General features: G+C 47.4%; 9 non-coding genes and 1 pseudogene across 9 annotated transcripts; all 10 read right to left on the bottom strand.

Moving 5' to 3' along the window:
* Positions 1 to 59,906: 59,906 nt before the first annotated feature.
* On the bottom strand, positions 59,907 to 59,978 carry Trnak-uuu (transfer RNA lysine (anticodon UUU)). The gene has a single exon. It is a non-coding gene; the product is annotated as a tRNA-Lys (tRNA).
* A 5,484-nt stretch (positions 59,979 to 65,462) lies between these two features.
* Trnak-uuu (transfer RNA lysine (anticodon UUU)) lies at positions 65,463 to 65,535 on the bottom strand. Its single transcript has one exon. It is a non-coding gene; the product is annotated as a tRNA-Lys (tRNA).
* Positions 65,536 to 65,902: 367 nt separating this feature from the next.
* On the bottom strand, positions 65,903 to 67,198 carry LOC144180735 (uncharacterized; annotated as a pseudogene).
* Positions 67,199 to 74,392: 7,194 nt separating this feature from the next.
* Trnak-uuu (transfer RNA lysine (anticodon UUU)) lies at positions 74,393 to 74,465 on the bottom strand. Its single transcript has one exon. It is a non-coding gene; the product is annotated as a tRNA-Lys (tRNA).
* A 198-nt stretch (positions 74,466 to 74,663) lies between these two features.
* Positions 74,664 to 74,736, bottom strand: Trnak-uuu (transfer RNA lysine (anticodon UUU)). The gene has a single exon. It is a non-coding gene; the product is annotated as a tRNA-Lys (tRNA).
* A 198-nt stretch (positions 74,737 to 74,934) lies between these two features.
* Trnak-uuu (transfer RNA lysine (anticodon UUU)) lies at positions 74,935 to 75,006 on the bottom strand. Its single transcript has one exon. It is a non-coding gene; the product is annotated as a tRNA-Lys (tRNA).
* A 198-nt stretch (positions 75,007 to 75,204) lies between these two features.
* On the bottom strand, positions 75,205 to 75,278 carry Trnak-uuu (transfer RNA lysine (anticodon UUU)). Its single transcript has one exon. It is a non-coding gene; the product is annotated as a tRNA-Lys (tRNA).
* Positions 75,279 to 80,573: 5,295 nt separating this feature from the next.
* Trnak-cuu (transfer RNA lysine (anticodon CUU)) lies at positions 80,574 to 80,647 on the bottom strand. Its single transcript has one exon. It is a non-coding gene; the product is annotated as a tRNA-Lys (tRNA).
* Positions 80,648 to 81,654: 1,007 nt separating this feature from the next.
* Trnak-uuu (transfer RNA lysine (anticodon UUU)) lies at positions 81,655 to 81,727 on the bottom strand. Its single transcript has one exon. It is a non-coding gene; the product is annotated as a tRNA-Lys (tRNA).
* A 738-nt stretch (positions 81,728 to 82,465) lies between these two features.
* Positions 82,466 to 82,538, bottom strand: Trnak-uuu (transfer RNA lysine (anticodon UUU)). The gene has a single exon. It is a non-coding gene; the product is annotated as a tRNA-Lys (tRNA).
* Positions 82,539 to 144,179: the final 61,641 nt, after the last annotated feature.

Below are 144,179 nucleotides of genomic sequence, written 5' to 3'. Positions count from 1 at the left end.
GAAGCACAGGCGCCTCGGTGGACAGCTGATGTCGTAAGCCGCCGTTAACGACTCGCCGGAGCGTTTACCAGAAGGGAGGAAGGTTGATTGCAGCGGCTAGCACCCGTGCCGAAATGACGGTGGCACCAGCAAACTCCGTCCTGTCTACCTCGTCACTGGCTTCTGGAAAGACAATTGGCTTCAACTATGCGATAGTCTTCAAGGGACCCTAACCACACGTAATACTTGGCGCTTACTTAGACATCTGATCGGCCCCCTAACTGCCCAGAGTGAATCCAAAAGAAAGCATAATTTGGACCTTACATTCGTTTCAAGGTTCCCCAAAAGCCCTTCTACAAACCTTAACAAATCGATACCTCAACACCAGCTAGAACTTTTCCCCGCCCTCATACACAATACTGCCGAATGATCTACTTGACAGGGACTTTCATATTTACAAATTAGAATCAGGTCTCTCAGAATACAAGACGAATAGCGCCCCCATACCCGACCAAGTAACTTACAAGCTTCCGGCCAACCTGGAGGGCAACTCCCTAGATCATCTACTTCACCACATTAATACCCACTGGTCATCACCAGCAAACTCCGCCATGTCTATCTCGTAACCGGCTTCTCTGGGAGGAGCTTGGCTGTCTTGAAGGGGATCGGTTGCGTCGTCGCTCGCCTTGTTGGGGAGTGCCAGACAGCAAAAGTTGCTGCATGGTCTCGGTAAGTTTTTGCACTTTCTTCTCAATTCGCGGCAGTCGACCTGGTTGTTCGTGTGTTCATGCAGCAGCTACGGGCGTGAAGGTTTGAGTAGAGTATGCCGTGATGCGATCGGCACGTTGGGCCCGTTGATCAAGGGACGTCTCATCTAAACCCCCGAGAACCACGCGGATCGACGGGGGCAGCCGCTGCAGAAAATGTTCACGAAGAAGTGGGAGCTGGCCGTCCTGACACGCGTGCACACCGAGTAGTTGCCGCATCCGGTGCAGCAGTTGGAAAGGCCGTTCGTCGCCCAGCTCTTTCCGATATAGGAGCTGCTGAAGTCTGCTTTCTTCAGGCGCCTCGATGCGGTACAACACCGTCTTTTTGAGGGTGTTGTGGTCCCCTTGTTGGGGGGGGGGGGGGGAGTGAAACTAAAATGCCGTCGATAGCGTCGGTGATTTCTGGGGGCAGTGCTGCGACGACGTGAAGACACTTCGTCGACTGCGAGGTGATGTGCCGGATCTCAAAACGGGCCTCCACTTGGCTGAACCAAACTCTTGGATTGTTAGGCCAAACATTTGGTAGCTTCAGTTCTGTGGAAAAGAATGCAGGCGTCGAGGTAGCGGTGTTGTCTTCGGAGCTCATCGCGGCGTGTTCGTTGAAGCGTTGTTCGTGTCACCACTTTTGTAGCAGCCCTGAACGTCGGCTGCTGAAGGTGGCGAGAAAGCAGACGTGGAGCTGGTTCGCAGTTTCAAGACAAGACTGTTGATTTTCAAAACATGGGTACGCTGAGAGCGTCCCGCGACGAAAGAAAGAAGGGGAACCGCCGCGTCCTTCAATAGAGAGTAGGAAAAAGCCCCTTAAAACGAGCAGGCAGCAACGGCGCCAGGACTAATGCCAGGAGTCGGCCGGACAAGTTATGCCTCCCCCGACGGCGACCGTTGAAGAGATCGCAGGAATGACCCTAGCAGTAAGCCATCGGCGACGTCGCCAGTACGCGTCTTCCCCAAAGGCGCACTGTCGTCAAGCCAGCGGCAGACCGGAGAGAAAGGAAAAGCCCCGTCTCGCGAGAGCCGCTTCCGCAGGGGTGCCGAGTGGCTTCCTCTACAAATATACCAGTGGTTTAGAAAGAGTTGCTTTTGTTGAAACGATGAATGTTTCTTTTGTCGTTCTACTTGTTGTGTTCCGAAGATGAAGGTTTTGAGGGGGACTTCACACCTTGCTTGTATGTCAAAGAAAAAGCAATCTCAGAATATAGAAACGTGTGTTTTCAGTAAAATTGCGCAGCCAACGTTCAGTTGGGACGCAGAACTGACGCACGACCTACTGAAGACACATAGGGACCTGCACATGGACGTCTGTATTGTGCGCGCTACTGACTGCGTACTACCAGAGTTCGCATCATTTGTTTTGTCATTAACATGTATAACTGGCCCCTACTATGGAACGGTCCTGGCCAATAAAGACAATTTATATGCATTATGAAAGCATTCATAGGTTAGGGCATAAAAGTGCCAAACTACTTTGAGCTGTTTTAAACAGCCGGGAGCTTGCAATAATAGGGATAGGCCCGTAATGCGAAAAATTGTCAGATGTCACAAATTTTTGAAAGTATTTGGCGTTTTGTGCAGTGCTGCAAGGGTAACAGTAATGTGAGTCATTTCTTTGTCAGGAGAGCCTTTTAAATGGACTACTCACCCCATGTACAGTGTATTTTACAAGATGAAATATGGCCACTGTGGTCATTTCATACTTTATTCTTGGAAAGTTTAACGGCCGTAATTTATTCAAACGACCCGAAGCCTATGAACACATGAATGTTGCTCTAGCGACCAATTTCTCCTCTGGTGTTCTGTTTAACGAGTATTCCATCGCTGATCAGCATAACGTCTCTTCGAACGCTGCCCTGATTAGTGTTCTCTAAACCAGCAACATGTCGAAGTAGACAGTCCTTCACTGGACAGTTGTCTGTTCTACCTTTTAATGTATAGAATACCGGAATATTAAAAAGCCTGCGCCTTGCGTTTTTGGGAAAAATTTATGAGGGGCCTAAGCAATAAGCAAACGCAGCTATCGAGCCCACCGTTCCGTTTTGTGGCTAGAATTTGGCACAGACATCCACGAGCCTGTCAAGAAGTGCGGAGCTTGCAGAAAGTGCGCTTGCAAACAGGGAAGTGGACCTCTTAGGATCTAATCCGCACTAGAGCATGCCGGGTTCAGGATAGGTGCAGATATTTTTCAATATGCTGCCATAGCATTCCAGAGCGCATAGATAGTGCTAAAAAATTTTCAGAAGGTGGCGTCATCGGCCGACGCATCAGCCTCTGCAGTTGCTCAAACGTCGAGCGGATTTTCACACGATATGGCATACCAACGGCAAGAGTTCGCCGTCAATGGACCGGAGCTTGCTAGCCCTGAATTTGCCGTTTTCTATATGAAGTTTTATTTCAAGGACACTCCATGAAGGTACGATATTCCTGTCATAAAGTTGTCTAGAAGGGAATGGAGTGCAAGTAGTGAAATAATTTTAAAATCGACCACGCCCGAAAGTAAAATATTGGGCCTGGTTTACCGAAGTACAGGTCTAGCTCTTTGGATGACGGTAGGTCACCAAAGCAGCTGCTTCACGGCCGACATCAACCGAAGCCCGTGCCCGATATCGAGGTAGCACACATGGCCGCACTAACGTAAAACATGACTATTGGTCAGTGCCCTTCAGGCACTGGCCAAAGGGCAAGTGGTCCTCATCTGTGGTAAGGACTGGACAACAAAACACAAGGTAGCCACTCTGACGCCACCAAAGTCATACCACGCCCTAACGAAAGACGGCAACGTATTGCGGCGTAATGGACAGTTTTTGCTTTTAACTACGGAGCCTTTCATTGCTCTGATGAAGACTGGCCTGTGAAGAGCTCTGGCGCAGTGCCAGGAGAAGCTGAACCATCGTGTACACCTTCTAAGCAGCTGCAAGTCCCCAGAAGAACATCTAGATAACAAAAAGCGCCCCAACGACTTGACAACCATAATAATTTTGTACAAACTCCATATCTGTGTTTTATTTATTCCTTTATTTCTTTTCTGAAAAGACGCGTGAACGGTCTTAAGCGCCCGGATGAACTTTTTGTGGTGAACCCCGTCTGGTGGTGATATTCACCTCCTATTTTTGTGATTCTTGGACGTAGTGCTATTTCAGAACAACTACATTCATTGCTGAAGACACTGAAAGTACTGTTGGGCAACAAAATGTGAATGGCCGCGTTTTTTTCCTGTTATCACGATTACATATATTTTTCTAGGCTTACACTAAGGCCTAAGACTGATGGCTATATGAAGCGCTATGGATATTTTCTTCAGAAGGGCGAAAAAATTATTACTCAGTCGTACTTCGAACTTCCAAAAGACAAGCATAGTATACGAGCTTTGTAGAAATGTTTTATAAATTTTGATAGGACTGTCTCTTTATTTGAATTTTTTGAGAATAACAATCTTTTCACTCTTGTCATTAAAAACACTAACGCCCCGTGATATAACAACAACGATGGTTGAGACCCTCAGCTTTCTCCAGAGGGATTCGTCATTGCAATGTTTTTGAAATTTGGGGGGCACATTTGGTGAGAGGACGGCAGCCACCAATGTGACCTCGAAAGCTTCGCTTTAAATTCAAACTGCTTCGAAAGTATCTGAATGGTACAAATGGACAAACAACCTCATAACGCGGGGTACTCAAGTTCAATTGCAATTGCAAAAAGGGTATTTGATTGAGGCTTTTGATGTGCCGTTGGTTATCAACATCATCATTTTGTGAAACCATTGGTTTAATGTTGGCTTTTCTGCTGTGCTACTTGCGACGTAACGGTCCCCATCACTGAGGCGTAGAGAGCTTCGCTTAAAATTTCCCGGCTCTTATATGTGTTCGTATTCCTTTCGAAAACCGCGAACAAGCACTAATTATGGTATTTGACAATGCCTGTATTATTGTGTCCGCAAATTTTTACGGAATCAAAAGCTTGGTTGCGATCGATAAGTGCCACGTGCCGAAGTTTATTATTCGTCCTGTTTGCTTTATTCCTACGGTAATAAACCTAAGCTGAGCCGTGCCTACAGCTTCTCCTATTACAAAAGATTAGCCTGCCAGCATGCTTTTGTACACGTGCCCCTGCAGCCGTATGCAAGTCTCCTTAGTGTAACTTGCATGAAGCACACATATTAGGGAAGCGGTAACTCCGCCAGGATAATTAGAAGCTACTAAAAGAAAGTCTTTCGGCACGTGTCTTTCAACGGAGCCGAAAAGCTAATACTAAGACTTCATTTCGAATGCACTGCCACGCTTCAAGCAACGCCGGAACAGAATCTCCGATCTTAGAAAAGTACTAATCCTATGCAGCACTAATCTTAAACTCCCAACCGCAGCATTTACTTCAAAGACTACTGGAGTGAGTAGTAACAGCGCGTGTCTAAAAGGCGCTGATGGAGTCATGAAAATAAAATGGCATCCATGAAAATGATGTGCCACTTGAACAGTGACGTGCTGTGTGCGGTTCTTTGTGGTTATTTTTTTTTATTGAATTGTACACGCGAAACAGGTTATTTGAAACATCAAAAATTGCATTCAGTTCAGTAATCAACGCTCCAGAAGTACGTGTACGTAGCGTAATTCATATCGTGAGAAGATTTACTAATACCATACCTCGGCAGTTATAGTTGAGAGTAAGTACTACGGCTTGCTGTTGTTTAGAGCGAAACTGTCAACGCGGTTTAGTTGCGATCTGGAAGTAGCGATCTGGAACCGAATTCTTCAAAAAAGGGGCGTTGTTTTGAAGTGATGTGGTAGCACTATGCAAACGCACGTGTTCTCGGGTTTTGGCGTCGCTTTGGGGGTAAAGAAAAGGCGGAGAAGCGCACGGGAAATGCCGGGAGTTTCCACGCAACGTAAGCGCAAAGCGACGCGCCAAACGACGCGGCCAGTGCGCGTTGCTTTGTGCTCTTATTGCAGTTCAACTCCTGGCACTCCCAGTCTACTTCTCTTTTTCGCGCCCCTCAAACTTACGCCCAAATAAAAAAACACATGAACTGGGATGGCGCTGCTGTGTCGCTTCAAAACAACGTCGCTTCAAAACAACGAAAGTGTTTTATTTCTGGATACGCAAACACTTCGGTGACGTCATATACGTCACGGACGTGACGACAGTACAACGAAGCACGCGGCCTGTAAAGGGTGCACCCCTGCACATAGGGTGTTCTTGCGGAGAAGCAACCTATAGTACTAAAGAGCACGCTATACTTAGGTCCTCGTTTTTGCGGTTTGTATTTTAACACAAAAGGGTTTTATACCGCGATACCCCAAGATTTTACTACCGTCATATTCGGCACGTAAATGACGCCAGTACACCTTTACCAAAGCGACCCGCCAGCAGGACATCGCTCGCTAAACACACCTACAAGACAGCCGCCGACCGGAAATCACGCTCAGCTGCCGATTTCGCTGCACAATGCACTTTCGTGTTTTACCGATTCCTATGACAGAGGATTCAAGCACACTTTGTTTTGAAGAATTTGGCCCTGGAGGGATAGCCGACTCAAGGGACACAACGCCAAAAAGCCATGCGGCTAAAATTTGCGCAAGCGTCCGCTTTCCCTTACCAACACAATTCCTTGTTTTTACGTAGTACAGGGTAGGACGTAGGTCTATCTGGTAAGGTCTTATGTTGATAACGAAGGCGTGGTCACTGACCAGGTGAAATCGCCAATTCTGAGTTTTCGGATTCCATACGGGATACTTGATGTTTCTTGCAATATACACTAGAGAGGAATCTGGCGCTAGCGTCTAAAAGGCTCACATCAAGCCGGTCTGTGTTGACTTGGGCCGTAATCAACCGTACGCTCCCCTAAATTTCATCATGGGCTTGAATTCAATCGTTTTAGTGGCCGGAAATTCATATACAGTTCCACAAAAAACGCAAACTGTGAAATTGTATAAGTATAAAATAAAACGCGCTCTTTTAAAGCTAAGAAAATTGAATGTAAAATGTATTCCTTTTACTGAGAGTCTGCCGAAATGGTTATGCCTAATATTCCGCAGACCAAGCAGGTAGTTAACAATCATGTAAACTTTTGGGAGAATACTCATGGAAGACTTTCATTTTGCTAAAATTTCGAATATTATATTGTTTTAAAATCTCCAAAAGGTTTCATGCCAGTACCCACAAAAACAAAGCCTTCGCGTTGAACCGGTGCACAGACTGTCTGCCACAGATTTCGCGGTGAATACTTACCCGCTGAATGAAGATGCCCAGGCGGTGTTAACACATGTACTGCTATTGCAAAAAAGAAGAGGGAAGCGGACTCTCCTTACTGCAAATTAGGTATCTACATTGTGGGTTTGTGCTTATGTAAATATGTACCGATGGTCGCTTACCAGCACTAGCCCTCCCACTTTCTTATGATGAAGCATAGCTGTCTTAGCATGAACAAATTGAGCAAATTTCCTGCTTACAAGCAAAGCGAGAGACCCGAAGCGAGTTGCGACAATTTCGGCTACTCGTAGACATAGTAAAGAACAGTGAAGAATGCAAATAAAAGAAAAAGACGCTTAAGAATTCCATAAACATGGGAAGGCAGCAGCACTGGTCTACCCATCCTCCCTCCCCCCCCGCGGGTGCCTACAAAAATTTCCAGCGCGGTTTTGCCTCTGGTGTACTTACTAAGAAACTCTATTATCCCAAGAAGGCGAGGTAATAGGTCGCCGTGGTTTTCATGCTCGCGAAATGGGTCGTAATGATCGTGCGTAGATCATAGATCGTAGATCTTAGATAGTGTCGTAATGATCGTGCATTATATCCTCTCTATCGTACCTCATTTCATTTGCATCATAAGCGATTTCTCGACAGACCTGGTATTTGCGTGTCTTCGTTGTGCTACGATTGGGAGTATGTCCTACTCAATGTTGTTTGATATGATTGATTGTAGGGTTTAACGCGCCGACGCAACGCACGTGATTAGGTGCGCCGTAGTGGACTACTCCGGATTATTTTTGACCACCTGGGCACTCAATGTTGTGATTATGAGCATTCAGGTGTTCTCCGAGTGCATTCGCGATGATGTTGTTTTTATTTTGCGTCGCGTTGATGTTCCTTTAGGTGACTCGGGAACTTTCCGGTTTCGCAGATGTACACGTAGTTGCAGTCGTCGCACGTGATCTTGTAAACGGCTCCAGGGTAATTTTCTTTTGAGAGCTTGTCCTTCGCGTCCAGTAGCTTGCCGCGCCATTTTGCGCAGGGAGCGTGGGCAATCCTCCAGTGATACTTGCGCGTTTCCCACATACTTGCTTTTCACTGGAAAAACACACTTAAAAAGAAAGGTATGTGATGGTACTTTTAAGTAGTAAGAGCCACCGACTTTCTCTTCACACTCTTAGGACTCCCTCCTTAATGTAATCACACTACCCTTTTAGGGAGAAGTCCTCGATCAGCCAGGCGAGACGACGCCATTGTTATTTAGGACAGAAAAATAAAAGATTTTATAATGTTGATGTGGGATAAGCGACGCGACAGAGCTCAAATAAGGTGCACTGGCAGTGTAGTACCGAAGACAACGCAAAAGTAGAAGACCGACGCCGACAGCAACAATAATGTATTGAAAAACTATCGTAAATGCATAGCTTATCGTTTTTAAATTGCGGCTGACTGCAATTCTTAGTTCTCAAAATTCTCAAAAATAACCAATATCGCAACCTAATTACTCTTACTGTAAACAACTTGCCCATCCCTCGCCGTAGCCACATCAAGGTCCTGGGGTTCATCCTCCAGCAAGACGATAAAAGTACAGAATGGGTCAAATCCATCGTTGCTCAAATTAACCAAATTCACCAAATGCTCCGCCGCGTGACGCGACAACATCAAGGCCTCCAAGAACACGAATTACGCAAAGTAGTGGAAGCCCTCGTGTTCTCACGCGTCACGTATGCATACCCTTTTCAGCGCGTTACCAAGACACAAGCCAACAAAATCGAAACAGCTATCAGAAAATGCATCCGCATAGAAATGGGAGTGCCTCTCTATGCTCCCACGGCATTAATTAATGACGCCACCCTCCACAACACTCTTGAAGAAAAAGCCTAAGTTTATCATGAAGCTCAGCACCACCGACTCACAACTTCAATGCAAGGGCGGGAGATACTTCGCGCCCTCAGGTATTCCACCGACCACCTCCCACCCATCACTCCCTCGCCGCCACCCTGGGAAAGCATACCAAGAATCACTGTGCTACCCATACCAAAACACATGAGTCGAGCCACAGATCAAGAACGTAGAGCATCTCGCGCTCAACATCTGCCCGAACCAATCCATGACACCTACGACACGGACGCCCGTTTTGTGGATCATACAACGACTACGGCATCGGTTGGCCCCTGCACAGCTCACGTACGGAATCACGTCTACGTCCCCTCGCCCACAGCTACAGAGACTCAAGCCATCGCAGAATCCATTACACGTCACCAGCATCGGACCACACACATTACAGTCCGCACAGACAGTCAGGGAGCACTACGAAGCTTCGCCTCGAATGACATTCCATCCCCTGTCCACACTAGCCTGACAACATACATGCACGCTCATCCCCACCTACACGTTTTCCTCGAATGGATCCCTGGCCACAAAGGCATAGAGGGTAATGAACGAGCTCACGCTCTGGCCCGCGACGCTCATTTCCCGGGCAGCCCTCAGCCGTGGCCTGAAGAATACATTCCAAAAGAAGATAGAGCAATGAACCATAAAAGGCGCCGCGAACATCTCGGCAACCTCCGCAAAGCAAGAATGGTACATCCCTCCCCATCTAAATTTATGTGCGGAGACACGCCATATAGATTAGACAGGCGCAGACATTGTCCCTCCCCTGTGATCTGTTCCCCTACTACATACAAAAGTCACCAGGCCGTCCGCACTGTCAGGTATGCGGTGGCTATCCGGACAATGAACATACATATTGGCGCTGTGTACGGGCGACCTCGTCTTCCACATTTCTTTCGACCAACCCCTTCCCCCCTGATATTCCCCACTCGTGGTCTAGCTTGGCCGCTCCCCCTGAAATCCTACGGCCAGCCCTGTGGTCCCTCTTGGCTGCCCATATTGAAACTCTTTGTGCACCTCTGCCAAGCCCATTACCGTCGGAGGACCATGGGACACCCCCTTCCTTTCGAGCACTCATAACTCCGCGGCTCGGATTTGAGCTGCAGAATAAAGATTCATCTCTCTCTCTCTCTCTCTCTTCGGTCACAGTGCCAGCACGCAGCATTGCCGTACGTTGGGGCATTGGAGAGGCATGGCCGCGTGGCCTATGGGGCAGGTAGCGGTGTCGCATTTTGTGATACCTCTCCGTCTTCCACGAAGTTGTGTTCGCCTGATGGGGTTAAATCGTCGAGACTTGCGTTGACATTGCAACGCTACACGGTCCGGATCATCTGCAGAGGGGTTGGAAATACCCGAATGCACTACCCTATTTTCGGAATGTTGCTTGGGGAAGCTATTATTGAATTGCCTCCCTGCCTTATCACCGCCACGACGGACTTGAACGTTCCCGTTCACCCGTCCTTTTTCGGTGGTGGTGGTGTGTGCGTGTGTGTGTGTGTGCCGTGGCTGTGCGTGACGAGATGCCTCTGGTGATCGATCTGTGCACAAAATTGATCGATCCGCGCACTGAACTGAACATTCTGTGCGCCGCAAGTGAGCGAAAGCACCGCTGAACATTCTTGAAGGAACGTTATCAGGCTACGCCGTCAAGGAGGACATTTGCGTGCGTGCGCATAGTGACAATGCAAACTTTCTTAACGTTTTATTTTCGTTGACTGCAAAATTGCCCATGTTGTTTGATAGTCCTTATTCTTTTTGTTCTTGTTGTCGAGTGCCGGGATGTTTGTGCGTGTTTGCAGTTATAGCGCACATTAGTGTTATAGGTTGAGTTGTCTCAATGTCGTGGCGTTTACGCCCCCCAGAGACACGCCTCAATTTTTTTTGCTCGCACTTAGCGTTTTTAGCATTTTTTTTCATGTTTCCGGTTTGCTAGAGTATTCCGTCCCTGTTGAACGGCTGGTAAATAGGTGGCGTTTGTAGTTTAGGTGAGAGAGGGTTCGGATCAGCTGCAGAAATGCAAGGGGGCTCATTTGTGGTTATACCTGGCTCCTACGACGTGTTTTCTTGTTTCTTCAGCTTTTATGGCTGAAGGAGAGATGAAACGAGTGGCCCTTTTTAATTGTTTTGGGTTGGCTGAACCAAGAGGTCCAGTAACCCTCTTAAAGGGGGGAGTTGTAAGGTCCACTTATGAGATCAGCGGCCAAGCGCCCGAGCCCCTGGCGGTGCGTGAGAACCCGCCACTCTGTCTGGTGGCTCAGCACGGTGGACTCTACGCTGCAGCCGTCGCCAATTCGTCACGGCGCGCACGGGAGACGGATTGTCCGGCCCACCGAATGCAACGGGCATAATCCACCATTGAGAAAGCAAACGACGCCGCCGGATTCTGGGCGCCATAGGCGTGACTCGCGGAGGTGGTGGGATTACTGGCGTAGAAGCCCGCGCCGCGCGAGACACCATTGTTAACGCGCCCCGGCCGGCACTGTGCACTGTCGCCGCCTTTAGCCCTCACCCCGTGGGGTCGCGCGCTCTTCCTCGTCCGCGAATGGGCCGTTGACCCAAAGACGGCGGGGCCTCATTGAATATTCTGTCGTGTGCTGAGCGACAGCAGTATACGTGAATTTTGGCACTCCCTTACGCGTGTATGAACGCTACAGGGGCGTTCCCGAGAGAGTGCGATCTCGAGGTGTTATAAGGCCGAACTTGGCCGTTAGAAATCGTTCTTTTCTGAGCGCCGAGCTGGGCAGTTCCCGGCGGGACAAGGAGTCTCGACCGTCCAAGGTAGGTTGGGATTTGTGAGCCTCCTAGGTTAGAGGTTAAAATCGCGTCGGAGGTTTAGGTAACAGCGCTGTACCGGGCAACTCTAGACGGATCTTGCGGCGAGACAGAGTCTCGGCCGTGGTTTCTAGAGCGGTTTGTGTACGCTCCGAGAATAGAAGAGTTAGACGAAGTTGAGGAGATCGAGTGATTTGTGCGCACTCGGAGCTAGCGTCTAGCTGAAGTTTGAAGTATTTCCTTTATCACTCATGTACCCAGTTTTCCTACTCTTAATACCTGTATATAAACTCGTCGTTTCACTTAATCAACCCCAACGCCTCGAGTTCGTCAAGTCGACCGCCGTCTCCAAGAACTTCAACACCATCGCCCTGCCCGCCTCCTGCCAAATCAACCGGACCCCGGGCGATTGGGTTCAAGATCGACACCGGACTTCGGTGAAACTAACCGCAACCATCTTTACTCCTGCGATGATTCATCTTCTTTGTGCCGTTTTGCTACGTGCTGCAGGTTAGTGATTATCGATATAGCCGGCATTCAATTGCGTGGATTCTGGCAGGCAGCCATGCGAGTGCGCCGCCATATCTGTGGCCAAGCGTCTGTTGCCAAGGCGACGTTGTGCGCACGGCCCCCAGATCAGGCACCCCTCTTCTTCCTCATGCCTTCATGGCGGCCAGGCAGGCCGCGGGCCGCGACGTGACCTTGTGTTTCCGTGCAAGGCGTTTGCGAGTAATTCCATAGTCAGTTGTACTGCGATAGCGTTGGTTACGCGAAAAGTCATGATTCCGCTCCTGAGTGCGACGACCTTGTATGCAATTCAAACCCCAGCATCCGCGCACACCTATGAGCGAGTGCGAGTCGGCCGTGGCACAAAGATTGCAACGTGAGCGCAGTGGTCCGTGTGATTGCAGGAACTGCATCATTTCCAAATTGTTGTCCACTGAACGCAAAGTAATACCTCGACGCAAAGTGCTGTTGAGTGCAGCACAGTGCGATCTACCTATCGCCAGACGCGTATGAAGTAGCCGCCGCATATCGGCTGATTACCAGTCCCCGCGCTGCAACGTCAGATGTGAGTTGTTTTGCTAAGTGTGAAACATATAGCTCATAGCACACGAGAAAGCCAGCGCTAAATCGGTGTACACGTGCTCCATTTCTCCAAAGACATTATTCGGTTTTAGCACTCAACCACGTATTAGAGGGCTCGTACCAGACATAAAGTGCTGGATACGGTGCGGGTGCACTTGCGTCGACATCCGCGGTGGCAGCCAACTGCTGCGTCGGACTTACGCTGCTTGTACGCGCCATTGGCCGCCGCGGTTTCATCCTCCGTGGATTCGAAGTGTTCGAGGGTAGGTAGAGCGCCAGCACTCCATGTGAGTGCGATTAATATCATATATGTTGACGCCACTACCGATAATCGGGCTGAAACGCAGCAGACGATGTACGCTGGTGTTTTTCTTTCTTCGAGATTCGGGCGCAAAGGGCATGCGCTGGCACAGTGGCCACCCACATGGCGGTATGCAGTGTTGCCAGGCGGAGAAATCGCCCGCGTAACTTTTCATTGAATACCACCCATACGAAATGTTATCGGAGTGATGACAGTTTTCTGATTCTGCTGCTATGCCCACTTCGTGTTTAGTGCATTTTTCGTTACGTTCTTTGTCTCTCTGATCACTCTGTCTTGTGGCGACATAGAGGCTAATCGAGGACCTTCAAAAACAGATAGAGAAATTTTTCAGAACTGCTAGAGGAGCAGAGTAAAATGACTGCCACAATTGAAGCCGTACTCGCCCCGCAGAATAAAACCGAAGATAAGCTTTACTCTTTAACAGACCACCTGCATAGAGTTTAAAAACAGTTGACTGACCTAAATGCAGTAACTCAATGCTGTAACTCATAAAGTGAAAGTTCTGGAAACCTCAGTGTCTAAGTTTGATGAACAGATTTCAGAGATGATGTAGAAGGTTGATGATTTTGAAAATAGGGGACGTCAAAACAACCTAATCGTTTATGGTTTAGAGGAGCCTAACAAAAAGACATACGAGAAACGGAGGCGACAGTCAAAGATACCATTTTTCGTTGAATACTAGGTGTAACAGTGAACGGTATCGACAGGTGTCACAGGCTTGGACGAAAAACTTTGACGTTGACAACCGTGAAAAAATCGCAGTACTAAAGCATTCTCCCAAACTAAAAGACACCAACTTTTCCCTCTCTCATGACTTCTCTAAGGGAATTCGGGAAATCGGCAAACAGTTATGCAAGAGTGCAGCTCAAGAAACAGAAGGCGCTGAGGTTAAATTACTCTACGACAATTTAAGCGTAGACAGTGTAACCTTTGTTTGGAACGAGCAAAAGGCGACATGGGAGTTCTCACTGAGGCTTGGCTACATGAATCAATATACGGCAGCGAATACGCTCCTGCCGGATATACTGTAATTCGAAAAGATCGAGGCAGTACAGGAGGACGTGTATGCATTCTTTTCAAAAATTTTTGCTTACAGTGAGACTGCCTGACTTGACGGACGTTGAGGGCATATTCTGCAAAGCGTACCACGATAAGGTTAAATATGTAGTAGCAGTCATGTAGAGACCCCTAACTGGTCTATTGATATGTTGGAATGATTAAAAAAGTATCCACATTCGAATACCAAACCTGGTGACAAAGTTATTCTGACTAGAGATTTCAACTTGCCGAATATAAACTGGCCGAGTTTCTCGCTCAGTAATCAGAATGATCACTTGGCATAAGCAATGCCAAACATTGCGTTCACTTATGACTTACTTCTTACTACTAATTGTAGCAGACTTCACTAGAATTCAAGAAAATCGCAAATAACTACTAGATCTCTCACTAGTAAGTGTATTCATTACTGCCAAAAGTTACTGCGAAGTAGTTCCGGGAATTTCAGACCAGAAAGTCGTGTTATTTACCGTAGCTGGTACCTCTATAAACAATATTCGTACAATTTTGTAGTTTCTTAACTTCTTTCTCGATGATGGTGTGTCTATAATTCACCTGCTTTCCTTAATTACGATGATTTCCGCAATAGCACTTGTTATGTACACCACCTTTGGGACAGATATATACAGATCGTGAATGAATGCATCAAGAGTTGTGTGCCCATGATTACATAAAGAATGTAAAAGTACGAAACAATGGATTTCGAGGGAGATATTTCAATTGAAAAGGCGACTTCAGCGCTTAAAGAAAAGGGTAACAAACACCAGTTAATTGTTCAATAAGCAGGAAATACCGAATGTATCTTAACAAAAATAAAGACCAAGTAGCTACTGATAAAGGTGCTATTATGGTGAATCTATACCAACCTCTATGACTACGTCTTCCGAGAAATTGTGGCGTTCAATTTCTGCGTGCTCCACTGAATGGGAAGTTGATGGCTGCCTTACTCACGATAGTACAAAAATTGCCCATGCCTTTAACAACCGTTTTAACTTAGTATTTACCCAAGATAATGGTACATCACCTGTATTTCATACATCCTTACCACCGATGTCTAATGTCATTGTTACGGAATGTGGTATAGGTAATCTTCGGCTTTATGTCAAAAAATCATCAGGGCCCGATGATATTCCGAATAGCTTCCTGAAGAGGTACGCTGAGTGGGTGTCAAAATATCTTCATGTTATTTTTTCCCAAGTATATACAAGAAGTGGAAATGCCAAGAGACTGGAGAACGTTAGTGAAACCAGTTCACAAGACCGGAAATAAGAAGCGCATTAAAAACTATCGCCCAATCTCATAAACATGTACCGTATGCAAGATTCTCGAACATATTATTTACAATCACATCTAAAAATTTCTGGACAACTATACCGTTTTAACAAAATGCCAGCATGGTTTTAGAAAAGGTTACTCGACCAGCAGTCACTTAGCTAAAACATTACATGACTTTGCCAAATCAAGGAATAGTAGAAAACATACCGACATTTTTTATGAACTTTTAAAGCCTTTCACAAGGATTCCCACACAAAATATTTGTATAAAATAGGTAGACTAATCAATAATTCTCAAGTAGTTAACTAGATTTATGCATATCTAATAAAACGTGAACAATTTTTTGTCTTTGCTGACCGCTGCTTAAATAGTCAGCTTTTTCACTCTGGCATTCCCCAGGGCTCCGTGCTAGTACCACTGCTTGTTTTTTCCTCTTCATTAATGATATTGTTGATGGCATCTATTAAGTTCGGGTCCCTCATTTAAACCGCCCGAAATTTAGATATATTCCGCTGGGGTTAGCTTGTTTACCTGTATTGTGTGTGTTTTCCCGCCCGGCGAGCTCAGTTAGGCGCGAGGAGCGTAGGGAGAAACCACAGAGGCTTCTTTGTTATTCGCAACGCTTTTGTGTCCACAAGATGACCAGGCCTGGGGACGATGCATACAAACGCGTCGGTCACTCCATTATACATGAAAACGATGCAAGCTTTCGAAGGACTTCCCTGCGAGAATAAACGAAGGGAACGGGAGCTAAAGGTCGATTGAGGGGTCATACGTTGAGTCAAAGTTAGGAAGAGGTTACCAGACGTTCTGTCTGTGATAGTTGCGCTGCTCAAAGTTACTAGGCAAAGTTTCGTTCGGAACGAGTCTGAAACTGGCGACGCCGCGGCTGGTATGCGTCAATAGGTAAACGACCAAGCTTTGTTAGGCGCTCCAGGTGTTAACAAAGGAAAAGAATCCTGGCGGCGCGGAACGCAAACATAGGCGTGCATAGTATGACAATACTTTGAGACGAATCGCCCGAGAGCCGATTCCTGTTGTTAGGTCTGCTTTATGTTTGTTGATGGTCCTTTCAGTTATATTTGTGTTTCGCGGGATACCTTTGGGTTTCAGTATGAGGGCGAGAGAGGTGAATCACGTGACTATTTTGAACCTACTTAGCTTAGTTTATCGTGGTGGGCAATCGGTGGCCTAGTGTGGGCTAATCAATGAGGCACCCTCACTCTTAAAGCCAACGAGCCAGCAAGTCGTCGTTCATCGGATAATCGCATTGATCATCAACTTCGGCAACCGATCCACCTATTTTAATTAGTGCCGTGACCAGGAAGGGTCGACATGATTTTCGGTGGACGACGGGGAGGCTACTGTATTGTTGAAGCGACATCCTGGTATGAGGCTTTAGGAAGCAGACGCTCTAGGGTACAGCGGGGACACCAAGGTAGGGTCCAGGGTGACATCTTGGTGAGAGATCCCGGGAAGCAGACCATCCAGACTGCAGCAGTGAGGACGACCTCGATCGACAACGGGAGACAGCTGCACTTTGTGAGGCAGCACACGGCGTCAGCGGGGCGATCGAGAACGGGCGAGAGCTGCACTACGAGAGGCTCCTCATTCGCCCGTCGGAATGGGCGAATGAGGAGCTTAGCGCTCAGTTAGCTCTAGGAAGAGCCGAGATCTCTATCGAGAAAGCGATGTTTCGTAGAGCAAATCAATTCGCAGACGATACCCTAAAGGCTGTTAGGGTTTGCACAGTGTTCGTTCCGTCATGAGCGTTTCGAGCGCCTCGTGATAAGGAGCGTGAGAAGGTGGAGGAGTTGGCAGGGACCACCCCACTCGTTGTGCAGCCCCTTACTGTACCTACTGCGACGGAAGAGATCAAGCGATCCCATGAGATAGCTGCCCTAGATTCTGTTTTTCGTCCTGTGGAGGCGGATAATGTACCGCTGTCTGTTGCAGAGGCAGTACAAGCAAGTGTTGAGAGTAGCACCGCCCCGGGCACAGAAATAGAGTCCGCGGATGAGCGCGAAGAGCCTCTGGTAAATCAGCAGGTACAGAGATCGAGCCAGGCTGTAGAGTGCAGTGCCGTTTCGGAGCAGGACGAGGTAGTGCAGGGGCCTTGTAAGGTCAGCGGAACGGTGCGCCTGATTGTTGAGCTTGCGTGCGGAAAGCATGAATGAACAGGCGGCCCGCGGGGTCTTGTGTGTAGGCAAATTGGGACGCGTCTGAGAACGCGGAAGACGGCGGAAGGTGTGGCGGCGCAGGTGCGACAACGTCGTACGCGTTACCCGAGGGTAGGGTCTTCCTTTTCTCCCGGGGGCACAGGACACCACGAGCTACACCAGGGTTGGTTCAGGGTCAGCTGGTGTCGCATGTAACCGGATCGTTTTCAGTGCGACGGGCGGTGCGTACCACCGGGGAAGAGCGCTCGCACGTGATGAAGTGCGCTAAAACAGGAATCGTCAGTGTTGTTTGGCGCACACACAGCTGTGGGAATGTTTTGCTTTTGTGTTTTAGAATTGCTCAGGTGAGGCTTATTTCTAGTTTTTTTCGTACTGTCGTTTCCCTTTTGTGTGTTTGTTGCGTTGAGTTGTCGTCAAGCGTGTGATATGCGAGTAGCGTAGCTTGGCAGTTTTAGCTCTGTCTTGAGAGTAGAGCTGCTGATACAGAAGAGTAGAGAGCTTACCTTCGGGTACGACGACTAGTGGCTCCCGTTATTTGCGCTCGTTGGCATGCGGTCATGGTGGACCAAGGAATTTACGAGCGGGGCCCCACCCGTGTGGTGTTTGTGCCTGAGACAGTGAATGCTTGCTCCGGAAACTGGAGCGAACTTTGAGTACGCTGCAAGCGCATACCGTGTGAATCACGGTAGGAACGAACGCTGTTGAGTTTTTGTTGTCTATTCTGAAGGAACATTTGTCCGCGAGTGTGTGACAAGACTCTGCACTGTCTTAAGCGGTTTGGTAGTGCTACAGAAGTAGCCGTATTTCTTCCTTTGAGTTTGTTGGTGTGCCGTTTCTCACCCTGAGAGGGAGAGTGATCTAGCATGCATTTGTAGCTGTACTGTAGTTTGCATTATTACTTCTGTTGTAGTTTCCAGTGTTTACACCTTTCGTGGCGTTGGTTACGTCTAAGTATCGAGGGGAAGTGTTCTCAGGGGTGTTTGGTATAAAGCGAGATCGCTTTTGTGTGTCAGGTTGTTGAAAGATTTCACTTTTTTTAGGCTAGAGGATAGCTTCTTGATATTTTTTCTTGCTATAATGTGTCCTTTGCGACAGTTCGAAGTTTACGTTCTGTGTGGTTCAGTTTAATTTAGTGTTTGAGTTTACGGAAGGCACGCCGCTTTTCGTGAGGATAATGAGTGTGTTGTTGTATTTCCTTTTCTGGGTTACAAGTGTCTTTTGGGACGATTAAGAGGTTACGTTGTGTTCGGCGTAGCGTTGAAGCTAGAGTGCGTATGGGAAAGTTGCATGCTGTGCAATATGTAGCGATTGCTACGAGTGATTTTCTTTGTGGTTTTGTGTATTGGTTTTTGATAGGCGACAACCAGAGTTTATGTTGTACGTACAGCTAGTGTACGGACACCATTCTTGGCGGCGAGGTGTTAAGTTCGGGCCCATCATTTATAAATAAAACCGCCCGACTTTTAGATATCTTCCGCTGGGGTTAGCTTGGTTACCTGTATTGTGTGTGGTTCCCCGCCCGGCGAGATAAGTTAGGCGCGAGGAGCGAGGGAGAAACCGCGGAGGCTTCTTTGTTATTCGCAACGCTTTTGTGTCCACCCGACGAGCGGGCCCGGAGACGACGCATACAAACGCGTCGGTCACTCCATTATAGCTGAAAGCGATATAAGCTTGAGAAGAAGGATTTCCGTGCGAGAATCCCCAAAGCGGACGGGTGCTGAAGGTCGGTCAAGGGATCATACATTGGGTCAAAGTTAGGAAGAGGTAACCAGACGTTCTTTCTGTGATAGTTGCCCTGCTCAGAGTTACTGGGCGAAGTTTTCATTCGTCACGCGTCTGAAATTGGCGACACGGCGGCTGGTATGCGTCAATAGGTAAACGACCAAGCTTTGTTAGGTGCTCCACGTGTTAACAAAGGAAAAGAATTCTGGCGGCGCGGAACACAAACATAGGCGTGCATAGTATGAAAAATACTCTGAGACGAGTCGCCCGAGAGCCGATTCCTGTTAGGTCTGCTTTATGTTTGTTGATGGTCCTTTCTGTTATATTTGTGTTTCGCGAAATACCTTTCCGTTTCAGTATGAGGGCGAGAGAGGTGGGTCACGTGACTATTTTGAAACCACTTAGCTTAGTTTATCGAGGTGGGAAATCAGTGGCCTAGTGTGGGCTAATCAATGAGCCACCTCACTCTTAAATTGTGACGTCCCTGTTGTGGCGGAGTTTTGTTGGTAAAACCGAGAAGTTTGCAGTTTTGCGGGAAGGAGGGGGAGGGTCTTGTCCGACCTTTTTGCTGCGATCACGAGTCATGAGAAGTGTAACTTATTGTAAATAAAGTGTACATAGTGTACATTTGAGTTTGCTTGGAGAGACCGCCGTTAGCCAAGGAGCCAGCGAGTCGTCGTTTATCGGATCATCGCATCGATCATCGACTTCGGCGTCCGATCCACCTATTTTAACTGCATTCCAGTTAAAATTAAACTCTATGCTGATGACTGTGTACCTTATAGAAGAAATATGCTGCCTCCCAGACCAACTGTCCCAGAACCCTGTCCCACACCCCAATTCTCTCGACAAGTATCCTCCTGATGTGACGAATGGCAAACGCTATTAACTTCGAAACAGCAGTGTTTATGCAAATCAGTAATAAAAAAATTCATTAAAGTGCGAGTAATCTACTAAGCATATTAACATTCCAAAGTGCAACATTATGAGTATCTTGTGTTATGGATCATAAATAAAACAATAGTTATGCCGACTTTGGATTATGCTTCCATTATTTGGCACCCGTCCACAAAAACTAATATTAGCAAGATAGAAAGAAGGCAAGAAAGGCCATACGTTTTATTTATAACAGCTTCGGACGCACTTCAATTACGGAACATTGAAATCGATCTATTCTACGAGCACTAACAGAAAGAAATCGTTGATCTAGACTAATTTCTATATCAACTAGTAAAGGGATATTACAAGATATTTATGAAGTTCTTTCATTTTCGTCCGGATATGCAACTCGACAAAGGCATGAGCGTACAATAACACCATATGCAACCCGTAACCGCTGCTTTAAATATTCATTCTTTCTGCCAACTATAAACGACTGGAACAAGCTAACCAACACGGAAGATTTACAGCCATCCTTAACATTTTTTTTCCTTTAGCATCAACAACAGCGTTTAAACTAGCATGTCAGTTAAGCTGTGTAATCCCACAAACTTTGTAAATTTTTGTATATATTGAGTAGGTTTGTGTGTACTTTTGTTTGTGCGTACTTTTACCTTCTGACATTGAAAATTTCTTTGTTTGCATATGAGCATTCATGTAATTCATGTAACCCACTCTGCGAAAATCTCTCACATGGATGGCCGTATTCAATTATAAATAAATAATTCACCATTTCGAGAGAAAGTTGGCTTTCCTGCAGGACACTTTCGGGTTCTTCAGGGCGCACTTCAGGGCACTTCAGGGTACACGTAACCCTTTTCCTGTTCTCGCTTTTGTGTCAACAAAACTGTATAAAATGCGAAGAGGCCATCAGCAACGCCCTCATTTGAAACCGATCATGCCAAGCCGTCCGGAGGAAGACCGACTGCGCATGATCCACATCTTCCAAGAAGGTATTAGGCAGCGGGATATTGCGAAAGCCACAACACGACCACTATGCACCGTGAATCGCATCCTGCAAGCGTTCCTTGATGAGGGCATCTTCCCCGAGGACGCAGACCACGGGCTACCACAAGTGAGCAAGACATTCTAATCGTGGCCGCCGCGGCAGTAAAGCTGTCCCTGACGTCTAAACAAATCAAGTGTGAGCTCAACCTTTCGGCAAGCACAAAAACTGTTCGACGCCGCTTACATGATGTGCGGGTACTAAATTGTGTCCCTGCTAGAAAGCCCATGCTATCCGAAGCGAACAAGCTTGCGAGACTGCTTTTGGCAGACGACCACGTAACCTAGACCGCGGAAGACTGGAGCTGTGTTCTCTTCACGGACGAATCCACATTTTCAAGCCATTGGGACCAGCACCAACGCATTTGGAGGGCCGTGAACACCAGGTAAGAGTGATACAAATGTTTTTCCTTTACTTTTAAAACCAAATAGTAATATAATACACAGCGATAGTGCGAATATAATTAAAAGATAGACCAGACAAACGAGCCCACGACAAGCTTTCATGTTGCTTGCATGTTCGTTTACGTGAAGGTTTGTTGCCACTCACCACGCGTTTTGTAGTGCAGTTATTTCATATCTTTGCTCGGCGAAGCCATCGCCAGCAGTCAGAACTATTGCGCTCCCTAGCTTGGGCGCCACGTTTCTTTTGGGACTCGCCATGGAAAAAACGACGGAGGAGCATATGCAGACATTTAGCTGCCTACAGCACTGCCTTTCCCGGAGCGAAATTATGCGTCGGGTGCATCTGTCGACAATAGCCCACAGATAAACAAACGTCCGAACGATTTCGGCACTAACCTACTGCGATTTCTTTCTTCCTCAGATTAGAATCGTGCAACCTGCAGCGGATTTCAAGTAGCGGCCGGTGCGCGGTTAGCGTGTGGGGTGCGATTTCAAGCCACGGTGTCCGGCCGTTAGTTCTTATCGAGGGCCGCTTCAGCGCGGCTGCCTACGAGGACATCGTTGACAGCGTGGTGATACCCTATGCCATCGATGGTTCATTCGCGGATGGACTGTATTATTTGCAGCACGACCGAAGCCCGATACACATGGCTCGGTCAGTAAAACACCTACTGGACGAGGTTGGCGTTATGGTGATCGAGTGGCCACCGCAGGGGGCGTATGTGAATATAATTGAAAACGTGTGGGGAGCAATGAAGAAGTCCCTTAACAGCCAACAGCTACAGGGCGGCTCGGGTGACGCGTTGTGGCAAGCTGTCGAAGAGGAGTGGAAGCGCCTCCGGTCTACCGGCTTCGCGGAGTGCCTTTTCTAGAGCATTCCGCGACGTGTGGCGGCTGTTGTGTCGGCCAAGGGGGACTTCACCAAGTATATAAGCGTCTCAAAAAGGCTCCGGCCACTGCCTTTGTTGTCCAGGGGCTGCCGCCTATCCCATGACACTTGCAATTTTACCACTTTTTGGAATAACGGCACGGATAATTGGCTGCTGTTTTCGGGTTTTGCCGCTCACCATCATCTCATTTGTTTTTGTTGTTGTTGTTCGCACAAAGCACTTGTTTTGATCTGTATGCCTCGGCAATGTGCGGCTGTTAGCTTGCCGAAATAAACCGAGTTACGACATTGTTGCCAATGGCCTAATTTATTTTCTTTTGGTCTTGTGGCATGCATCCGACGCCTCAGGATCAACTCCTGACTGCACTAAACATGGCTTTGGGTCAGTCCCAATGGTCGTCGTTTGTTCAAGTCACTGCGCCACGCACGCGCAGCTATGTGACGCTGGCAAAGGCGGGTGTGGCCGATTGTGGGCGCCGAGCGCTGAGTAACCGCAGTTGCCTACTATTTTGCGCCGCCTCGCTAACAGCTCAGCTTTCAGCGCTCTTGCGGCGCGGCGACAAAGCAAGCATACGAGCGAGCAGAGGGCAACATATCGGAGTGGGACACGCAGCCTCGCTGCCTTCATCCAAACTGCGCATGTCCGTGAGTTTTTCACCGCCGCTGCCAGGTGACGGCACCGGTATCTTCGGCATTGCGCTCCGCGGTTCGCATTTGAATCGTCCATGACTGTACAAGAAATTAAAACGTAATTTTTAAATGCAGAGCATTTCTTTAACTCACGATGTCACCCGTTTTAGGCGTCCGTAGTAGTGCGCATCGCTCGCAGGTGCGCCCTCTCGGCGCGATCATGGCGTGATAAAGGTGGGTGTCGGCGAGGCTGGAACGCACTCATCGCCGCGCTCTCTCGTCAGCCCCGCTCCTCCTCGCCTACTCTCCGCTCGCATCGCGCGCTCTCTCCGCGGTCGGTTCGCGCCCAACAGGTGGGGGCCCGCTCGTCGCGAGATCAACAACATCAGTGGCGTGATCGTGACGTCAGCATCGCGCGCGCGTGGCGCGATCGTGGCGTGCTAAAGGCGGGTGTCGGCGAGGCTGGAACGCACTCATCGCCGCGCTCTCTCGTCAGCAGTTGCCACAAGTGCAACAACATTAGCGTAACGCAAACTACTTAACGTCGTGCGCCCCGGAAATGCTCTGCATTTGATCGTGCTCCTCGCGAGGGGGATGTTTCACGCTCCGCTCCGCGCCGATAGCAAGCGGGAGCGCCATTGCGGATGCGTGGCGCGCAAAGACGAGAACGGCGTTGGCTCCGGTTGCGCTGAGCGCGCCGCCGATACCGGAGCCGACCGTCGAAAACGGTCAGCTAAAACTCTCTTTTTCAAAGGCTGCACACGTTATTATTTGTTATTATTCCCCACTGCTGCTAAACCATGACTCCACGGGCTGGCCCAGTGGTTCGGCTGTCGTTTTCACGACGCGTAGGACCCGGGTTCTAGTCCCGGCACCTCCCTAACGACATTGTTTCTTGAGGCGCGCACTCCATACACCAGGCCGTGGGCTCAATGCGTCATCGCCCCTTTCCCTCACACTACTTTGCATATCATTTTCCCCCTCTCCACTTTGCCGATGGTTATAGTTTTACGTTGCCATCCGCACGGACAGAAGAAAACTCTCACAGCACCGCCGTTAAAAAAAGTCGTAGGGGGGCCATTTCGAGGCCGAAGGGATCATATCATTCCTAGAACAGTTAAAATAGCCGTTTTTTTGCCTTTTGGAGCATCGCGGCTTTCACTATTTCTAAGTAATCAAATCTCAACTTCACGGGCTCAGATGCCCGCCAGTTACAGTTAAATTGGCAAGTGGGTGTTGAGAGGATTGCATGCACACCTGCACATGAGGGCACTTGGGGCACCAGGGGCGGGAGCGCCAGTGCGTACACACGCAAACCGTATAGGCATGTATTTCGCTGCCCCTTTTGTTCAGCGACTAATCCTTGCTGTATGATCAGCCACAATCATTTTAAGGCAAAAAAATAGTACTTTATGTCTTCACTAATTGCTAAGCTCGTGTCACCAGCAACTGTTCAGCCGGAAAAAATAACGACATATTTTCGGCATTGTTCACCCCATTCGCTTATATTATATAGATTTTCTTCGCTATGAGTTCATCCGAATTGTTCCAGAACAATAACAACAGAAATGCTAGTTGTGTTATTGAAATTTGCCTCTTGAAACAATAACAGTTGTATTTTACTTGTCCTACAATTTTCCTTGGGTAGGCCGTTAGATTACGTTGTTGCCCTTTTTTCAATCAGGCACTTGTAGCAAAGAAAACCAAACGTCAAAAAAAGCCTTCAAAGCCGCTACTTCGTTCGTGTTTCACAAAAATAGTGTTCTTCAAAATGAAATACCGAGCAATTTATTTTTGATCCGTACTATTATGTCTTGACAAAGAATAACAGCGCTTAAACGGGACAAAAGAAATATTGACAAGACAAGGCGCTGACTCCAACAAGTTTTATTTAATCATGGGGAAAAAATACCCTCGAACAAGGAAAACGCAGAGAGAAGGAACAGATAAAGAGATTGTAAAGAACTTATATTTAGGTACATAGACATGCGCAAAGAAAGTTGTCATCCCTAAGATAATCATGCTCCTTTTGTAGCAAATCAATAAATGGCTTGCTGACGGATGAATCCTTTCGCATGTGGATTACGTGCGCCTCAAAGATCTGTCTGGCGCACTGATCTTTGTATTTTCGAAGCACGCGTGTCTGGTCGAATTTGGGTGTGCACTTGCACTTGGCGCAGCGTACGGCGACATTGCTGCCTGTTCCTTTCTTGTAAGTGCCTGCATGTTCCCGCAGCAGGTCATTCAAACAACGTCCTGTTTGACCAGTGTTGGACCTCCCGCACTGCAGCGGAATGTCGTAAACGAGGCCTGACTTGCACTCCACGAATGGCTTGTCATGTTTTTTTTAGCAAGATCTCGCGGAAGTTTCTTCCCCGTTCACTATGCAGCAGAACCCACCTAATTTGTTGGGAACGCTAAACACCAGGGTGACTGCGGCTCCAGCAGCAATTTTGTTCAGTCGGTGAGAGACACCTTGAGCGATGACAACTTTCTTCGCGCGTGTCGATGTATGTAAATATAAGTTATTTACAATCTCTTTATCAGTTCCTTCTCTCTGCGTTTCCCTTCTTCGAGGGTATATTTACGGCCACGATGAAATAAACCTTGTTGCTGCTAATCAGCGCCTTGTCTTGTCAATCTTTCTTTCGTCTCGTTTAAGCGCTGTCAGTCTTTGTCAAGTATGTACCAACAAGCCCGCACTACCACGCTTCTTCACTATCACGTCTATCACGCAGTTTAGGATACGGTTGGTTATGTTCGGAACTGGTGAGATATGTTTTTCTTAGAAAAATGCCCTCATTTTCGCACATGGTAGCAATGGAGATTTTCTTCGAAAAGGGCAAAAAACAACGGAAAATATCACTTAAGAGCATTTTACCCGCAGTAGAAGAATACTAGGGAGTGAAAATGCACCTACGACCGTTTTCGACGGCCCGGCAAGCACCAGTGCTGCAGTTTTAGCATGTAAAGCCGAAATTTAACATTGTAAATCTTTTCGTCCTATGTTTTCCACTAGACATGAATCGCGGTAGAGTTAGTTGACGTTGATGAATTGGTCTTATTGGAGAAATATTGTAATTTATGCTGTACACACACCAACAGCAGTGGGGACAAGGGGAGGTTTCCGAGTTCACCAACCCGTGACATGCAGAGCACCCGATGGTCGTCTGTGCCAACCGCAAATGAACTCGTCGATCCGGCAACATCGGTACTTTTCTTCGTCATATCTCTATGAGCAGATTAGATGAGTCTTCTCTGTGAATATGCGTGTGTTGATGTTTAAAATAGACGAATAGCAGGGCCGGATGTGACGGTGAGTTTAACGCCCGACGAAACAAATAAATAAGCCAGCAACTGTTATTATCGATGACTTCCCAATGTTAGGGAAGAAACGACAACGATTTGAAGTGACTTGTGTTTATTATTTGCACCTGCACGATGCCACGGCCAATAAAAGTGTGAGAAGAGGACATATTGATATGCATGGTGCAAAAGGAAGTTGTGAACTTTTCTGCATGTTCCTTGTATATTGTAGAAGCGATACACAGGAATAAGAAAGCTTCTGCTGGAGTTGTGCCGGATCTTTTATTGCGCTTTAAAATCACGTATGCACAAGTCAAAAAGGGCTGTCTTGAAACAATACTTTTGATGCAAAGCTTTCTACCTCTACGAGCCAATGGTTCCTTCGTGGCGTGCAGACAAGAAACTCCCAACGCCGCTGCGTAGGGGGAGGGTGGTTTTCGCTCGCTGAGCACAGTGCAGATGACGCGGCGAATGGTTACCCGGCGCTTCCCGCGCGCAGGGGCCTGATCAAACTCGCGGCTGCGTTGGCGGGACGGCTTTGTCTGCTGTAGAGACGGTTGTTTTGGGACTTTTTTCGCGCAGCTTCCAGTCCATTGCGCGCTTCCTTCGCACGCCTTGATTAACTTGTTGGACAGCGCCTCCTGGGTAAACCGGACCAGGCGGAATTAAGAGGACGTACAGCAAAGATACGTAAAGGGGGGATTTGCAGGGCGCAAAAACAAAATGTAGAAACCACATACAGACATCTGGCCGCTAGAGAAACGCTACCTTTTTGCGCATTGCTTACCACGGATGAGACTGCATTTTCTAAATTTGCGAATATCAATTCGGTTGTGTTTTGAACAATAATACGAAAGGTGAAAGGAGCAACTGGTTCCCATATATAACGATTATAAAACATCCCTCGGCTTTCTCGCAATTGTCAAACTTACTAAACTAACTACTTTAAATGGGTATAAATTGGAATCACTAAACTCACATGCTGAATAGTTTGGTGTCTGCGCTTGTGTCACGGGGGGGTGAAGCACCGAGCAAGCACATAAGTATGGCTAGGTTCTGCTGTCTCAACCTTCAAAGGACGCTCTTCCCCGTTTTCTTTCCGCCGACGCACGGCCGGGTTACACCAGCGGCGTCCGCGGCTCCATCCTGGCCGTGGCCGACGCTGCTGCGTTCGGGACGCCGCCCCGCGAACCCCAGAAAAAGGCTGGTAGAATTTATGGTTTCACTGTTTGTGGAGCCACGTGTGTCAATTGAAGTGACGTCCCATGGGAAATTGTTGTGGTTGCCGTTTAAAGCCTTGGTTTACAACCACCTTCACAGCACGGACTGGAGCCGTTTTTATTTGTGGCATCTGTTATCTTTTACTGGCGTGTTTAGACGCGCCATCTATTGCAGCGAAATTAGGCGCTGTCACACTTATTTCCTTAGTTGCTCGGGGCATGCGCATAATTATGAACCAAAATAAATGGGTTAAATAAGCAAGCATCATTCTGAAATAGACGTTGCTGATTTAAGAACGCTAAATGTATTGCAAGAATTTGGCTGGGGTCTTGGTTAAAGATAATCGAAGAACACAGGCGTCGAGAGCAGGCGAGGACACAGATGTTTTGGACGCAACCAACGCAGATTTTGTTACTTTAGTCACCACAGGGAGAGAGAGAGAGAGAGAAAAACTTTTATTGAGCGACTGGGGTTAGGGAAGCGTGGTGGCCGCCGGTTGGAGGTCGGCGGCGACGATGGCAGCTCGTTCCACCAAGGCGATCTGAACGCCCGGGTCGGAGCTACCCAGCGCACCCTCCCATTGCTCGTCACGGGTGATTAAAGGGAAGGGATTGGATGGACAGGCCCACATAGAGTGGGGAAGTGTGGCGCGCTGGCCAACCACAGGGAAGAATGCAAAGAAATTTACCACCTGCTAACTATAAAGAACCCGCGTTTCGTCTCAATAACTAGAAGCCCCAGGTTTAACTTAGGTTATAAAAAAGGTTTCCACGACGAAAAATAAAACTTTGTTTGATCTGAAAGAACCACCTTTTGGTATCTCACTCAGCCCCAAATACAAGGGGAAGCTTTTAAAAAAGACTAAATGCAGTAAATTTTGGTAAATACTGACATTCCGCGCCCTAGTGATGTAATATCAGCAGGAGTGACGTAATATACACCTGGATTGAGATAGTTTTGTGAGTGTTTTGATTAGATGTTCGCATTCCAATGATACTTTAAAACGGTACTGAAGACCCGCTCAAAAGCTCAGACTAGTTTATTGCCGGCCTCACAGTCAAAGTCAAAATCAAATTTATTTTTGAGTACAGGTATACAAGCATATTAATATACAGAAGAGGGTCCCAGAGTCCGCAGACTGTCTCCAAATGCAGAAACAAGATTCCGTAAAGCCATACAAAAATCGCCGGAAAGTTGTTGGGGAGTACCCACTGCTGGATATGCTTTTTTTAATATCTGTAATTTTTGTTTGCAATAAAACTGCTCATATAGTTATCGGGACACCGTAGTCGTTTTAATGAAGCAAACTGTTTTTTTGTATTTCCCCTTTTAAACAGTACGTAGAAAGAAAAATAAACATTATCGCGTTGCCAAACACGACGCAAGTGTCTTCCAGGAAACTAGTTTATTGCATCTAACTTTGCTCCGCTAAGAACAGAAAAAATACACAAGTGGCGATGTCAGAGCGAAGTGACGTGCACAGAGTAGCGTCGGCGGATCAAATGCGGTGGTGTGGGACCGGCGAGAATTTATCTTTTCATATTTTTTCCGGAACTCTCGAATCAAAACGCGAATAGGAGCGATCAAAGAAGAACATTGTATTTTTGTCACGACCGGGTGAAACACTGTCCTTATCAAATATGATAGCCCGGGTGGTTTACCAACGAAAGAGAAACGAACGTGCGTTTCACCTTAAAAACCAATGAGGCCGCGGGTATACGTCGGCCACGAAACATATAGGTAAACAAAGCTAAAGGCACTCTTCGAGCAATATAATTATCCGTCTTTCTCTCTCGAGAGAGAAAATAGCGGAGAAGGGGGCATACACTAGCTTTGATATTACAACCTGGCGAAGCAAGCTACCACATTCTGCACAAGACATGACGCCACGGAAGTCGTCCATGTTTTGTAAGAGTGTGACGATAGCCCCGCACAAGATCCGTACTTAGGCATGATCTATTTCGTGGGGCCGCGAGTGGCAGAAGAAAACGACGTTGTTAAGCTAAGGGGACGTAAAAGTGAAGCCATCAAATAGAAAAGATCTGGTCCACATCACTGGCGTGAAGTGGAGGAAGGAGTCCAGTACTACTACCATTGGCCTGCGGTGCGAACTGTCACACCGCGCCAGCGATCTGGTACGTGCTAAGAAGCTGCATTTGGAGCTCAAAGGGTCGCGAACGCTAACGCGGAGGGTGATAGTGATAACAAAGGCGATTCGTTAAAAACATAACAAAAATGTTGCATTTTTGTTATTTTTGTTGCAATAAAAACACGGCCGCAACACGTTTTCTCGTTGTAGTGTTTAATAAGGGATTAAATTTTTGTTTCTTTCTAGAGGCTTTTCTTAAAGGGGTCCTGAAATACCTTCCGCCGATGCATGGATGTACATGTACCCAAATAAAGCAATGTATTTGCAATCTCCTCCCGCAAGAATTTTGTTAAAGCGATGAGTACTAGCTGAGAAATCGTAAATCAAAAACCGCGTATTATCGTCGCTCCGCGTTTCCTCCTCCTTTCGACTTACTCTCCGCTGTTGACGGCGCGAGAGCCTTGCCTCACATGATGCTGCGCTCCGCAGCGGTGACGTACTTCCGCTATTGCGCTGCTCAGACTGTCGTCTGCTACGGGCAAGCTTTGTTGACACCATGAATCCCGCACTCCGCTCAAGGCTGGAAAAGCGAACGAAAAATCTGGCCGCATGTATGCGGCGGCCTGGCCTTGCCCTTTCGCGGTGTACGTTGCTGGCGGCAAGTTACTGTTTTACCGGCGGCGAACTCGCAGCCGCACGGGGAGGGTCGTGCGCTGGTTCCCTTGATGCGCCGCGCACTGTTTATCCAAAAAGCGCCGTATCAGATGTGGCCCCGCTGGTGCCGGGTCTTATTTTGCGGCGGTGGTAATTCCTGCCGGCGGCATGTGAAAAAGTCATATTAAACCGATACAGAACCCGTGCACAAAACGCTTGAATCATGTGACCAGTTCAGCTTGGGGCGACGCGTGGTGGAGAGCGGCAATGTTGGCAAAACATGCTCCGGCGCGGCTCTGAGCTTTCTAGCGCTGGAGCGAGCGCCATTTCTTTGACAATCTCAAACATCGGTTGCCTTGGCAACAAGGCACAAACCGCTCCAGAAGTCAGTTACGGTTGCGGGATCCCGGTTCAGCTTGGGGCCCCACTTCGCGACATGTGGGCACTGCAGGCGTACCACTCACTCCCATTGGGAAGTGCGAGATGCGTTTGGCATTACAGGAGGCGATGGTGTGTGTGTGTTGTGGACGCCTTTGTTTCGCGATGAAATGCGACGTTGTGCTTCTGCGGGTGGATAGTGCTTCCCATGCTCTGGATTATCTTTCTCGAGCGACGTACGACTCAACCTCGCATGGGGTATGTGCAGTGTGCGTGGCTAAAAGCGATCTCGGCTTGTGCGCCAGAGTTAAGTGACTTGCTGTTCGTCTCCGCAAAGCGCGCGCGAGGTGAGTACCGAATTTACGACGAGTAGGAGGCAACCCATCGTCTGTCAATCGTGGTTCAGACTTTCAACGCATGTTGTGACGTTGTGTTCATTTGAAACGCATCTCTGGATTGTTTTGAAGATGAATAAAATGTATGCGTCAAACCCAGGCATTCGGCTCAGGGCGTTCTCTGCGATTGCACGAAAGAAGTGCCCCGGGGCTTCAACACTTTCTTTATGGAACGTACTGAGGTAACAGAATATCCATGTCGTGTTATGGCCGTGTTGCATTCTATGCAAACGGTTAAGCGTTTGTTATACACTTGTTTCGTTTGTCGTAAAATGCCCAAGCACTCCGGCACTCCGATAACAGATCAGCCGGCGAGGCTACGCTGAGCAGACGACTCATCTCTTTGCCGGAAGTGCGTGAAAAAGCCGCCCAATAGCAGGGTGTCTAGCTCATGACAAACATCTGGGAATCGATGATGTAGACATGTGAAGATGGCGGCGTCCAAAAACACGAAGGGAAGGGTGAGAAAAAAACGACAAACTTTGCAACAAAAATGTGAGCTTTCCGCTGCGCGTAAAAGAGTAATACTTGGCACAGAGGACGTTGACGACCCAATCTAACGGTTGCGCTAGTTCATTTAGTATGCTCAAAATGCCTTTCAGCGCCCCTTTAAAAATGACTGGTGTTTAGGAAGAGCGTTTTTGGGTGCACTTGAAGCTAAAGCTTTTCAGAAATTTTGGGATTCGGAGGCAACCGGGGAGACATTTGGAGTGTTTTCCAAGACGCACGAGTAGAGTAATCAAGACACAGTAAATGTTTTTTGCAAAGCAGTTTCCCATTTCGACAGAGACATCACTGAAACTTGCAAAAGTAACCCTTTTACTGTGTTGAAATGTATTTTATGCAGGAAAGAATTGACGTTGAACATTGTTCTTTTTAAATTAGGCGCTTGCATTCATTTTTGTGAGCCTTTTTACGACCGGACCACAAGAAATATAACAGACATTCATTACTGCGTCGATGGCACGACCCAACAAAGCAAAGTGCACGCTGGAGCGTAAAAACCAATGTCATCATATTTTAACGCCTCTTCAAACAGGCGGCTACGGTACCTGATGAAGGCCGTAGATAACAAACTTTTCAGCAACCCAACCGTTCAATAAATTAAGTTCCTTCGAATTTGTTTATTCGTGTTTTAAAGGTCACTTAATAATGAACTTTAGGAAAGCAGCAGGTGGGCCGGGTTTACTTTGGCACCTCCGATTTCCAAGTGCTTGCATTATTACAAAATCATGAGCACCGCCGACGGTGAGTATACCGAAGGGCAACGTAATGAGGATTGACATATTTTTAAAGGTATGTCAGTCGTAGTTGGGACCGTAGTTTTTTTTAGAAACATTGATTGGCACTCTTCATAGGAGCATCGTTAATGGGAAAGTTTGGCATTCCTTAAACGTGACTCCAAACTTTGAACAACCCGATGTTATATATTGACATTTTAATTCCCGCAACGAAACGCCATGAGCGCTCTAACTTGAGCGCGCACGTCAATCGGGGCACAAGCTCTAAGAGCTTCAAATTCTTCCGGAGGTGCGTAATCGACATTCGAGTTTTTTAACCGATGCAAGCATTACTATGCTAAAGAAGCTTTTTTGCGTGTTGTGCACAACAATATGGTGATAAATACTAACGAAGAAATGACGGCTGCCGGTCGCCATGAGTACAGAAAGGCGATTATTTACTCTATATTCGGAAGCTGCATTCTATTGTTTCTTTTGAAGGGAGCCGGTTGAACTCGCAGGCTGAGTGCCATTCCACAGAATACTTAGTATGTATATTATCATGTGAGGTTCCGAAACGAATCGTGCTTCTCAGCTCAGGATGGATATTTTCTATAAGATGAGGGGCCTGGCTTATTGAAACGAGCTAAGCATTTTATGCCACCTGCGTATTGTTGTACTCAAGAAAAGAATGCCATCGAAAATGTTTTTGGCAAAGGGGGAAGCTAGTCATAAGTACGCAAAGAAAAAGGAGCTAAGAACGAAAGACATTGACATGCTATGACTTCGCGGTGATGAGTCTTATAACAAGACATTGACAGCGCATAGTACTTTTTTCATTGCGTCCCATTTATTTGGCCTTCGCTTGTTGGTGGCTGAATTGAGGGGAAATCACAACAAAAATTTTATGTTGCTCCATTATGCATAAGCCAGGCAGAAACGTTTCTAGGGGTAATTTTTTATAGGTCGACTGTATTGTACGCATCTGGGAAACAAAACAAAAACTGTTTGGAATCGTAGAAAAAGGCTAGTGTGTGGACCAATTTGTAAGCATTTGCCCCTTCCGACGCTCTTCTTAGCACTGATGTTTCTCTTTCAAACTGCAGGCGAGTCGCACATCTGCATCAAAGAGTCGGAATAAAAGCGTCGAGCCAATAGCAGCCCGAAAATTCATCAGCCCCCCCACCCCCCGGCAAAACAAAAATGGCGTTTGAGTTAGCTAAGAAATTTTGACGATAGGTATGTGACAAGTGTGTGGCGCCCCCCATCCCTGATATTCGTTGGCCGCTAAGTTCAGTGAACCCCCAGGCTCGGTGGGCAACATTGTGTGTGGCCGGGGAATAAACAACGCCGAGCACGGCTTCTCGGGGGTCAGTCACCGTCACCACCAGCACGCTGCATGTCGTCTCTCGGCAGGAGGGTACCCCTACCCTCCCAGGTTCACGAACGCGGGTCTAAATTGTGACACTGGCGACGAGGGAAGAAGCCCGCGGAGCGGCCGAAGCCACCGTGAACGCCGCAACCGATAACGCCGAGACACCGCCCCCTCAAGCCAGCCGCCATTACGGCATGCCGCTGTACGGGAGGCTCGAGCCGTTCGAGGGTGAAGGGTCCGCCTGGCCGGTCTACGAGGAGCAAGTCGGCGTGTTTTTCCGGGCGAACGACACACCCGAGGCGAAACAGTGCGACATCTTCCTGGCCAGCTGCGGGACCCACGTCTTCGCTCTCCTGCTCGACCTGCTCAAGCCGGCCACGCCGCACGAGAAGTCGCTGGGTGAGCTGCTCGCGACGCTACGCTCGCACTACAGCCCGGCTCCGTCGACGTTAATGGAGCGTTTTCGCTTCAATAACCGGAGCCGCCGAGACGGGGAGACGCTCGGGCAGTTCGTCGCAGCGCTGCGAGGGTTGGCAAGCGGCTGCGCCTTCGGGGAGCAGCTCGACTCGCTGCTCCGGGACCGTTTCGTCTGCGGCATCAACGACCCCGCCATGCAGACGCGACTCCTGGAGCTTCCCTACCCCTCGCTGGACGACGCTGTGAAGGCAGCGCTGGCGATGGAGGCTGCGGCCAAGGACGCGGGCGAGCTAGCACGTGCGGCCGGCTCACCGTCGACGGAGGCGGCGGTGAACAAGATGGCGGCATGGCATGGCAGGTGCGTTCGCTGCGGTGGTGACCACCCCCCTTCACAGTGCCAGTTCGCGGAAGCGGAGTACTTTGCGTGCGGACGAACTGGGCACATTGCTCGGGCGTGCCGAGGGGGACGACGGCGGATGGACGGAAGCAGCAGCCGGCGTCGAGCACAGGTTCCGCGCCAGCCCACGGCCGAGGGAGTCGGCGCAAGGGTAGGCGGCGGGGGCGTGTGGCAGCAGCTTCGGCTTCAGCAACCGCTAGGCTTCACGCCGTGGCCGAAGACCCGCAGATTTTCGACATGTGGCACGCGGCCACAGTGCAGCCGCCGGTGCCACCATACTGGCTGACCGTCGAAGTCTGCGGGCGCCCCATCTCCATGGAGCTGGACACAGGGGCCAGTGTGTCTGTCATGGCCGGGAAAGCATTCAGACGCACCTTCCCTGGCGTGTCCGTCGAGGCGTCGCGCGTCATGCTGCGCAGCTACTCAGGACAGCTCGCCCAAGTCGAGGGTCAAGCCCAGGTCAGCGTCAGCCTTGGCGACAGGGAGGCCACCCTTCCCCTGTACCCGACCAAGGGGCCGTCACCGAAGCTGCTGGGCCGGAACTGGATCCTGGCGTTGGGCGTGATGCTGCCGGAGTACCAGGAAGCAGTGCATGCAGTGGCAGACGTCCCGAGCCTCCTGACCAAGTTCAAGGCCCTGTTCCGGCCCGGGGTGGGCACATTCACCGGCACGGCGGCAAGCATTGATGTCCCAGAGGGAGCCAAGCCCCGGTTTTTCAAGCCGCGCCCGCTGCCATTCGCCTTGAAGGACGGGGTCACCCAGGAGCTGCAACGGCTGCAGCGAGACGAGATCCTGGTGCCCGTCAAATCCTCGGAGTGGGCTGCTCCCATCGTGCCAGTCCTGAAGCAAGACGGCAGTGTAAGGATCTGCGGGGACTTCAAGGTCACCATCAACCCCGTCGCTACGGTCGAGAAGTACCCACTGCCACGCATTGAAGATCTCTGGTCGCCGCTGTCCGGGGGACAGAAGTTCACCAAGCTCGACCTCAGAGATGTATACCAGCAGCTGGTGCTCCAGGAGTCGTCCCGGAAGTATGTCACCATTTCCACAACGCTGGGACTCTTCCAGTACACGCGCCTACCGTTTGGCGTGGCCTCAGCTTCTGCCATTTTCCAGAGGGAGATGGACAACCTGTTCAGGGGCATGAGGCACGTGGCGGTGTACTTGGATGACATCCTGGTGACCGGTACCGACGAGGAAGACCACCTGCAAAACCTACACAACGTCATGGCACGACTGCAGGATGCCGGGCTGAAGCTCAAGCTGGAGAAGTGCGTGTTCTTGGCCCCCAGCGTTGAGTACCGGGGTCACATCATTTCGCAGGCAGGCCTAGCCCCGGCACCCCGCAAGGTTGAGGCTGTGCTCAAGGCACCCAAGCCCCAGAACAAGAAGGAGCTGCAGAACTACCTGGGCCTGGTAAACTTCTACAGGAGCTTCCTGCCGAACCTGTCATCGCATCTGCAGCCGCTACATCTTCTGCTTCGAGATGGACAGCAGTGGGCCTGGAAGAAGGAGCAGGACTTGGCCTTCCAGAGCAGCAAGGAGCTCATCACCAAGGCTCCGGTGCTGGTGCATTTCGATCCGGCCAAGCCTGTCGTCCTGACCGTAGATGCGTCACCGTACGGCGTGGGAGCCGTCCTGGCCCACCGGGAGAAGGAGGGCCAGGAATGCCCTGTATCGTTTGCGTCCCGTCGGCTTCCTGCGGCAGAGCAGCAGTACAGCCAGCTGGACAAGGAAGGCCTGGCCCTCATGTTCGGGGTCGAGCGCTTCCACCAGTACCTGTGGGGCCGGAAGTTTGAGGTGGTCACGGACCACAAGCCGCTGCTGGGACTGCTGGGGCCTGACAAGGCGGTTCCAGTGCAGGCATCGCCTTGAGTGGTGCTCTGGGCTTTGAGGCTCGCGGCCTACAGCTACCGGCTGGTCTACCGTCCGGGAAAGGACCTGGCACCTGCTGACGCCCTGAGCCGACTGCCCCTGCCGGAGGTGCCTGCTGCAGTTCCTGAACCTGCCGAAGTGTTCATGCTGGAGCACGCTTACCCGGAGGTGCTGTCCAGGTCGGCAGTGTCGCAGGCGACCAGCCGGGACACAGTCCTGTCGCAGGTGGTCAAGGCGGTGTCCCGAGGGAAGGAGTTGGCTGAGCGGACGTAAAGCCACAAAGCCGGCGAGCTGAGCCTGCAGCAGGGCTGCCTGCTGTGGGGCTCCAGAGTGGTGATTCCGCAGAGCCTGCGGTCCAGAGTCCTGCAGTTGCTGCACGCGGGTCATCCAGGCGTGGAGAAGACCAACATGGTGGCCCGGTCCCACGTTTGGTGGCCTGGCCTGGACCAGGACATTGCTCACATGGTGCAGAGCTGCCAAGTCTGCCAGGAGAACCAGCGAGCCTCGCGCCATGTGGAGATCAACCCCCTGGCCGTTTCCGGAGAGACCCTGGTCCCGCCTGCACGTGGACTTCGGGGGCCCCTTCAAGGGCCACTACTTCCTGGTGGTGGTGGACGCCTTCTCCAAGTGGGTGGAAGTACTGCCAGTCACCACTCCCTCGGAAGGAGCAACCATTGCGGTGCTGTGGCAAGTCTTCGCAGCCCAGGGGTTGCCGGACCTCATCGTGTCCGACAACGGTCCCGCTTTCGCCAGCGAGGAGTACCTGGCCTGGCTGACGAAGAACGGAATCCGTCGGATGATGGTTCCGCCGTACCACCCTGCGTCGAATGGTGCTGCCGAGTAGGTGGTGCAAACGGTGAAAGACAAGCTTAAGAAGAGCCAGGCTGGGGATTTCCGGACACAGGTTGCCCGGTTCCTCTTCCAGTACCGGACCACACCACACGACGTCACGGGCCGTGCCCCCTGTGAGCTCCTGTTTGGCCGGATGGTGAAGACACCGTTGGAAATGTTACACCTAGACCTCTGGTCCACAGCGCTCCTGAAGCAGCTGAAGCAGAAGCTGGCGGCTGACCGAGGTTGCCGTCCTGGGCCCTTGCCGGAGTCTGGGACTCCGGTCTTCGCCAGGAACTTCCGGCCTGGTCCACGCTGGTCTGCCGGGCACGTGGTCTCTCCTGCCAGTGCATCGTCACTGCTCGTTCGCATGTCGGACGGCACCGCGTGGCACCGGCACGCTGACCATGTGAGGCCTCGCCTGGCGACAGCAGGTACGGCAGCCAACCACACCGACCGCTGCCAGCACAGCACCAGGGGCTGGTGCTACTCGCGCCACTGTGGCGCCACGCGCAAGTCCTTCGACACCGGGAAGGCCGACAGCTGGTGGGAGTGTGACCCAGGCAGCACCTAATGCTGCCACAACGGCTTCGACACCTGTGCTCCGGCGGAGTGAGAGACAGCGGAGACCGCCGAACCGTTACTTGCCGGGGTGACAGGTGTTGTTTGGTGTTTGTGTAGGACAAACAAACTTGGGGGTGAGGGGTGTGACAAGTGTGTGGCGCCCCCCATCCCTGATATTCGTCGGCCGCTAAGTTCAGTGGCCCCACCAGGCTCGGTGGGCAACATTGTGTGTGGCCGGGCAATAAACACCGCCGAGCACGGCTGCTCGGGGGTCAGTCACCGTCACCACCAGCACGCTGCATGTCGTCTCTCGGCAGGAGGGTACCCCTACCCTCCCAGGTTCACGAACGCGGGTCTAAATCGTGACAAGGTACTCTTAGATCTCTTTTTGATATTCCCATAGAAACAATATTTCTTCGATGTCAGCTGTACTATTTTAAAAGTAGGACTAAGAACAGCGGGTATGTCAGCGACATCCATCGAAACGCGCTTTCATGTTATGCCAGGTTGTAATATCTTCTATGTTTCATCCTGGGCATATTCCACAAATAAACAGAGGAGCCACGCCAAAGATCAAAACACTTTAACCGTGATGAGCTCAAGAGAACTCTCCGATTTTGCCCACACTCGAATTGCCATACGCACGGGATGCAAAGGCGAATTTCGGGTATTGAAACTCCGCTCTATACAACAAGATTTGCACTCTCAGCAGTTCCATTTTTTTACTTTTCGAGAAGATAAAAAACAATTCAGATTTAAAAAAACTGCAAGTCATCTTCAAAATAGCCGCGCTTACGTCGGTTTCTTTGAATGTACAGCTGTACTATTTCTCAAACAAATAGTACCCCATCAATGAAATCGTTTTTTTTGGACTGCCACACTAACTTCGTTATATGACATCAAGTACAAGGACGTGGACTTTATTATCCTAGCCTCACAGGCTATTCCTGTAGCAAAAATAGGTGCAATCATTAGACAGTAGTCCATAGGTGTGAAGGATAGTGTGGAAAGATGTCGAGCAGCTGTCTACTGGCATTAAATTCGTAGGAGAGTACGGGAAGATATGCCATTTTGAAGGTATTTATAGAGCTACATCGACTTGCCAAGTAACTGTTTCTGAAGGTTAACAAACGATTAAAATGTCCTCAAAAAGCTTTTGAGGCATCACCAGAACTTCCCCTTTCGCCAAGTGCCTTCAGTTCCTGAGACTTCAGCGGCCTAACTAGGATAAATATCGTGCACAACGAGTAAAATCCTGGAATGATGCTCCACTTGACCGTCGAGAACACTCCGCCCAGAGTTCCTGACGCGATATCGCACGTGCTCTTCTCCTCGCCAATTCACGTGCGTTCTCGCCTCAAGTTGCAAGCGCAGGAAACTTGTAATACAGCCGCGGAGGTCACTAATTCATATGCCGCAGGTTCTAGCACGGGCCAACGCGGTCCACTTTGGAACAGATGTGAAAGCCTGCGAGCAAAACGATGCGGGCCTGCCAGTTATGGAGAACTTTCAACGGCAAGTTCGGAAATCCATGCGAGGTGCAACGGCCGGTTCTCCGCCGAAGGGAGAGATGGGGCGATGGAAAAAGAGCGTCACTCCCGAACAAAGAGAAGATTCCACGACTTAAGTCAAATCCAAATATCGCGCCAGTGAAGCGGCGGCGAAACATGAGCGAGTCGCAAACGATTCAGAGTTATGATACCACGGACATTGTACGTATTTTCATGCCGTTCATTGCTCTTTGAGGGAGCTAGCGATGACACGACGCAGAAAATTTGACCGAATATTGAAGCATAACCACGCAGCAAACTTGGCCGAGTCTACAAGCATTACTACGAATAAACGTAGCCGAACCAAGAATAAGCTAGAGGGGGCCTCTAGCTACGCTGTTTGCCCTGTTTACGCTGTGTGCACTTCCTTTGAGCAAGTTGGTGCATTATGACTGAAACGAATTACAGGGCGACTTATACAACGACAGTAAACAAGGACGGCGGGAGAAGCGAAGGGAGCCCTTGTCCCGTCACCCTTTACTGTCGTAGTATAAGTCGCGCTCTATTTTTTTTCAGGCATAAAGTTTGCCCCGTCTTCGCGTGCCTGTAGCGAAGCAGCGCCAATTTTTTGCTGCGTTACCTAAGCGACGCAAGACTTGCTTCTTTATGTGGTCTATTGTTGCGGCATCAGTTCTGTTTTGTTTTATTGTCAACAGGGACTTAAAAAACTAACTAAATCAAATTTTGGTCTAGCCTGTATTCAGGCACGTAGCCGTAATAGGTATTATTTTTGATGTCCAACTCTACGCCCACCGGAAACTGTTTCCATATTATTCAACACGTTCTACCTCTACCAGACAACGGTTTCTTCGTGGCGTGCGTGACAAGAAACATCAAGAGCGGCTGCGGAGGGTAAGGGCGGTTTTCAATCATGGAGCGCAGAGTGGATGGCAAGTCGAATTTTCCCGGGCCCGCGCTCGCGGAGACGGGCGCATTGGCGCCACCAGGCTTTGTCGTCTGCTTTAGCGATGGTTGGCTTGGGACGGTTTTCGCGAGGCTTCGCGTACATTGCGCGCTTCCTTCACACGGCTTCATTCCTGAAACTTCAACAGCACCTTCTCGATAACCCGAACACGACAAAATTAAGTGGTCGTACTGCAAAGATACACTAAAGATTGGTTTGCAGGGCGGAAAAACAAATTGTACAGACCACATTACAGACACCTGCCTTTTTGCACTACCATTTTTCGCACTGCTCGCCACGAATGAAATCCGTTTTCTAAATATCTCAATACCAATTCGATTGTCCTTTAACAGGTATTACAAAAGGCGAAAGGCCCAACTGGTTCATATATATAGCAATTATAAAAGTTCCTTCAGCTTTCTTGCAATTCTCAAACTTACTAAGGTATTTTAAATCGGTACCCACCACGGTGGCACAGTAGCTAAGGCATTGCGCTGCTGAGCACGAGGTCGCGGGTTCGATTCGCGGACGCGAGGGCTGCTTTTCTGATGGAGGCGAAACGAAAAAACGTCCGTGTGTACGAGATTGCTTCTCACGTTGAAGATCCCAGGTGGTCAAAATTAATTCGGCGCCCTCCAGTACGGCGCGCCTCATCACGTGCTCCGTCGGCGCGTTAAACCATACAATCAATCAATCAAATCAATTAAATCGGTAGAAATGGGAATCACTAAGCTCTCATGCCGAATTGTTTCGGTGTCCGCGCATGTGTCACGTGGTGGTGTAGCCCCGAGACAGCACATTAGGTGGCTAAGTTCCGCTGTCTCACCCTTGAATGACGCCCCTCACCGTTTTCTTTTCTGCCGACGCACGTCCAGGCTACAGCGCATCATCCGCTGCTCTAGCACGGCTGTGGCTGACGGTTATGCATTCATGACGCCGCCACTGCGAATTCTAGATAATGGCAGGCAGAATCTCTCTTTGTAAAGCAACGCATATGAATTAATGTGACGTCGCTTTGGCAATTTTAGTGGGTGTCATTTCCAACTTTGCTTTCCAACCACCTTCACAGCTTGGATTCGAGCCATTGTTTAAGGGCGTTACCGACTCACTAAGCGCACCGTATAAGAGAAACTTTTATAACGGCGGTTACTTCACTGGTTGGGTAGAGAGTTTTGATAATTTGTAAATAGTTATAGCGTCGCCGGCGGCACATTTGTGTTCTCGATTTATCGGAAATTATTGTCGCGATTTTGAAGATAGGAACACATGTAAGATATGCCTACAAGTTGTTCTGCAAAGTAAACGCCGAAAACTCGAACTGCGATACCAATTACATTCTGAAACAGGAAACCGCAATATAGCTTGCATATGTTGGTTACGTTACTTATTATAGGCGAGACTTCCCTTTATACCGCTTTGTATTGGTTCGGTATTGATAGTCGTCCTGCTGATTTGGCTGCAGATGAAGCGGTCTTTTCTCTCGCATTCTTTTTTGTGAGCATGTCCGTCTCACAGTGCAGTAAAATAAACCTTATTTCGTCACGTCTATTTATTAGCCCTGCCTGCAGAGTTCGTTATGTCGATGTTAATACAACTCACTTTGACATTGAACACACTCAGAGACAGGAAACCAGCTACCTTAATCAGAGAGCAAAGTAGAGCAGCAGATATCATAGTTAAAATATAAAAAAGATGGAGTTTGGCTGGCCATGTACTAATACGAACCGACATTCGGTGGACAATTAAGATAACAGAGTGGATACCAAGAAATAGGTCTAGAAGAATTGAAAGGCCACTAACTCGGTGTACGGATGAAATATGGAACTTGGGGGTAAACTCTGGACTCGAGCAGTGCAGGACAGGAGCGGTTGCAGGTCAATGGGAGAGGCCTTCGTTCTGCGTTTGAACTGAGTAGGCTGATGATGATGATGCTGGTATATATCACATATAGAAGCAAACGAAAAAAGCGTCACTCTAAAAGTGGCAGCGTTTGCTGATTTAGGGCAAGAAAACTTGCATTCAGGTGAACATTTTGACTCTTTCCAGATGATCCCTTTCTGAATATTGTAAGCACATGTGAAAGGTCACCTCAATGCACCGTGGGGCACACAAGTGGTAAAACTGACAATCTTTAACAGGCTTCTAACTCAAACTAAGTTTGGCGTTCACATCATTCCGCGTGTGTATCAAAAGAGCGCGCATGGTCCCAAGCTCTAGGACGCTTTTTTTTCGAAAAACATTCTATTAGTAGATGCAGGCTGCATCCACAGACAAAATTAAAATAAGCAAATAAGTATTGTCAAATAAGTATATGGTCGAGAATCTCCTGGGAATATTACGATGGTGTAATAGCAAAATGGCATTCTGAAACGCCATCTGGACAGGCAACTGCTTTGCACAATAAAGACACCCTTCCTGACAGTGACCCAACTTTGAGAAATACTGTTGGCCGACGGAAGTTCGAACACAACTTCCTCAATCCGAATTCACGCGGAAGTACGGCATTTTTATTCAGTACAATCCAGAAGATCGAACGAATAAAGATGCTGCATGCTTCAGTCAGAATTGAAATAGAAAACCGTCACTGAAAATGCCATCTGACAGCGATCGCCGCATCGCGCAAGCATCCCTCTGGGCCGTTAGCATACCTAAAGTGACAGAATATCAAGCAGATGGGCGTTTTAAAAGACCTATTTTAAGAAAAATCAATTGAAGTGCATTACACCTTTACTCAGTACGATTCTACAAAAACAAACAGCCCCGTCCTTGTCAAGCCTGTAGGGGATCAATTAGCATGCGGTCGTGTTCGACGCCGCCAATGACTGAAAAATGGCTAAGGCCGAGATGGTAGGAACTCTTCTCGAAACTGTAATATGAATCCCGCAGGCATCCCGTCGTAACAGGATAAAGCTATCCTAACTATACACGGCTTTGTTGAGTCTTCCAAGAAGCCCAAAACGATGCCCACGCCATTGGAACGCTGATATGTTTTCGCCGATTGTCTTGTTGGAATCCATGTGAGGGTATTTTTCTTGTTCAACACTAGGGACAGCTACTCGTAAAGAAACTTCTTTCACTTCAGTGCGGCTTTCTCTACCTATTCGCAGTTTCCTTCAGCGGGAATAAAAGCGCTTGGATTGGAAACAAAGGCGAAGGCGCTACGGGTCTCGGCTGACCCTGGTTACCTATAATATTGTCTTCTGATTCAAATGCCACACATGTTCGCCCACACTCCAGCTTGTTTTTCCAGACCCCCTTTGTAAAATGTAGTATAGCTGGCATTTTTGCTTTTGTTCTCTCGCGTAGAGTGAATGCATGTTCCATTAATAAGCAGACTAGGTTAAGAGTCTAGGCAACCTGACCCCACCCATTTGAACATGTACTTGCCTGCTGCCGTACTTACTGTGTTAATTGCTCCCTAGCTTGCTTGCCCTTTCCTTCGATGGTTGACCTTTTGGTAATGGCATCTGATGACCTGTTTAATTTTGAAAATCTTTCTCGCCGGATTGGCCACGATTACAAGTGCACAACACCAGATGGTAGTAGTACAATTTATAGTAGAATGCGTAGTATGTATAACATGTCTTCCTGGTACGGCGTTCTAGTAGCCAGCCGTTGCTACCAGGACGGACATCGAGTCGCCTGAAGAACAATGTTTGCTTGGACAAGTTCACGTTGATTCACAACTGCCACATTGATTGCCCGTCCTCTGGCATCATCCCCGTCTCGCCGAGTTGGCGTCCCGTACATTTTGTGTGCTTTTTGCTCTTTTTTTCGTGATTTCTCTTTTTCGAACGTTGCCTTACGGGGCCCACACTTCTTTACAGGTTTCACCGTCTCACATAAAGTACACAGATTCAAACAGATTCCTCGCGCAAAAGTTAAGTTTAACATAAGTTCAACATAACAAAGCAGTTTGATCATAACAAAAGAGGAAAGCACAGATCATACGCTCATGCATTTAGGCAAATGAAGTTCAATACTTCTACTCCTATATCGATGTGCATATATTAAGCGTTTATGACGCCTGTCCAGCCATGTAACGTAATATAAGGCAAACACAGTCAGATAAAGATACATCCCACAAAAGCACACAGGGAACGCAGTGTAAATAAGAGAAGAGGCATGCATTGTTAATACGTACACTAAAATCTCGATTAACGGAAATCGCTTAAACAGAATTGCTGCTTAAATGGAGCAGTGGCCTGTAAGCTGGTTGGTTTTGTATTCAGACAACGAAAAAAAACTCCCGGTGATCGGAACTAAAATTTCCGCGCCACCGTGTAAACGGAACCAGAAATGGAACTTCTGAAAACCATTGGCATGAGAAGCAGATTTTTACTGTTACGGCTGTCTCGTTTTTTTTTTGTTCCTACATGTTTTTTTAAGCATCGTTGGATTCGTAATCCTCGTCTTGTTAGGGGTCAGCCGTGTTAACGCAACGAGTGCAACATCGCAGTTCTTGTTCCAGTCATTCGATCTCGATTCAAAATGTTGAGGTTACAGCGCTCAGCTCCTGCCACCTCGTTTGTGCCATTGTTGTGCTATTAACACTTCATGTCCACGTTGCCGTCTTCTAAATTCGATGGCCCTTAAGCACTCGTGAAGTTTAGGCCTCTAGCTTCCGTGATGATGCAGTTGCAAGGATTCAAATAAAAAATATTTGACGCGTTTTGTAGTGCACTGCGACTCATTGTTGCCAAATTAACTTTGTGAATGCTGTGCCTAAACTTTCTTCAGCTACTTTCACCCTCCATTCACCCTCCTGCATCCATATCAGCTACATTCACCCTCTAGTGCCTAGAGTTCGAAAAAATGGTATTAAGAGTGTGTACGCACAAAAATTTGCACTTTTACACATCTATCTAAGTAAACGGAACACCTTTTAAACGGAACAAGTTTTTTCGGTCTATGGAAGTTCAATTTATCGAGAGTCTACTGTAGAATGTACTCAATGAATCTGGGTACACTGTAACAAATACAGCATAAAAGAAGTTGCGTGTTGGAACAAATCTAGCAATGGTATTGAGGTTCAAGTGAAAAGAAACAATGCTTCACAGTGTCCCAACTGTTATACTAGTACCAAGAAAACAATGCATTCGCTATTGAATGAGCCAAAGGATTTGTTGAAAATCATGGTTATGTGACTCCTGTTGCATATTTTGGTAGCTTGATAAGGGATGGTTTATTTCCGATATATAATTGGAATTGTGAACACTGTGGGGAACGTGTATACCGCGTACGGGCGTCGGCGGTAAATAGGGCTTACTCACCACTTTGACTGCCACACATTAAGGCGCCAATATGTAGTCACAAACTAAATGGTACACGCGACCATAAGAAAATTAGAGGTATTATTTTGAATAATCCTATGGGTGGGGAAGTTAGCGATTCTGAATACGCAGAATAATTCAATGCAGCATTTGCTTCCGTGTTCACAAACGAAACTAACAGTCCCCTTCCAATTGTTCTGTGGAGCATCGTCTCAGTAATGCCCAGTATTGATTTCATCGCTGCCGAAATATACCGTTAATCGACAAACTAAAACTCTCTTATTCAGCTGAATCAGACCATATTAACTGTAAATTTCTGAAAAATACCAAACACGTATATTTTGTATATTTGTCAGTCATTATCCACAGGTAACCTACCAATCTATTAGAAAATAGGAAAGGTCACTTCAGTCTTGAAATCAGGTGACAGATCACGTCCGCTCAATTATCCCTCTATTTCCTTAACAAGCGTGCCTTGAAAGCTCATGGAGCACGTCATTTACACCGAAATCACGCACTGCTTTGACTCTAATCACTTTTTTCATCCCGCATAGCACGGATTTAGAAAAAAAAGTTTCGTGTGAAACTCAACTTCTTTTTTTCGTTCTTGACCGGCCCACTAACCTAGACAATATTATACAGACTGACGGCATCTTTCTCGACTTTGCAAAAGCATTCCACAAAGTACCCCACAATCCCCTGATGTTAAAACTTATGAAATAAACTTGGAATAAAAAATCTTAACTTGGATTCGACAATTTCTGACTGATCATTCCAAATTTGTTACTCTTAATGGACATAACTCTTACCCTCTGGCAGTAACATCAGGCGTCCCGCAAGGATCTGTTATCGGCCCCGTATTACTCCTAATATATATCAACGATGTACCTTTCGATGTATCCAGCAATATTCGTATTTTTTCAGACGATTGTGTAATATACCGCACCGTTACTAACACATCAGCTTAAGTTACATTGCAAGACGATACTAACTATGTGCTTAACTGGTGCAATCGTTGGCTCGTAACACTAAACCCTAATAAATGCTAGTTCCTCTCTTTCCACTGTCGCCGCCGCCCCCTCACCTATTCTTATCAAATCGGTAACGTTGCATTGGAAAATTTCATCACTTATAAGTACTTGAGAGTCGCTTTGAGTAACGATTTATCATGGCGCGCACATATTACCAACATCATATCATCAGCTAACAGATCGCTTGGTTTCTTGAAATGACACCTACATCATGCACCCCTTCATGTAAAACCGCTAGCCTACAAAACTTTAATTCGCACCAAACTTGAACACGCTTCGCCTATCTGGAGCATACTTAACCGACGCACAAGAATCAGTCCAGAATCGAGCGGCAAGATTCCTTCATTTCTCACATTTGTACAACGTGAGTTTTTCATCTCCTTAACAAGAATCTGATCTTTTAAAGCTTAGCATTCGTCGCCGAGTTGCCAGCCTAATTTTATTCTACAAGTTCTATCACAGCCAACTCGGTCCCCCGCCCTGTATCTTGCCTCCTGTCCGCATATCTCGCTTTAACACTCATTCTTTTCATGCCGCCCCGGCCACCTGCCCGTACCCCGGCATTTGACGCCTCCTCCTTTTTTCGCGAAGCATCCGACAGAAATGGCCTTTCCGCTGATCTTGCCACCCGAATGTTCCACTCAACATTCACACACAATGTCACTCGGTTCTTCTCAATTTCAATATTGAAGAGTGTTTCTTTTTGTACCCCTGGTTGTTGCTTTGTCTGTTTTTTTCTGTTTTTCTTTCGACAATGTGTTACGCCTGTTAATATTTATACCGATACTGCATATGTATTTTTTCCTTTGTGTAGTGGTTACCCCTGTTCGTACTTATACCCATCCTGCATATGCATTGTCTTTGGTGTATTTCTTTCCCACCCCTTATGTAGAACCCCCTCTAGGTGTCTTTAAGGTTATAAAGTAATGTGATTTGATGTGATGTGATAGTGGCCTATTTTTCTCTGTGCGCCATGTTACCTTCGTTTCTTTATTTCAGTTTGAGTTTTGAGTGACAAGTTTGCATTGCCACGTGATTATGACCACATCATCAGGGCGGTCGAGCTCAGGTTTATTTGGGTTGCGACGGCTGTGGCATGGCGATGACAACCACCGCACAAGAGGGTGCCACTCCAGGGCACGTGCCAAGCGTGACCTGAGTGGGAGTCATTTGGCTGTGAATATTGCGACGCTGATGAGGACATTGATGAAAGCGTCGCTAGAGAGCTCCCCCTTATCCGTTGGATAGATTACTCGAATTGCGTGAGCAATCGTCGGGTAATCCGAGAGAGAGAGAGAGAGAAAGAGCAAGCGTAGCGCGGACGACCGTCGACTGAGAGATCGCGCGCCCGAAGAAGGGGAGACCACGGAGGGAGAGAGGGCGCTGCAAATGCGCACAGCGCGCTTGCGCCGCGCGCAGCTCCGCCCACCTGCGGAGTGAGAGAACGCACCGCACTGCGCGCGCAACTGATGTTGGGGGAAAGGGCACGCTACTACGGCGAAAGGAGAGGGGGTGAGCGGAGGAGAGACGCAGCTGTGCGGACGCGGACGACGACGACGACGGACGCAGGACAGGGCCACCGGCAAGAGATGGAGTCCTCTCAGCGTCGCATCTAAAGTTATGCACCCTTCCGTCACACGACGACGCAGGTTGAACACGAAGCTTTCTCGTGCCCGATTCTTTCGTTGTCGTCTAGCCTTTCCAAACCGCTTCGACCATGTCAACATGGAGCAATCAGAAAGACGCCAGCTGTCTAGAGCGAGGGACCCAGGCTCGTTTCCGCCTACCGAAAGTGTTTTTCTCTTTCACTTCACCCGTTTTCGCGTTACACACGAAATCAGTGCGAACATTAAATCTTCGCTTTAAAATGACCCGACTCGTTGTTTATACAACGCGGGAAACAAAGCGACAGCTTGGTAGGGTATTCGGGAGCGGACCAGAAAGTAGATAGCTGCAAGTGGATAAGATACGGTGAGGGGGGTGCTGAAGGGAAACACTTGTAAATATAAACATCTATACACTGTGTTTGTATGTAGTCCGAAATAGTCCATCGGGTAGTCAGAAGTCGAATGACTGGGGTTGACTAAATGGTACGACCGTCCAGGTCGGCGGCGAGGTAGCTTCCGCGATGTCGGTACTCTCGGGGGGTCGGAGCTGGGAGTGCGGGGCGGATGCGGGGGTGGTAGTGGGCCGACTGAATCTACGGTCGGGGGTTTGAGCAGCGGGCACACCTGCAATGAAAGATACAGGAGGAGCACCTGCGCAGTCTCACGTTACTTGAAACAGCCGCTTTTGTGGGCTTTGATTGATTGTGGGGTTTAACGCGCCGACGCAACGCAGGCGATGAGGCGCGCCGTAGTGGAGGGCTCCGGATTAATTTTGACCACCTGGGGATCTTTATCGTGCGCCGAAATCTCGTACACACGGGCGTTTTTGCTTTTCGCCTCCATCAGAAATTCGGCCGCCGCGGCCGGGAATCGAACCCGCGACCTCGTGCTCAGCAGCGCAACGCCTTAGCCACTGCTTTTGTAGGCTTCAGTAGATACTTCTTCATCGACGGCCAGAGTAATTATAAGCGACATTTATGTTTTCAGGATATTTTAATGGCTCACAAATTTTAGGACCAGGTATAGCAGAGCTCACCAGAAGGTTTTTTAACTGCACCCGCACTGAATAGTGTTTTTGGCGAGAAATGAACTTTTCCTTCGTATGGGAAGGAATATGGGCCTTGTGCCCTGCAAACGCGGTACGCAGAAAAAAAAATTCCGTTGCTTTGAAGTGAGGCTGAATGGTAATCGCGTGAGGTATGAGCTCTTATTACACTTTCTCAAAAGAAGTGAACCAAAATGGTTAGAAAGGGACAGAAACACTTAAAAACAACCCGATATTCTGAAAAGGTTTCAGAGCGACCCTTAGACGAAATAGGCATGAAAGCGGCCGCACGTTTAACAGAAACTACAAGCGAGCAACGCAATATTGTAGGAGCCCGTCTACGGGAGCTTGAACTCTCGCTTCACCGTTGCACGATGTTAAAGCGAACACAAACACACAAAAAAAGACTCACCACGTCGCGGTATGCTGCTCCGCGTTAGATGGCTCACAAATTTAGTCGGTAGAAAAACAGGATGCAATAAAGTATTCCCTGGGCGCGGCACGTGCCCAGCATCTGTTGCTACCAAAGCTACGCACAGGAGAGTACCTATGAAAACTACGCTATTTTTTTCTCCGCACTTTGCGAGGCACAGTTCACGGGGGAAATCAATCAAAGGTCGCAGTAAATGTCGCCGAGGTGGGACTGTTTCTGCTTGTTCATTTGTAGTCCAAAACCGAAGTCTTTATTCTATGTGCTCTCATGTATACCTATTGAAGGAAGGTGTAGGAGGAAAAGCTGCATTGCCCGCGTTCGCTTAAACATTATCCAAGCGGCCTGAATTAAGCGGCGCCCCGGAGAACTCATTCGGTTGTTGTTGCCTTTGATAAGTGCTTCATGCAGTACTAAACAACAGGAAGCTTAGTCATAAACGTGTGGTGTAAAAAAAGGGCAGCAGATGTTGTGCAATACCCAAAGTCCGCTGTTTCCTCACAAAACCTGATAAAACATTTCACGCGGATCAGCAAAAAACATGCAAACGCGCCGTGCGCAGAGTTTGATTACGAGAATTAAAACAGGAAATTCTGCGTGACATTGCAGTGGGATTAAAAGGCCTCTTTTTGAGCATCTACACTCAAGCTGCACCACGTAAAATTGTGCCCGCATTTCTATTACCACTCTTGTTGCTTCTGTAACACATAACACATTACATACATTACACATTTATACACACTGAGATTGTTTTTGCTTTTATTCCTTTGCTTCAGCATTAAGAAGTGTCGATTACCGCAGCGGATGTTTTTCTTTACTTCCAATATACGTGCACCTACATCCTTTGAGTAATCTTTCATGCACAAAGACCCACTAATTTCTTCTTGTGGTTCGAAGTATTCTCCACGGGAGTACTTTTTTCTGCAAGAGAGGTTGAGCATCGACTTACTGCACGACCATGTACCCCTACCTTTTACGTAGAGGTCCAGCAACACTGTTCAAGCATCATCACTCTTCTCCTGTAGGTGTCCCCTAGTTTGAAAGGAGCACATTTACAAATAAATAGATATAATAATCTTTTCAGTGTAAATTGCGGTACATAAGGCCCCGCTTCTTGATAGGGGATGGTGCATCATCCGGTGCATCATCCGGAGATGTCAGCAATGTTAAATGCAGCATGGCAAGGGGGCGGTGGAAATATACATTATTCAATGCTAAATGTGAGAAAGTGAGCCAGCAACTGACTGGGTGAATGGGTTGGCAAGTCACTGACTAAGAGAGTGACGGAATGTGTGAACGAGGGAAACGGAACAAGTGAAGTATCGTTTAACCCAACAATAACCACGCAAAAAATTGAAGAAGACTTCGAAAGCCGAATGACAACTTGTCAAGGACGTCCTTCTGAAAGAAAATATCATGTCTCGTATCATACGGTACGAGTGGAATGGCAGTCTGAGAGAGCAACGTTTTCATGAGAGAGACACAACTTCGGCAAACTTTTAGGCAGCTCATACAATATACATGCTTGCATCACTTTCAGGTTATATCCGAACATATCATGTTTGTCTTCACAAAGGTATTACGAAGTGTAGAGTTTACTTGCGTTAGCACGGAGATCATGGCGCCTAAGAATATTCAGGCGCCTTCTGTGCTAAGAAATGTTATAAGAAACTGGGCCTTCATACAGCCATTAGTAGGGATTGGGAATTTTATCAAGTTTATTCGCGATATACAGAAAAAACTGAACAAACTCATGGTAAAGCTTTTGTACCATAAAAAGGCATAAAAGACCGTGTTTGTTCAGAAATTTGCTATTGACGACCACTTCATTGGCCTCCGGGAGAAGGGGCGCACGGGGCAGAAATTTCGTTTTCCAGCGGAAAACACGAGCACGGCAGTGCACCATAGGCGCCGTATTCGTCGCTGATTTTCCAACCTGTACTGCCCAGGGTTTGCCACTGTAAAAGCCGGGTTTATTCTACGCCTGCAACCCCAGTAGCAAAAAAAAGTCGTCTCACCGACGTCACACCTATGTTCAGAATCAACTGTCCTTTCATCTTTGCAAGTAATCCACATTCACAGACTTGAATGGCCCATGATTTATTCTCCGATCATGTTTCAAATTCAGACGCACTGACGAAGTTGATTTGGCTGAAATTGTGCTTCTAGCACAATATATATAGATATGTAGTCAGCGAATCCTTTTCATATGCCTAGATCTGCGTGATAAGAAAATCGGTCCGGTGCCGTCACATTTAAAACGAACGCTACAAGAAGCGCCTTTGTGACGTAGTTTTTGGGCTAAAAATGGACGGACACGAGAAAAAAAACAGGACAGGAGGTAACTAACTCGTTTTTTACCGTGAAGCGCAACGATATATATAAGAAAAGAAAGGAGGAAGACGCGCAGATGAGCTGTGCGCACTACTTCATTACCCCATTTAGGAGGCTACGGGAGGGCGATGTCAAACCAACTCATCTCGCAGGAATACAGAGATATGGACGTATGGCTAACACACTCGCCTCTTTTATTCTTCATGTTATAGGTCTTCAAACGTTTACGGGCTGTGTGGAATCGGCATCTGCTTAGAATTTTCGTATGGCCAACCATCGGCTCACACGATGCGCATTTTTCGTCAGTGAACGATAGATGGGCCCCACCACTGCAAAAAAATACGTATCACACGCGAAGAGCTCCTTTCACATTGCTAATCTGCTGCCATTATTTTTTGCGATCACTAGTTATCTCCGACGAATTTAGCCTTACACCGGTAATGAAAAGCACTAGGGATTAGCTTCTATAGCGCATGTACATGCATAAAAAACAATACCCGCCCGACAAACTCAGCGCTAGTTGGTTCCATTCCTCTGGTCTCCCATTCTACATCAAAGGTTCGACAGAAATATCCGCTCATAATGAACACTCAGTGCTTCTTATACGTGATTTGTGCGGCCTTCCTCGGTACGCTTGTCAAGCTGTGTTCCGTTAAAAATTTCTTCCCTCTGCCGGTGCTCCATTAGTGAGACGAAAGAGCAAATCAGCTGCCCAGCGGTCATCATTTTCACCAACCATAGTTTTCGTTTTTTTTTCTTCGTTCCCGCGTCAAATTTTCCCCACGTGCGCTGTCCTGAGTCGTCCTCTCCTAATGAAGCCTATTTTTGCGCTGCGTGATTGATGAGCGACTGGAATGAGAGTTCAGTAGATTACTGAGCGTTTTCTGTCCAAGTCCTCGCTCCGCCTCCTCCGGTCATGGCCAGTTCGTTAGAGCCGTTAGCAAAAGGAGTCTTGAACTATTCAGTTGTTTTTTTTTTACTTATTTTGATCACCCATATAGATTCGGAGGTATTGTTTTGCTTTACCTGTGCGAACACAAAGACTGAGCAAAGCGCCCACTTCTGGGATCTATACTTTTGGGGTAGCACTTTTTCAGAAATGACTTTTCATTGTAGTTATTCTACAGTGATTCAATTCGGCGATTTACGATCGCTTGCAAATGATACCGCACTACTGAGTGCAAATACCTAATGTGGTTATTTTGCATGTATGTATATATGTGAGTATGTATGCACGATTGATTGATTTACTCATTGATTGATTGATTGATTGATTTACTCATTGATTGATTGATTGATTGATTGATTGATTGATTGATTGATTGATTGATTGATTGATTGATTGATTGATTGATTGATTGATTGATTGATTGATTGATTGATTGATTGATTGATTGATTGATTGATTGATTGATTGATTGATTTCCGCGATTAGCGCACCAAATCTACACATGGGCTACGAGACGGCCGTAGTGGAAGGCTCCGACAATTTTTGACAACCGGTATCTTAACATGCGCACAAAACCCGACCGACGGACGTTTTCGCTTTTCGCCGTATCAGAAAAGCATCTACTGAGGAGGATATGTATGTATGTATTGCTGTGTGTATACAGCCTAGCAGTCGTCCCTAAAATGATTTCTTTTCCGCATTAATATCGGAGAAGCGCAAATGTATTTCTGGAAATGCTTAGTACACATATCCAGCCACCATGCCATAGCAACTTGAGGTGCTGTTGCCGTACATATGCTCCTCGCAATGCAAAACCATGCTGCGTGTAGCCGCACGCCCCTACAAGTTGCGGAGTATTGCGTTCGCTCCGAATTTAATCCTGGGAAGACACGTGCGTGGCTACCCTCCTCCCGGGAGTGAGCAGGAAGAGAATATCCGCGTTAACAGGAGGCTTCGACCCACCTGCAAGAAGAGGAATGTGAAGGTATTGGTGGCTAGTCCTCGAGATGTACGTTCCAGAAATGAGACAGGCATTTAAGGCGGGCGTATAAGACGGAGACGAATATTTATCGAGGCGGAAATTATAGTCACAAATTGAATGCGAAACTAAAGTCAATCCTAAACACGCACGTTTCCGCGACGGCAGAACTAGCAAAAATTCACAGTTTAGACTAGAAAACACACCCGTTAGAGTTTAGGTGGGTCACGCGGTCTCCCGCACTCGATTAAGTCTGTGCAGGTACATTCCCGCTTGTCCGCGACCTCTTTATGTTGAACACAAGGTACACAACCTTGTACAGTCGAAGTTGGTGATTTAATGCGTGGTGGACTAACATCTTATAATCACCGCTGGCAAAAATCCTGTCTGGGTCTCCGGGCGTCCTGACGGTGGCCTTGGTAGTGTATGGCTACTGCAATATTCCAGGCAGCTTTCCGAACCGTGGCTCCTTCGATACACCTCTGCGTCGTCGCCCAGTCACCATCTCACTTCTTTCTACCCCTTCACTGCTGTGTCTTACGCTATTCCGAGGCTACCCTTCCGGCGGCATCTGCTTAATCAACTTCCCCGTCATCGACGTTTGGTCAGACGCACACCCCATTGCTCCCCTCTATATCATCACAAGGATACACCGGAAACAGGATGCGTGGGAACCCTGAAGAATTACCACGCATCGCCCTTGATCTTTCAAAAGTGCAACGTGGGAATGGCTTCGGATTAAAGTTTACGGTTGAGCTTCGGAAAAATAGGAGCTGCAGTTCTTGGACCTGCGTTTAAGATTTGAAGAAGGCCATGTGTGCTGGGTATGCTTGCGTGGCTCTGTGTAACCCCCTCAGTTGCAGTTCAGGGCATTCAAAGTTGGTAAAGAATGGAGCGTGTTTCTCCGTGTTGCGCGCAGCCTTAATCCTGACTTGTGGCAATATGTTGATTAGGTTTGTGAAGTCTTGTGGAGTCCCCGATGTAGAAAGAAAAAAAAAACCAGAAGGATAAGCTGGCCGTGATTACCTATGTGCTCCGTACGCCGCATGGTTTGAAGAAATTCGCTAGTCGGTAATGCATCACAATTGTCTTTTGCGCCGCGCGTAAACTGGAGGGAATGTGAGCACCCGAACACCGAAATCCTATGTCGACAGAAAGGGCAGCCAAATCTGGATGTGGCTCAAAGTATGAGCACAGATATGTGGAATGCGTAACCGGCGTCGTGTGCAAAGTTTACTATCCTGCGGTGCGTCATAGATAGGGCAGACAGGCAGATGTGCCAAACTTAGATTGCGACAACATGCGCTCTCTATAGACAAATGTCCGCGATTTCGTGCCCTAATTCAAAATATTGGCTAGTGTAAATAGGCCACTTCGCATGAGTACGTCAAACGTAAGGGGGCTTGTGGTAAGAGCGATCTTGCGGAACGGCGACAAGGCAAGCATGCCAGCGAGCAGAAGGCAACATATCGCAGTGGGACACGCACCCTCGCTCCCGACATCTCGACTGCGCCTGTCCATGTCTTTTCCGCGGCCGCTTCCAGGTGACGGCCCCGGTATCTTCGGCCGCGCGTTGCGCGGTTCGTAATTCAATTGTTCATGACTGTACATACCACGCTCGTGACCCATGAGTTTCGTTTCTTTTGTAGCCACTACGTTCAGCTCCAAGTTAGGCGCCCCCACCCTTAACGTAAGAGGTGTAGCCAACATGTGCCGACAATACCAAGTGCGACCCCTTTTGCTCGAAAGAGAATTTTATTTGGTGGCCCTGCAGAAAACAAAACTCGAAAGTGTATGAGGTACAGATAGCATGGTGCAAATTGTTTTTTCTAGCTATGAAGTGTGCGAGTCACGCGGTGGGATACTCCGCAGGTTGTTTATTGCTCCGGAAGTTTATTGTTACGGTAGTCTAATCTTTTGGGCCTTTCGCAGTTGCGTGTTTTGCTGCTCGCGATTTTTTGTTGGGGACCCAGAGTTTAGATTTATTTGTGTGTACAGCCGCCGAATATCTTATTAATATCACGGGAGCTTGGACCAGTGGGTGGCTCAGGGCCTTAGCACTATAGAAACGGGCGAAACAAGTGAGAATAGGTCACACAGTTCACATGCTGAGAACGGTCCCGCCAGTGCAACTGTCGTCTACTAGGCTGTTGCTTCATGTGCGAAACCATCCCCCTCCACTTGTGTCAGCCGCCTGGCTTCATTGCCGTGAACAAGGCGCACGAGACATCTCTGTCAACACCGGGCAATGAAGATAGGCGGTTGATTAACAGCGGGGAGGGTCCTGTCGTGATTATGGGAACAGCCTAGCAAGCGACAGTTGCACTGGCGGGACCATACTGGGCATGCGAACTGTGCGGGCTATTATCACTCGTTTCACGGCTTTCTACCGTGATAGGGCGCTGACCCACACGTCGGTCGAAGCTACAGCGATATTCTTTAAAAATTCGGCGGCTGTGGGCCCCAGCAAAGCTCAGGCCCCGCGAGGACTTTGCTGAATGAACAAAGTTTTTTGAGTGTGAAAGAAGCCTTATAGTACTGGAATGCTCTAAGTGTGTATAAAACGTGTGACAGAGCCAATATAAATGCACCAGCAGAAGCTAGTGCGGAGTTGCTAGAGCTCGCACCGCTAAGCACAGCCTGCGCGACGCAAAGTGTTTTCTGAGTGGTTTAGGTACCCACATTTTCACACGCTTTCATGGGTGGGGCCATGCACATCTGGATTTATTATATGTGTCGTCACGGCTAGTTCCAGTGTGTCGTAATTATAACGTAGCATCAAAATCCTTAAATACTTCACCGATAATTGTCTAGCTGCGGTCTTGTTGGGTTGATGAAAAAAAGAAAAGCCAAACTCTAATTGGGCGCTGTGGAAACTGAATGCCAAACCGCGGTAGAATGGTTTATCGGTGGAGCGAGAAAAGGAATGTTGGATACGCGATAATGAACCACCCCGGGAATCGACTCTAAAAAGAATATGCATCAAAGCTACTTTCAAAGTTGACACTCGGCCACATTTGCGGCCTATACTCAGGCACAAAACAAATTTTTACAAACGGGTCGTGTACGCTTGATCGCAGTTCCTCCGGGATCTTTATATCGTCCAGTATACAGACGTTCTTCTATAGTCTCGAGCGGGCAATGTCATCTATGTCAGCCGAGCTTCACGCCATGAAGGAAGCCATCCCGTACATTCTTCGCCAACCGCCAGGGCAATGAACTATCTTCGCAGATTCCAAGGCAGCCTTCCAAAGTCTACTGCGCAACGATTGCTTCAGCATTCACGAACCCGACACTCATAAAATAACTTACTTGCACCACCAGGCTAAAGACACTAAGCACCAAGTGACATCTCAGTGGCTTCCAGGCCTGTGCGGTGTTCCAGGTAATGAAGAGGCAGATGAAGCAGCTCGCAGGGTCCGGCACATGCATAATATGAGGAATGTCTTGTTCACCAAGCATGATGCCTCAGCTATAATAAAGGCACTTGTTTTAATGGAGAGGAACCATATCTGGTATCTTCCAGAGCACAATTATCTGTTTTTATACTACATAGACCCCGAGCTCAGGTTAAGTTGCCAGGGCGGCTTCCGCGCCGACTACAAACTTTGTACCACCGATTGCGCCTCAATGCAGCGCTTACGAAAACTAACCTGTTTCGACTTGGCGCAACCCCGAATCCTTGCTGTGAATACTGCGGATTACCGTAAACTGTTAAGCACGTACTTTTAGAGTGCCCCGCTTACATGCTTCTAAGGTGGTGTTTGGAGCAGAAGATCGAACACCTACGCCCCCGAACAATCAGCCTAAAAGTGCTCCTTGGCCCCTGGCACACCCCTTCAGAACAACGCAAAACACTAATGGCGTTCTTTGAATATCTGGACGAAATGAGCGTCACTGAACTGATTTAACCTACTGAGAACATGACTTTCGTCGATCTGTTCACACAAACTCTATAATGCCTGCTTTTTTCTCCTCTTTTCTTTCTTCTGCCCTGTTATCTATAGGGCATTTTCTACTCTCCCCTACCCATTCTCCCGCCGGGTAGCATGTCGGCGTTACGATTCCGGCAAACCCCTCGGTTTTCTTCTCTAATAAAGAGCTGTCTCTCTTTCTCTCTCTCGATAATTAGGACAAGGGCAACAAAAATTGCTTCGAAGCCTGGGGTGATTTAAAAAAAACCTGAAGATGGTAGCAATTGAACGCTCCAGTAAGACTTACTGCGACGAGAGATAGGAGGGAAATGAGCTCCGAATCCTTTTAGCCGAACTTACAAAGAAATAAAATAAACTCCCCGACAGGTTCGCTTCGGACATGAGAAGCTTGAAAATCAGGATTGAAGCTCAGGATGCCGACAAATACAGTAGAGCAAGAGGAAGAAGTTTCTTGCGGGGGAGTAGCCCCGTAAACGCGCAGTGCCGAATAACAATTACACACACAAGCAGGGGATCAGTCAATATAAAACTGGTGCGATAAAGAAAGAACAAAGGGACATATGAATCCTTTCACTGAACACTACACCAAACCGTTTGGGCAAAGAAAGCCCCCTAAAGGTTGATTCCAAACAGGTTTCTTTTTTTACTTTAACTGAGCTACAAGACTATGGAAAGTCTTCAAGTACAGCAGCTTTAATAGCTTGTATAGAAGATTTAAACCTGTTGACATCAACATATTGTGTTCCCTGCAAAAGATAGGTTTTAAACAAATTGTAGGCTATTCCCCTCACCCCATACATATGTATTTTGGACAGAAGGATTGAGTGATTTATGAGGTCGAATGCGGTTGAAAAGTCTACGTAAATGCCTATTGCTAATTGTTTACGAATTAAAGCATCAATAATGGTTTCTTTTTGCTTTAAAAGTGCAGTTTCAGTAGAACGGTGCTTTCGGCACCATGTGTTGGACATCTGGGTCCTCCAGCTACGGCGCGATGCTCAGAAAGCGGAGCGACCCGTCGTGATACGATGAGGCTTTTATTGGAATCTAGAAGAAGAACGGCGCGAGCCGGCGCAGCCACGAGAGCATGCGACAGCTCGTGATTTCTGTAATTTCTGTCCTTCTCCTGGCACCCTATATCATCAGGTATGGGAGTGTCAAAGAACCCCGCACCTCCCTCCCAACCCCACCCCATCCTATGAGCAGTGGATGGCCTGCCTGACTAGCCCGGACCTCAGGATCCAGCAAGACTTGGTGACGAGGGCCCGGACAGCCAGCCGCAGCCAGGGTATCCTGGACTAAGGATGCCCTCCACCAGGCGGGCGCCCTAACATCTGCGCCTCAGGCTCGCAAATAAAGATTTATCAATCAATCAATCTAAATCCATAATGAAAATCACAGAACAACTCATGCTTGCTAAAATAAGACGTAACCCTAATATGTAATAATTTCTCTATATGTTTTAACAAGATTCGCAATATTGAAATAGGGTCATAATTATTAATAAAGTTTCTTTCTCCAGTCTTGAACACTGGTGCTAATAGGGCTCCTTGCGTCGTCTTAGGCAACTCGACAGTCAGTAATATCAAATCATATATGTGCGTCATAACTGGGCAAACTAAATCTAAAACACTTTTTATATGTCTGATCTCAAATACCTGAGTGCCTATTGAGTGCGTGTTCTTTAAACTATTGCTACAGGAAACTACTTATACATGAGCAGTCGGGGCGAAAAACAGGGAATGAGGGGTATTGAATCCAGCCAAATATTTTTCGAATTTAAAACTGCTGGGACATTACCAATGCCAGATTGCGTAATAAAAAAACCTGTTGTATGCATTAGCTAACGCCACGTTCAGGAGCCCGTACAATGTCCTTCCGTATCCTGAGGTTGGACTACTACGCAATAGAGAGGACCATCGTACCATTTATAATCCGTCTATTGAAGGCAGAATGAGGTACAGAGAGCACGCTCTACACATGAGTACCAGAGATGCCACTCGAACATTAAGAAACAAAAACAAACGCGCGGAGAAAAAAAAGGCGTGATCGCCTGAACAGGGAATTGAGCCCGGACCGTTAGGTTAAAAGCCTAACGCTCTACCGACTGAGCCATCCGTGCCGTTCAGGAGCCCGTACAATGTCTTTCCATATACCGATGTTGGGCTACTACGCAATAGAGAGAACCATAGTTTCATTTCTAATCAGTCTGTACCTCATTCTGCTATCCGGGCCTGTTCAAGAGCCCGTACAATGTCCTTCGTCCTGAGGTTGGACGCAATAGAGAGGAACATCGTACCATTTATAATCCGTCTATCGACGGCAGAATGAGGTACCGAAAGCATGTTCTAGACAAGAGAACCAGAGATGCCTCTCGAAACTTATAAATCAAAAACAAACGCGCCGAGAAAATAAGATGTGCTCGCCCGAACAGGGACTTGAACCATGAACCGTTAGGTTAAACGTCTAACGCTCTACCGACTGAGATCTTTTTTAACCCTTTCTTTAAAATCGGGTGCTATGTACATGGTAAAGAGGCAGTCTTTGCCTTTATACATCAGAGACCATTGACATAACAGAGTACACTCAGCGAAGTGCAACGCACAGGTACACTGGTTCATCTTGAAATCACGGATGGACGCGTCTGTGCAATTGCGCCTCCATTACATTCCACTTGCTGGATAGCTCGTTGTTGGCACTTTTTTACAGAGAGCTGGTGTAGGCAACCGCGTCACAAAAATGCGCCCAAGCGGACTTTGCTTCCTCCCAACAAAGGACGTGGTCCGTGCGAGACTGCCAAATTGCATACAATCCTAACAGCAGGACAATTTCCACACATTTGTCATCTAGGAATTCCTCACTTGTGAGAAACTTCACATCCTTCCAAGTTGGATACAGAGAAATTTCAAATGCTGATCTGACCTCATGCCAGAAATGCGCTGCGTTCGTGGAAAAGAGGAACACGTGCTGAAGGGACTCTGTGTAAGGGCAGAGATCTCAGTTGGTTGACCACGGAACAAAGAAACCTTTGCCAGCCATGGCTTCACCGGCAGAGCTTCCATGTGAAATCTGATAAAAAAATCCTTGACGGCTACCTTAACAGGAAGCCATGGTAATCGTTTCAAGACGCCTGACCCTAATGTACTATCCATTCGTGACCAGTAGAACGGTGCTGGAAAAAGCATATCAATAGTGTCCCAGTACAGTGATTTTCTTTTCACTTCCATTAAGTAGTCCCGTGAGAACCTCTTTTCGAAAAACCGCACCGCCGGTTCCAGCTCCCCGTAAAACTTTAGCACTCGTGACCTTGGTCCCACACCCGCATCTTCAAGCCAGTCTCTCAAAAACCCGCAGCCCAGCTTATCAAATGAGTTCAACCTTACAGGCCTATTCTGCCTGCAAAAAAAGGTACCTCTGAACAATGAGCTGTACCTCAACATTGACCAATCTCAGACCACCTTTGGCTAAACTTAGAAACAGGTTACTCCTGCTCATTCGTTCAAAGCGAGACTCCCAAATAAACATAGCAAAGAATCTATGCTCTCGATTCCCATCGGCTGGTAGGCATGGCATCACTTGAGCAGCATACCAAACAGCAGGAAAGAAAATTGTGTTGCACACAAACGCACGATTTCCAAGTGGTATAGTTCTCTCATGCCACGCACTCACTTTTGCTGCCAGTCCGTTTAGACTGATGGTGTGTTGACCGTTCTGCAGATTGGTGGTATCAAAAACAAACGCCCAGATACATTCCGACTTGGTCAGACCACTGCATGTCCAAGAAGCTCGTTCGCTTGGCGTCCCAATCACCCAACCATGCACCTGAACACTTGTCGCAATGCACTTTTGCACCAGACACATTGCAGAAATCCGACACATGTTGCACCGCTTTGCGCATCTCCTCCTTGTATGCACACACGAGAGTCAGATTATCAGCATTGGCGAGCACTTTCACAGTCTCGTCTGCCAGGCTGATGCCACCGACTGTATTGTCGTTCAGAATGGAACTACAGGGAGGTTCATGGTAAAGTGCGAAAAGTATCGGGGACAGCGGACATCCTTGTTGCACCGACCTGTTGACGAGTATCTTGTTTGTTGTTTGTCCATTGATGACAAGGCACGTTGACACCTCCCTATAGCTAACGGCGATGTACTTCAGAAGACGTTCCACGATGTTGCAACCTTTAAGCCGCCCAAAAAGAAATTTGTGATCAGCACGGTCGCAGGTCTAACTTAAATCCACCTTTAGCACCGCGGCCTTGTCTCCGTGTACCGATGTTGTTTCACAGAGTACGCGCATTGTGTGCAGATTATTCGAGATGCGCCGCTCTTCAATACCATACGCTTGGTGGCCCCCTATGACCTCACTGAGCGCTACGTCGAGTCGCTTTGCCACAATTTTTGCCAGCAATTTGTAAACAGTCGTCACAAGGCTGATGGGGCGAAAGTCGCCCGGGGTCGGGACACGGTTGGAGTGCTTTTTTCGTATTAGTACCGTCAGGCCTTGCCTCATGGAGGTAGGCATCAGATCCCGCTTCAGTATGTCTTCGTACATGGACCAAAGAATTGGCACCAAATCTGATGCAAACGTCTTGTAGAATGCACTTCCTAGGCCGTGGATACCGGACGTTTTCCTAGGTTTCAGCTTTTTAATTGCCCATTCAATTTCAGACTCACAAATGCTTTCATTTGTTTCCTCTCTAATATCATCGCTGACCTTTGGCAACAGATCAGCATAATTCAACGTGCACCCCCGACTCTGTAGGCCATCTTTCTCTTCGAACCGACTTTTGTACATCCCTCTGAACGCCCTTACAAAGTCGTCTTGGCTGGTAAGAATGTCGCCGCCATCTTTCTGTGCCTCTATTCTCTTTCGTGCAGCATGTTGCCCTTCTTTCGTTCGAAAAATCTTGATCGGTTCCTCGTCCTTTTGTTGTGCTTCGAGTTGACAACGAATCATAGCGCCTTTATAGTCGGCTTCCAAAACTGATAGCAGCTGTCCTTTTCATTCTCTAATATCTGTCATCAACTTTCCCGGTTCGGAATTTTCCCCTTCAAGGAGACGTCGAAACGTGCGCATTAAAATGTTTTTCTTTACCTTTGTAAAGCCGCTTTTTCCTGTCCTTTCGCCACAAGAAAAATTTTGCACTCTTCTTTCAATTCTTCCCACGCTATGGCGTTTACATCGCCCCGCTCTCGTACCTGCGTGTATATAGCTTTGATCCCTGAGATCATATTCTCGTCCACATTCTGAGACCACATTCTCCTCGTCTCAAAGGCTTTCGTTAAGTTTCCATAGTTGCCAAGAAGGTGTGGCAATTTCCTTGTTGCTTCGGGCGTCGCCGTTCTCAAACGTGATAGTGACAAAGCTGTGGTCAGAGAACGCCACTGGCGTTACTCGGGAAGAGGCGGTCATGCAAATTAGCTCACTCGATACGTACACGCGATCTAGCCGCACATGGCAGTCCCCCTGCCAGTGCGTGAATGCAGGGGCGAGGGCTGGTGTGCCATCTGCTCCGTCTTGCAAGTCAAAATATCGTAAGAGCTTTTGCAACTCCTTCAAACTGGGGTCAGCTGGCCTTCTTTTTGTGCAGTCACGCGCCTGCAGTATGCAGTTGAAGTCACCCGCGAGAACGGCGCGGCATGGGGTGTCAAGATACTGCTTGAGCTTCGTGAAATATTCTGTCCGTTGCGGCGGGTTATCTGGTGCAAGGATTGAGATAAGCCTGTATTGCTCGCCACGAAGTATTAAATTGACACTGCAAACACGCCCGCTGTCATCCCTTTCATATTCCGTATACACGGTTAAACCCGGCCTTTTCCTTATCATGATTGCACTGCCTGCACTGCGCCCGCACGCGGGCGAGAAGTGACAGTGAAAGCGATTGCGAAAGAATCGAGCCGCGCTATCTAGCTGCTCGTTTGAGGCTAATTTTGTTTCTTGAAGGAATGCTATGTCGATTCTTTCCTGCAAGTGGTTTAAGAGCCACTGCTTGCGCTTACGGCCTGCAAGGCTTAGGCAGTTGAAGATTGCAAGTTTTAGGAAGAGCATCTGGAAAAAATAAAGATTCTTGTTCTTTTCTTTCTATTTGCGAATGGGGCCACTAGCTACGTTGGCGGGTTAAACGGTACGCTTCCGACGTCGTATTTCTATGAGTACGCGTGGCGCGGGGTTAAAGCGAGCCCTTCTTTTAGTGGGCGCGTTCCACTTATTGTTTACATGAGCTGTTTCCCTTCCTGACGCCTCATTTAGTTCATCTTCTGTTTTGGTTCAATCGGCGACAAAGCTGGAAAGCCAGTCACTCCCTCTGCTTCTCTTCCTGACAGCGCAGTTTCCTTTGCCTGTTCTCGCAAGACTTCATATTGAGGCTCTACGCCCATGTCGCTGTCTTTTGTGGTCGACGAACTCGGCTTGCTGACAGAAAGTTCGTTTTGCGGGGGTTTTTTGGGCTCACCGTATTCTCCGGGTTTCCGAGGCGCCTCCATTGACACCTCAGGAGGTGGCGAAGCTACAAGCGGGCTTTGCGTTGTCTCCGACGTCGGCTGGTCTTCGTGCAGTGGTGGGAAGGCCACTGCCTCCCCAGCTTCTTCCTCATCCATAACGGCTTCCATGTCATCCTCTTCACTCTTGCCTCCCGTGACCATAGCGTAGGTCCTTCGGCAATCCGGAGCCTCGTGCCCAAACCTCCGGCACTCAGAGCACCGTGGTATGTTGCAGTTCTTTCTGATATGCCCATTCCTCTTGCACATCAGGCACAAAGGCGACCGTCGGGGTCTATCACAAGGGCATTGCCCCCCTGGATACGCGGCTAATGCGGCAATGTTTCATTCGTGTACCCATCCGTCAAGGTTATGGTTACTGACCTTATCAACGTTTGGGCTCCCTTTAACTTGCTTGTTGGTCAAGTCTCTCTTTTGATGCGGTCAACTTTTCCGAAAGGCTCGAGGGCCTTCCGCACGACGTCGTCGCTATGCTGGTACAGCAGCCAGTGGATCTTGATGCGAATTTCGCCATCGTTGGTGTCGAGCACGAGACATTTCTTGCCCTTGATACGAAGTTCTTTCGCAGCAACTAGGCGGTGCTTGGCTGCCGCGGAGTGCGTCGACACAGCCCAAACATAGTTCATTTGATAGGCGCCAATCGACGCCACATCCTGGATCACTCCCAGTCGTTCCATCTCATCTTCGAAGTCGTTGATGCGGTATTGCCGCCCGGACACATCACAGTGCAAAAACACAGTGTTAAGCGCAGAATTTTCAGTTGGCAGCGGAGGCAGTAAAATACGGTATTCGTCCGAAGAAACAGATAAACCGCGGCCGGCGGCGGCGATAACGAGCTGTCGGAGCTCATCCTTTCCGCACCTTCACAGCTTGGCAGCGGGAAGTGGAATCGACTGAGCTATCCGGGCCCATTCGAGAGCCCGTACAATGTCCATCTATGTACCAATGTTGGATGTCTACGCAATAAAGAGGACCATCACTCCGTTTAAATCAGTCTATCGACGGCAGAATGAGGTACAGAGAGCACGTTCTAGACATGAGTACCAGAGATGCTTCTCGAACTTTATAAACCAAAAAAAAACGCGCCGAGAAAAAAATATGTGATCACCCGAACAGGGACTTGAACCCTGGACCGTTTGGTTAAAAGCCTAACGCTCTACCGACTGAGCTATCCGGGCCAATTCTAGAGCCCGTACAATGCCCTTCCGTATCCTCAGGTTGGACTACTACGCAATAAAGAGGACCATCGTTCCATTTCTATTCAGTCGATCGACGGCAGAATGAGGTACAGGGAGCATGTTCTAGACATGAGTACCGGAGATGGCTCTCGAACCTTATAAACCAAAAACGAACCCTCCGAGAAAAAAAGAAGTGCTCGCCCGAACAGGGACTCGAACCCTGGACCATTAGGTTAAAAGCCTCACGCTCTACCGACTCAGCTATCTTTTTTTTTATTTATTACCGGCTTAGTACAGAACATGCAATACAACCTTTGCACAACACAAGCTTAAAAGCACTGGCCGAGCTCAAGCAAGTGCGTGTGGGTTAAAACTGCTTAAGGGCTATCAGTTCATTCAGTACATTCATCCACAAGGGTGGCTCATTCTGGGAGTTGTAAACATCTCTTATAAATGCGATGCTTTCTTTAAAGTATTCCCTCGCCGGACGTGCGTTGGCGTCGGCGTGACGAACTGCCATACGCGTTTTCCACAGACTGTGCAGGGTGAAGAGAATAAACATGTCGTGGGGCACGCCTTCGTCATTTTCTGTCGGCAGAAACCGTATGCCGTAAGGAGTTATCGGTAGATCTTTCTTTCAAGTTCGCTGGATGATGTCCCAGTGGAACAATGCGTCACTGCAGTCAAGAAATATGTGTTCAATAGCATCTGGTTTACGGCAGATAATGCAGTCAATGCCCCAGGGGACAAACAACCCTTTTTCTTGTAGCCAAGGTTTGACTGGCAAGGTGCCGCTGTGATGTTGGAAAAAAAGGATTTCGTTGATGACAGGACTGGCATTTTTTTACCTCTTTTTAAGACATCTTGTCCTGGGCCTGCACAGTGTAAGGATCGGTACAGAGGCACCGGCATTGTCACATCGATCAAGTCTTTGTAAAGTCGTTTGCGGGTAACAGCACTGAGATATTCGATTGAAAATCGCGCTTTGAAGAACTGGTATGCCAGAACCACTTCTCGTAAATATCCCCTTGCAGTCGTTCCCCTGGTAACATAAGAAGACACAACAAAGTCAGGCAAGGAATCACACAGCCTGATTTGGATTATAGTACGTAAAAAGTCATTGCTTAGGTCCCGTAGAAAAACAAATCTCGACACAACTTGTCTCACAAATAAATGACCCAACCCCAAGCCGCCACATCTGACAGAACGAAAAAGGTTGGTGCGGCTAGTGCGCTCCCACGTGGAGCCCCATATAAATACGGCAAAGACCCTATGCAATTTTTGCACATGAACCCTTGTCATGTATAGCACTTGAAGAACATACCAGATCTTAGCAACCAAAAACAAATTGCACTCAGTTGCACGTCCGAAAATCGATAAGTCGCGACCGCCCCACTTCGCCGTTTTTTCCCTCACCCATTCTATCTCCGCTTCCCAGTATTCTTTCGTGTCGCGGTACTGGTCAAGTGGTATGCGGAGATATTTTGAGGTTATGGTGGCCCACTGTGCCCTTGCGAGTGAGGCTGGAGAGTTATCCCACGCTCCGTGCCAGAACCCCGCAGTTTTGTCCCAGTTAATTTCACTTCCTGTCTGTTTACAAAACATTACGGCATCATTCACGGCTTCACAAACACTCTCTTTGTCAGTACAGATAAGGGCAATGTCGTCGGCGTACGCAAGGATTTTGACTTCACTTTCATGAAGCCTGAAACCGCGCACGCTGTCATTGTAGAGCAACTTCAAACAAAATGGCTCGAGGTAGAGAGCGAACAGTAGAGGTGCCAGGGGGCACCCTTGTTTCACGGATGACAGGATCTGGAAGCTACTGGTTTATTTTCTTATTTATGATGAGACTCGCTGAGCAATCGGAGTAGCTCATTTTGACGCCTTCTGAAATGACAGTACCTACATTAACATGCTCCAGGATATCAAACAGGATTTTGTGGTTACGCGATCAAACGCCTTTTCTAAGTCGAGTTGTAGTACGGCGACTTGACCAGCCAGAGCGTCTACGCACTCTAGGATGCTCCTGGCCACATGAATATTGGTCTGAACAGAGCGTCCTTTTATTCCGCACGTTTGGTGCGGCCCAACAATATATGTTATAGCCGCTTGCAACCTGCTTTCTAAAACCTTCATAAAAATTTTGTAATCAACGTTCATGAGACTGATTGGGCGGAAGCCCTTCACCGACAATAATTTAGCGGGATCGTCGCTCTTTGGAATAAGAACAATGTGCGAGTGTCTGAACGATTTTGGCAGCCGTTTGTTCTCATATGCTTCCTTTAACAAGTAGTAAAGGATCATCGCTAGTTCACCTTTGAATGCTTTGTAAAAACAAGCCCCTAAACCATCTGGTCCAGGGGACTTGCCCATATTCAATTCATCGATGGCGTTCTATATTTCTGATATGCTTATGGTCCTTCCAGACGCTCTCTTAGCTCGTCATCCAACTTAGGCATCGCAGATGAAAAATTCCCCCGCATTTCCCCGAGGGGGAGAATGTGAAAGTGCGAATGCACGGTTGTCGGCCCGCTTGCGGCGCTTGCGCTCGGCCCCCGCAGCCCACCGCCTCGCCGCCTTCTCTTCCATCTCTTCCATCGGGTTTGTAGTATCACGTGTACACCACGCAGTTATCAAGCCGCTATAACGCCGCTGAGTCGCCAACGCACGCCGCTGACGACGTAGTTTGAATGCGTTAAAGATATAAGGCGCGTTACTGACAATATCAGCGTCGCGTCCGTGGCTTATTCGGTAGAGCGTCGGGCTGCGGCCCGCAAAGTCCTCGGATCGAAACCTGGCGCCGGATGCTGTTTCTTCTTTAAAGAGCACTGCGGACGCCGCCGCCGCCGACGCCGGCGGTGGATGGTTTGGGGTCGCTTATAAAGTGCATTCGCACTTAAAAAACACTTTGTAAATCCGTCTTCAACGGCCCGCCCCTTCCCTAGCAGTTCACGATAGTGCTTTAGGAACGCTTGACCGATCGTATCGCTGTCATGGGTAACTTGGCCGTGATAGTCTATAGCTGTGATTTCGTTCTGCCTTGCGCATTTTTTTTCTTCGCCCAGTGAACGCTTCGTTGGCGCTTCCCCTAACCATAATTTTTCAGCTCGTGCCCGTATTACAGCCCCTCTGTATCTTTCGTTATCTATCAGTTCAAGTTGCGCCTTCACCTCTCTGATAGCATCGGTGAACTTCCCCGGCTGGGCTGTTTCGATGCTTAAAGAAGTTCAAGCTGCAGCTGCAGTTCCTTTTCTTTTTTCCTTTCGTCATGTCTTTGTGCACAAGCCCTTTCAATGGCGCCCATTTTAACTTCCTGCTTAAAGTTTTCCCAATTTGGTATAATGTCTTTCTGCTGTACGTTTAACACAGCCTTAAGTTTTTCTCTTACTTTGCCGACGAACGCATCGTATTTGAGAAGCTTTGCATTGAATTTCCATAGGGCCCAGTCGAATTTGTGTTTTGTTTTCCCGTACCCCAAATCTAGCATCACTAAACTGTGATCGCTGAAGCTGATGTGTTTGACTTCATAACAACAACAGAAAGGGACCAGGCCCGCGGTTACGTATATCCGGTCTAGCCTGGCATGGCTATCTCTTTGAAAGTGGGTGTACTCGATGGGTTTCCCACCCGAGAGTAGACAGCCCACGTCTTCGAAATGTAGATCATGTAACATCCCATTAAGAAACAAAGCACTTGTATCACGGATGGGCGAATTCGACACTCTGTCGGGTGGTTTACAGACGCAGTTGAAATCACCTAACAGGACGACATTTCTTTCGGATTTAAGATAGGGTTAAACACTTTCAAAAAACTGCTTTCTGTCTTTAGATCGGGTGGGGGCATACACGCATACAACTCTTCATTTCAAACCGGTAAATTGAAAATCTCACACAATCAGGCGGCCATCGCTGGCCGGCACAACGTGCTCAACATCAATGCCGGAAGACTTACCCAGAAATAATGCGCATCCACCGGAAGTGCCAACCGCGTGAGATACGCATACATTGTACAAAGCACCATAAAGCTGCACCATGCGATCCGTTTGCTCTTCGCTTTCGATTTTCGTTTCTTCCACCGCAGGCACGTCAAGGCTGTTATCTACGAGAAGGCGTTTGAGTTGATGCTGCCGCCTTTTCGCTGACAATCCACGCACGTTCAACGTGCCTAGGCTTTCTTTATTCTTCAGATTTAGTGCCATATAAAAGCTAGAGCAAGCGGACCTCACTGTGCTTACCTTTCAGTCGAGGCAGGTAACACCACGCTGGGCGTTCGAAACTGTCCTCTCGTGGGTATTGTTCGTTTTTTGGCGCCGGCTGCTGCACATACCTCGGCACCATAAGTTCAGTTCGCCGTATCCCGCAAACGACTTGGCCGGCTGTCCGGGCATGCATGGCGTTCGCAGCTATGGTGGCTGTGACGCCCAGGGTGTCGCGGCGGTTCTTCGGTCTGGAGGTACCGTTGGCTTTGGCTTGAAAGATGGGCGCCGTCCCGGGGTTGATTTTGGCGGAGGCTCGTCCGCAGTCGCGGCCACCGTGCTCAGGCCGTCACTGGTGTTTCCTTCACGGTGCCGCTTGGCCGAGGTGTTGCTTGCGCCGGCGTCCTGGTTGTCCATGGGATCGGGGTCCACCGCGGGTGGAACAGCGCAAGCGGTGGAGGTGTCGTTTTCCGCTTTTCCGTCCTCGTCAGACAGCGGTGGATGTGCAGTTTCAAGCTGATGGTTTTCGTTGCTTCCAGCTTTTCTGGAGGCAGCGCGGTCGTCGTGGGGTTGCTTGGTGGGCGGTGGCTCAGTGGGCGTATCCTCCTTCACTGCGAGGGCCATTCCCTCGGCGTCAGCCTCGTCCATAAACAGCTCTGGCTTGTCTTCATTGACGGTGCGCGTGGCAGCAGTCGCCTAAGTTTTTACGCATTCAGCCGCTTCGTGTCCAAAGCGACGGCACGAGGTGCACCGCGGCACGGGACACTCTCGCCTGATGTGGCCTGTACGTTGGCACCGTAGGGAAAGAGGAGCTCTGCTCGGCACCACGACGAGCACCTTGGCACCGGCAATCCTTAGTTGATGCGGGATGTCCTCGGGCATCACACCAGCATTGAGCCTGAGCACGGCTATACGCGTCATGCTGCACTGGCTTCCGCAGCCTTCCACGCGCCACTTTTCCCGGCTCACCTCGATAATATTGCCGTACGGAGTGAAAGCTGCCCTGATGCCGTCGTCTCGTACATGGTGAAGCATCCAGTGAAGCTTCACACGGACGTCTCGGTTGCCCGGGTTGACAACAACGCATTTCCGTCCTTTCACTTCCATTTCGGTCTCCGTCAGCATTTTCTGCGCGGCCTTCGGTGTCTTATACGCTCCTTATACGCGAGTCTTACGCCCTGCGTTATTACTTTCCCTAGGTTTACTTCTTCCAAAATAGTATAGAGTAGCTAATGAGAGACCTTATGAAATGCCTTCTCAAGGTCTATTTGCAGCATGGCTACAATCTCATTCATACCGCCACAACACTCGAGAATGCTCCGTGCTATGTGTATATTACTAGTTATAGACTTTCCCTTTATTCCATATGTTTGGTGTTCGCCTACTATGTCTATTATCACACTGTGTAACCTCCTTGCTAAGACTTTCAATAATATTTTATAATCTACATTCGTCAAAGATATCGGCCTATACGCAGTTACTTTTCTGAGCTCTTCTTTTACATCTGTTTTGGGTATGAGTACAGTGTGCGATTGTGAGAACGAAGGGGGCAGTCTTTCCAGTGTGTAGGCTTCTGAGTAAAGGTCACATAAAACTGGACTTAGGTTATTGCGGAAAGCTTTGTAGAACGCCATGCACAACCCGTCAGGGCCTGGAGACTTTCCCGGACTTAATTCATCGATACCCTTCTTAACCTAATCAACTGTAATTGGTACTTCTAAATTTTCTTTCACCTCTTCATCTATCGTCGACAAGAATCTTAAAAAATTGTCCTTAAACCCTTCTAAGTTTGCAGGTTGGCAAGAAAACAAACCATCATAAAAATCACAAAAGGCATAGCTAAATGCTTGTTCATCAAGAACCTGCCCTTTATACTCTATTTCCGCAATAGAGTTGCGGGTCGCGTATCTCTTTTCAGAGCTAAGTGCTCTCTTTGTAGGGGCTTCCCCTAACATGAACTTTTCTGCACGGGCTCGCACTATCGCACCATGATATTTCTCTTGTTCTATAGCTTCTAACTGATGTTTCAAAGTTTTAATGTCTTCCTTGAACAGTCCAGGTGACTGCAACTCTAGTGCAGAAAGAGTCTCCAGGTTTCCTCTAAGCAGAACCTTTCTTCGTTTACCATAATTTAAGGCAGTTGACCTTTCAAATGCTGTCATCTTAATATCTGCTTTAAAGTTCTCCCACTTAGAGGCATAGTCACATGTATCCTGTTCAAGGTTCCTGATCTTTTTCGTTACTTCTTTTACAAATTCTTCATCCTTCAATAATAAGCTGTTCATTTTCTATAAATCCCAGTTGAACGTCTTTTTATTATTGCGCTTTCCAATTAAGAACGACACTAGGCAATGGTCGCTGAACGGCACAGGTGTAACACTATACTCAGAGCACTCCGGCGCAAGTTCTAACGACACATATGCTCGGTCTAATCTTGCGTGGCTCGTGCCTTGAAAGTGGGTGAATTGGATCTGCGTCTTGCATTTCAACATATTCCCCACATCTTCCAAACCAAAATCTGCCGTGACACCATTCAATGCAATCGTGCTTCCGTCGCGATAAGGAGTGCCACTTGATTTATCGCGAGCCGAGCACACACAATTAAAATCTCCCAGTAACACAAGAGCCCGTTCTGTGTCAAGCCAGGGCCTCAACTCTTCAAAAAACACTTTTCTTTCGTCGACCTTTGTAGGCGCGTACACACAAACAATCCGCCATTCTTTTGACGCTAAAATACAATCACAAATAACAAAGCGCCCATTTAAACTGGACGTAACGTTTTGCACTACTACGCCGCTGCTCCGACGTATTAAAATCAGACAACCTGCCGACAATCCCACCGCATGGCTGACACAGACTTCATAACTAGGACTAAACACACCCACCATCTTTTCCGTGCTTTTCTCGGTCTCTACTTTCGTCTCCTGAAAGGCTACAACATCTCACTACCTCTCCTTGATGATTCTGTACAACTGACTCTGACGTTTACGCTCGGAAAGGCCCCGTACATTAAGGGTGGCACAACGCAGATGATGAAATGAACACCGCATGAATGGAAGATGAAGGCAAGTAACACACTGTTGCACACACGTTTCAGGAACACTAGCCCCGCCCCCTTTTCTAACCCTCAAAAAAAGAAAAAGTGTTGTGCGTGCCGTAATGCTCATTCGAAGACCTCCCGAGCAAAAAAGAGCAAACGTTTCGCTTACGGAGGCTTCCCCGCCGCTGGTCCTCTGTCCTAAGGCGTGGTGTTGGGCTTTGGCTTGAAGCTTGGGCGCCTCAGCATAACCCCGCCCACACTTGCCTTGACGTTGCCGGAGTCACCTGAGTCCTCAGGCTTATCGTCCTCCTTACACGGCCGCTTGACGGTGGCTTCCGGGTCGTCTCCGTCGCCATCGCCGGCGTCACGCACTTCACGAGTTAAGATGGTGTTCGTCGAACCCGCCCCAACACACTCCTCACTTTTCGCGTCCAGCACAGGAGCCACCGGCGCTGGGTCGTTCTGGGAGGTCGACTGCTGCTCCACGGGAGCAGCATTTACGTCCTCCACGTCTGGTTCCGCCAAAGGGTCCCCGGGTGCGGACGCACCACCTCCGCCGCCTGCCGCAGCCTCCGCCTCCGCCTCGTCCATACGGTTTTCAGCCGCGTCCGTGTCTCCGACAGGTCTGGTGACATGTGCATACGTCCGCACGCATTGCGTCGCTTCGTGACCGAAGCGGCGGCAGACAGTGCAGCGCGGCACCTTGCAGTCGCGCCTCATATGGCCCGTCCCCGAGCAGCGGAGGCACTGCGGGGCCCGGCCTGGAACGACCACGAGCGCCTGGCCGCCCGAAACCCGGAGCTCGTGCGGCAGGTCTTTGAGCCTCACGCCGGCGTTGAGCCTGAGGGTCACCGACCGCGTCGTCGAACCTTTCTCATTCATGCCCTTGGCAAGCCACCTCTCGCGTCCGATGTCGACGACACGGCCGTAAGGAAGCAGCGCCGCTCGCACCTCGTCGTCCGGCACGTTGTACAGAATCTAGTGCAGTTTCATCCGCACATCTTGGTTCGCCGGATCGATGACGAGGCACCGGCGCTCCTTCACTTTCACGTCGGTGGCCGCGAGCATGCGCTTTACGCCGCTTTCGTCCCTGAATGTCAGGGCCCATACGTGATTCATTTGATACATCCCCAAGGCAAGCACCTCGGGGAGCAGTTCCAAACGAGCCAAAGTGTCCCTGAAATCTTCGACGCGATAAGGCCTCGCACGAACGTCCGCATGAAGAAAAATGGTGTTTAAAACACACCGACCTGTTGGCAGCATCGGCAAACTGACGGGATAATCTCCGGATTCCTGGCCAAAAAACCTGTTTCCGCGGGCAGACATGGCCGCATTCAGCACTTCTGAGGACCCAATCTTCCCGCGTCCGCACACTTGCCCGGCGGGAAGCAGAATCGTCTCTACCGACTGAACTATCCGGAGGCATTCGAGAGCCCGTACAATGCCCTTCCGCATCCTGAGGTTGGACTACTACGCAATACAGAGGACTATCATTCCATTTCTAATCAGTGTATTGACGGCAGAATAAGGTACAGGGAGCACGTTCTAGACATGAGTACCGGAGATGGCTCTCGAACCTTACTAACCAAAAAAAATCCGCCGAGAAAGAAAGATGTGCTCGCCCGAACAGGGACTCGAAACCTGGACCGTTAGGTTAAAAGCCCAACGCTCTACCGACTGAGCTATCCGGGCCCATTCGAGAGCCCGTACAATGCCCTTCCGTATCCTCAGGTTGGATTACTACGCAATAAAGAGGGCCATCGTTCCATTTCTTTTCAGTCAATCGACGGCAGAATGAGGCACAGGGAGCACGTTATAGACATAAGTACCGGAGATGGCTCTCGAACTTTATAAACCAAAAACAAACTCGCCGAGAAAAACAGATGTGCTCGCCCGAACAGGGACTCGAACCCTGGACCGTTAGGTTAAATGCCTAACGCTCTACCGACTGAGCTATCCGGGCCAATTCGAGAGCCCGTACAATGCCCTTCCGTATCCTCAGGTTGGACTATTACGCAATAGAGAGGACCATCGTTCCATTTCTAATCAGTCTATCGACGGCAGAATGAGGTACAGGGAGCACGTTCTAGACATGAGTACCGGAGATGGCTCTCGAACCTTAAAAACCAAAAACAAACCCGCCGAGAAAAAAAGATGTGCTCGCCCGAACAGGGACTCGAACCCTGGACCGTTAGGTTAAAAGCCTAGCGCTCTACCGACTGGCTATCCGGGCCAATTCGAGAGCCCGTACAATGCCCTTCCGTATCCTCAGGTTGGACTATTACGCAATAGAGAGGACCATCGTTCCATTTCTAATCAGTCTATCGACGGCAGAATGAGGTACAGGGAGCACGTTCTAGACATGAGTACCGGAGATGGCTCTCGAACCTTAAAAACCAAAAACAAACCCGCCGAGAAAAAAAGATGTGCTCGCCCGAACAGGGACTCGAACCCTGGACCGCTAGGTTAAAAGCCTAACGCTCTACCAACTGAGCTATCCGGGGCTTTTTTTTCTTTATTGCCTGCTTGTGACATGATACAATCGACAGACACCACGCTTGGTGGATGGATGTGAAACAGCAGCCTATCTTATGCTGCGTCAAGAACTAAAATTTTTTCAATGATGCGAGGCTATCTAATGTTGTGATCCACTCAGGTGGGTCTACTTGCGCTCGCTAAACTTCCCTGATTTACGCTATACATTCAATAAAGTATTCCCTGGCGGGTCTAGCATTGGCATCAGCATGCCTGACCGCCATACGAACTCTCCACAAACTATGTAGAGATAGGAGCATGGTCATGTCGTAGGGCACTCCCCGTTCATTTTCCGTTGGAAGGTACCTAATGCCGTAAGGAGAAAGTGGCAGGTCCTTTTTCGAAGTCCTCTGCAGAATGTCCCAATGAAATACTGCGTCCCAGCACTCCAGGAAGATGTGTTCAACTGTTTCTATTTTTTTGCACAAACGACAGTTTTCGGACCCGTAGACAAATAACCCCTTTTCTTCCAACCAAGGATTCACAGGAAGAGTGCCACTATGCAACTGGAAAAAGAACGTTTTGCAGAATGATTTAACTGGCATTTTCTTAATCCTTTGAAGGACATCTTTGCCTTTTCCAGTTGGGTACAGCAACCGATATATTGGCACGGGCAAGCATACATCAACTAGATCTTTGTACAGACGTTTCCACGTGACAACACTCAGGTATTCTGTCGAAAATCGCACTTTGAGGAGTTTGACGGCACGCACAACTTCACTCAAAAACCCTCTCACAGACACTGGTCTTGCATCACTAGTTGACACAACTAACTCAGGGAGAGTGTGCGATAGCCTTGTCTGAATAACATGGCACAAAAAAGGATCGCTTTCATCACGAAAGAACATGAACCGTGCGACCAAACAGATGTGCAAGGCCCAAACCCCCTGCCTTCGCTGAACGAAAAAGGTTCGTGCGACTCGTTCTTTCCCAAGTTGACCGCCACAAAAACACCGCGAACACTCGGTGTAACTTCTGAACTATAGTTCTTGACATGCACAGGGCTTGTAGAACATACATTACCTTCGCAACAAGAAACACGTTACATACGGTCGAGCGTGCAAACATAGACAAGTCCCGTCCACCCCACTTGAGCGTTTTCTCTCGTGTAGCCTCTATTTGCTCCTTCCAGTACTCGTCTGGGTCTCTGTAGCACTCAAGTGGCACGCCTAAATACTTAACTGGACACACATTCCACTGGACGTTTGCAAATGTGGACGGCGTGGTTTCTCAATCCCCGTGACAGAAACCTGAACATTTTTTCCAATTGATTTTGCTCCCAGTCACTTCGCAAAACAAGCAGGCTTCTTTTACAGTCTCCTTCACGCTATCTGTGTCCTCGCAAAACACGGCAATGTCATCCGCGTACGACAGTGCTTTCACTTCACTTGACTGAAGCTTGATCCCGTGTACAGCACTATTTTCAAGTATTTTCAAACAAAAGGGTTCGAGATAGATAGCAAATAGCAACGGACTCAAAGGGCACCCTTGCAGTACCGATGACAGTACGGGGAAGCTCTGACTCACGTTTTTGTTTATCACTAGGTTTGCTGTGCACTGCTTGTATGCCATCGTCACGCCTTCTAAAATGACCGACAATAGGTACACATGGCGCAAAATGCTGAACAACACTTCGTGCACCACCCTATCGAAAGACTTTTCGAGGTCAATTGTAACATTGCCACTTTACCACCTAGTGCATCAATCATCTGTAATATACTTCGCGCCACATGAATGTTTGTGTAAATTGTCCTTCCTTTAATCCCACATGTTTGGTGTGGCCCCACTATTTCTTTAATGACTAATTGTAACCGGCTTGCCAGAATTGTCATTAAGATCTTGTAATCGACATTGGTAAGGCTAATTGGTCGGTAACACTCGACTTGCAGCAGCTTCTCTGGATCGTCGCTTTTGGGAATTAAGACGATGTGACTTCTTTGAAAGGACGACGGCATTTTTTTACACTGGTACGCTCTCGTAAACACCGCGTGCAATTTCACCGCTTAATCTTTCTTGAACATTTTGTAAAAAGCAGCGCTGATGCCGTCCGGCCCTGGTGACTTGCCCTTTCCCAGTTCATCAATTGCCTTTTCTATTTCGCTTACACTTATCGGTTCCTCCAGTCTCGCCTTGACCTCTTCATCTAACTTTGGCATAAGAGACAAAAATTTACTTTCATAGTCTTCTTTAAATCAACTTTGATGACTTAAAAGACCTCGATAGTGCTGAACAAATTCGCGTTCTATTAGGTCGCTGTCTTCAGTAACTTCATTTCAGCATCGTATCCTAGCGATTACGTTGCGTTTCGCATACCTTTTTTCTTCCCCTAACGCTCACTTCGTAGGTGTTTCATTTGACCATAACCGTTCCGCGCGTGCGCGTATCATTGCCCCCCTGTATCTTTCGATGTCGATAACCTCGAGGGCATTTTTCACTTCTTTCATTTCTTTACTAAATATTCTAGGCGCTGCGCATTCCTGGCTTAGCAAAAACTTCAATTGCGTCGGCAGCTCTTCCTCTTTTTTCCTTTCATTGTACCGTAGTAAACTCGCACGCTCTATTGCTTTCATTTTCACGTCATTCTTAAACTGCTCCCACCGAACAAAAACATGATCACCTTTTCCGATAAACTCGTGCACCCGCTCATTTTACTATGTTGACAAACTTTTCGTCTTCGAGTAGCTTTGGGTTGGGCTTCCAGAGATTCCAATTAAATGTCGCCTTTTTTTGCTTTATACCTATCGTAAGCGTCACCAACGCGTGGTCACTAAAGGATACTTGATTGACATTGTAACTTGTGCAACATGGTATAAGCTTCAGCGATACGTACAGCCTGTCCAGCCTTGCATGACTCTGGTTTTGGAAGTGTGTGTATTCTGGAGGCTGGCCACTGGCCAGAGCGGAGCCAACATCCTCTAACTCATACTCGTGTACCAGTTCATTCAAGAAAATGGCGCTTTTGTCCCTGACAGGCCGCCCCTTTACTCCATCTTCAGCGTTACATACGCAGTTAAAATCTCCAAGGAGTACAACATTCCTGTCGGTGCGTAAAAAGCTCTTCACTCGCTCAAAAAACACTTTTCTATCATTCTCTTTGTTTGGTGCATATACACATACAACACGCCAGTACATTTCCGACACAGTACATTTCCGACAAAAAGAAATCACACACAACCAGCCTGCCATCATCGCCTGCCGTTACACTTTCTTCCAAAATACCTAGGCTATTCCGCAGTAAAAGTAAACAGCCCCCTGACGTACCCACAGCATGGCAAACACACACGTTGTAGTTTCCTCGAAACTGCGAAATAATATGCTCCGTCTGCTCCTCAGTTTCTACTTTAGCCTCATGAATGGCGATTAGGTCAAGGTCATATTTAATAAAGAGCCTACTCAGCTGGCACTGCCTCCTTCTGGCCGCCAAACCCCGGACGTTTATCGTACCTATTCGCAATGCTGTTTTATCCATTGATGTCTCGAATAATGACACAGACTAGGAGCAGAAATTTCGCTGCATCTCTCAATACACTGTTGGCAACTCACTACACCCAACCCACCCACGCATACACACACACACGCAAGCACACACACACACACACACACCCAAACCCAAAAAACCTTGTGATGGTGGCATACCTCGAGGGCACTTTGCAAGATCGTTGAGAGCTTTGAGTCTGCCATTACAAGTCTGCTTTCGACACGTGTCCACCCTCATTTCTTGGGGGGCTTCGATGCACTCTTATGTCTCTCCGTTGGAATGTTCAGTCTCACCTTCAGTTTCGGTCGACGCCGAACACCGGTTTCCGTAGACACTTCACACGCACTAGTATTCCCGGAGCCTTCGTCGTCGTCATCGTCGTCGTCGTCCGGGACCCGTTTGCCACTCGCGCAATTGGCGTCGGCCATTTCAGCGTCTGCCTCGTCCTGTTGTGTTGTTCCTTGCAAGTCGTCGCTTACAGGAGGTTGGCTTCCGTCGCTGGTAGGGCCGGCTCGCTGGGTTGCAGTAGCGGACAGCACTTCCACAATCTCTGGTTCACCGCACTGCTTGCCTTCTTGCTGCTCTTTGGCTTCTTCTAGTCCGGGTAGTTGAAGCTCGGGGGTGGTGGTTCGGCCGCCGTCCTACTCTGCCTCGTCCTCCCCCTTGTCGCTGCCCTTTTCACCCTTGGCGTCGTCCTTGACGTCTATTGCCGCTGCACCGGGTTCTTCCTCTCGTGCCCTGGCTGCTTCTTCCGTATCGGCTTCATCCATGAGGTGTTCCGACGCTTCGTCGACGACCGCTGGACCAGTGACACTTGCGTAAGTCTTGACGCAAGCGTCGGCGTCATGACCGAAGTGTCTACACGTTTCACAGCGGGGCACTCGACATTCCCTGCGGACGTGACCTGTGCCGCGGCAGCGTAGGCACATGGGGGTCCTACCCGGGACAGCGACCAGCGCATTGTCCCATGCGACACGTAGCTGATGAGGCAGGTCCTCCACTTTCAGCCCGGCCTTCAGTTTGAGCGACACGGACCGCGTCGTTGATGCTTGCTCGGAACAGCCGCGAACTCGCCACCGCTCCCTCGCTACTTCGGTCACTTTTCCGTAGGGCGCAAGAGCCACCCGCACATCGTCGTCGGTCACGTTATGCAAAACCCAGTGCAGCTTGAGCCGAATGTCTTGGTTGCTGGGGTCGACGATGATACACCGCCTTTCCTTCACCGTCACCTCCTTCGCACCAAGCGTTTTCTTCAATGCTTCGGCATTCTTGAACGTGACAGCCCAAACATGATTAATTTGAAACGCCCCCAACAAGGCAACGTGGGCGAGCGCTCCCAATCTTATCAGCATATCACGAAAATCTTCCACCCGGTATGGCATTGCTTTAATATCAGCGTGAAAAAATAAAGTATTCGAAACAGTACGACCTGTTGGCAGAGTCGGCAGAAGAACATGGTATTCCTGAGAAATACTTTCCATGGTCCTGTTTCCGCGACCCGGGTGGGCCGGAAAATCCGCTCTCGAAGAGCTCATGAAAAACACGTCCGCACACCGCGGTGGCCGGAAGTGGAATCGAGCTATCCGGGCCCATTCGAGAGCCCATACAATGCCCTTCCGCATCCTCAGGTTGGACTACTACGCAATAAAGAGGACCATTGTTCCATTTCTATTCAGTCTATCGACGGCAGAATGACGTACAGGGAGCACGTTCTAGACATGAGTACTGGAGATGGCTCTCGAACTTTATAAACCAAAAACAAACCCGCCGAGAAAAAAAGATGCGCTCGCCCCAAACAGGGACTCGAACCCTTGACCGTAAGGTTAAGAGCCTAACGCTCTACCGCCTGGGCTATCCAGGCCCATTGAAGAGCCCGTACAATGTCCTTCCGTATTCTGAAGTTGGACTATTACGCAATAGAGAGGACCATCGTACCATTTCTAATCGGTCTATCGACGGCAGAATGAGGTACAGGGAGCACGTTCTAGACATGAGTACCAGAGATGCCTCTCGAACCTTATAAACCAAAAACAAACGCGCCGAGAAAAAAGGTGTTCTCACCTGAACAGAAATTTGAACCCTGGACCCTTAGGTTAAAAGCCTAGCGCTCTAACTACTGAGCTATTCGGGCACATTCCAGAGCCCGTACAATGTCTTTCCGCATCCTGAGGTTGGACTATTACGCAATAGAGAGGACCATCGTTCCATTTTTAATCACTCTATCGATGGCAGAATGAGGTACAGGCAGCACGTTCAAGACATGACTACCAGAGATGCCTCTCGTACCTTATAAACCAAAAACAAACCCACCGAAAAAAAAAGATGTGCTCGCCCGAACCGGGACTCGAACCCTTGACCGTTAGGTTAAAAGCCTAGCGCTCTACCGACTGGCTATCCGAGCCCATTCGAGAGCCCGTACAATGCCCTTCCGTATCCTCAGGTTGGACTATTACGCAAGATAGAGGACCATCGTTCCATTTCTAATCAGTCTATCGACGGCCGAATGAGGTACAGGGAGCCCGTTCTAGACATGAGTACCGGAAATGGCTCTCGAAACATATAAACCAAAAACAAACCCGCCGAGAAAAAAGGATGTGCTCGCCCGAACGGGACTGGAACCCAGGACCGTTAGGTTACAAGCCTAACGCTCTACCGACTGAGCAATCCGGGCCCATTCGAGAGCCCGTACAATGCCCTTCCGTATCCTCCGGCTGGACTATTACGCAATAGAGAGGACCATCGTTCCATTTTTATACAGTCTATCGACGGCAGAATGAGGTACAGGGAGCACGTTCTAGACATGAGTACCGGAGATGGCTCTCGAACCTTATAAACCAAAAACGAACCCCCTAGAACAAAAGATGTGCTCGCCCGAACAGGAATTTGAACCCTGGACCCTTAGGTTAAAAGCCTAACGCTCTAATTAGTGAGCTATCCGGGCACATTCCAGAGCCCGTACAATGTCTTTCCGCATCCTGAGGTTGGACTACTACGCAATAGAGAGGACCATCGTTCCATTTCTAATCAGTCTATAGATGGCAGAATGAGGTACAGGCAGCACGTTCTAGACATGACTACCAGACATGCCTCTCGCACCTTATAAACCAAAAACAAACCCGCCGAGTAAAAAAGATGTGCTCGCCCGAACAGGGACTCGAACCCTTGACCGTTAGGTTAAACGCCTAACACTCTACCGACTGGCTATCCGGGCCCATTCGAGAGCCCGTACCATGCCCTTCCGTATCCTCAGGTTGGACTATTACGCAATAGAGAGGACCATCGTTCCATTTCTAATCAGTCTATCGACGGCAGAATGAGGTACAGGGAGCCCGTTCTAGACATGAGTACCAGAGATGCCTCTCGAACCTTATAAACCAAAAACAAACGCGCCGAGAAAAAAGGTGTTCTCACCTGAACAGAAATTTGAACCCTGGACCCTTAGGTTAAAAGCCTAGCGCTCTACCGACTGAGCTATCGAGGCCCATTCGAGAGCCCGTACAATGCCCTTGCTTATCCACAGGTTGGACTACAACGCAATAAAGAGGACCATCGTTTCATTTATAATCAGTCTATCGACGGCAGAATGAGGTACAGGGAGCCCGTTCTAGACATGAGTACTGGTGATGGCTCTCGAACCTTATAAACCAAAAACAAACCCGCCGAGAAAAAAGGATGTGCTCGCCCGAACAGGGACTCGAACCCTGGACCGTTAGGTGAAAAGCCTAACGCTCTACCGACTGAGCTATCCGGGCCAATTCGAGAGCCCGTACAATGCACTTCCGTGCAAAACGTACCAAAGTTTCGCGAACAAAAATATGTTGCACACCGTTGCGCGCGCAAACATCGACAGCGCACGCCCCTTCCCTTCCCTTCCCACTTTTCCGCTTTATCACGCAACGCAGTCGTCTGGCTTCGCCAGTACGGGTCGCTATCTCTGTAGTTTTCAAGTGGAATGCCTAAGTATTTGACCGGCACAACCTGCCAGTTCATACCTTCAAAGACAGTAGCGGTTACGTCCCAATTGCCATGCCAGAATCCCAAGCACTTGCTCCAATTTACCGAGCTCCCAGTATATTCACAAAACGTCTTAAGCAACGCAACTGCAGTACTAATGCTTTTTCTGTCTCAACAAAATAAAGCGATATCGTCCGCGTATGCCAATAAACGTACCCCGCACGCCTGCAACTGGAAACCATGAATATTATTGCTGATTATTATGCTAGCACAAAACGACTCGATGTACAAACAAAAGAGCAAAGGGGACAGCGGGCAACCTTGCCGCACTGAACGCGTGACAGTTATTTGACGGCTCACTGACTTATTTATTACCAGCCTTGTTGAACACTCCTTATACGCCATTCTTACGCCCTCCGTTATTACTTTTCCTAGGTTTATGTTTTCCAAAATAGTATAGAGTAGCTCATGTGAGACCTTATCAAAGGCCTTCTCAAGGTCTATTTGTAGCATGGCTACAACCTTATCCATTCCGTCACAACACTCGAGAATGCCCCGTGCTATGTGTATATTACTAGTTATAGACCTTCCTTTTATTCCACATGTTTGGTGTTCGCCTACTATGTCAATATCACACTCTGTAACCTCCTTGCTAAGACTTTCATTAGTATTTTATAATCTACATTCGGTAAAGATATCGGCCTATACGCAGAAACTTTTCTGAGCTCTTCTTTTACATTTGTTTTGGGGTATGCGAACAGTGCGCGATTGTGAGAACGAGGGTGGAAGTCTTCCTAGTGTGTACGCTTCTGTGTACAGGTCACATAACACTGGACTTAGGTGATTGGGGAAAGCTTTGTAGAACGCAGTGCACAACCCGTCAGGGCCTGGATACTTTCCAGGACTTGATTCATCGATAGCCTTCCTAACTTCTTCTACTGTAATTGCTAATATTAAATTTTCTTTTACCTCTTCATCTATCGTCGACAACAAATTTAAAAAATTGTTTTTAAATCGTTCTACGTCTACAGGTTGACACGAAAAGAAACCAGCATAAAACTCACAAAAAGCATTGCTAATTGCTTTTTGTTCACCGAGAACCTGCCCTTTATACTCTATTTCCGCGATAGAGTTGCGGGTAGCGTATCTCTTTTCAGAGCTAAGTGCTCTCTTTGTAGGGGCTTTCCCTAACATGAACTTTTCCGCACGAGCTCGCACTATCGCGCCATGATATTTTTCTTGTTCTATAGCCTCTATCTGATGTTTCAAAGTTTTAATGTCTTCCTTGAACAGTTCAGGTGACTTGCACTCTAGTGTAGAAAGCGTCTCCAGGTTTGCTCTAAGCAGGGCTTCCTTTTTTCTTTTCTCATAATTTAAGGCAGCTGACCTTTCCAATGCTGACGTCTTAATTTCTGCTTTGAAGTTCTCCCACTTAGAGGCACAGTCACATGTATCCTGTTCAAGGTTCCTAATCTTTTTCGTCACTTCTTTTACAAATTCTTCATCCTTCAACAATAAGCTGTTCATTTTCCACAAGTCCCAGTTGAACGACTTTTTATCTTTGCGCTTTCCAATCAAGAACGACACTAGGCAATGGTCGCTGAACGACACGGGTGTAACACTATACTCCGAGCACTGCGCCAGAAGTTCTAACGAAATATATGCTCGGTCTAATCTTGCCTGGCTCGTGCCTTGAAAGTGGGTGAATTGGATCTGCGTCTTACATTCCAACGCATCCCCCACGTCTTCCAAACCAAAATCTGCCGCGATACCATTCAATGCAATCGTGCTTCTGTCGTGATAAGGAGTCCAAGTAGATTTATCGCGAGCCGAGCACACACATTAAAAATCTCCCATTTACACGACAACCCGTTCTGTGCCAAGCCACGCCCGTAATTCTTCGAAAAACACTTTCCTTTCATCATATTTTGTCGGCGCTTACACGCAAACAATGCGCCATTCTTTTGAGGCAAAAATAAAATCACAAACAAAGCGCCCAGACAAACTGGACATCACGTTTTGCACTACTGCGCCGCTGCTCCGACGTATTAAAATGAGACACCCAGCCGATAAACCAACGGCATGGCTGACACAGACTTCATAACTGGAATTGAACACCCCCACCATCCTTTCCGTGCTTTGCTCGGTCTCTACTTTAGTCTCCTGAAAGGCCACGACGTCTAACTGCCTTTCGCTGATGAGTCTGTACAGTTGACTTTGACGTTTGCGCTCAGAAAGACCGCGTACATTAAGGATGGCACAACGCAGATGATATGAACACCGCATGAATGGAAGATGAAGGCACGTCGCACATTGTTACACACGCGTTACCGAAACACTGCCCCGCCCCCTTTTCTACCCCTCAAAAAAAATAAAACGTGTTGTCCGTGCCGTAACGCTCACTCGAAGACCTCTCCCCAAAACACAGCAAACGTTTCGCTTACGGTGGCTTCCCCGTTGCATGTCCTCTGTCATAAGGCGTGGTGTTGGGCTTTGGCTTGAAGCTTAGACGCCTCAGCATAACCTCTCCCACAATTGCCGTGACGTTGCCGGAGTCACCAGAGTCCTCACGCTTGTCGTCCTCCTTACGCGGCCGCTTGACGGTGGCTTCCGGGTCATCTCCGTCACCGTCGCCGGCGTCACGCACTTCACGAGTTAAGGCGGTGTTCGTCGAACCCGCCCCAACACACTCCTCACTTTTCGCGTCCAGCACAGGTGCCACTGGGTCGTTCTGGGAGGTCGATTGCTGCTCCGCGGGCGCTACAATGACGTCTTCCACGCCTGGTTCCGCCAAAGGGTCCCTGGGTGCGGACGCACCACCTCCACCGGCCGCGGCCGCCTCCGCCTCCTCATTGTCCATACGGTTTTTGGCCGCGTCCGCGTCTGCGACAGGTCCGGTGACATGTGCATACGTCCGCACGCACTGTGTCGCTTCGTGACCGAAGCGGCGGCAGACCATGCAGCGAGGCACCTTGCAGTCGCGCCTCATATGGCCCGTCCCCGAGCAGCGGAGACACTGCGGGGCCCTGCCTGGCACGACCACGAGCGCCTGGCCGCCCGCAACCCGGAGCTCGTGCGGCAGGTCGTCGATCCTCACGCCGGCGTTGAGCCTGAGGGTAACCGACTGCGTCGTCGAACCTTTCTCGTTCATGCCCTTTACCCGCCACTTCTCGCGTCCGATGTCGACGACACGCCCGTACGGTAGCAGCGCCGCTCGCACCTCCTCGTCCGGCACGTTGTAAAGAATCCAGTGCAATTTCATCCGCACATCTTGGTTCGCCGGATCCATGACGAGGCACCGGCGCTCCTTCACCTTCACGTCGGTGGCCGCGAGCATGCGCTTTACGCCGCCTTCGTCCCTGAATGTCAGGGCCCATACCTGGTTCATTTGATACGCCCCCAAGACAAGCACCTCGGGGAGCAGTTCCAAACGAGCCAAAGTGTCCCTGAAATCTCCGACGCGATAAGGCCTCGCACGAACGTCCGCATGTAGAAAAATGGTGTTTAAAACACACCGACCTGTTGGCAGCATTGGCAAACTTACGGGGTAATCTTCCGATTCCTGTCCAAAAAACCTGTTTCCGCGGCCAGACATGGCCGCATCCACCGCTCCTGAGGACCCAATCATCCCGCGTCCGCATACTAGCCCGGCCGGAAGCGGCTGAGCTATCCGGGCCCGTTGGAGAGCCCGTACAATGTCCTTCCGTATCCTGAGGTTGGGCTACTACGCAATAGAGAGGACCATCCTTCCATTTCTAATCAGTCTATCGACGGCAAAATGAGGTACAGGGAGCACGCACTAGCGATGAATACCAGAGGTGTCTCTCAAACCTTATAAACCAAAAACAAACGCGCGGAGACAAAAAGATGCTGCGTGTAGCAAAAACAATGCTGCCCGAGCAAAGACTTGAACCCGAGACCGCTATGTTAAAAGCCTATCCCTATACCGGCTGAGCTTTCCGGGGCCATTAAAATTCAACAAAAATATCCTTCCGTATTCTCAGGTTGCACTACTGCGCAAAACAAAGGACCATGGCGCGATACATAATGTGTACACCGACGGCAGATTGAGTTACATGGAGCACGTACTAGACGCGTACCATAGATGTCTCTCTAACGTTACAAACAAAAAAAAACGCGCGAAAAAAAAGATGTCATCGCCCCAACAAGGACTTGAACCCAGGACCGTTATGTTAAAAGCATAGCGCTCCACCGATTTACAATTTTTTAATTGATGCTCCTTGACGTAAACTAAGACAACGAAGAGGCGACAATGAGTACCACTGACTTCACATGGTACATATGAAAAGAAAACTTTAGGCGGCCATCCGTCACTTCAAGTGAATGGTCGTACGCGCTATTTACTTTATCTTTTTCTTTTTTCCTCTATCTTGTCATCATAAAACACAAAAGCCAATCATTCAGGTTGGCATAATAATACTACGCTGCCTAACGTTTGATTGGCAGTTATTTGTGGGCTTTAATGACGCCTCATAAACTTACAAGTGGCACAATGTCATCACCGTACTCTTTTTCGGCGTACCTTCCTTCAATTTGCTGATATTTTCTAGAAAGCAGGAAGCGACTGGCCTAGCATTTGGGTCGATTTCTGACAGCCAGTTTGCTACGCCATATAGAACGGAGACCAAGGAGAAAGAAGACACCATAAGCAACGTCATCTCGCTCAATTTCAAGAAAACGTATGATTTTAAGTGTCAGAGGCAGGCCTTTTTTGAGATTCCGGTGTAGGACATTCGAAAAAGATAGGCATCCAAACAATCGGCGAAGCCACGTTGTACACCTTCAGTATCATTACATGTTCTACAATCCTTACCCCATAGCAAAAACAACCCCCTTTCATCACGACACATTTCAAGTAGTAAGCTCTGATTGTGGAATTTAAATAAAATATGTTGTAAATTCTGCAGGTGTAATCATTATCTCAACGCGCTTGAGCACGTCATATTTATGTAGTTTGAGGTATTTCATTTTATACACTGCTTGGAGACACAAACGTTCTACTACATGAGAGGACAACCACGTACGCGTCGCGTTCGACAAGCACTTCGTAGAAACTCGCTCACTTAAAAACCGGTTAGACATAACTTCTGCGCCTAAGAGCCCACTCACTGCATATCTCTTCATATATCCGTAGTTACAATGAAGTTTGATGTTGCCGCGAACCATGTATTAGGTTTGTTTGTGTTTTGCTTTTACCGCCCGGCTGCGCCAGTCTGTGTTATCTCTGTGCCAAGGGAATCGCCTGTTCCATTCTTTCTTTCTGTGCTGCATGTGTTATCTGTTCTGATAGGGAGAGCATTCCTATCTAACGTGAACAGCCCGGAATAATCTTCTTGGCTCTGCAATGTTCTCGATGCGAATCGACGGTTCGAGAACTACGCGCACCGAAAGATAAAAAGCCGGCAGAGCAGACACCGGGGTATTCGATTCGATTCGATTCGATTCGATATTCGACCGGGGCAGCAGCCACAGGACCCGCCATCATTCCGAAGAGCCCCCGCAGAAGACCCAGAAGAATGGTTGGAGAAACTGGAGCGCATCGAGAAATTCACCAGGTGGGATGACGCAGAAACGTTTCGGCATGTTTTCTTTTAATTGGAAGATTCTGCTCACACTTTGTTCGAGAACCACGAGAGCTCCTTGACAAACTGGGCTCAGTTCAAAAGCGAGTTCCTGAATACCTATACTACCATGGTCAGAAAAGAACGCGCGGCGCTTTTGCTGGAAACTCCAACGCCGCACCCCAACGAAGGGGTCATGATCTTCGTCGAGGAGAGGAAGCAACTTTTTCGCCGTGCGGACCCAGAAATGACGGACGAAAAGAAACTACGGTTTCTGATGCGAGGTGTGAAGCAAGAGACCTTCGCGTGCTTTGTTCGCAACCCCCCCTCCTGACCGTGTCCGAATTCGCGTCTGAGGCCGCCCGAAATCCGAACGAGGCATTACGACCGCCCAATCAATTCGCTGGTTTCGGAGACGATTGGTGCCGGCGCTATTAACTCCGAATCACTACGCGACACCATCCGTGCAGTGGTAAGGGAGAAGCTCCGGAAACTTTTCCAGACGACGACGCCACACCCTCAAGTCGCTTCCCTGACTGACGTGATCCGGGAAGAAGTACAACAGGCTTTGGGAACTTCTATGCCGTCCGAAGCACCCCGCGAGCCAGAGGCTATGACCTACTCCGCGGCTGTTCGTCAACACCGCCGTGTTCCAACACGTCGTCAAGAGGCCCCGCCCTACAGCCGCCCACTGTCGCCCGCCCGACCCCCTGTAGTACGAAAGCAGACGCCGAGGAAGACTGACATAAGGCGAACACCAGATAATGTGCTACCACTGCAGAGAGGCCGACCACGTCTATCGTCGCTGCCCATACAAGAGACTCGGACTTCGTGGTTTCTTCGTCGACCCACCGCGCCCCCAACCCGGCCAGCGCCCATCTGATATTGAAGAACACCTGTCCAATACCAGCCGTGGACCAGCCCATTTCAACCGTTCGCCGTCCCGCTACCCGTACCAGTCGCCGGACCGCCGTAGCAGTGCTGACTTCGCACGTGGAAGCTCCCCCAGCCCACGTGGGGGAAACTAAAGGCGGAAACTTCTGGAGGTGAAGTTGCACAACGGCGGAAAACCGAAAACCCTCCAACGACGTTACGAGTCGCCGAAGAGTGTGACTTACGACATGCCCTCATCCCGACGACCCGACCTAACCGTGACGTGACTCCTGAACACGACGACAACCACACGGCGCGACGCGTACTTGACATGACCAAACCTGCCGCTGAGACGACGACAACGATGACGCACAGTACCCGACCATCAACACGCACAAGCCGAGATGCGACGCCCCGACGCACCCGGAACTCGAGGAAGGCAGCGTCCGACGTCCAGTTGTCCATCGACGGCTTTGACGTAATTACCCGCCGCGGTGGCTCAGTGGCTAAGGCGTTGCGCTGCTGAGCACGAGGTCGCGCGTTCGATTCCCGGCCGCGGCGGCCGCTTTTCTGATGGAGGCGAAAAGCAAAAACGCCCGTGTGTGCGAGATTTCGGCGCACGTTAAAGATCCCCAGGTGGTCGAAATTAATCCGGAGCCCTCCACTACGGCGCGCCTCATCGCCTGCGTTGCGTCGGCGCGTTAAACCCTACAATCAAGCTTTGACGTAATTGCCCTCATCGACACGGGAGCCGACCACTCGCTGATGAGCGGGTCATTTGCGTCTAAGCTGAAGAAAGTTACGACAAGATGGGACGCTCCGCATATACGCACAGCAGGAGGCCTTCTCGTAACGCCAAGTGGAACGTGCACATCCCGCGTCACCATAGATGGCATCACGGACCCTGCTGCGTTCGTAATTTTACCTAACTGCTCCCGCGACGTAATACTCGGAATGGACTTTTCGACGGACAACGGCGCAATAATTGATCTCCAGACCAAGTCGATAACTTTTTCCTCTGATCACTCTACGACGCCGCCACTGAACCCCGATCACCGTGCTGCTGTAACGATCGCCTACGATCACGTCACCCTGCCACCCCGCGCAAGCTTGATGATCGCCGTCTACTGTGAGGATGCTGTCCTTAACATCGACGCTACCGTAGAGGGTGACCAAAGGTTACTTCTCAACTGCGGTGTCTCCGTCGCAGGAGGCATTGGGCGCTTTAAGCAATGCTAATCCCATGTTTTGGTCACCAATTTCACCGCGGAGTACCAGCATCTAAACAAGGGCGCTGCAATTGCGTTCCTCGAAGAAACGCAAGAAGCAAGTCAAGTGATCGCGGTCGATAACTTTGAATGCGCACGCGCAGATGCTTCCAAGCCTCCGCAACCTTTCGACGTGAACCCGGCGCTGCCGCAAGAAAATCGGGACAGATTACTGGATTTGCTCCGTCGCTACAGCGACTGTTTTTCGGCAAACTCAAAATTACGTCAGACAACCCTAGCGAAGCACCCAATTATGACTGAAGATGGAGCCCGACCAACCCGACAGTCACCGTACCGCGTCTCTTCACACGAGCGGGAAGCCATCCGGACTCAAGTCGAAGACATGCTCAGCGACGACATAATACAGGCATCGAAAAGTCCGTGGGCTGCGCCGGTCGTACTCGTGAACAAAAAAGACGGCACATTAAGGTTCTGCGTTGACTACCGGCGACTGAACAAAATCACCAAAAAAGACGTGTACCCCCTGCCACGAATCGACGACGCCCTCGACCACCTCTGTCATGTGAAATACTCATCGATGGATCTGAAGACCGGCTACTGGCAAATTGAAGTGGATGAGAGAGACCGAGAGAAGACTGCATCTATAACTCCAGATGGCCTATACGAGTTCAAGGTGATGCCTTTTGGGCTGTGCACGGCGCCAGTAACATTTCAACGAGTCATGGACACGGTGCTAGCTGGCCTGAAGTGGCACACCTGCCTCGTATACCTCGACAACGTTGTCGTATTCGACCGGACTTTCGACGAACACTTCGCAAGATTGGAGTCAGTACTCGAGGCCATTCGTACGTCGGGGCTAACGCTGAAGCCTGAAAAGTGTCGTTTCGCGTACGAGGAACTCAAGTTCTTAGGCCACGTCATCAACGCCGCGGGAGTTTTACCTGACCCAGCAAAAACTTCAGCCGTTGCGAACTTCCCAAGGCCGAAAGACAAGAAGGGCGTGCGAAGATTTCTCGGACTGTGCGCATACTACCGGTGCTTCGTCGCAAACTTCGCAGGCATTGCAGAGCCGCTCGCGCGCTTGTCGAAAGATAGCACCCCTTTCAGCTGGGACAACGACCAAGAAAAAGCATTCGGCGAGCTGAAAAAACGCCTGCAAACCCCGCCCGTGCTCGCTCATTTCGACGAAAATGCCGAAACGGAAATACAAACGGATGCCACTGATATAGGCTTCGGTACCGTCCTCGTCGAAAAACAAAGCGGGTGCGAAAAGTTAATCGCCTATGCCAGCCGTGGTCTGTCGAAGGAGGAGAAAAACTACCCTGCCTCTGAGAAAGAGTGCCTGGCAATTATATGGGCGATTTCAAAATTTCGCCCATACGTGTATGGAAGACCATTCAAGACTGTGACAGACCACCACGCGCTGTGTTGGCTCGCCAATTTGAAGGACCCCTCTGGCCATCTTGGGCGGTGGAGCTTGCGCCTGCAGGAGTTCGACGTTACAGTTGTTTATAAATCCGGCAGGAAACACTCCGACGCCGACTGCCTGTCCCGCGCCCCCGTCGACCCACCAGCACAAGACTCTGATGAAGACAGCGCGTTCTTCGGAATCGTGACGGAGAGCGATCTACCCGCCCAGCAGCGCGCCGACCCTGACTTGCGCGTTATAATCAACCACCTCGAGGGATGCAACGTCACCGTTACTAGAACATTCAAACGCAGCTTACCAGCATTCAGCCTGAGAAACTCCGTACTCGTGAAGAAGAATTTCAGCCCCAGAACGAGAACGAATTACCTTCTTGTCATCCCCGCAGACCTTCGTGACGAAATTTTGGCAACGTGCCACGACGACCCGTCTTCCGGACATCTCGGCACAGCCCGCCCAATTGGAAAAATGAAGGCGAAGTACTACTGGCCCCGCCCTACATCCGACATCACCCACTACGTCCGGAGCTGCCGTGACTGTCAGCGACAAAAAACGCCAATGACGAGAGCCGCTGGACTTCTGCAGCCGATCGCCGTCCCATCATAGGCACTTCCAACCACAGGTCGGCGAACTAACTCATGAGTCCACTCACTCAGACTCATTTGGACTCAAACTCACGCGTTAGTTTGAGTTTGAGTGAGCGCAAGGCTAGTGTGGCATGGTGAGTTTGAGCTTGAGTGAGTTTGAGCCCAGTGATCCCGACTGAGTTTGAGTCCGATTGAGTTTGAGTACGCCTGAGACCCAGTGAATTCTGAGTTCATTTTCAGTTCTGTGTAATTTTGAGTTTGAGTTCATTTTGAGTTCTGAGTGCATTTTGAGTTTGAGTACATTTTGAGTTCTGAGTACATTTTGAGATTGAGTCCATTTTCGGTTCTGAGTACATTTTGAGTTTCAGTCCATTTTCAGTTCTGAGTACATTTTGAGTTTGAGTACATTTTGAGTTTGAGTACATATTGAGTTTTGAGTACATTTTGAGTTCTGAGTACATATGAGTTTTGAGTCATTTTGAGTTTGAGTACATATGAGTCGCCTAGCAGGCAGCTATGGTTGGCTGTTAAGTTTCATGCGTCACTGTGGGCTCGGAATTCAGGTTACCTGCGGGTACGGCACCAATCGCGATCTGCATAATCGGTTGGGAAGGAGGGTGTGTCTGATTTTTTTAAGTTTCTCTTTGAATTTTCATGGCCATAAGCATTTGCTGTATAACTAATTTTCGCCGCTGGGCGCGTGAGTGATAATTGACTGGTGAGGTCATAAAAAAGGGTTGTCTTAACTTTTCCTCCTGACTGTTCCACTAAGAACGTGGGAAAGGGTGGTGGGAAAGCACACGGTGGCGCTGGCGTGCTGGTTTTTTGCCTGCTTCTGTTAACGGCTTGATATACCAGGGGTCACAAAGGAAGACGTGAAAGCCGGGGGGAAATGTGGGCGGGGGCTGTCCTTTCTGCTGTTTCAAATGAATTAGCTGAATTGACTGGGCAGCGCTCCTTAAGACAGAATAATCACCCCATTAGATCGGGTGAAAAGTTAAACTGATGAGGCTAAGGCGTCTAAGGTATTAAATGAAACGTCCGGATGAACAGAATCACGCGGGGTAAATAAAAAAATGCTTCCTGATTGTAGTCACCAGGCAGTTATAATGAGTCATAGCTTGGGTTAAAATTCAAAATGACGCTGCGAGGGCATGTGGGGAATCAAATTCAAGGTCTCGATGTGGGGAATCATTTGGGACGAAAATGCGTTATGGATATATCATGACGTAGTGATGGTAAGTCATAGATTCGGTTAAAATTCAAGTTCATGACGCTAGGGCGTGTGGCGTATCAAATTAAAGGTCTCGATGAGGGTAATCACGTGCTTCCTGATTATTATCATGACATAGTCAAAATGGGTCATAAATTAGGTTAAAATTCACAATGATGCCACTGGGTGTCCGGGGCATCAAATTGAAGGTTCCGATATGGGAAATCACGTGGAACAAAATGTGGTAGGGCTATATCATGAGATAGTCATAGTTAGTGATTGATTGGTTTCATGTTCAAATTGATTTCGCTACGATGTGATGGGTATCAAATTATTGGTCTTGATGAGCGGAATCACAGGGGAGAAATACAAAAATGCTTCCTGGTTATAACCATGAGATTGTTTTGGGGTAAAATTCAAAGTGACCCCGCTAGGGCGTGTAGGGTATCAAATTTACGGTCTTGATAAGGGGAATCACGTGGTACAAATAAAAAAGGCTTCATAGTTCGAATCATGAGACAGTCATCATGAGTCATAGATTGGGTTAAATTCAAGGTGAGGCCGCTGAAGCATGTGGGGCATCAAATTAAAGGTTCCAGTTAGGGGAATCACGTCGGAAACCTAAATAATGCGTCCTGGTTACAGTAATGAGAGTCATGGTTAGTTTGACTGGTATGAATTCCATATGACCCTGCTAGGGTGTGTGGAGTATCAAATTAAAGGTCTCGTGGAGGAGGATCACGCGGGAGAAATATAGAAATGCTTTCTGGTTATAATTATGAGGATACAGTAAAAGGTATATTGCAAAAGGTACACACTCACACTCACTCACATGCCCACTCACTCACTCACACTCACTCTCACACACTCACACACTCACACGCTCACACTCTCACAATCACACACTCACACCCTCACACCCTCACACTCTCACTCACACTCACATTCACACTCACTCTCACTCTCACACTCACTCTCGCACTCTCACACTCACACTCACACACTTACACTCACTCACACTCACACTCACACTCTCACACTCACTCTCACTCTCACACTCACACTCTCACTCACACTCACATTCACATTCACTCTCACTCTCACACTCACTCTCGCACTCTCACACTCACACTCACACACTCACACTCACTCACACTCACACTCTCACACTCAGTCTCACTCTCACTCACACTCTCACTCTCACTCACACTCTCACTCTCACTCGCACACTCACACTCACACTCACACTCTCACTCACACTCTCACTCTCGCTCACACCCTCACTCTCACTCTATCTCCCACTCTCTCTCACAATCTCTCACACACTCACACTCACACTCTCACTCACACTCTCACTCACACTCTCACTCTCACTCACACTCTCACTCTCACTCTCACTCACACTCTCTCTCAGACTCACACTCACACTCTCACTGTCACTGTCACTCTCACTCTCACTCACACTCTCTCTCACACTCACACTCACACTCTCACTGTCACTGTCACTCTCACTCTCACTCACACTCACTCTCACTCTCACTCACTCTCACTTACACTCACAAACACTCACACTCACACTCTCACTATCACTCTCACTCTCACTCTCACTCTTACTCACACTCACACTCTCACTTTAGCTCTCACTCTCACTCTCACTCTCACTGGCACTCTCACTCAAACTCACACTCTCACTCACACTCAAACTCTCACACTAACACTCACTCTCACACTCTCACTCTCACACTCTCACTCTCTCATGGTCTCTATCTCTCACTCTCACTCTCTCACTCACTCAATCTCACACTCTCACACTCTCTTACTCTCTCAAACTCTCACTGTCTTAAACTCTCACTCTCACACTCTCACACTCACACTTTCACTCGCACTCACACTCTCAGTCTCACTCTCACACTCTCTCTCTCACACTCACTCTCAGTCTCTCACTCTCACTCTCTCACTCACTCAATCTCACACTCTCACACTCTCTTACTCTCTCAAACTCTCACTGTCTTAAACTCTCACTCTCACACTCTCACACTCACACTTTCACTCGCACTCACACTCTCAGTCTCACTCTCACACTCTCTCTCTCACACTCACTCTCAGTCTCTCACTCACTCTCTCACTCTCTCTCTCACACTCTCTCTCACTCTCTCTCTCTCACTCTCACACTCTCACTCTCACACTCTATCACTCTCTCACTCTCACACTATCCCTCACACTCTCTCTAACTCTCACACACTCTCACACTCTCACACTCTCTCGCTCTCACACTCTCTCACTCTCTTACTCTCTCTAACTCTCACTCTCTCTCACTCACTCCCTCTCACTCTCTCTTGCTCACTCTCGCTCTCTCTCTCTCACGCTCTCTCACTCTCTCACTCACACACTCTCTCAACAAACACTCACACGCGCGTGCATGCTGGGAGCTAACCGCTGGGTACGGTGGCAGTCATTGCTTACAACGACAGCGTGGCGTTTTTCCGAGCTACGGGAGCTCATCCAACCTAGCAAATGCTAATAAAATCTAATACAAGTGCCTCAGCAAACAACGAGGCCTCTTTTTTGTTTGTCCCACGTGATTTCCCTCCTCGAGACCATCAATTTGATACCCCACATTCTTTAGCGCCACACCTCTCTGCATTTTCACCCAATCTGAGACGATCTACGACTCCCGTGTTACACGGTTCGCCATTTTCGATATTTTTCTTATTTCTTTTTTAGATTTTTAACATTTAGATTTATCAATTCTCTACATTTACGCTTTTATAATGATTACAGGTTGAACTTCCGTGATATCTTCATTTTTGTGTATGTGCAGGGCGTTACAAGATCATGGCGGGGATAGCGGGAGGGGTGTACTCGGCAAAGAATGCTACGCAATAAAACAGCAAAGGTACATCCATGAACGCCTCGGGCTTCGGAGATTCGCGGGGGCACCTCGCTTTGACACAAGGCGTTTTTTCAGGCTGTAGAGCAAGAATGCACGGAACCGTAACCCTAAACAGCTTCGACATAAATGAACGGAGCAGTGAGCGCACGTCCCCTCACCCAATCTTGCTTGTTTCGACCTGGGGACCCAGCACACCATCAAGCCTGGACCGCCTCTGTCATGAACACGAACACGGAGCCTTCATCAAGAGTTTTGTATCCAATATATACGTACAATTGCTTCCAACCAGCGCTACTCTTCATGGGCAGCAGGTAGGGCTGTATTAAATGTGCAACGAAAATTGTTTCCGACCTCAGAGGAGCTACGGTGTCATGTCGTGGCGAATGCAAGAGTTTGAGCTCACGAATTTGCACCCGTATTATTTTAACCACACGAGAATTTGAAAACACTGACTGCTAATGAAATCAGAGTCCATGTGACCCCGAGTAAATTCCTTGCATGAGAGAGTTGCGAGAACATTTGAGTTCTGAATTCATTCGAGTTCTCAGCCCATTTTGAGTATGAGCACATTTTGAGTTTGAGTCCATTTTGAGTTTGAGTACACTTTGAGTTTTGAGTCCATTTTGTGTTTGAGTACACTGTGAGTTTGAGTACATTTTGAGTTTTGAGTGCATTTTGAGTTTTGAGTTCATATTGAGTTTGAGTACATTTTGAGTTTGAGTACATTTTGAGTTCTGAGTACATTTTGAGTTTTGAGTCCGAGTGAGTTCTCAGTTTTGCGCTCAATGTGAGTTTGAGTTTGAGTGAGCGCAGATGTTCTGCTCAGCATTGTGTCTGAGTTTAAGTGAGTGGTGATTCGAAAAAAAAATGGTGATTGAGTTTGAGTAAGCCGCGCCAACTTTGCCGAGCTATGCTTCCAACAGATTGGAATGGACCTTCTTGGCCCATTCCCTACGTCACGATCCGAGAACAAGTGGATTGTCGTAGCAATAGACTACATGACGCGCTACGCGGAGACCGCCGCTCTTCCGAGGGGGACTGCATAAGAAGTCGCCAAGTTTTTCATAAGACAAGTTGTGCTGCGACATGGAGCCCCTGAAGTCCTCATCACGGACCGCGGAACGGCCTTTACTGCGGAGCTCATGCAAGGAATCTTACGCTACAGCAACACGGAACACCGAAGAACGACGGCGTACCACCCCCAAACGAACGGACTAACGGAACGTTTGAACAAGACGATTGCGGATATGCTGTCCATGTACGTCGACGTTGAACATAAGACTTGGGACGAAGTGCTCCCGTATGTCACGTTTGCGTACAACACGGCTATCCAAGAAACCACGCAGATGACACCTTTCGAGCTCGTCTACGGAAGACTGCCGACTACAATGCTTGACGCCATGCTGCCTCACGTAGAAAACTACGACCTGAACGCCGACGTCCAAGGATGCCTTCAACGTGCGGAGGAGGCGCGCCAGCTCACTCGAGTTCGTATAACGGACCAGCAGCTGGTGGATGCCGGCCGCTACAACCTCCGACGCCGAGCCGCCGAGTACCACCCAGGGGATCGTGTGTGAGTTTGGACTCCCATCCGACGACGCGGACTGAGTGAGAAACTTCTGCGACGATATTTCGGACCCTACAAGATTCTACGACGTGTTGGCCAACTTACCTACGAAGTGATCCCCGATGGTGAATCCGGCACATCACGACGACACAAGCGGCCCGAAGTCGTCCACGTGGTTCGCTTAAAACCTTTCTACAGACGATTACGAACTTTTATTGTTATTTCTTCGGACTGTCGCTTATGTTACCATCGGGCCGATGCACTCTTAGAGGGGGGTAATGCCAAGAACAATGCATTGGGTTTGTTTGTGTTTTGCTTTTACCGCCCGGCTGCGCCGGTCTGTGTTATCACTGTGCCAAGGGAAGCGCATGTTCCATTCTTTCTTTCTGTGCTGCATGTGTTACCTGTTCTGATAGGGAGAGTATTCCGATCTAACGTGAACAGCCCGGAATATTCTTCTTGGATCTACAATGTTCTGGATGCGAATCGACGGTTCGAGTACCACGCGCACCGAAAGATAAAAAGCCGGCAGAGCAGACGCCGGGGTATTCGATTCGCCGACGCTCGCCAACGCAAGTCACTTTGTTGACCGCTGCTTCACCGCATCTGTATTCTTTTGAGTTGTTAGGGGAGCACAAGTTCGCTCCAATAAACTTGTTTCTCCTTCAAGACAACTGCGTCGTCCTTGGCTTCGTGACAATATAGCAGAGCTCAACCAAATCTTTATGTACGACCGAAGAAATGATCTATCTGGTCGCACAGATACAAAACTCTCGACACCAGGTTTGTAACAATTAGGTTACAGAACTATAGCCCACCCCCTTTTAACGTGCGAAACAAGTTACTGCGCTTCGTTCGCTCAAAGCAAGATTGCCCCACGGACACCGCAAGCATCCTATCAAACTTTTGGAGGTTAGGACGACAACAATAATGCGCCTGCATGATATGCCATAGCTTGGCTATCCAAAACGTACCACAAATCGTCGCTCGGGCGAGGAGAGATGCATGCTGACTGGCTCACACTTCCGTTTGCGCTTACATTTCTTGTGCTCTCCCGTGCCCAAAATAGTGTTCTCACGATACCTATCAAGCGGTAGTGTCATATATACTTTGTGAGCCTGGTTGTCCACTCGACCTCGTCGTTCACGGCAGTCGTGTCGCGCCTTCTGCCGTGCCACGTCCCTATAGATTTATTAAAATTTACAGTACTGAGTTTGGTTTCGCCATATTCTCCTGTGACCGTTAGTACATTACTCACACTCGCTTGATCAGCCCAATATACGGCAACATCATCCGTATAAGACAAAACTTAACGTTCACATGTGCCTGGTCGAAATCCAGGTATTTGCTCGCTCTGAATAATTATTGCAGAGCGTGGCTCTAGTTTCAGCGTGAACAACAGGCGTAAAGTGGCACAACCCTGCCTGACTGACTACTTGAAGTGTTTTTTTTCTGCGAACTGCTTAATAATTGTAAGACTCGTCGTGCACTGCATACACGGTACACAAATTCCTCCTATTATTACCGATTCAAATTGTCCGTACTCTAAAACCGGAAAAAAATATTGTGGCTAACTTTATCAGATGCTTTTTCCACATTCCGGTCACCAGCATCGCAACACTCGAGAATGCTCCTGACCGTTTGAATGTTCGTGTTAGGCCACATGTTTTATTTGATGTGGCTCGACCAAGTGTTGGATGACGGACTGTACACGTTTTGCCAGGACTTTGGTGAGCGCCTTACAATTGATATTCAATATTGTTACAGGGTGATATCCGGTCACCTTTGGCAGTTGTTCCACATCTTTGCTTTTTGGTATGAGTACCATGTGGGCTCAGTAGAAAGACGGTGGCAGAATGCTTCTCTGTAAACTTCCTTCAAAAACTACTTGCAGCAGCAGCGAAATTTTGGTCTTGAACATTCTTGAGACACCTGCGTTTAATCTATCTGGACCAGGTGATTTCCCGACGTGAAGTTCTGTAAAAATCCTCGGAGTGATTTTTTCAAAGCATTTAACGGGGAACGAGCACAATCAGTATGTGCAATGAAAAGCGTCGTCTTCTGTTGGCATTATTGCTCGAATGAGGCATATCTGTCCTGTGAAAGTGACGATTCTATTGTAGAACTCCTTAGTATTCTCCTTGTTTTCTTAATGGAGCCTTGTGTGGTGCGAGACGGGCGTATTTTATTTGACAAAAGCTACATCTATTACAAAAAATAGCTGTTCGCTGCATAGCTAGCGTTCACTTCATTCATGCCTCTAAAAACCTTTTTTTAAGTATGACATTGTTTCAGTGAACTCTTTGTATATACAGGGTGTCCCAGCTATCATGCACCAAGATTTAAAAAAAGAGAAATTGCGTAACTCGAAGAAAACCTAGTGCATAATGTTTGCAGTACTGTGAAGAAGGGGAGAGTAATTTTTTCGTTAATGAGACTTAATTAATTAATTGTAAATAATTATCTAACTCGAGAAATACTGCCCTAATCACTAAAGTGTCAATGAGGCACTTGTAGGTAACCACGAGGGGCATCTAACTGCGCTATTTTCAACGACGAACTAATTGCATACTCATTTATTCTGACTGATAAAAGAAACCCGCGAAATATGAAAAATACCACGTGACGACGCTTACGCGCGCATTGTAAAGCAGCGTCCCCAAACAAAGCTGATTGAAAGCAACTGCTTCGCGTGTTACCCGCCCGAAGAGAGAGCGCATCACCTTGATAATAGCATGCATGGAAGGAGCAGTAGCAGCAAGATTCGCGGGACGCGTGTGCAGATAAGGAACAAACTCGGTCGCGATTTCTTCTTTCTTTCTTTTGTCTATGTCATTCTGGCTAACTCAGAGGCAGCCTGTTTGAGGGCGTTGCTTTACGGTGCGCGCGGAGGCGCCGTCACGTGGTGTTTTTCATATTTCGCGGGTTTCCTTTATCAGTCAGAATAAATGTGTACGCAATTAGTTCATCGCTGAAAATACCGTAGTTAGATGCCCCTCGTGGTTACCTACAAGTGCCTCATTGACACTTTAGTGATTAGGACAGTATTTCTCGAGTTAGATAATTAATTACAATTAGTTAATTAGGTCTCACTAAAGAAAAAAATACTGTCCGCTTCTTCACAGTACTGCAAACATTATGCACCTGGTTTCTTTCGAGTTACGCCTTTACTCTTTTTTTAAATCTTGGTGCATGATAGCTGGGACACCCTGTATATAGGATGTTGGTAACCTACTAACGATTTGTACAGTGTAATGAAAACGCCCAAACTTGCTAGTAAACCGCGGCGGGTGAACAAGTAACTGGCTGTGGCATAGAGCTATGTTCAAGGCTTTAAACCACCCCATTCTGCTGTTGTACCCCACCCTACACTCTGCGCCTGTAAAAGCCTCCATCACAGTGTCGCTTTTCTGCAGCCTCCGCGGTGATGACGCTGAGGAGTGGCGGGACAGTAAGACATTTTAAAATGCTTTTAAGAGGTTAGGATACAACTCTATATCGCATTCTCCCGCTTCGGTGTATGTGGCTCGTTGTGATGGAACCAAAACTACACTATCGCCTCCTGAGTTTACTCCTCCCTTCAACTGCGCTATATATTTGGCTCCTCTAGCACTCCTTTTTTTTGCAGGAGAACAAACCCGATGAGTTCTTCCCAGCATTTGCACGAAAAATATACTGCGTTCCTTAAAGACTTTCTTGTCCAAATCGGTCGTCTTGTTGGTGCTTTGGATGAAGTGCTTCAGGGCCAATAATAAGCTTCATGTACAAGAAATCTTATAGGTTACTTTCCCCCCATAGCTCTCGTAATTGCTTGTACACTGCTACATTGTTACAGGTGTAGAACATCCTACCTGACAAGCAAAGCAACTACTTTCCGCTCCAGCAGAATGTTTCCCTCTGCATATCCTTATGCGGCGTTGAGCAAACACTCCTTAAGGAGGACGACAACGGACTTTCCCCAACAGGGATTGTAAAATTGTTGCAGGTTCATAACATTGCCAGAAAAATGACATCGGGCAACCATCTCCACACAAGTATGCTTTAAGAAGTGCTTCTCCAAGGTTTCTCCAACATGTTTTCTCCGTATACCTTCTTTGGGAGTTTCAACAGAGATATTCTTTTGTTAGCCATGTTTGAATAAATGAACGGTTTAGAGCCAACCACTTGGTGCCGCTTTAATTTTTCTGCAAACCCGTATTCCATCCCTCCTTTAGGATTCACAATTGCTGAGGGCGCACGTCTCAACACACGCCGAAAGTCATAAACGTTACCTTTGTCGCCGGACAATCTGTTTTTGAACCCACTGACGCACTGAAGCTTATCGGCAAATACGCAAAGGTTCTTGTAATTCTGCCTATGAGGAGTCTACTTTCTGCGTGGCAATGTAATTCCTGTTTGTGCGCAGGTGCAAAACATTGAAATAATAAGTTCATCATCCAAACCTACGTTTAAAGGCGGCGGCACACCAATCAGTTTAACGCTGCAAAAAAACGCAACAAAGCGGTTTTATGAGTGAGGAAAAGAAAGACAGTGTATGTTAAAAATTTTATTGGTAATTTATAATATCCATTTATGTATTCTTAAAATTGTGTGGTGATTCGGGGCAACTTGTGCTCAATGCTCCAGGAAAAGCAAGCTCTGATGAACGTCCTAACGTTCCTGCATTCGTACTACTAGCGCTTGCTTGGCAGAAGAGTGACATCGGCGCCTTGAAGCTAGTACCAGGAGCACTGCTTTGTAAGCGGCCATAGAATCCGGACGCGCAGCGAACGCCGGAACTCCCTGCTGGAATTTCAGGTGGGAGCCTTTGTCGCAGCGCCAAGTCCAGCTTCTATACAACTTGCCAGGTATAAAAAGTGAAAGAAAAGCTGGACAATCAGATTGTTTCGCAAGAGGGAAAAAAAGCGGCAAAAAACCTTCACTCTTCCTCCGGATTGGCTCTTCGCATTCTGAAATCGGAAGTGGTGGCATCTGGAGTAACTCCTTCGGTGCACGACGGCTTTTCGCTTGGGAACGACGGAGAAAAATTGGGAGGCCGTCCGGACGCCCACTGACCAGGAAGACACCGACAAAGGGCCCGTCACACTATAGCAGATAACAAGAGACACAGAACGGAAGGTGAACTTTTTCTGCGGGAGAAATGTTCGTTGTTCCCTTTACCTTTCGTGCGGTCATTTTTATTCTCTTCTTGGCGCGCGATTTACTGAACAACTTGCAGTACGGTTTTCTTTGATTTTTCCCTGGTATAGGGAAGAAAATAATCAAATGCGTGTTAGTTTCGTTGGACTGGGGAATGATGACTACTATGTCCGAACTGACTGAATGTAATTCCAGCGTCCCCTTTATACGCACGAGTTTGCACTAACAATAAATAAAATTCTGAAATGCGATTTCGCTTATCCTCAAGGTAACTGAAAGATGAGACTGAGGACAACTGCACACAAAAATTAACAACCACCGCACACAAACTGACAAATTGACAACAGCAAGAACGCTATCGCGTTTCAAACTTAAAAATGAAGTTTAGCGTCGCTCAATATTTTTGTTTCATGGAGTTTTCATGCGTTTTTTGAACGCAGCCTTTCCCATTCAGACGCCTTGACCGTGTTCTTATTTTTTCAACAAAGAATACAATGTTCATTCCTAAAGAAAGAAGAGGATTAGCACTACTCCCGTACTTGTGTTTAACATAACAACATATGAGCCATCTCACTCAAAGAAAGACCCACGGCGGTGGTTGAGTGGCTCTGGCGTTGTGCTTCTGATACAAGGACGCGGCTTCTATTCTGGGCCGGGCCGGCCGCTTTTCTGATGGAGTCGAAAAGCAAAAACTGCCGTGAGTTCGCGCTTTCGGTGCACGGTATACATCCCCCGATGGTCAAAACTAATCTGGAGCCCTCCACGGCTGCGCGCCCAATCGCCCGTGAAGCGCGGGTGCGTTAAACTTCATAAGGAAGGTTCTCCGGGATGAAGGTTCACAGCATATAAACCAGCCGTGTCTGCAGGCCAGGCATCACAACTCAGGGCGACCCAGGCACGCACAGATCGACAGTGCGCTCATCCCTCGTGTCACTTACAGGTGTGTAGCAATTCTACAGTGTGAAATCAATACATTATTCGCTTGTGCCAGAGTCGCCCTGAGGCAATGGGGGATGAGCAGCCTGACGGGAAGAAGGAAGCCGGGGAAAAACGTTTTGACAAGATTCCAAATACAGTAAAAGAGCTAGCTTGCCTGGTTGTGAAACTCAATACTAAGATTGAAGAAATTGATTCCCACATTCATGAGGAACTTGGTAGTCTTCAAAAATCAGTTGACTTTATGAGCAAGGGCTTTGACCTTTTTAAGAAAACCTTGGATGACATGCACAAAGAGCTGCGTGGCCTGAAAGCAGAAAATGCCAGACTGGTAAAAGAAAACTGTGAGTTAACTAAGCAAATCACGGAAACCAAAGACGACCTAGCTGAGCTTCAACAGTGCAGCCGCAGAGCTACCCTAGAATTAAAAGGCATTCCTAAATCAACCTAAAAGACAGTGACCGAGATTGTTACCGCGCTAAGCACAACAGTTGGAGTAACGCTATCACCAGCTGATATTGATGTAGCCCACTGGGTACCGACTAAGGACAGAAATGTGTCAAACATTGTCATAAAATTCATATCCTGCGCAGCCCGCGATAAGCTGCTTTGTGCTACAAAAAAATGCGACTGAATACATCAGACCTTGGAATTGCCGGATCGACGCCTGTGTATCTTAACGAGCATCTCTGTCCTTCGTATAAAGCCCTACTGGGAAAAGCCATTGCCGCAAAAAAACGTCACAATTGGCGACACGCTTGGGTTGCAAACGGGCGCATATTGATGAAAAAAGCCGACAACTCGGACGCTATCCGCATCCGCAACGAAGCCGATCTTGCGCAGATAGCATAAGCCCCTTCTGTTATGCTGACTCCTTCTGTAGTTGACAACTTCCATAAAACAAAAGGCACACGCTCCATACTTCACTGTAATATTAGAAGCGTTTCAAAAAACAGCGATGCTCTTTGCTCCCTTCTAACCCAGCATTCATGTATGTATGATGTTATTGCGCTTACAGAAATCTGGTTGAGGCCTGGCGAAAGCTATAACATTCCTAATTACTTGTTTATATCCCACCCTCGAGAAGCAAATAGTAGGAGAGGAGGAGTAGGAATATATATTAGGAAGCCTCTCGCATATAAAAAATGTTCATACTTACCTGCTGCTACACTGTAAACGCAAACTAGCCGGAAATGGAGTTTTAATCAAGTAATGTGCCCTGAAAAGTACTTATAGCAAAAAATGTACTCCCTAGGCATGGTCAAAAACAGTGGACGAACCTCCATGGTAGTACCGTTGCCCATCCGTGTAGCAAAATGGAGGATTTAGAACGTCTTAACACCATTTGTGAGATGGCGTTCGGTTCCTTGTATACAACCACGTCCAAAATAAACTCCCAATCTGGGATAATCATCTCAAGCGGGCGGTCGCCATGTTAGTCTTCTGTTGTTTCCGTGTATCAGCACTTCAACCGTGGCCTAATGCTAATTAGAACGAGTAAGCAGGATGTGACGGTTGCATGCAGCTACAAACCCGATACCGTACGTATACCCGTATAGATGCTTCAGCCAGCGCGATCACAGGCAGACAGCGCGGCCGTGTTGTTTCAATTTATTTATTTTGGCGATAGGTGTTGTCAAACTCTGCTGATAACAAAGAGACAGTTCTCGCCGTTGCAAACAATTGCAATGCTCATCTGCTTCGCTTGCTTGCGCATATATAGACGATTGAAATTCTCATGCCAGCGCGCCAACGCGCCCGACTGCAGCGACTCAACTTGCCCTGGCGGCACGACTTGCTGCCCGGATGTAAACAACCTCCGTGCTATCATATCAACGCAGCGCGGCCGGTGACTCGGTGCGGCCGGAGCTTCAAGCCTCGCCTTGGGCCATCGTTTTTTTCTTATTTGAGAAGGACTAGTAGTGCTATTTGGTGGAAAGACTTTTATGTGCCCCTGTCACACGAGGAGCGGCCGCTAACAGCATTTGGATACGGCAACCGCTGTGCAAAGCTCGCTGGTAAGTGGTCTGTCATCAGTCGATGCGTTTGTCAAACGTTTGGATAGGGTTAACTGCGAAGTACCCGTGCCGCACACAGCACGTACACGCACGGGCAAAGAAAAAAGCGCACACTCGTTTTATTGTACTTGTTTGTGGCTTTCGGGGTATGCATTCCAATTCTTTTGTAGGCCGGTTTGTAACAGGGCATTCGAGATGAAATCGTTTGTCGCGCGCGGCGTCGTTTCAAAGCAACGTGACGGTTACTCAGGTAGCCGAATCGCCTCCGACAGCGGTGCATCGTCGGGCCCGGTCGGTGAATATTGTGGGACTCTGTCTCTCATATGCATCGAACTGCTCGTGTTCTTTTTAGTTAACTGCTCTACTTTGTAATATCTATTTGTTAACGCTCCTGATGGCTTGTCTGTGGAAATATAAGTCTCTGCGTTGTTTTCGTTCAAGGCTATGACTCATTCTTAGCGCTCTGGTCGGCGAAAGCCGCAGATCAGACGGCCACCCCCTTCGAAAACTGTGCCCTGTGGATTCGGTGGAGTTGTTTGCTCGCTTGAGTCGACTCTTCACATCTAACAGCGCGCCCTATTAAGGAAACGGTGACATGCGTAAAATATTCTATGAGCCTATCGGACGATTAAATGCATATAGTGTGGGCCACGACGGCGACGTGGTTCCAAACCGAAATTTTTTTATTCCCTTTCGGATGATAATGAGGGGTCTGTATACAATCGGGGCCCGTCAGTGACCAGCTAAGGCCACGTAATTAAAAACACAAATTCACGCCCTTATGGAAGAGAACCGAGTTTGCCGTAGCATGACACAAGTCTGCCGGGCATAAAAAAGGATATCATTTTTTAGAAGGACAATGCACACACTCTTTTGTTGGTAATAACTTTGTCATAATCAATAGTAAGACCATACACAAAAATTACTCGGTTCATCTGACACTCGATTTTGACACGGAGCTTGCAGCTCCAAAAAGTTCACTGTGGTTTTGCGTGACGGAAACTTCTACAATCACGGTAAATTAACTAAGGCAGGTGTGTGTGGCATGCAGCGTTGGTAAGTTTGCGAGAATAGCGTTTCCATTTCAGCTGTTTTTTTTTTGTTGTTGTTGTTGCCATGCAATCACAAGTAATTTGGTGCCATGAACGAGGTTTACGTTAGCTAACAAGGCTGTAGTAACGGTTGCGGCTACAAATGACCTCATGCACTAATCATGCTTGTCAGGTCGGTGACACAGAATATTAAGGTGTCAGAATACAGATGACTGAGTCGCCTAGTTTATCACTACTGTAAAAAAAGAAAGTGTTTTCTGGCCCAGTGAAGGACTTTCCTGTATCACTAGCTGTGTTATGACAGATGACCATACTTGATGAGACAAGCCGTAACAACTTAGCTTTGGATGTAACACCAGGAGGGAAATAGGTGGAGGTATCTGCAAGTATAACTGAAACAGTGGGTGCCTGTCCGGCATGAATTCATTATTTGCTGACACGATTTTCCTCTGCAGATCCTGATACATGATCGAGTTGAATGACTTCATAGATCTTAAGGCAGGATAGGATGTGCTGTACAAGGCAAGGCTGCATTCGGAAACCAAGTTGGCCCCTCCAGCAGAAGTGAGTATTACCATGGTTTGCAACAGCCGTCCAGCTCGCAAAAGCTGCACTTTTTCTATGAAAGTGAGCCACTATGGTAGGGGAGAGGCAGCGTAAGGGTTTGCATCTTTAACTGTGTGCCCACTCACTTGAATAGATGCAAGCTGGCATCTTAAAGCAAGAAACAGCAGTTAATAAAATCATGCAATACCAAAGTGTTTTTCAGTCAAACACAAAAACGAATCTATCAACCTACAGAGACTTGCATTTTATCTTCACTGTCATTTAAAGTTGTGCTCGAGTATATTGTGCGGAAGTAATATCTTTTTTATTGCTGCAAAAGCCACGACGGTTAATGTACTGGCACTTGGTTTTATGAAGCCTTTGCATTCCTAATTTAGGTACTGGAATTCGCAGGGAACCTGGCCTTACAATTTTATTACTGTGCCGAATTATTAAGTTCATTTAACCATAGTGTCTGTTTTGAATTTTACGTGTGGGGCATTTTTTTCTTTTTTGCTTTTTCAGGCAGATGTTCCTCTGACTCCCTGCCTGCATTCCGTGAACGGGGAAGTTAGCCTCCACATCGATGGCCAGCTTGTCTTGACTTCATCATGTTTACTGGGAGGACTGTGTAGTCTATTTGCATCGTTCTGGGTTTTCAATATTCAATATCCCAAGAAGGCACACAGAGATCTAACGTTTGTGGAACATGCCTTTTTGGACCTTGCCAGCACCAAACCACGTGTGAAGGATTTAGAACTAATTAACTTTTATCGCATCAATATCGCTTACAAATATTTGTTTTCAATCCTGTAATCATTGGATAGTAGTCAAAAAGAATTCCGTAATATATTTCTGACTTTTTCTTTTTTCTTTTTTACTGAAAAGGGGATATTTGATGGGCCGTTCTGTATGCTGATAATACAGCTATCTTTCAGTGAAGCAATATTATTAACAAACTAATTTAACTTGAAACAATTATCTAAATAATATTGGCAACTGGTGCGAAATGAATCAACTAAAAATTGTCCGAAAAACACGAATTTCATGGCTTTTTGTTCTCACTCTAAAGAAGCTGTCGCGATACCACCCATTCTGTTCTATATCATTGCAATTAACCCGTCAGACTCGGTCACTTTTCTTGGCGCATTTGTCTGTTTATCAAAATTTACTGGTATTTTCCGCAGCATATTTTTCGTTCTTTATATTACTCATTTATCCATAGCCATCTCACTGCAGTCTGTCTCCTACATCATTTGTCTCTTGTGCCTTTACCACCTACAAAATGCTTGTTACCTTTCAATATCAAATCGTTGCACAGCTCTCGCTCATATCACCACAAATTGAAGAATTGTTTTGTTGTTGTAAACCACTGCAACCATTTTTTCTTCACTTTTTGTACTTAGTACTGATGCGTACTGATAAGTTCTGATAAATACTTACGCGTTCTCGATCCTCTAGTATTATATAATGATTTCACTTACCATGCGGTTGTGTTTGTGCCTATCTGTTTTTCAAGTATTTCCAGTTCTTGTATTATTATTGTTTCTACAATTTGTTCAACTAGCACACTGCTCTCGCTCATTTCACCACCTACTGAATTTTTTTATTTTTTTGTAAACCACTGCAACCATTTTTTTCACTGTGTACTGAGCGCTGATGCGTACTGGTAAGTTCTGATAAGTACTGACGCGTTCTCGATCCGCTAGTATTCTATAATGATTTCACTTACCATGCGGTTGTGTTTGTGCCTATCTGTTTTTCGCGTATTTCCAGTTCTTGTAGTAATATTGTTTCTACGGTTTGTTCAACTAGCATCGTATTGCTGTCTTCAATTCCTAACTGGCGTGTTATTTAGCAATGTACCATTCGTGATTTCCAATATGATGTCGCCATAAGTATTTATTTCTGAACCTCCTTGTTTACACCATGTACCATGTAAACTTGTCTGCGATAGTTCGTTTGAAATAAACCTGAAATCGAGAAAAACCGTGTGAAATCAGTACTCCCGCAGGGAACTAGAAATTCTCCCTTGTGGCCTTGAAAACCTCCTTTCGGAAGGCCTACAAAACTCCCCAAGCTTTCGTCAAACTCCATTCAAAAGAAGTAAATGCTTCCCTTAAACCACCTAAAAACGCCCCTAATCTAACATAAGCACTTCCAAAGGGAGCCATAATAGGCTCCTGTTCAACCGCCTAAAAATTCCATAAACATCAATTAAAAACGCCCTGCAGGAAGTAAAGAATACTCCATTTTGACCTCCTTAAATTCTCCCGAACATTCCTTAACACTCCCTAAATACCTCCTTTCTATAACCTAGAAACGCCCTATTTTGAGGGGGTAAACAAAACCTCCCTGTTCCATGTAGTAAAAAAACTCCTACAAGGAGGACCACTAGAGGACAGGCGAAAAAGAACCTCTAGGGAGTATATGGGAGGAAAAAAAGTTTTGAGTGTACTAGTTGTGAATCCTTATTTGTAGAAATTGATGATGTCATTTACGGTGCTGTATATATACCCCCGCAGTCGCATCGCAAGCTGTTTCTGAAGGACCTTGGAAGTATTTTCTCTTACCTAAACGACAATCATAAGAATACTGTAGTTGTGGGTGATGTGTACATCAATGTCTTAGGTGACAGCTGTGATGACTATCAAAACTTGCTAAATTCTTATGGGTTCCAAAATCTCATTTCATATTCCACTCGCATCACTACAGACACCTGCACATGCTTGGATCATGTCCTATGCAACTTCAAACCTGTTAGTTCCCTTTCAGGATCGTACTACATTCCTGTAGCAGACCACTTGCCAATAGAATTCCTATATCGCCTCGGCAGCAACCACATAACCAGCAATAACTTTCACGGCTATAATACACAGCTCGATTACGACAGGGTTTCGCAGCTACTCTCTGCAGCCAATTTTGATGACCTTAACGGTATGGATGTTAGCGAACATTGTCGGACCTTAGTCGAACGGATAAAGTCGGTTATCAAGGACAGCAGTAAAACAATAAAGAAAACGTACCATACGCATCCAATATGTCCATGGATGACAGCTAACGTACTAAATGCTATAAAAACACGAGATTTCTGGTACACCAAAATGAAACAGAACAGAGGGAACTCTTATTACAGTAACCAGTTTAGAATATATAGAAACAAAGCAGTTGCAGCTATGCGTAAGCAGAAGAGACTCCACTGCAAGAAACAAGTAACTTCAACTGCCAATGACTGCGGCAAACTTTGGAAAGTTATTAACTCTATTATACAGCCAACTCCATCAAAGAGAGTCCTCCCTGAAATGCCGCAAATGCAGAATCTTGCAAATCAGTTCAACGAGCACTTCTGTTCTGTCGGTTCAAACCTGCATATTGGCCTAAGCCCACCAAAAGAACCTTGTTTACCTCCTTGGCATGGCCCGTCATTTGGTTACATCGACATAACTGAAACAGAGCTTATATCAACTGCAAAAAATTTGAATTCAGGGAAGGCTAAAGGCATTGATGGCATACCTATTTCGGTCCATACAAAGAATATAGAAATCCTAGCTCCAACCTTAGTATTACTTCTTAATAAAGCGTTCCATGCATGTATATATCCTGAAATTCTAAAAATAGCTAAAGTAACCCCAATTTATAAAACTGGAAACCAACATGAACTCAACAATTACAGACCTATATCCGTCTTAGGCTGCATTAATACATTGTTCGAGAAGTTATTAGCGATGCGAGTAAAGAATTTTCTGCATAAAAACGGTATTCTATCGCCGGACCAACATGGCTTTCAGAAAACGAAATCAACTCTATCTGCAGTAGTTTCCGTGACAGATGTAATTAATGAGGCCCTCAACAACAACCAGTTTGCAATAGGTGTGTTTCTAGACATTAGAAAGGCGTTTGATACAGTTCATCTTGAAATATTAAGCCAAAAGCTTGAGCGATATGGATTCAGAGGCCAGTCCCTCCAGTTTTTTTAAAGTTCTCTGAATGGGCGATACCAAAGGGTAGTTATTGACGAGCATGTTTCTAGTTTAAGACCAGTTGATGCGGGAGTACCACAGGGCTCCGTTCTCGGACCCAATCTTTTTACGCTATATATTAACGATTTAACCAATTGTCTTTCTAGGGTAAGTGCTGTAATGTACGCGGATGACACAGCGCTAGTTTTCACCACCCCGTCACTTCATACTGCGGCACGTATTTTAAACGACGAACTTTTAAAAATCAGCGAATGGTTCACAACAAATAGGCTTACTTTAAACACCGATAAAACCAAATATATAGTTTTTAAATCACCCTGCAAGCCTCCAGACTTCACTATGGGCAAGCTGAAGGTCAATGATAAAGAAATAGAAAAAGTCGGTAGGATCTCATATTTAGGTGTAATGCTGGACGATGCGTGAAACTGGAAGCCCCATTTGGACACACTGGGGAAGAAACTTTCCTCTGTCTGTTTTACCCTGACCAAAGCTAGAGAGCATTTTGAAACTGATATCTTGCGCACCATCTACTTCTCTCTGTTCCAATCTCAGATAACATATTGCATGGAATGTTGGGGATTCACCTATCCCACATACATCAAGCACATAATATGCCTACAAAAGAGAGCCTTGAGAATAATAAACCATGTTCCCCCTCGTACACCCTCTCTGCCTCTATTTTCCAAAACCGCAATAATGCCCGTGCTTACGCTACGAGATTATCGTATAACTCTCTTGGTAATTAAAATAATTTGTAACAACTTTCCCTTTCCCCGAACTATTTTCCAAACACCCGGTAAAAGTAGCCGCTCTGCCTCCGAGGGCAAATTTTTAATCCCTCTCTCTCATAACACATACGGACAACGCCGTCTCAAGTACGCCAGGGTTAAAGTTTGGAATGATCTCCCGTCATCCGTTTTACAATCAACCAGGGTAGATTAAGCTTTAAAAGACTTTTTTTTTGCATCACACAACATCCAGCATATCGAAGAACAAAAAGTAAGAAAAACACAATAAAAAAAACAAATTGAAAATAACATCAACTTACAATGCCTTGTACATGTTTTTCTTACTGCTGCTGTCTTGGGGACGACGATAATATTTGCAGCCTCTACCACTGACGATGTACTTCATTCCTGACGTGTGGTCTTCTGTATGTGTGTTATTGCAATGAGAACTATACACAGCTGTCTTATTCATAGTTTAATTTGTTTGTATAGAACCGAGTGTTTGTTTTTAGCACTGTAATTTATATTGAATGTGACTTTCCTATTCATACACATGCTTTTTATTGACAATTTCTTGAACACCTGTACATACTACATTTCCCTCAAACATGTGGTTGTACATAGCATAGCCCCTGATTCCTTTGTATTATGTTTTTAATGGATCCATTACTAGCCAATAGGCTAAGGATCCAGACATTCATGCATATATTTGGTGAAAATGAAAAAGAGACAATAAACAATCTTGAATCTCGAATCTTGAATCTAATAAATAAATCAATCACTCAACGAACGTGTATTACCGTGCAAATCCTTTTCCCACACGACAGAGAGGTGACACAAAATGTAGTTATGCGTTTGGCGGTCAAAGCAAGTTTGTCGAGCGATATCGCGATTTTCACGCCGTGAGCGTATGCGTATGCGCACACAGTTACCCCACAAGGCAACACACAGACGCTTTTAGGTACAGCCACCAGGCAGGAACGCGCAGTGGGAATGGATGCATCATTTTCTGTTGGCACGAGCCATTTCTTGTTTCCCACTATTTCTCCGTACAGCTTCTTTTGGAAGGAAGCAGCCATTAGACGCTTTCAGAGCGCAACAGCATAAGCCACTGGCATGACTTTGGCTGATGTTGAAGGACAGATTGGCTTTTCGAGGAACGTGCGATTATCTGACATTGATCTGGAGTAATAATCTCGCTTCAATATTTTACCGAGGTTGAACGCGGTTACGAAACATTTTATCAAGCGATAGACCCGTGTTCGCGCTTAGAGCGCCCCGTTAACCTGCACACACTGGCACCGCCAGATAAAACCACATTTATTTGATTTGATTACAGCCAAACCTCGTTACTAGAAACCCCACCTTAACGAATTTCTGAAAATTACGAATATTTTACGGATCCCCGCAAGATTGCATATATCTTCAATGCAAAAACGTTTCAGAACAGCGAATTTTAATAGAGCGCAGATTAAAAAATATGGCAGGTAATTTATTTTCCCAATTACAATCGAGGAGCACCAGTTTTACGAATTCGGCTAAAAGTAAGAGCGCCCCAAACTGTCGCGTGAATCAGAAACCGCCGTTTCTCTGTCTATTTTCACAGTGCAGTCGCTATCATCATCACCATGTCGAGCGCCAACAGTTTGCGCCACCATATACCTGTGGTTTAATGTGCAGTAGCCTAGCAGGCCTAGCCGGGTTTGCCTGTTTTCCCTCTCGTTGGTTTGGGTTTCGGTAGCCGGCCGGTCGTTCTTGACGCTAATCACGGTGCGGGCACACAAAAACGTTTCAGAACAGCGAATTTTAATAGAGCGCAGATTAAAAAATATGGCAGGTAATTTATTTTCCCAATTACAATCGAGGAGCACCAGTTTTACGAATTCGGCTAAAAGTAAGAGCGCCCCAAACTGTCGCGTGAATCAGAAACCGCCGTTTCTCTGTCTATTTTCACAGTGCAGTCGCTATCATCATCACCATGTCGAGCGCCAACAGTTTGCGCCACCACATACCTGTGGTTTAATGTGCAGTAGCCTAGCAGGCCTAGCCGGGTTTGCCTCTTTTCCCTCTCGTTGGTTTGGGTTTCGGTAGCCGGCCGGTCGTTCTTGACGCTAATCACGGTGCGGGCACGCAAAAACGTTTCAGAACAGCGAATTTTAATAGAGCGCAGATTAAAAAATATGGCAGGTAATTTATTTTTCCAATTACAATCGAGGAGCACCAGTTTTACGAATTCGGCTAAAAGTAACAGCGCCCCAAACTGTCGCGTGAATCAGAAACCGCCGTTTCTCTGTCTATTTTCACAGTGCAGTCGCTATCATCATCACCATGTCGAGCGCCAACAGTTTGCGCCACCACATACCTGTGGTTTAATGTGCAGTAGCCTAGCAGGCCTAGCCGGGTTTGCCTGTTTTCCCTCTCGTTGGTTTGGGTTTCGGTAGCCGGCCGGTAGTTCTTGACGCTAATCACGGTGCGGGCACGCAAAAACGTTTCAGAACAGCGAATTTTAATAGAGCGCAGATTAAAAAATATGGCAGGTAATTTATTTTTCCAATTACAATCGAGGAGCACCAGTTTTACGAATTCGTCTAAAAGTAACAGCGCCCCAAACTGTCGCGTGAATCAGAAACCGCCGTTTCTCTGTCTATTTTCACAGTGCAGTCGCTATCATCATCACCATGTCGAGCGCCAACAGTTTGCGCCACCACATACCTGTGGTTTAATGTGCAGTAGCCTAGCAGGCCTAGCCGGGTTTGCCTCTTTTCCCTCTCGTTGGTTTGGGTTTCGGTAGCCGGCCGGTCGTTCTTGACGCTAATCACGGTGCGGGCACGCAAAAACGTTTCAGAACAGCGAATTTTAATAGAGCGCAGATTAAAAAATATGGCAGGTAATTTATTTTTCCAATTACAATCGAGGAGCACCAGTTTTACGAATTCGGCTAAAAGTAAGAGCGCCCCAAACTGTCGCGTGAATCAGAAACCGCCGTTTCTCTGTCTATTTTCACAGTGCAGTCGCTATCATCATCACCATGTCGAGCGCCAACAGTTTGCGCCGCCACATACCTGTGGTTTAATGTGCAGTAGCCTAGCAGGCCTAGCCGGGTTTGCCTCTTTTCCCTCTCGTTGGTTTGGGTTTCGGTAGCCGGCCGGTCGTTCTTAACGCTAATCACGGTGCGGGCACGCAAAAACGTTTCAGAACAGCGAATTTTAATAGAGCGCAGATTAAAAAATATGGCAGGTAATTTATTTTTCTAATTACAATCGAGGAGCACCAGTTTTACGAATTCGGCTAAAAGTAACAGCGCCCCAAACTGTCGCGTGAATCAGAAACCGCCGTTTCTCTGTCTATTTTCACAGTGCAGTCGCTATCATCATCACCATGTCGAGCGCCAACAGTTTGCGCCACCACATACCTGTGGTTTAATGTGCAGTAGCCTAGCAGGCCTAGCCGGGTTTGCCTCTTTTCCCTCTCGTTGGTTTGGGTTTCGGTAGCCGGCCGGTCGTTCTTGACGCTAATCACGGTGCGGGCACGCAAAAACGTTTCAGAACAGCGAATTTTAATAGAGCGCAGATTAAAAAATATGGCAGGTAATTTATTTTCCCAATTACAATCGAGGAGCACCAGTTTTACGAATTCGGGTAAAAGTAACAGCGCCCCAAACTGTCGCGTGATTCAGAAACCGCCGTTTCTCTGTCTATTTTCACAGTGCAGTCGCTATCATCATCACCATGTCGAGCGCCAACAGTTTGCGCCACCACATACCTGTGGTTTAATGTGCAGTAGCCTAGCAGGCCTAGCCGGGTTTGCCTCTTTTCCCTCTCGTTGGTTTGGGTTTCGGTAGCCGGCCGGTCGTTCTTGACGCTAATCACGGTGCGGGCACGCAAAAACGTTTCAGAACAGCGAATTTTAATAGAGCGCAGATTAAAAAATATGGCAGGTAATTTATTTTTCCAATTACAATCGAGGAGCACCAGTTTTACGAATTCGGCTAAAAGTAACAGCGCCCCAAACTGTCGCGTGAATCAGAAACCGCCGTTTCTCTGTCTATTTTCACAGTGCAGTCGCTATCATCATCACCATGTCGAGCGCCAACAGTTTGCGCCACCACATACCTGTGGTTTAATGTGCAGTAGCCTAGCAGGCCTAGCCGGGTTTGCCTGTTTTCCCTCTCGTTGGTTTGGGTTTCGGTAGCCGGCCGGTAGTTCTTGACGCTAATCACGGTGCGGGCACGCAAAAACGTTTCAGAACAGCGAATTTTAATAGAGCGCAGATTAAAAAATATGGCAGGTAATTTATTTTTCCAATTACAATCGAGGAGCACCAGTTTTACGAATTCGGCTAAAAGTAACAGCGCCCCAAACTGTCGCGTGAATCAGAAACCGCCGTTTCTCTGTCTATTTTCACAGTGCAGTCGCTATCATCATCACCATGTCGAGCGCCAACAGTTTGCGCCACCACATACCTGTGGTTTAATGTGCAGTAGCCTAGCAGGCCTAGCCGGGTTTGCCTCTTTTCCCTCTCGTTGGTTTGGGTTTCGGTAGCCGGCCGGTCGTTCTTGACGCTAATCACGGTGCGGGCACGCAAAAACGTTTCAGAACAGCGAATTTTAATAGAGCGCAGATTAAAAAATATGGCAGGTAATTTATTTTTCCAATTACAATCGAGGAGCACCAGTTTTACGAATTCGGCTAAAAGTAACAGCGCCCCAAACTGTCGCGTGAATCAGAAACCGCCGTTTCTCTGTCTATTTTCACAGTGCAGTCGCTATCATCATCACCATGTCGAGCGCCAACAGTTTGCGCCACCACATACCTGTGGTTTAATGTGCAGTAGCCTAGCAGGCCTAGCCGGGTTTGCCTCTTTTCCCTCTCGTTGGTTTGGGTTTCGGTAGCCGGCCGGTCGTTCTTGACGCTAATCACGGTGCGGGCACGCAAAAACGTTTCAGAACAGCGAATTTTAATAGAGCGCAGATTAAAAAATATGGCAGGTAATTTATTTTTCCAATTACAATCGAGGAGCACCAGTTTTACGAATTCGGCTAAAAGTAACAGCGCCCCAAACTGTCGCGTGAATCAGAAACCGCCGTTTCTCTGTCTATTTTCACAGTGCAGTCGCTATCATCATCACCATGTCGAGCGCCAACAGTTTGCGCCACCACATACCTGTGGTTTAATGTGCAGTAGCCTAGCAGGCCTAGCCGGGTTTGCCTGTTTTCCCTCTCGTTGGTTTGGGTTTCGGTAGCCGGCCGGTAGTTCTTGACGCTAATCACGGTGCGGGCACGCAAAAACGTTTCAGAACAGCGAATTTTAATAGAGCGCAGATTAAAAAATATGGCAGGTAATTTATTTTTCCAATTACAATCGAGGAGCACCAGTTTTACGAATTCGGCTAAAAGTAACAGCGCCCCAAACTGTCGCGTGAATCAGAAACCGCCGTTTCTCTGTCTATTTTCACAGTGCAGTCGCTATCATCATCACCATGTCGAGCGCCAACAGTTTGCGCCACCACATACCTGTGGTTTAATGTGCAGTAGCCTAGCAGGCCTAGCCGGGTTTGCCTCTTTTCCCTCTCGTTGGTTTGGGTTTCGGTAGCCGGCCGGTCGTTCTTGACGCTAATCACGGTGCGGGCACGCAAAAACGTTTCAGAACAGCGAATTTTAATAGAGCGCAGATTAAAAAATATGGCAGGTAATTTATTTTCCCAATTACAATCGAGGAGCACCAGTTTTACGAATTCGGCTAAAAGTAAGAGCGCCCCAAACTGTCGCGTGAATCAGAAACCGCCGTTTCTCTGTCTATTTTCACAGTGCAGTCGCTATCATCATCACCATGTCGAGCGCCAACAGTTTGCGCCACCACATACCAGTGGTTTAATGTGCAGTAGCCTAGCAGGCCTAGCCGGGTTTGCCTCTTTTCCCTCTCGTTGGTTTGGGTTTCGGTAGCCGGCCGGTCGTTCTTGACGCTAATCACGGTGCGGGCACGCAAAAACGTTTCAGAACAGCGAATTTTAATAGAGCGCAGATTAAAAAATATGGCAGGTAATTTATTTTCCCAATTACAATCGAGGAGCACCAGTTTTACGAATTCGGCTAAAAGTAAGAGCGCCCCAAACTGTCGCGTGAATCAGAAACCGCCGTTTCTCTGTCTATTTTCACAGTGCAGTCGCTATCATCATCACCATGTCGAGCGCCAACAGTTTGCGCCACCACATACCTGTGGTTTAATGTGCAGTAGCCTAGCAGGCCTAGCCGGGTTTGCCTCTTTTCCCTCTCGTTGGTTTGGGTTTCGGTAGCCGGCCGGTCGTTCTTGACGCTAATCACGGTGCGGGCACGCAAAAACGTTTCAGAACAGCGAATTTTAATAGAGCGCAGATTAAAAAATATGGCAGGTAATTTATTTTTTCAATTACAATCGAGGAGCACCAGTTTTACGAATTCGGCTAAAAGTAACAGCGCCCCAAACTGTCGCGTGAATCAGAAACCGCCGTTTCTCTGTCTATTTTCACAGTGCAGTCGCTATCATCATCACCATGTCGAGCGCCAACAGTTTGCGCCACCACATACCTGTGGTTTAATGTGCAGTAGCCTAGCAGGCCTAGCCGGGTTTGCCTCTTTTCCCTCTCGTTGGTTTGGGTTTCGGTAGCCGGCCGGTCGTTCTTGACGCTAATCACGGTGCGGGCACGCAAAAACGTTTCAGAACAGCGAATTTTAATAGAGCGCAGATTAAAAAATATGGCAGGTAATTTATTTTTCCAATTACAATCGAGGAGCACCAGTTTTACGAATTCGGCTAAAAGTAACAGCGCCCCAAACTGTCGCGTGAATCAGAAACCGCCGTTTCTCTGTCTATTTTCACAGTGCAGTCGCTATCATCATCACCATGTCGAGCGCCAACAGTTTGCGCCACCACATACCTGTGGTTTAATGTGCAGTAGCCTAGCAGGCCTAGCCGGGTTTGCCTCTTTTCCCTCTCGTTGGTTTGGGTTTCGGTAGCCGGCCGGTCGTTCTTGACGCTAATCACGGTGCGGGCACGCAAAAACGTTTCAGAACAGCGAATTTTAATAGAGCGCAGATTAAAAAATATGGGAGGTAATTTTTTTTTCCAATTACAATCGAGGAGCACCAGTTTTACGAATTCGGCTAAAAGTAACAGCGCCCCAAACTGTCGCGTGAATCAGAAACCGCCGTTTCTCTGTCTATTTTCACAGTGCAGTCGCTATCATCATCACCATGTCGAGCGCCAACAGTTTGCGCCACCACATATCTGTGGTTTAATGTGCAGTAGCCTAGCAGGCCTAGCCGGGTTTGCCTCTTTTCCCTCTCGTTGGTTTGGGTTTCGGTAGCCGGCCGGTAGTTCTTGACGCTAATCACGGTGCGGGCACGCAAAAACGTTTCAGAACAGCGAATTTTAATAGAGCGCAGATTAAAAAATATGGCAGGTAATTTATTTTTCCAATTACAATCGAGGAGCACCAGTTTTACGAATTCGGCTAAAAGTAACAGCGCCCCAAAGTGTCGCGTGAATCAGAAACCGCCGTTTCTCTGTCTATTTTCACAGTGCAGTCGCTATCATCATCACCATGTCGAGCGCCAACAGTTTGCGCCACCACATACCTGTGGTTTAATGTGCAGTAGCCTAGCAGGCCTAGCCGGGTTTGCCTCTTTTCCCTCTCGTTGGTTTGGGTTTCGGTAGCCGGCCGGTCGTTCTTGACGCTAATCACGGTGCGGGCACGCAAAAACGTTTCAGAACAGCGAATTTTAATAGAGCGCAGACTAAAAAATATGGCAGGTAATTTATTTTTCCAATTACAATCGAGGAGCACCAGTTTTACGAATTCGGCTAAAAGTAACAGCGCCCCAAACTGTCGCGTGATTCAGAAACCGCCGTTTCTCTGTCTATTTTCACAGTGCAGTCGCTATCATCATCACCATGTCGAGCGCCAACAGTTTGCGCCACCACATACCTGTGGTTTAATGTGCAGTAGCCTAGCAGGCCTAGCCGGGTTTGCCTGTTTTCCCTCTCGTTGGTTTGGGCTTCGTTAGCCGGCCGGTCGTTCTTGACGCTAATCACGGTGCGGGCACGCAAAAACGTTTCAGAACAGCGAATTTTAATAGAGCGCAGATTAAAAAATATGGCAGGTAATTTATTTTTCCAATTACAATCGAGGAGCACCAGTTTTACGAATTCGGCTAAAAGTAACAGCGCCCCAAACTGTCGCGTGAATCAGAAACCGCCGTTTCTCTGTCTATTTTCACAGTGCAGTCGCTATCATCATCACCAAGTCGAGCGCCAACAGTTTGCGCCACCACATACCTGTGGTTTAATGTGCAGTAGCCTAGCAGGCCTAGCCGGGTTTGCCTGTTTTCCCTCTCGTTGGTTTGGGTTTCGGTAGCCGGCCGGTAGTTCTTGACGCTAATCACGGTGCGGGCACGTATTTCTTTGCCCTGCCCGCACTCGGTATTTCACTCGGTTTCCTTCGGACCTGCCGACGTAGACCTTCCCATTCGGTCTCGCCACTCACCCTGCGCGACGTCTTCGTGTCCGATGTGGGCGCCTGACGTTCGCGGAGGCGAACCAGCGACTTATCTCTCCGCTCTCCACGCCTTAGATGGTTCCCACACAAGCCTTTGTCATTCTGAACGGGCCCGACCACGTGCACGCCGTAAGAAGGTTCCGTTTAGTTTTTCCCACTACATCCTTTGACGCTGAAGTGATAGCCCTGCAAAAACTCATCCAGTTCCTCCTGGACAATAGGCCTTCCTCTCCTGTCAATATATACTCTGACAGTCTTTCTGTACTTCTGGCATTCAACAATCCTTTCAATCAGTCCTCCACAATCCACCAATTGAAACATGACATTCTCTTGCTCTCGAGCTCGCTCTGCTTGGCCTTGTACCATGTGCCAGCGCACTCTATCGTGTGGGGTAACGAAATCGCCGACACAGTCCCGCGAAGTGCTGCTACGAGAGGACAGGATGTGTGCGGGAAAATATCCAAACATATGGTCCGCTCGTCGCTGTTGAAAGCAGGTCACATATTTTGGCAGGAGGCGTGGTGATCAAACAACAGTTACACAGAATTATTCCGCTGGACGCCGAGTGTTCTCAATTGCCTGCTTATTTTCCGCCGTCTAAAAAACTTACCCAACTTATAACTGGACATGGCCGATTCCCTCACTATTTCTTCCGTCTCGAACTTACGCCGGACTGCCTGCGTTTTTGCGGTGTGGCCGCAACTTCTGTCTCTCACTATCTGACGCAGTGTTCAAAAACGTCATGATACATTCGACGACTGCTTCGCATTGTGCGGCCACCGCTTCAACCGCCAAATCTTCGGCATCTATTGGATACTTCTGAAGCCATCCAGATCCTAATCGAGCTCGCCGACTTCATTTCCCGTTCTTTAACCGAGGTGTGATGCCGGTGTGTCTCCAATGGTCCTTCATCGGCGCTGTACCATTTACAAGCCTGGGCATTCCTGCGGCCCAACATGTCACTTGTGATCTGTGCGACTCTCCAGTGCGCGTTTTTTTTTCTTTCTTTTTGTGTCCTCAAGTTGTGTTTTGTGTACACATGACAGGAAACACGTGTTCCCTCTGGAGTCCTGTTCCCTGGGACAATTCGTGCGTTTCTTCAGCGTGGTGTCGCTTTTTTTATCGCGTCTACCATGTGACAGTGAGTGGCAGGGAGAGCTGCATTGTTTACGCTGGATCCAGTTACTTTCTATTTATTACCTTTAGAGTGCCTATGTGGTGGTTCGTTTTGTATTTTGTGAATACTGTGCATAATGTGGGTGGTGTTTCAGCAGGGCCTCGCAGTTAGATATTCTCGTGAACGGAGATACCCCAACTGGACTTTAATTTTAAAACAGCTACTTCTAGACGGACATTTGTGGCGAACTTTACAAGTGATACACCATATGTATTTGTTTTTTCCCCTCTTCTGCCTATCCGGGTTTTTTTCCACGCTGCTAACTACATTTTTTCTACTGCACTTTACAATTAGGACATTTTGCTACCTGTTTTCTTTGTTTACTTTCAATCACATACTTTATTGCCGACTCTCTTTTCACGTTCTATGTACCTGCTGCCCGAGCATATGGAACGTCGAAAGTAGTTTTTTTTACCCTGCAAATTGGCTTTTCTTTAATCAAAAAGAAATTTGGCTTTTAGCATCGTTCATTTATATTATATTGGCTTTAAACCTGCCATAGCCTTGCTGGGGCGGGTATTGTTCCCCACTTTATTTTTCTTTATTCTTGGGGGGAGGGGGGGGACACGGAATTTTAAAAGTAATTGAAAGGTATTTCTTCGTTCTGAGTGATTTTTCTACGAAGTTCTTGCGAGATTTAAATATGAATGCAGCTAGCGGAAAACAAACAAGTAGCCAGAATCACCTTTAGTGAGGAGGACGACGCGAAGGAAGGCGGCGGTGGTTGGTGGTTGACGGAACGCAGAAGAAGATTAGATCGTGTCGAACATTGATGTTTTTAGTTCACATGAACAAAGTCCGCACTTTCATTGCTCGGGGCAATAACGCACCCCAATGAGGTATTGTGCAAGGTGGAATATGTAGAGGCATTTCTAATAAGTCATGCGTGCTGCATGCACCAGAACGAAGTGACTTATTTCTTCAAATAGATCAGCGTTGTAGTGAGCGCAACATTTGTTTTAGAGTCTGCCTGCCTCCACATGCGTGTACTGCTAGCCCACGTCACTTTCATTCCTATGGTGAGCACTGGCTTATAACAGGCAGTGTTTCATTACGACGATATGTCAAAACAACGAAATATTTTCGGTGGTCCCGCGCGATTCGTTAAATCGAGATTTGACTTTATAAGGCGGTCACGATTATGAGGCGTGGGTGCAGCTGCCATATATATATATATATATATATATATATATATATATATATATATATATATATATATATATATATATATATATATATATATATATATATATATATATTTATATATAAATATATATTTATATATATATATATATATATATATATATATATATATATATATAGATATAGATATATATATATCTACTTATGTATTGTAATGAGGAAGACTAGCCACCATCGACGTAACGCTACCCCGCACCACTACCAAAATTATGGCGAGGTTTGTTGGCAGGACGGCAGCAAGCCGTAGAAACGCAGAGAGGCTCAGCTGCGTCCGAAGGGGTTCTGCTGTGCGCGCTCAGCTCTCGTAACAACAAACTGGTGATGATGACCTTGAGTCTTGCCATGATGATGATCCAGGTCGCATGGGGCTGTTCTTGCAACTTTTCCGCTGTGTAGCTGCGTTGGCAGCGTTACTTCGATGGTGGCTAGTCTTCCTCGTTGCAATATATATATATATATATATATATATATATATTTATATATATATATATACTGTAAAACGATAAGACAAACGGGTAAAACGGGCAACTACAACGCCACTTTCTGCGTGGCCTAAGCGCGATCAAAACTACGTTCTTACGCCAACAACACCACAGGGCAAAAGGCAGGCGCTTCCCTTGGAAGACTTAACCGCGTAATTTAGAACTAATGCAACGTGATTGCGTGTGCTGGGACTTTTTGTTTTCTTTGTACCGCAGGCATTCACTTCAAAAATGCAAATGAAACGGGACAGAAATTGAGGAAAGGAAGAGCAAAGAAATCGCGAAAGGACAAACTGTTTGGTACAGTATTTTAAAAAATACGAGTCTAACATTTTCGCACCCAACCGTTTCGTCAGATTAACTGATGTGAGCCAAACGTTCTTCTTCGAATCGTTCCCTCTCGGGTATTGGGACTAGATAATTAGGTCCAATGACACAAGCGCGAAACAAAACCCAAAATCCGGTCGTGACCCGTTGGCAACAGGATAAGTAACCTTGTATGTAAGGCCCCCACGCAGGTCGTGACATTGCTCACGTGCCCAGAATCGGTAGGACCGACCGAATCGATACGACTTTGGCTTTGTGTATTTTTGTGTCAAGGGGCCGGGGGATGGGAGTCATGTTATAACCAAGTCATTCATCCATACACACAAGAATTCGAAAAAAACAGGAAATCGTCAAGGTCTAAGAAGATTGTAGCTTTAATGGCGAGCGATTTTTTTGTTGCAAGGGGAACGCTATTTGTCTTGCGTGGCGCTCAACCCCACGTCGCAATGTAATTAATCTAGCGGCATGTTTTCGCGCCGAGTCCGTCGAACGGTTTAGGAAGGCTTTAGGGGAGCTGTGGCTTTTCGTCAACTGCGGTCGCGCCAGCTTAAGGCTTTAAGCCCCTGCTTTCAGAGACTGCAGAACGAAGTTCTGCTTCACAAACTGCGGGAACGCCTAGAGAAAAACGATGCCCTGATTTGGGAGGTCTTTGAGTTTTAACCCTTCATTACATGCGCGAAGGAACATAAAAACACGCACGCGGTCTGAGAAACACGTTATACTGTGGACAAAATCCGCACCCTTGTATAGGCATTGCCCTGGCTCCTTTCTGAAAAGATACAAAGTAGTAGCGTTAAGCAGTGGTCTTTACGTATTATCTCGAATATTTTTGGTCAGTTTCTCCCATCTTGAATTGTCCACCAATGGTTAGTTTGATGCCAGTGAGAACGTGATACCACTGCCACACATTTGCGAGGTGTCACTGCCTTTCATGTGAAGTGCGATGGTACCTACCTGTTAAGTCGAAGACAATCTTGTACCCTCTAAAGTATTCAAAACTATTCCTCTAAATATTGTGGTCACACTAAAAACAAGCGGTTGCACCGGAAAAATGACGCACACAGTCTGGGCCTCTGTGACCGCACTTTATCTGTATCGTGTGGGGTGAACCAAACATGCTGAGCGAAAACAGTTTGCATGTCTGCAGTATCACACTTTTAGGAGTATGATGGCCCTACATCTACTGAACCTTTTCGTCGTTTTGTCAAGTGAAAATACTTCATTGGGATAGAGGCCTACGAATGGAATGAATACGGACGTTTACCGCAGTCTCATTTATTTACACATAATACAAAGTTAAAAAGAGCTGGAAGACATCATCATCATCGCCTACTCGGGTCCACTTCAGGACGACAGCCTCTCCCATTCACTTTCAAACGCTCCTGACCGGAGCTGCTCGGCTCTATTTCTTTCCCCGAATTTTCATATTTCATCCTTCCATCGCGTTAGTGGCCTTCCCCTTCTTCTAGACGAATCTCTTGGTATCTACTCTCTCACGCTAATTGTTTACCGATTGTCGGTTCGCCTCACTGCACGGCCAACCCAGTCCATTTCTTTTTTTTTCATTTCAACTATGATATCATCTACTTGAGTTTGTTTCCTGTGGGTACATAAAAACTGAGCAGAAAACTATTCGCTTGTCCTAGGGTGAAAGGTGATTAGTGATACTGCTTGTGAAGGTGGAAGTACAAGTACAGGCAGGAAGGACGTCTGAAAGCCCATTCCAGGCAGCTGCTGTGCGAGGAAAAAATCGTGTATAAAAGGTAACTGTGTGTGTACGTGGCCGTGTCACTTGAAGGGGATGACCAGTGCGTTGAGAGATCGCGCTTGCGCAACAAATTAAGGTGGCATGCGCACCGAGCTGTGAAAAAACTTGTGAAATGAAGAAATACTGGAGATACGGTGGCGAAAGGAAAGGAGGGGTAGTTCAATTTCTGCTTTCAGTGAAGACACGCTGACGTCATGGAAGTACGAACTATGGATAAACCTAGCGGCACGGGTTTGAAGACACTGAAGGACATCTTGCATATAGGCTTATTGCGGGCTCCAGATTGGGGAAGCATATTCCAGTTTAGTTCCAGTTAGACAGTTAGACAAGATTTATATTAAAGAATCGCGTTGTATAACAAAATTATGGTAGGCAATATATCTGATATATCAAAAGGAAGTATACTGAGTGCCAACGATAAGAAAAAACAAATAAGAACACCTCCACACAACACTTCCGGGGCATTTAAAACAGTGGGGCTCCCGCGTGCACTTTTATGGTTACATACTTCCTTTAGACAGAACCATCTCGACTGAAAAAACATAAAAAACTCTCGCTAATAGACACAACCATTATTTTTAAGTAGCCCTACAGGTGTTTACTCATCACCTCCATAACATGGTAACCGACTCAGTACCGAAACAATTTCTGTCGGAGGCACGTCCAGTATTTTGTACGAGATGAAAAAAATCAACCACCCATATTTTTGCAGGTTGAAAAACAGGCTTTGTGACAGCTGTGTGACATTAAACGGCAAAGATTGCCTTACTACAAATTTACAAAAGCGGAAGCACTCAAAATTGGTGTGGGAATTCAAAATGAGATAATTAAAGTGCATTGCATTAGACTCAAGCCTGCGGCGTTCATGGAGCTGTGAGCCAGAGACACGGAAAAGTCGGTTAAACATATCATACGTCAATACCTTGTTCCTCGTGATACGCCAGTTCGAAAAACAAAATATCGGGGGCCTTCGCGGCAGCTTAGTTAAAATTTGGCATATGATACGCAGTTTAATGCTTTCGCGGCTATCGTTTTTTTTTCAACGCCAAGTATTAGTTCTGTGAAGGAAAGTTTGACATCCACCTAAATGCAGCCATACGGCTACAAAGGAAAGCTACACAGCTTTCTCAGAAACTTCGCAGTTGAAGAAAAATTCCTCCTGGTCCAGGATTCGAACCCGGGACCACTGCTTAACCGGAGCAGTCGCTCTACCACCTGAGCTAACCAGGAGGCTAGTCGTTAGTATTGCGAAAGCGAATTGATCAACAACTCGAAGTGAAGGACAGGTGTTAATCGACCAGATTTAGGGGAAATCCCCAACGTGGAGTAAGTTTCTGTGAAGGGACGTTTGACATCCACCTAAATGAGGCCATACGGCTACAAAGGAAAGCTATACAGCTTTCTCAGAAACTTCGCAGTTGAACAAAAATTCGTCCCTTCAACTGCGAAGTTTCTGAGAAAGCTGTATAGCTTTCCTTTGTAGCCGTATGGCCTCATTTAGGTGGATGTCAAACGTCCCTTCACAGAAACTTACTCCACGTTGGGGATTTCCCCTAAATCTGGTCGGTTAAGTATTAGTTCTCTACATAAAGGAAGCATTGTGATTTGATTGCGGTGGGGTGCACGATGAATTATGTTCGCGGATAATGTACCACCTGTCTGAAATGCAAAGCTTTAAATACAGCATAAAATTTGTAGCAATGAAAATATTTGGTTCTCTACAAGAAGTCGTTTTTAAAATATGGCATGCGTCTCGTGATTGCGCATTCATTCCAATCAAGCGTTATTCAATACGCCATAGCCGGTATGTGCTCTGTGTGTTTGCGTACACTTTTCTTCCTTCATAGTACGGGAACGCTTCTTTAAAGTGCAGAGCGCTCTACGCACTCGCCTTGTCGTCCAGCTCGCTCGCTCGACCCAAGTGTATAGAGCACCAAGGCGGCGTCCCGGGGTAACGCGGGTGTTCGCGGCGTACCCCGAAGGCTTCGAAAGCCAAGCGGTTCATATACTCATAAGTTTTCGAAACCCGTGAAATGCTGGCGCTTGTCATACATGTCCCCGTTATTTAGCGCGAAGAAAACTATAAGTGCGTTTCAAGAAAAGACCCCGACATGCCCCCGCGGGAGGGGCACGAGTAAATGCAGAGCATATGCGGCGTTACCCGCGTGGCGGTGGCGATGGGTGTTGTAATGGTGGTGGTAGGGTTGTTGTTTTCCATCCCGTACAACGCTGACTCCGACGACAGCATCTGATGAGAGCGCAGGTGATGACTGTATTGGAGCCCCGCACATACCCGATTTTATCTGCTTCGAAAGAAATTGACAGCGAGAGCGAACTCCGAGAACCGCCCCATCACGGCACGACCACGCCACAACCACGTCACGACTACGTCACGATCACGCCACAACGGTTGTTGCTCCCGCGCCAAACTACGACGCATGCGCGCCCCACCTGTTGCTGAACGCGATCCGAGCACGCAGAGAACACGCGAGGAGCAGCGGAGAGCAGGCGAGGAGGAGTGGGGGAGAGGGAGCACCTGAAACGTCTGTTGCGGACGCCGAGGCACGCCGACAACGCCGGGTGACATCGTGAGTTAAAGAAATGCTCCGCATTTAAAAATATACGTAAATAACCGGCAGCGCCCGCGTTCTTTCAGTTAATATTGCCCGTTGGGTTGGTTTTTACGTTAGCAAACGCAAAATGTGGCAGTGCAACGCCGGCACGTGCGGAGAGAAGGGCTTAGAAAGACCAGAACTACCGCTGGCGCAGTTTCAGTCAGGGGGCGCGCGAGCACTGCGACGGCGGGAAATTTGAATAGCATGGGGTGGTAGCAGTAAGCGGATTACGGCGCTACAGCTCATTATGGCGAATCACTGCTCTGCACTTCCGATAGCTTTCACATTGAGTGGAACGGCTTACATTTTGTTAATATTGACAGTACTAATCCGTTCGCTGTGATACAATACATAATTTATACGTTGATTGCTCAGCGCATGCCCCAGTATAGCCTGCATCAACGCGTGCTGCGGCAAAATACACTGCAGTCATAAAGATTTGGCCAAAACTCAGCTGTGGGTGCCTGCATATCTCTCTGTGTCTGTCACGCTGCTATTGTAACCGAAGCACCTTTCGGCTGTGCACTGAAGCTTGGGTCTAGCGTTTCAATGCGATATCTCGGCAGCCAAATTTTACCGCATTTTAATATACGATTTAGCCGAAAGAGCAGTTTTCCTTTGGGCACTGGGTGACGAGTTTAAATCTCAAAGCTTGACGATAGGCCACAAGTCCTACAATAAAGCGAAGGTATGTTTCCCTCTCATGCGGGTTTTTGGGGCGCTGCAGCTGCAGTAACCTGGCCGGAGGGGCCAGGGCGCTACTTTAAACAATAACGAGAACTGTACAGATCCACTTAGTGAAGAAAAGGACGAGTGTTTCAATTCCCGCCGAGGCGGCCGCTTTGTTAATTGAGGTGAAAAGCGAAAACGCCCGTGTGTTCGAGATTTTGGTGCACATTGAAGACCCCCGGTGCTCAAAAATAATCCGGAGCCCTCCACTACGGTACGCCTCCTAGCCTGTGTAGCGTCGGCGCGTTAAGCCTCATAATCAAACAATAAATCACTATGTAAAGGTGGTAGTAAGCGAAGCTGTAGCTATGGTGGGTTTTCGATTGCCTGGTGTATCTCCGCGTACTTCTTGAAACATCACGCAGAAGCTCCTTCGATTCCCGCTCATCTTCCTTCGAGCGATCGACACGTTTAGTGTTGTGCTCGACCTCGCTTAGCGTTCTGCTCCTTTCGCGGCAAAAGATGGCCTTCTTCGTGCGCGCATGCCACGTGAATACCTCTCTTTCACCCACTCACTCCTTTCACTCTCCCCTACTCCCGCCGCGCTCCTACCAAAATAAACACGGTTTTACAAGGAAATTCAATTTTCGCCGTTCCCCCGCTCCCGCCTCATCTCTTGTACCGTTCCGTTACAGTTGTAATTAAAACCAGCCACAAGGTCTATGCTAGGGCGCTAGTTCTTTTTGTATTTTCGACATAAACTTGTTTTCGATGTGTTTTTTTTGCAATCAAGAACACAAGCACAAAATATTTCGATTATTATAACCCTGCTAATATTGCTTAAGAATTGGAGGTTTGCCTCAAATGGGCATCCTCTTTTTTATCAACAATGTTGACAACTACGGATTCTTGGGAAAGTTGTTGTGGCAATTTTGTCGAATTCCTAGCGCAAAAAACGAGGACAAGAAAGAGGACAAAATTTGCAAGTTTACTTAGCCCTTCCGTAAATCACCGGTTGAGTGTATAAAAGGACATAGGAAGCCGTGTGTACAATTCGCAGTTGGTGTGGTGTAGGATGTTCCCCTATCGTTTGGGAAGCAATATATATGCCACACCGGCCGATGTCTTAACGACCGGTTAGGTGAGCACAGATGTAATGTCAGCAGCTACAGGGATGGCCATTTGTCTGTTCACTGCAACGACTGCGGGTGCGTGAAATGGTTTGAGCAATGTGTAGTACGTTCGAAACATAAGGAACAAAATGTAAGAGAAATAACAGAGGCAGATTCGATTAGTAAAGAGGGGTTGTCGTGCGTGAGCGTGCCGTCACTAAGTTTGTCAGATTAGGATGCAACTTTTCAGCGCATGGCTGCAACACGTCAGCTTTGACGGTATGAGTGGGAAGTGAGTGCGGGTAGGGTGTGGATTCCTATATGTGCGTGTATGTGAAAGAAAACTAGTTGGATGTTAGCGCTGTGGTGTGCGTCCTCATTCTTGTCCTCGTTTTTGGCGCAATGAATTCGTAAAATGTTGAAAAATGTGAGGATGTGAGACCTACAAATGTTTTGCCTATATAAACTTCGACGGTTTGCTGGATCCCAGACACATATAGCTTCGCTGTAAACACAAGTACACGATGGCGCTACAGGACAGCACCGGGGTCTGCATTGTTCCACGCGAGAGTAAACATTGCAGCTGCACCGTTGTGTGCCGGTGTTTGACTGCAGCGACATGCCATGTGTAGCACGAGGGCCACTGACGACTCAGCGGTGCTACATACATATTCGCTCACAGCAAAATTACGCAAGGAGCGCTCCGTGGTGTCCAATTAGGACAATGACCAGTGGCATATTACGTATCATTAGAGCGAAAGCACACTAGGGCATTTCGACGACGTGCCTCTTAAAGGGGGGGGGGGGGATCACTGCCGAAGTAATTTCTTTTGCCCATATTCAACAAAAATGTGCAAAGGATGCGATTACCCTCCAGTGTTTGCCTTACTGTGCGAAAGCAAACTTTCAAAGCACCAAAACAATGAGTGAAACAAATGAAAATTCATTGCAAAGCTTCCATCCTTTCTGATGTTCTAAACACTAGGCTGAGGCTTCATACAAAAAATAAATGTAACATTTTTTTTTGCAGATTAGCAAGCAACGAAATTGGGGCAGCTTAGCACAGTGGCGCAAAGACTGGGCAAACAGCGAAGCTGGCAACCCCACCTGCCATATTCTTGGTTCGCCTAAGTATATACGCAGTTATGCTCGGAGACGGCCACGTTTTTTGCGTGGTTGGGTTCGACACCGGGTCAAGTTTTTTTGCATGGCTTCGTCGTTAACCCACCAAAGAGGAATGAACACTCTGTCATTAAAGTACGTGCAATGTACGCGAGATTGTAACGCCGGATCTTCTGAACCTCGCTGACGTTTCGTTGACGTTTCACCGGCGTGATATCCGGAATTGGACCGAAATCGTCGCATCCGTTCCCGAGATGCGCGCGGTGGGTTTTGCGGCGCGCTTCCTTTTCGGGAGTGACGCTGTTCCTCTGTTACGCTATCTGTCCCTTCGGTGGAGACCCGCCTGTTGCACCTCAGATAGATTTCCAAACTTTCCACTGGAAGTTCTTTATGACTGGCAGACAGGGATCGTTTTGTCCGTAGCCTTTCTCATCTCCAGAGTCGACACTGAAAGCACGCGCTAGAACCAGCGGCAACCGGCTTCGCGAACTCGACGTCTGCAGCGCGAGCTTTTCTGTGCTTACCACTTGAGACGCGAACGCACGGGAACTGGCAACGATAAGAGCACGCGAGAAACCACGGCACAAACGCTGTGTAGTGTTCTCGAAGGTCGAGCGGCGCCGGGACGTACGCTGATGTCAGCGATCGGCGAAGATTTCTGGCGCACGTTCGCCGGCCTAAGACCAGCTTAAACAGCACCGCTGGTAAATACTTGTACCTATTAAACGATGTTTTTATGGTAAGTACTAGGCATGCCTCAACCTTATTGAAACTTTAGGAACCATGGATATCGCTATTGCTGCATTCATAATTCTAGCGAAGATATTCAAGTTGAGGTTCAGGAATTGTAAGAACAACGAATTAAACTCGCGGCTCCGCACTTTAACACAGCAAAATTTAAATACTGCAATACGACTGCCCTTGTGGCCCCACAGTGGGCTCGGGTGAAGCAGTTGACCCTTTCCTCCGTCCGTTCCAGCCCTAGACGCTATGCCCTCCCTTTTCGTCGGCGATGCGTTCGGCGTCAACAAAGGAACGTGCAGGCACTTCTGTTATGGTGGCTAGAACGGGGCGCTGCTAGCCACCCTTCTAGCCACCATACTTCTGTGCCGCCCCCGCGCCAGGGCAGTTGGCCTGATGTCGGCAGCCCGCGCACAAGGAGTTGCCTTCGCAGTAGACTTCACTGGTGGCCCTTTGGGGAACCCAGCTGACGTGCGGCCACGTAGCAAGGCGAGCCGCGTTGTAAAATAGCCCGGTGATTCACCGGCACGTTTTTCCAACAACAGAGGACGACGTCTCGGGTTTGTTTGCTTGGCGCACATTGCTATTGCAGCATCTGTAGTGTGCAGGCATTGGGGACATCCAAGGCTACATACGGGGCCCACGCAAGCAGGTAACATGACTAATGACCCCTCCGCAAAAAGAGGTACAAGAACAATAAAGGGCACAGTGTGCCTCTATTTTCTGCGCTACAGTCGTGATAGTCGCAAATAGCCAAGCCGAAACTTCAACCTTACCAAGGGGAAATATGCCTCTGCAGTGTGTCCCGTTTTTTACTTGTTTAATCTATGTATGAGGGAGAGGGATTGCACTTTAGCACTGTCGCCACACTCCGTTTGACGACACACTTCATTCATCGTACGGGCTGCTGCTGACAAAACACGTCTGACTAGCCGCGAGCATTGTTGGACACGCGTACATAGTCGCATGTGAAACAAGTGAACGGCACCGTTGGTTGCAGCATTTGAAGTTGAATAGCGAGGCTCCGTGCCACGCCCGTCCAGACATAAAGGCACGACCGCAACCATTGGCAGTCGATGGATATTATTTTCACGAATCCAAAGATGACGCAGTTGTCATCAAGAAAAACAAGTTTATTGTAGCGAACTTGTGATCTGCTAATGACTAAAACATTACACAGGCGACGAAGCATCAGTCAACAAAGTAACGTGCGCAGGCCAGTGGCGAATAATCGAATACCCCGGCGTCTGCACTGCGGGCATTTATTTGTCAACGGGAGTGTTTGTCGAACCGTCGAATGGCCTACAAAATATTGTGGATTAAATAAGCTTATTCTAGGCTGGTGACGATAGTTGGAAACACTCTCCCTATCAAAGTGTAATGTTTCGAGAGTGTAATGTTTCGAGACCTAAACGTCCACAGGTTGTTGCCCGTGATGGAGAATTGGTGATGACAATGCCAATTAATATGCCGACGCGTGCGAACACGTGCGGCATAAACAATGGAACGCGAGCTTCACTTGTCCCCCGAATAACACAGATATAACACAGACCGGCGCGGCCGGTCTGCAAAAACAAAACATAAACAAACCCAATGCACGCTTCGCGAAAATATTATGAAGCCCGCATGCCTCAAGACACAAATACTTTGTGGCTAGCGCATTTTTAAATTCAGGTTGGTTTTCACCTTACTTTTTTTCGATTGTCAACCTGTGTCTCCTACTACGTATGTCAACACACCCTAGTACCCAGTGCGTGTACTTTTTCGCAAATAAACAATTGCACTACATAAAGTACAATTCAGTGTTTCTACTTACGATTTTCAACCGCTGCTCAAAGCATTGGGGGAGTACAACGATAAGAAAGCTTTAGTTGCATTTTAGAACTTCCGTACACGCAAGAGTGTTGTATGTATTAGAAAAAGAATAACCCGCACATTACGGCAGCTTTCGCTCTGAGGAGACACCGAAGGCTATCGGATTAAGTAAATTTGAGAGCACCCGAATGATCACTTCGCAATGTCGGAATTGAGGTTGAATTTTTTTAACCTTTGTTTACAGATGTCCTGTTAAATATGAACTCCTCTTCTGATCGTATGACGGTTGTCCGTGGACCGAATCAAAAATAGGTCTTCAGGATACTAACTGCTGCTGGTTGAGAACCTGCAAGGCAAGTTGGAAGAATATTTAAATACTTCACAGTCCTTCCTACCTCTTTTTAACCCAACTGCAGTCGCACAGTGCAATTTCTGAATGCCATCTTTGATTTAACGTAACGTCGTCTAGTAACGAGCGCTGAATGCCGTAGTCTTGGCGACAATGCTGGAAAAATATTTTTGTTTAACCTGCTCTGTAGATACGCGTGTGCAATAAACATGTATATCTGTGATCCTCTGTAATGTAAACTTCAAACCTGATATAAAGGTTAGCGTACGTTTGCCTGGCGCTTAGCACTCCGATTGTATTTTTTTCGTTTAAATAGAACACATGTGCCCTTTTTACAGACTATTCTGTACCATATTAGTGCCTCCTTTTTCACTTTGAAACGCTTGGTATTTTGGTTGACCACTATTTATCCGCACTTCTATACGGACCTCTGACCTAGTCGCAAACAACCATTTCCATCTTATATTTCACTTCATTGGTCTCACTTCAATGCACTTCGGAATCAGTCCCAAAGGTGTCCCTGTGATTTGACATACGGAAGGTTGGATTCCCAGAATATCACAGGCTGTCCATTTGTTCTGCCGGTGGGTGGAACGTTCCCAAAGGGGCAAATGCTGTGTACATACGCCGTGGAGGCGAGTCGTTCCTAGGAAAGGTCTGGCGGTTGTTCCGCACGACGAGTTTTGAAAGTTAGGCAAGTTTTGCCGCCGTTATTCCCGTTACTTTCCTTTTAGACCCCACTTTGATAACAATGAACATATATCAAACAATAAGAACTAAACAAGGTTGTATGGTCCTCATTGAAGCCTATGTCAAATGGTCCTCGACTCTGTGGTTTTCACACTTTCCTAGTGCTACTCTATCTCAGTAACCTCCATAGGCGTGAAACTACAAAATAGCGACGGGAATTGTTAGTGAGCATTGTTAGAGACAATAGCTAATATTATCTCGCGGTTGAGTGTAATGTTTCGAGAGGTAAACGTCAGCAGGTTGTTGCCCGTGACGGAGCTATGGTGATGACGATGCCAATAAATATGCCGACGCGTACGAACGAACGTGTGCGTAAATGGGAGGCTTTCACCATATCTATACTAGGAATCGTCAACTGCTACATAGATTTCTTAAGCAGGACACAGAAGTCGACCTGAAATCTGCTCCACTCATGGAAACAATGAAGTTTTATCTGATCTGATGGCTCAAACACCGTTCGTGAGAAGGTGTGCACAAAAAAATGCAGTATTAACCTGAAACTCCCAACTGATGTTAGTAATGCTGACGGCAAATTATTACACAATTTCTCGGATCCAAAGTTTTCAGTGGAATATGTCTTCCTGCGACCACTGTGCACTGCCTCGCACTTTGTGAAGCCTCACTCTACCATCACGCGCGGCACTGGCACACGCTAGTACTATGTTCCGAGGAGTTTTTAAAGACATTTTTGGGGAACCTCTTGAATTTCCATTTAAAACGAACAAGGTTCTTAGAGTATTTAATATTGCATGATCGTTAAACCACATCAACATATCTCACGCATTCCCGTTTCCTCTACAGTGAAACCTAGATGTAACACCTATATATAACGAAATGATGGATGATGATGTATTCTGTCCAATCCAAGACAGTACACCGTACAACATGCCCCTTTCAAATCTGTCCTCAGAATTTATAATCGTTGAGGGTGTTATTAACATGTTACTACACCTAAAAATTAGATCTTCCGTTGGCCCCGACAACATACCCAATGCCTTTTTGCACCGATACGCTAAGCCGCTAGGGCATATTCTTACTCACCTTTTTAGGTTATCATTTGACTGTACCGAAATTCCTGACGACTGGCGCATGGCATGTGTTATTCCAATCTTAAAAAAATTCCCCGCATTTCCCCGAGGGGAAGAATGTGAAAGTGCGAATGCACGAGTTGAATTTGCGCGGTTCGGTAATGTTCGCGAAAAAGAGATCACACACACACACACAACTACAAAGAAAGAAAGATGCATTTATTCACAGACACCTATTTGTGTTGTCGCTGTACTTGATTGCTAGAGTGGATCTCAGCTTTGAAATTTCGTGTCAGTACTCCTTTAAGCGGGTGCATTAGCCCTTCTCACGCCCGATTCCTGGCCAATCCCCCACGTGGGTATGTGCCATGTCAGCGGCCAGGCAGCGCGCGCCCATCTCCCCCCGTTGCTAAGGAACACGAGGAGCGCGCGCACCCGCAGCTGTTGCTATGCGGACTACGGCGGCGGACGATTCAGGCTCGCTTAAGAAGTGCATTCGCACTTAAAAAGGAGACCGCCTCTTTGCAGACAATTACCGCCCTATCTCTCTGACTTCTAGCATCTGTAAACTCTTCGAACATGTACTGTGAAATTTTATTGTCTCGTTCTTAGAAGCCAACAATATTCTAACGCCTTTTCAGCACGAGTTCAGAAAACGCTTATCTACGCTAACCCAGTTAGGAACCACTATTCATGAACTTGCGTCTTCACTTGATAAGGCTGAACAAATCGACGTCATTTTTTTAGATTTCAGTAAAGCATTTGACCGTGTTCCTCAGAGTAAACTGATCCTAAAGCTTCAAAAAATTGGCTTACTAATACCACTCATAAAATGGATTCAGTGCTATCTGTCTAACCGCAAGCAGTTTTTTAAAATCAATAGCTCTTTTTCCAATACTCTCCCTGTAACTTCCGGTGTTCCTCAGGGCAGTGTGCTGGGACCTGTACTCTGTTTAATTTATATCAATGATATTTTTGACGTTATCCGCGCATCGTCGATTGGTCTAAAGTTGTTTGCGGATGACTGTGTACTCTTCAAACGAATTGCATCCTCAAGTGACCAAGCTAACCTGCAATGTAACCTTGATGCTGTCTCTGAATGGTGTGCGAAATGGTTCATGGAACTGAACTGTGACAAATCTGTATTGCTCCAAGTAACTAACAAAAATATGCATTCACGTCTTCTTACAGGCTCAATAACCACACGCTGAAACAAGTAGACGAATATAAATATCTAGGAGTTACTATAACAAGCCGACTAACTTGGTCCAGTCACATTAACAAAATTTGCGCATCGGCCTCCAGAAAACTCGGGTTCCTCAGGCACAAACTAAAAGCCGCTCCTTCACATGTTAAATTGCTAGCTTATAATTCCATTGTTAGGCCGCAACTCGAGTACGCAAGCGCAGCATGGGACTCATTCCCTAAAAAAGACATTCACAAATTAGAAATGGTGCAAAGAAAGGCGGTCCGGTTCATTTTTAACAGCTATCATAGCCGAGCTTCTCCATCGCTTCTCATGGCCAACAACAATATAATGACCCTGGAAAACAGGAGGCAGGTTGCACGACTAAGGTTTCTGTTTTTGCTTAATTCCCAACAATTTAATGTTAATCCAGGGCTTTATATTCAGCCCCGCTTATCTCGTTCAACTCGAAGCACCCATGAGCACAATCTAACTCCAATTTTTGCACGCAATAATCTTTTTAAGCACTCCTTCTTTCCTCGCACAATCGAGCAGTGGAATAGATTGCCTGTTGATGTGTTTTCGGTGCGTGATGTGTCGGATTTTGAAAAGCGTGTACTTTCTGCAATATTTTAAACATTCACTGTGCCGCTACTTTTCTTTGTGTACTGCTATCATTCCTGTTTTTTGTCAGTTTCTTTTTTTTCTTTCTGTTTTTTCACACTTGTTTGACTGTTTTCAGAAATATGTACCAATTTACCAGGCGGATTGATGCTTTTTTTATGTAATTAATCCCTGGCCACCTGCTTGGTCTTCGGACTGCAGTATGTTTTAAATAAATAATAAATAATAAATTTGACGACGTTTTTCAATTCCCCCTTGCCACCCTCATTGATGTCCATGTGCTTGCGACCTGTAAGCAACGAAGGGGTGGCGATGGCTAACCTTGGTGTAACAGATTCGCTACGTTGGTGAGTAATTGTTTTTGTCCTTTTTCAAAACAATAGACAATAGGCAAGGGAAAGGAGCTAATTTGGCGAATTTCGCCCCGTGGCGCAATCTACTGTGTGTTTCCATGTGTTAGGGCGGTGCCCGTTAGGAGGTAGGCCTGCTTGTCGGCGTGTAGTTTCACGTCGTCGCTGCTATCTGTAGTTCTGCTGCCAAAAAACGAAAGTTCATAAAGTTCTGCTGCCACAAAACGAGAAGTTTTGTCTTGTCAAGACAAACTAGAAATTTTCAGTGCCGCCTCCGCAACCAAGGAAGAAGAACGTCGCCGCCCGGTAAAGTATTGCAGCTGGCAACTGCTCAACTATTTTGAGTGCTGCAAAAAGCATCAGGTTTGCAAAAAGTCTTTGACACGTGTTAACGCACCGCCACCGAAAAGTGTCAAAAGACAACAGGGCTACTTGAGTTACATTCGCGCATACGGTGGTAAGTGACCTTGCTCTGTTGTAGTGCTGTGCAGTGATTAAAGGAGCACTTACACGAAAATTTTATGTTACACTTTTATTGCTTTTATCGATGCCTAATCGTCTGGCCTACCTGAAACAGCACTTCAAATACTTCAGCGCGCGAACGTTAATTACATTGAACGGCCTGAAAATCGTTTGTTTCAAATTACCGCGCTTTCATCCCGAACGGCGTATATGACAGACTCATCGCCTGACCTCATCGCTTTGTGCGGACGTCACCGGCGCCCGCTTGGGAGGGTGTTGCGCCCGCTCGCCGCTCGTGGGGCCGCGCGCGTGAAGTGACGTCACGAGTTTTTGACGAGCGCTGTCGCGTCACTTCTTTTTCCTCTCCTGGAGTGTTGTTTCCGCTGATGTCCATTTACTGAGGGCCGCTCCTCGCGCTGATGCGTCGGCGCGATAAATGAGACCCAATTGAACTATGTTTTTCGCGTCGCAGGCCGCTCATATTTCAGCCATGGTATTCTGTTGAGTGAAGGAAGCGAACTGTGCAATAATATTAACGCCGAAAATTGGTGTCAGTGCTCCTTTAAGGTCGTGGGAAAGCAGCAGGCGCAAATCACGCATTGTTTTACTGGAAAATATATCCTTGAATGGTGAGTGCACCGTCACTGATGTCTCGTAGTCTGGTCTCGTTTCTGCTTCATTCATGCAACCCTTAAATCGAAACCTGTACGTAACAAAAAATTGAGAAATTTTTCAACTTCGCTATATCCAGGTTCAACTGTATTACGCAATATTGCAGTGTGTAGCCGTTGTTTATTGCTGTACTTTCTGTACCCGTTTGAATTTTTTTTTTCATCTGAACCCTCCTTTCGTCAAATTAAAACGGGTACCTTATCTTCAGAAACAAGGAGAGTGCATAAGACCTTGCATAGCTGGTGTTATAGGTGATTTTATTATTTGCTCGCTTTGATGTGAACATAGCAGCAAAGAATGGAGGACGGCGATGATGGGCGTGTATTTTGACTTTGGGTTCCGGCACTTGGAGCCCCACCTCACATGAAGCACCTGCTGGACATTATGCTGATTATCATCAGAGATTCCGGCATTGAGGGCTGCTTCTAGATGCCTTTCTTTCCTTGTTCTTCCTACTCCTTTCTTCCTATCCCTTTTCCGACTCTTGACCTAGGCCTCCGGTCATGTAAAAGGAACATCTCTCCCTATCGTTTTTTTTTCTTTCTATAAATGTGTGTTCATTTATATATTATTTGCCTTGTAATGTGAACCTGGTTATTTGGAATCTGAGGCTGCGACGACGTTCAAATATTTTCCCCTGCATGCGTGGGACAAAATATTAGGCCGAAGGCTGCTATCACTCATTTAGAAACAATTATGCGGGAACCCGGCGTGCAGACAAATTGTACAAAAACGCAACGAGGGCGCCAAGAGACCCAAACTGTGGAAGCCCGTGCAAAGAGGAGATTATATTTCCTAAGGCCAATGATTGACAATTGAATAATAGTAATAATAATTAATGTCAGTTTAAGGAAGGAAAGCTGGGTTAGGATAAATTAAGGTGGATCAAGATAAATACAGATGAACTAGTATTGAATACGATTGATATTAATGAATTAATACAGGAATTGATTTGTCAGTTATTTATAGTAGTCACAAGTAAGGTAGGAGTAGGATAGGGTGGGATGAATTAGATGGGTAATGTTGGATTCATATAAAAAAAAGAACGGTAAAATTGGTTGGCTGCGGTGTCAAGAGGTGGGCGTTTATATAAAAAGTTCCCATAATGACAGCAAACCATGCTTTCACCTTCAAAGCAAGGTATCAGACTTAACTACCCCGAGAAGTTTTAGTTTATATTTTGTTTCGACGGCGTAGGCTGGGGACACAAACCACCAGCAAAAAACTCTGCTGCCTAAAAATTAGTTTCATTACAAAGCTGTAAATAGGCTTTGCCAACTTGAGTTTTTTATGTTCTTACAAGAAAAAAAATGAGACCCAAGTGTTTCTCGCGATGCATCACATCCCCCTACTGGTAGCAACAAGCTATGCCTCACTTGAATGTGTGGAGGAAACAGCACTCTAAAGTAGTGAATTGCGACATAAAAGGCAGGATAGGAGAGCGTGACAGACTGCTTCTGTTTATTTTGATGTGCATGGTGGATGAAGGAGATCACTCAAATAGGTTGGCGTTAAATTAGCATGAAGACTATCAAATTGAAATCAACTAAATAAGTATATTTTCTTTATGTGGACGGTTAATGATTGAGAAGGTTAAGATTGCCGGGAAATATCATTCTCGCACCTGCATACCACCAGTGTGTCTACACTGATATAACGCTGGCTATCCCACATCTTTTCTAGCCTGCGTTGCCAAGAGACTGCTCGCAAAGAAATCGCCGAAGCGCCAATATGCCCCTATACGATCTGACATTTTCTCAGAAAGTCCCAAAGGAACGCTTGAAGGCTCTGTTATGTCACCCTAGCCATGAAGGACTCTTCCCATCATTGTTCCAGTGCTCCAAGATCTCCGACATGCTTTCTACGAGGACGAACTCACGCTATGAATACCCACTATCTCAACTGGAGACCGTGAAGACGCACTAAAAATGGCAATCGAAACCACCCGAAGATATCTCCAATCCAGAGTACTTGAGCGCACCCCCCCCCCCCTAGTTCGGTTTAGTTACACTCACCGAGAGAACTACCGCAAGATCACGCACGGAATACCACAACCAATACTATACATAATGTACCCCACTTTGGGATATTGGGCCTCAAAATACCTGACGATGGATCTGGCTAACAAGCCCTCGCCCACTTGCAACGCACACTGAACGTGCGTTGCAAGTCTATCCTCCGCGTCTCCAATCGTCGCTTCGCAGATCACGAACACGACCCTCTCCGCATCGTCCAAGCCCCTCTCGTAAGCAGGAAGGTGTATCGCACGCCTTATCGTGCCCTCTGACCACAAGAAACACGGAAACGACGCCAATATACACCAGGCCTACTAGACCGCTATGGGGCTCCCCATCAGCACGGTAACCAGCAACCTCTTGTAACTAGGGGTCTACAATCATCATTATCAGCCCATCTACGCCCACAGCAGCGCAAAGACCTCTACCATATATCTCCTATTATCCCGGTCCTGTGCTGACTGTGAACAACTTTTTCCCGCACATTTCTTGATTTTATCTGTCTATCTAACCTTCTTCCACCCCCTGCTATGCTTGCCTAATACTAGAGGATATCTACAACGGGTCCACAGCTACCATCGTCCTCCATAAGGGGAGCAGATACTATAAGGAAGGGCGTCTGACAAGGAGACATAATCTCTCCGATGTTATTCACAGAATGTTTACAAGAGGTATTCAGAACATTGGTTTGGGAACAGTTGGGCGTAAGGGTTAATGAAGTAACCTCAGTAACCTCAGATTTGCTTATGACGTTGCCTTGCTAAGTAACTTAGGGACGAATTGAAAAGCATACTTACCACACCGGACAAGCAGATTAGAATGGTGGGTCTGAAAATTCATATGCAGAAAACTAAAGTAATGTTCACTAACCTCGAGAGAGCACAGCAGTTTGAGATAGGTGGCGAGGCAGTGGAACTGGTAAGCGAATATATCTACTCAAGCCATGTAGTGACCCGGATCCCAATCTTGAAGTAGAGGTAATTAAAAGGATAAAAATGGAGTGGAGTGCATTCGGCAGGCATTCTCAGATAATGAATGACAGCCTACCATTGTCCCTGAAGAAGAAAAGTAGGACAGCTGCATATTACCAGTACTCACCTACGGGGCAGAAACTTGGAGACTCCCTAAAAGGGTTCATCTTAAATTGAGGACGACTCAGCGAGCAGTTAAACGGAAGATGATAGCTGTAACGTTAAGGAACACGAAGAGAGCGGAGTGGGTTAGGAAACAAGCGCGTGTTAAGGACATATTAGTAGAAATTAAGAAGAAGAAATTGGCGTGGGCAGGGCAGGTAATGCGAAGGCAAGACAACTGTTTGTCATTAAGGGTAACGGAGTGGATCCCTGTAGGGTTCCACAATACCTGTGAAAAAATGAAACAGGTCAACTACACATATCCTATACAATTACTCGAAATCACACCGACGGGAAGAGCAACAATTCTTCGTCAGCACTACAACGTTCCACAGCGCCGAGATCAAAAGATTAGAATACAAGCAGACACTCGACAACATATCCACGTAGCACGCCTACTCCAAGATAAGCACTCGGTTTTCAACAAAGAACGGCGCACGGCACGAGCTTGTTTAATTCACAAGAACCATCACCCCTTACCATGTACTCGAGACACACATGCATCGCCCTACCTCCATCAGAAATCGCATGCAGTCTGTGTCGTTAACCCAAAAAGTACAGAACTTGACGCAGCAGCCCTTCTCACAACTTCTATTGACACTGTCGAAGAAGTTGCCATCGCTCTGACTGCCACAATTGTTGATGAATTCCTCACTATCACCATCGATTCTCAAAACGCCTGCAGCAACTTTCTAATTGGCCGCATCGCTCAGCCAGCACTTAACCTCCTTTGACGAGCAAGAACGTTTCCCAAACTTTATATCATCGGGTCACCATGCCAACAATCCCTCGAAGGGAACGAGGCGGCACAAGGCGCTGTGCGTGCTAATAGATATCGGGTCATTAACCCTGAAGGCAAAAACAGCGACCGATCTACCTCAAATCCAGCACCACTCCACCATTACAGGGAAACCTTGGCCCACAAAAAAAAAAACACCACGTCGCTTCTCACAGCCCCATTCGCTGATTGATTGATTCTAGGGTTTAACGCGCCCACTCAACGCAGGTGATGAGGCGCGCCGTAGTGGAGGGCTCCGGATTAATTTTGACCACCTGGGTATCTTTAACGTGCGCCGAAATGTCGGACTCGCGGGCGTTTTTGCTTTTTGAGTCCCATTCGCACCTAACACGCCACGAAAGAACCACTTCCTTGCGCTTACAAACCAATTTATATCACCATAACACCCTACTAACCACCATGTACCCATTCAATATTCCGCCAACTGTAACTTCTACCCCGTTGGCACTCCAACGACGTGTGGGAGTGCCGACGAACACCTTCTATTACCCGAAACACCAATCCTACCTATGAACAATGGGTGGAGCAGCTGACTGGTTCCGAGCACTATAACCTGTGCCGAAAGATAGAACATGACCGGACAGCCAACCAGCCTCAAGCCAGCTAGGAATAGGGATGCTTCTGTCTGGGTGGAGGCCCTTGGAACATGCTTCTGCTCACCATTATATTAAATGTTTAGTTAGTTCCTGTTGTTCTAACACGTTATTCTAACAGCGTCACGATCCCCCATTCGCGTAAG

This window comes from Haemaphysalis longicornis, unplaced genomic scaffold, assembly GCF_048455015.1.
Source record: "Haemaphysalis longicornis isolate Haplotype H1 unplaced genomic scaffold, Haemaphysalis longicornis Haplotype H1 scaffold_4, whole genome shotgun sequence".
NCBI lineage: Eukaryota > Metazoa > Arthropoda > Arachnida > Ixodida > Ixodidae > Haemaphysalis > Haemaphysalis longicornis.
This window is presented reverse-complemented; position numbering and strand designations above follow the sequence as displayed.